This window comes from Cololabis saira, chromosome 16, assembly GCF_033807715.1.
Source record: "Cololabis saira isolate AMF1-May2022 chromosome 16, fColSai1.1, whole genome shotgun sequence".
NCBI lineage: Eukaryota > Metazoa > Chordata > Actinopteri > Beloniformes > Belonidae > Cololabis > Cololabis saira.
The window spans coordinates 36,023,879-36,168,057 of NC_084602.1; the positions used below are offsets into that span (position 1 = coordinate 36,023,879).

Consider the following 144,179-nt stretch of genomic DNA (forward strand, 5'->3'; position numbering starts at 1 on the left):
TATGTTTCCTGTTTCCATCTGTTCTTTTAATTATTTCCAGTTCCTCCAAGCTATTTATTAAATAAATGGTCCCTGCTCTTGACCAGCGTTTACTGCGTGCTGCCATCTTGAAACTTTGTTTAGAAAACAAGCCCAGCGCGGAATATAAGCGTCATGGAGACAGACGGGTGAGGGAACGAGCAGAAAGAAAGACTGGAATTAATTTAAAGTGGAATGAGTGTAAACATGATCGCGGAATTATTCTATTCAGATTTAAAATAGGAATAAACCAGCCCCTTACATCGGAATTAAGTCTAATTCAGAATGGCCATTTTCATTCGTAATTAGGTGTTTACATGGTCATTTTTAATCATTTTAAATCGGATTTAATTTTAATTCTGAATTAAAGAGGAATTAAACTTCCCATGTAAACGCACTGACTGTTGCTGGTATTTTGGTCCATTCCTCCATGCAGATCTCCTCTAGAGCAGTGATGTTTTGGAGCTGTCGCTGGGCAACAAAGATTTTCTATGGGGTTGAGATCTGGAGACTGGCTAGGCCACTCCAGGATCTTGAAATGTTTCTTATGAAGCCACTCCTTCGTTGCCCGGGCGATGTGTTTGGATCATTGTCCTGCTGAAAGACCCAGCCACGTTTCATCTTCAATGCTGATGGAAGGAGGTTTTCACTCAAAATCTCACCATACATGGCCCCATTCATTCTTTCCCTTACACGGATCAGTCGTCCTGGTCCCTTTGCAGAAAAACGTCCCCAAAGCATGATGTTTCCACCCCCGTGCTTCACAGTAGGGATGCTGTTCTTTGGATGCAACTCAGCTTTCTTTCTCCTCCTAACACGACAAGTTGTTTCTACCAAAAAGTATATTTTGGTTTCATCTGACCATATAACATTCTCCCAATCCTCTTCTGCATCAAATGCTTTCTAGCAAACTTCATATTTTTCTAATAATTGCCCCCACAGTAGATTTCTTCACACCAAGCTGCTGACCTAGTGCAGATTCAGTCTTCCCAGCCTGGTGCAGGTCTACAGTTTAGTTTCTCACGTCCTTTGACAGCTCTTTGGTCTTGGCCATTGTGGAGTTTGGAGTGTGACTGTTTGAGGTTGTGGACAGGTGTCTTTTATACTGATAACCAGCAGGGCTGGGGATCGATTCAAATGTCAAGAATCGATTCGATTCCGATTCTTAAGATTCAGAATCGATTATCAAGATTTTGTTCAATCCGATCCGATTCGATTACGATATTGATTTGGGTTAGTGTTATTAAAACAATTTTTTGAGCTGTTGCATGAATTATATGACTGTAGTTATGTAACATATTACTACTAGTATTATATTGAGATTCAACAGCAAGTATTGGCAGCTAATGATGCTGTAAGGACCAATCACCTCCCAGAATGCTGATAGAACTGCTTTCAGAAACATCGTGGGGCAGAATTATCAAACAGATCCAGGGAGGAAACAGGCCGTATGAAATCAGTTTCATTCTTTCCCAGATTCCTTTTTTATTTTTCCCATTTTCAGTCTTTTTTGGGTTTTTTAATTTTTGAGAATTTGGTTTTTAGCATTTTATGCAAATGTAACCCCAAGACAGTATATAAAGTAATTAAATATAGACAATTTATGCAATTATAACTGAAAACTTTAATGTTTTCATACCTTTAAACATATTTAAAGGCAAAAACATCATGCCCAACAAAACATCCTTTTTTGGGCATAAACACAAAAATACCAAAAGTTGCAATGTAATGATGAAAAAAAAAATTATCGATCTTTGGACACACAAATCGATTTTTGGGAATTAATATGAGAATCGATTTAAAGAATCGGAAAATCGATTTTTTCAACACAGGCCTAATAACCAGTTAAAACAGGTGCCATTAATACAGGTAACAAGTGGAGGACAGAGGAGCCTCTTAAAGAAGAAGTTACAGGTCTGTGAAAGCCAGAAATCTTGCTTGTTTGTAGGTGACCAAATACTTATTTTACAGAGAATTTACCAATTAATTCAGTAAAAATCCTACAATGTGATTTCCTGGATTCTTTCTCCCCATTCTGTCTCTCATAGTTGAAGTTACCTATGATGAAAATTACAGGCCTCTCTCATCATTTTAAGTGGGAAGTAGGGATGGGCGGTATGGACTAAAAAATGTATCACGATCATTTCTGGCATTTATCCCGATAACGATAAAAATGACGATAAAAAAAAATACCAATTCAACTCCACCTTTGTAACTATATATCTATCACCAAATTCAGTCTTTGGAGCCCCCAAATCACTGCTCTAAAAGATACTAAATACTACTGAACTACATCAAATAAATTGAATTGATAAAAACCAATTAAATCTTCCTTCCTTCCTTCCTTCCTTCCTTCCTTCCTTCCTTCCTTCCTTCCTTCCTTCCTTCCTTCCTTCCTTCCTTCCTTCCTTCCTTCCTTCCTTCCTTCCTTCCTTCCTTCCTTCCTTCCTTCCTTCCTTCCTTCCTTCCTTCCTTCCTTCCTTCCTTCCTTCCTTCCTTCCTTCCTTCCTTCCTTCCTTCCTTCCTTCCTTCCTTCCTTCCTTCCTTCCTTCCTTCCTTCCTTCCTTCCTTCCTTCCTTCCTTCCTTCCTTCCTTCCTTCCTTCCTTCCTTCCTTCCTTCCTTCCTTCCTTCCTTCCTTCCTTCCTTCCTTCCTTCCTTCCTTCCTTCCTTCCTTCCTTCCTTCCTTCCTTCCTTCCTTCCTTCCTTCCTTCCTTCCTTCCTTCCTTCCTTCCTTCACGTACGTTGTGCGTGGATTTAACACAGAATCATAAATCATCTTTACACAAAAACATCATCAACGGGAATTTATCGTTTTTACCGTGAGATACAAATTCTTACCGTGGGGAATTTTTTTGACGGTTTATCATGAACGGTAAAATATCACCCATTCCTAGTGGGAAGAACCTGCACAATTGGTGTCTGACTAAATACTTTTTTGCCCGACTGTATCGTCCCACAAAGAAAAACCAGAACAGCCGGACATGCAGTTGCTTCCTTCCAGATTATAGATCAGGAGGATTCAGGAAGAGACACTCACCTTTGATAGTCGTCGACCTGCCGTGCGTCGACGTGACCTGAAACGTACAAGTCAGGAGATTTATGTTTACAGACACGTGGATGCAGGTCAGCAGGTAAACAGACAGACGGCGAGACGACGCTCTGCATCACTAACAGCGATTCTGCTGACAGCAGCAGTTTGGACGGCAGGTCCGTTCATTAGGGACGGGTGTCCAAACTTCTGCCCGGTTCTAACGTTTTAGTATCAAAACCTGGAAACCCTAATACAGTAAATACAGCAACGCTCATTACTTATTTAGACAAAATGCAGAGACAATGTTTGGAAGCAGCTTGAGTCTTAACACTAGTGTTGTTTTTGTCAGACTGTTTCAATTTTAATTTGAGTCTAGTCTTTGGGTCCAGCTATCATTTTATTTTTTATTAGTTTCAGTCGACTAAAAGTCTGAGCATTTTAGTCTTATTTTAGTCAGAATTGCCCAGGACCACTTTAGTCTAGTTTTAGTCAAAGATTGTGTTTAGCCCAGAGGTGTCAAGTAACGAAGTACAAATACTTTGTTACCTTACTTAAGTAGAAATTTTGGTTATCTATACTTCACTGGAGTAATTATTTTTCAGACGACTTTTTACTTTTACTCCTTACAATTTCACGCAATTATCTGTACTTTTTACTCCTTACATTTTAAAAACAGCCTCGTTACTCTATTTCATTTTGGCCTTTAAATAAAAACTATCCAGTTAAATTGCTCCATCCGGATAGAGTGAATTTGGTTGTGGTTGTTTCAGATGTTCTTGTCCAGTTTTGTTCTTACATCCGTTCCCTCAGATTCCTGCAACTAAACTTGGATGTACATTCCAATAAAGGTTAGAATAAATGATAACATGCCTCTGAAGTTTGACTTTTTGCACCATTACAAAACTTATAGGAAACTAGTCATCATATCTCCTGCTCTCTGAAACACATGTTAATGCTCAATAGTACACATATAAGGTTCTTTAATATATTTGCATTATACTAAGATGCATTTTTTCAATGGCTTTTTTCCTTAATGGCTTTTTTTCCCCTTACATTACTTTTACTTTTATACTTTAAGTAGTTTTGAAACCAGTACTTTTATACTTTTACTTGAGTAAAAAACTTGAGTTGATACTTCAACTTCTACAGGAGTATTTTTAATATATTTATATTATTGTTACCTTATAGACTCAAGAATACATTAATTCCAGATACAGAACACTCTCATTTGAGTTTACAACATATTTATTTTTCCGCATTTCTCCCCGTCTTTTTCTTTTTCGACGACACATTGGGTTTTCTTTTCCACATCTATGTAGGAAAGTGGATCCAAAGATGGTCTCTTCTTCTTCTCCCAGCCCTAGAGCAAATCCCCACGTGGCCGGCCATCGGCCCCTTTCTCCATGGAACTTTGTTTTTAATTGAACCCGGCACCGGTACAGAAGCAGATCATTTAACCCGCCGGCGGAGCAGCTTACCTGCTGCTGACTCTCCATCCCGATGTAGGAGTTCCTGGAGCTGCAGTCCACCGGCGGAGTCTCCTGCCGGATGAAGTCTGCCATCTCCATGCCCCCTCCAGGGTCCCTGTGGAACACCAGCAGCCGGTGAGACCCCCCTCAGTCTCCACATCACTTCCTGTCCCGTATCCATGACGCCCTGACGTCCAACGACCCATGAGAGCACCACATGCTGATGTTCAGCCCAGAGGTGTTTAAGCTTGTGAGGAGGTCCAACCCCCCAACCCTGAATAAACCCCATCCTAAACCAGGAGGTGCAGCTCTGATGACCGCAGGCCGAGGGTGGAGCAGCACCGTAATCAGCAGCTTTGCTCGGCTGCTCCACTGAAACTCAACTGCGACTGCAGCTACGACTGCAGCTACTGCTACAGCTGTAGCTATGGCTGCAGCTGCGACTGCAGCTAAGGCTGCAGCTACGACTGCAGCTGCAGCTGAAGCTACGACAGCATCTACGTCTGCAGCCACGGCTACCGCTGCGGCAGCAGCTACAACTGCAGCTACGACTGCAGCTACTGCTACAGCTGTAGCTACGGCTGCAGCTGCGACTGCAGCTACGGCAGCAGCTACGGCTGCAGCTGCGACTGCAGCTACAGCTGCGACTGCAGCTACTGCTGACACTGCAGCTACTGCTACAGCTGTAGCTACGGCTGCAGCTGCGACTGCAGCTACGGCAGCAGCTACGACTGCAGCTGTGACTGCAGCTACGACTGCAGCTAAGGCTGCAGCTACAACTGCAGCTGCAGCTACGACTGCAGCTACTGCTACAGCTGTAGCTGGGGCAGCAACTACGACTGCAGCTACGACTGCAGCTAAGGCTGCAGCTACGGCAGCAGCTGCAGCTACGGCAGCAGCTACAACTGCAGCCACGGTCACCGCTGCGGCAGCAGCTACAACTGCAGCTACGGCTTCAGCTACGACTGCAGCTACGACTGCAGCTGCAGCTACGACTGCAGCTACGACTGCAGCTGCAGCTACGACTGCAGCTGCAGCTACGACTGCAGCTACGGCAGCAACTACGACTGCAGCTACGACTGCAGCTACGGCAGCAGCTACGACTGCAGCTGTGACTGCAGCTAAGGCTGCAACTACGACTGCAGCTACGACTGCGACTGCAGCTGCAGCTACGACTGCAGCTGCAGCTGCAGCTGCGGCTGCGGCTGCAGGCCTCCTTGCGGTCGGGGGAATGTGTTCTTGCTGCTGTTTCCCCTCAGCAGCGGCTCAGCTCCCTCTGGAATGCAGATGTGAGTCACTGCTGCGAGTGACGGGCAGCCGGAGGAGGAAACCTCACCGGCTTGTTTTCCTTCCCAACCAGAGAAGAGGAAGAAAAGAGAGAGAAGAGCTGCACCACTTTGGAGTAAGTTACAAGAACTTAGGAAGAAAATGATGATTCATTTTTAGCAGAGATTCTAAACCTGGGTGGATGGATGGACGGACGGATGGACGGACGGATACATGAATGGATGGATGGATGGATGGATGGATGGATGGATGGATGGATGGATGGATGATGATTCTGCATTTAAGTGTCTAATTCATTTTAAGTGACATGTTTATGTTTTTGACATATTGTTTCATCCTTAAGTCAAAAGAAATGCGTTGATTACAGCTCAGCCTGTTTATGTGTCTGATGAATTCCAACTGTAATTTGTTGAAAAATAAAGTAAAATAGAATAAAATAAAATTTAAAAAAATACACAAAAAAGCCAAGAAAAAAAATCAAATAAACACACACCTTGGGTGGATAAATAAATAAATAAATAAATAAATAAGGAGGCGCTCCACCGCCAGGAGACGCTGCACCAGCAGCAGGTCCACTCACCCCGGCCCGTTGCTGTCCTCCCGGCGGGTGGCCCCTCCGTCGCTGGCCCCCTCGGTGCCGCCCCGGCTGCCCTGGCTCTCCTGGGCCTGGTGCTCCACCACCTCCCCCTCGTCCAGGGCGTGGTGGAGCCGGTAGTTCACCGCCTTCAGCAGCAGGAAGATGGCCGCGATCACGCCGCAGTAGATCCCCACGATCACCATGCTGGGCGGCAGGGCCTGGCGTGGGAGGAAGAGGAGAAATCACTTACTGGGGGTTCTGGGTAATGAGGGGAGACGGGACAACTGGCTTCGGTTTGGTGGCTAATCCACATGGGAAGATGAGGCGTCCTTCACTTTGAGCCTTCAAACCTGAAGAACACAAGTAACCCCAGACCATGATAATAACCCCAGACTATGATAATAACCCCAGACCATAATAATAACCCCAGACCATGATAATAACCCCAGACCATAATAATAACCCCAGACCACGATAATAACCCCAGACCATAATAACCCCAGACTATGATAATAACCCCAGACCATAATAATAACCCCAGACCATGATAATAACCCCAGACCACGATAATAACCCCAGACCATGATAATAACCCCAGACCATAATAATAACCCCAGACCATAATAATAACCCCAGACCATGATAATAACCCCAGACCATAATAATAACCCCAGACCACGATAATAACCCCAGACCATGATAATAACCCCAGACCATAATAATAACCCCAGACCATGATAATAACCCCAGACCATAATAATAACCCCAGACCATGATAATAACCCCAGACCATAATAATAACCCCAGACCATGATAAAAACCCCAGACCATAATAATAACCCCAGACCATAATAATAACCCCAGACCATGATAATAACCCCAGACCATGATAATAACCCCAGACCATGATAATAAGATAATAACCCCAGACCACGATAATAACCCCAGACCATGATAATAACCCCAGACCATAATAATAACCCCAGACCACGATAATAACCCCAGACCATGATAATAACCCCAGACCATAATAATAACCCCAGACCACGATACTAACCCCAGACCATGATAATAACCCCAGACCATAATAATAACCCCAGAGACCATGATAATAACCCCAGACCATAATAATAACCCCAGACCATAATAACCCCAGACCATGAAAATAACCCCAGACCATAATAATAACCCCAGACCATAATTATAACCCCAGACCATAATAATAACCCCAGACCATGATAATAACCCCAGACCATAATAATAACCCCAGACCATAATTATAACCCCAGACCATAATAATAACCCCAGACCATAATAATAACCCCAGACCATAATAATAACCCCAGACCATAATAACAACCCCAGACCATAATAATAACGCCAGACCATGATAATAACCCCAGACCATAATAATAACCCCAGACCATAATAATAACCCCAGACCATAATAATAACCCCAGACCATAATAATAACGCCAGACCATGATAATAACCCCAGACCACGATGCTAACCCCAGACCATAATAATAACCCCAGACCATAATAATAACCCCAGACCATAATAACAACCCCAGACCATAATAATAACGCCAGACCATGATAATAACCCCAGACCATAATAATAACCCCAGACCATAATAATAACCCCAGACCATAATAATAACCCCAGACCATAATAATAACCCCAGACCACGATGCTAACCCCAGACCATAATAATAACCCCAGACCATAATAATAACCCCAGACCATGATAATAACCCCAGACCATAATAATAACCCCAGACCACGATGCTAACCCCAGACCATAATAATAACCCCAGACCATAATAATAACCCCAGACCATAATAATAACCCCAGACCATGATAATAACCCCACACCATGATAATAACCCCAGACCATGATAATAACCCCAGACCATAATAATAACCCCAGACCACGATAATAACCCCAGACCATGATAATAACCCCAGACCACAATAATAATAATAATAATAATAATAATAATAATAATAATATAGTATATAGTATAATATAGTATAATAATTAAGGTGTTTTGATGCTCAAAGCTTGCCGTACAGACGTAAAGGCACGCTTGGCCAACCCGCGGCTCGCGAGCCGCATGCAGCTATTTGGCCGGTGTCATGCGGCTCTTGCAACTTTATTTGATAGGTGCAGTGAAAGACAGACTCGTAGGAAGTGGGTGCAAAATATGCCGCGACTGGAATCAAACCCGCGTTCGCTGTACGCAAGTCGCCTGCTCATCCCGTTGAGCTATACGGGCGCGCTCGTGGTTGTGACGGAAATAACTTGGAGGGGCAAAATGCACGGCCAAACGGAAATATGAAGGTAAACACAGGAGGTTTTTAACAGAGTGGGAGAGTTATTTATTTATTTATATATATATATATATATATATATATATATATATATATATATATATATATATATATATATATATATATATATATATATATATATATATATATATATATACAAATTTACATAGTCCCATATTTGTATGACTGGAGGGGGAGAGTACCGGCACTTATTTTTTCCCACTTAAAGCACTGCCCCAGACCACGATGCTAACCCCAGACCATTACGCTAACACCAGACAGCCATGCTAACCCTGTGGGTTTGCATGGCTGGCTCGAGGCATCAAGGGTGAATGACTTCATCTCTTTACCATCTGATCTTACCCAGATGATGCACCACTGTTCAGTCTGGAACAGAGAAAATCTGGGATCATCACACTTCGTGTACCTTATCAAGGCTCCCCAGTCCAATCTTTAAGCTTCCTACAAATCGAGGCCTTTATTTTTTTTATGCCTCAGCGATAAGTGGATTTCTTCAGGCTACCCAGTTGTTTGGTCCCACAACCTTGAGTTCTTGTCACATTGTGTGTGGACATGCTGTTCCCTTCCTCAACTAAACATTGCTGTGTGTTTACAGCTGACTTTATTTGATTAGACTTAACGAAAGCGGAAAGTAGAACATCAGCTTTACTTGCATCTGAAGAAATATCTGCTAACTTGTAGGAAGTGTGTTCTCCCGTCCCTGATATCTGCAAAAACCAGCCAAAACAACTCTGGGCCGCCGGGCGTCTCCTGCGACTATCGAGTATCACTTTACAAACTAAGGTCACATCAACAAAGATAAAGCGAGCTCGCAATCACATGAGGAGACTAAGAGACTCAAGAAAGTACTGACAGCAAAAAAAAGAAGAAAAAAAGCAAAAGCATCATAACAGAGTGGTTTAGATCGATCAAGACGACTGTGCAGACTAAAATCCCTCTTTCCTGTAAGCTGAGGTGAGAACCCTGTTTGACCTCCCTCTACTTGTATTCATAAGTTCATCAACTTTGCACCTCTAATGATGACAGACAGCCTAAAACCTGGGTATACGATGGTTTGAGATCATACTGAAGCTTTGAAGGTCAGGAACAGCATGATGTGTCAGTTAGAGTAATCACAGTTCTATAGGCGTGTTTTATTAGCGACATGATGGCAGAGACACTGCAGGTAAACACAGCTGAAGGAACAACAAACGCATTAGTACGCCAGCTGTGTCAATTATCCACGGCACATACCTGCAGTGTTGAAAAAAAAGGCTGCATTCAGCTATTACTTTCAAGTCTTTTTAGGTCAAACGGACCTGATGAGCCTTCTAAATATAGGCCCGGCGACGCTCACATGTTGCATCGGTTCCTCGCAGCCCGCTGGCCTGTGGGCTTCTACCTGGAACCTGAACGTCTGCCGTGACGCGTCGATGGTGCGCGATGAACCACATCACTACCGCCGTCACGGCCGGAATTATCACGCATCTTTTATAAAACCAATCAGAACCATTTACTTTGTATTTCCTAAAAATCAATTCGTATGTCTAAAGATCGATTTTTTTCATTATTAAATTTTCGCCCGGTGAACTTTAATCCCAGTAGTCACGTCATTTAATTCACACATGCGCTGTTGAGTTGTTGCAATTTCTTTCTTTTTTTGCACTTGAAAATGGAGATTGAAAAGCATATTTGAGTTATTTATTTCTTAGTTATTTATTTCATACAAATCATTTTTGGTATTTTTTTGTTTATGCCCAAAAAAGTAATGTTTTGTTGGACACGAGAATAACTACTGCCATGTTTTTGCCTTTAAATATGTTTAAAAGTATAGAAATATTAAAGTTTTCAGTTATAATTGTATAAATTGTCTATATTTCTTTACTTTATATACCGTCTTGGGGTTACATTTGCATAAAATGTTAAAAACTAAATTCTCAAAAAATTAAAACCGAAAATCACAGAAAATGGAAAAAATTAAAACAAAACGTGGTAAAAAATAAGACTGATTTCATCCGTCTCTGTTTCCTCCCTGGATCTGTTTGGTAATTCTGACCCACGATGTTTCTGAAAGCAGTTCTATCAGCATTCTGGGAGCTGATTGGTCCTTACAGCATCATTAGCTGCAATACTTGCTGTTGAATCTCAATATAATACTAGTATTAATATGTTGCATAACTACAGTCATATAATTCTATATATTGAGATTCAACAGCAAGTATTGGCAGCTAATGATGCTGTAAGGACCAATCAGCTCCCAGAATGCTGATAGAACTGCTTTCAGAAAACATCATGTGGGTCAGAATTATCAAACAGATCCAGGGCAGTAAACAGAGATGTAGGAAATCGGTTTTAGTTTTTAACGCATTCCGTTTTAATTTTTTCCATTTTCGGTCTATTTCGGGTTTTAATTTTTGAGAATTTGGTTTTTAGCCATTTATGCAAATGTAACCCAAGACAGTATATAAAGTAATGAAATATAGACAATTTATGCAATTATAAGTGAAAACTTTAATGTTTTCATACCTTTAAACATATTTAAAGGCAAAAACATGGCACCAGTTATTCTCGTGTCCAACAAAACCATTCCTTTTTTGGGCATAAACAAAAAAATATCAAAAGTTGTAATGTAATGCTGAAAAAAAATAAATAAAAAATAAATAAAAAAATCAATCTTTAGACATATGAATCGATTTTTAGGAATTAATGAAAATCGATTTAGAATTGGAAAATCTTTTTTTTTTTTTTTTTTTTTCCCCAACACAGGCCTAGTAAATACATCTAAAAAGTCAAGGGAACGGGGAGGGGCTCGGCACAGGAAGGGTTTCTGATGTGCAGCTTTATAAATAATCCTATCACTGGTCAGTGTTTGGGGGCTTGTGCGCAGCTCCTTTGGGGCTAATAATTTCGACCTGAACTGGATATAAACCTCAGCGCTGACCGGCACATTTCCAAGTCCAGGAATAGAACTGAAATGTCACACCGGCTTCGGGCCACTAAATCGGCCGTTTACGGACCTGGGCAGGTCCAGTTACTGATGTGCGTTTGGTTGAAAACACCGAGTCACATCTGGATGAGAGAGTTTGACCCAGTTACAGGCCCAACAACCTCCAGTCACATGCCCTTGAGGCTGATATCAGTTAGAAAAGAAGACATCTCAGAGGAGGAAGGAACAAAAACAGCTTGTGTTGAGGAGTGAATGTCATTTTGGGGGTTTCATGGACATTTAAACAGTCACATCCTTGTCAGCTGCCTGCTGCTGAAAACTAGTGATAACATTATCGAAGGATGGTGGGGGGGGGGGGGGGGGGGCGGGGGTCAAATCCAGTGACTACTTCAGCCTGCGACTGTTTATGTCCAACTGTTAAGATGCAAATTTTACACAAACCCGGTCCACATATACAGCTGTTCGAAAGTGTGTGCTCCCTTCCTGATTTCTTATTTTTTTGCATGTTTGTCACACTTAAATGTTTCAGATCAAACAAATTTAAATATCAGACAAAGATAACACAAACACAAAATGCTGTTTTTAAATGAAGGTTTTTAGGGGGAAAGAAAAATCCAAACCTACATAGCCCTGTATGAAAAAGTGATTACCCCCCCCCCTGTTAAAACATAAATTAACTGGTTTATCACATCTTTGTAAAGCTGAGTTCAGTTTCTCTAGCCACACCCAGGCCTGATTACTGCCACACCTGTTCTCAATCACTTAAACATAACCTGCCTGACAAAGTGAAGTAAAAGATCCTCAAAACTAGACGTCATGCTGCGATCCAAAGACGTTCAGAACAAATGAGAAACAAATGGCGCTTTTCCACTAGTACCTACTCGGCCCGACTCGACTCGCCTTTCCACTTTCCCACTAGGGGTCTAACGTGCCGAGTAGATACTTTTCTGTATCTATTCTGCCGAGGTTCTAAGTGGCTGAGTTGGGCTGTGACATCATCACACTACAGGCCACCGATTGGTCGGGGGGTTGGAGTCAGACGTCTGAGTCAGGATGTGACATCAGAGAAAGAGCGACTCTGACGGAGCTTCTTGTTCATTTTATTCCACCAGCAACGGCAGCAGAAGTCTGTTTGGTGATCCAACTCTGAGGGTCAGATGTTCATAAACCTGGTGCTGAGGAGAGAATTAAAAAGATCTAGACGGCGATAAGGAACGACCAGATCTACCAGGAGCTCTGTCACTTCATAGCTGCTCAGCTACCAACTGACTTTTCAGCAGCGCTGAGACGAACTAAAAACATTAAAAAGCGTCGCTGCTTGAAGCTTCTCTCACTCTCATTTTTTAACTTGATATCAAACACAAGCCACAGACCCAGCAGCACATCTATCATCTCCTCCAGGTTCTACATCTTTAGTGTTGTTGTTTTCTTCGTTTAGATCACACAATCAAATACGTCACAGCAGCTTCACTCCAACCTCCTACTTCTGCTCCAGGTGCTGAATTGTTACGGAAAAGAAACTTGGCTGATTTGAGATGAGTAGAGTAGGTGCTGGTGGAAAAGTGCCAAAAGTAATTGAGATCTATCAGTCTGGAAAAGGTTACAAAGCCATTTCTAAAGCTTTGGGACTCCAGCGAACTACAGTGAGAGCCATAATCCACTAATGGTGAAAACATGGAACAGTGGTGAACCTTCCCAGGAATTACCCCAAGAGCTCAGCGATGACTCATCCAAGAGTCACAAAAGACCCCAGAACATCCAAAGAACTGCAGGCCTCACTTGCCTCAATTAAGGCCATTGTTCATGACTCCACAATAAGAAAGAGACGGGGCAAAAATGGCTGCATGGCAGAGTTCCAAGACAAAAACCACTGCTGAGCAAAAAGAACATAAAGGCTCGTCTCAGTTTTGCCAGAAAACCTCTTGATGATCCCCAAGACTTTTGGGGAAATACTCTGTGGACTGACGAGACAAAAGTTGAACTTTTTGGAAGGTGCATGTCCCATTACATCTGGCGTAAAAGTAACACGGCATTTCAGAAAAGGAACATCATACCAACAGTAAAACATGGTGGTGGTAGTGTGATGGTCTGGGGCTGTTTTGCTGCTTCAGGACCTGGAAGACTTGCTGTGGTAAATGGAACCATGAATTCTGCTGTCTACCAAAAAATCCTGAAGGAGAATGTCCGGCCATCTGTTTGTGACCTCAAGCTGAAGCACAGTTGGGTTCTGCAGCAGGACAAAGAGAGCAAGTCCACCTCTGAAAGTCTTAAGAAAAACAAAATGAAGACTTTGGAGTGGCCTAGTCAAAGTCCTGACCTGAATCCCATTGAGATGCTGTGGCATGAGCTTAAAAAGGCGGGTCACCATCCAATGTGGCTGAATTACAACAATTCTGCAAAGATGAGTAGGGCAGAATTCCTACACAGCGCTGTGAAAGACTCATTGCCAGTTATCGCAAACGCTTGATTGCAGTTGTTGCTGCTAAGGGTGGCCCAACCAGTTATTAGGTTTAGGGGGCATTCACTTTTTCACGTAGGGCCATTTAGGTTTGGATTTTTCTTTCCCCTTAATAATAAAAACTGTCATTTAAAAACTGCATTTTGTGTTTACTTGTGTTATCTTTGTCTAATATTTAAATTAGTTTGATGATCTGAAACATTTAAGTTCGACAAACATGCAAAAAAATAAATCAGGAAGGGAGAAAACACTTTTTCATACAACTGTAGTTGGTGGACAGAGTCCAGTTACATACAAGCGAACTGCTGATAAAACCTGTCTATTTGATGTTGTTTTTGTTTTACAATCATCTGGGAATATTCTGAATATTTGGGGATGTTGTGTTCGTTTTAAGAGAGGTTGCTTAGTCTCCGCTACAGATAATAGCCGGGGACCGACCGTTAGGACCGGCTGGTAGGACCGACCGTTGATACCAAACATTAGAACCAACCGTTAGGACCAACCAAGCGTTCACACCAACCATTTGGATCGACTGTTAACACAGACCGTTAGGACCGGCTGTTGATACCAACCGTTGGTACCAACCGTTAATACCGACTGTTAGGACCGACCATAGAGACCAACCGTTAGGACTGACCGTTTGAACCGACTGTTGATACCAACCGTTAGGACCAACCGTTGATACCAACCATTAGAACCGACCGTTCACACCAACCATTAGAACCAACCATTAGTACCGACCAACCGTTAGGACCAACCGTTAGGACCAACCGTTAGGTCCGACTGTTAGAACCAACCATTAGTACCGACCAACCGTTAGGACCAACCGTTAGGTCCGACTGTTAGAACCAACCATTAGTACCGACCAACCGTTAGGACCAACCATTAGAACCAACCGTTAGAACCAACCGTTAGAACCAACCGTTAGGACCAACCGTTAGGACCAACCGTTAGGACCAACCGTTAGGACCAACCGTTAGGACCAACCGTTAGGACCAACCGTTAGGACCAACCGTTAGGACCAACCGTTAGAACCAACCGTTAGAACCAACCGTTAGAACCAACCGTTAGAATCAACCGTTAGAACCAACCATTAGTACCAACCATTAGGACCAACCGTTAGGACCAACCGTTAGGACCAACAATTAGAACCAACCGTTAGAACCAACCGTTAGAATCAACCGTTAGAATCAACCGTTAGAACCAACCATTAGTACCAACCATTAGGACCAACCGTTCACACCAACCATTAGGACTAACCGTTAGAACCAACCATTAGAACCAACCGTTCACACCACCCGTTAGGACCGACTGTTAGAACAACAGTGAGGACCGTGCGGGCTCCCTGGCTCCAGCTGACTCCGGCGGGGTCAGTCCCCACCGCGGCTGGAGAGGATCAACACCCCGGCGGGCAGCTCTCCACCACCTCCCCCTCCCTCACCATGTACAGCGTGAAGGGGAAACACAGCAGGAACAGCCAGATGTAGAGGTGGAACGCGTTGACGAACGTGTTCTGGTCCGGGTCGTAGTACCAGCCGCCCGTGACCGAAGCCCAGACCCCCTGCCGGAGGATCTGCAGCGTCTGCGACCCCATGTTTCTGTGTCCTGGTCCGGGACCGGGGAACCGGGGGTCCGCGGGTCGGGCTGAGCCGGGCTTAACCGGGCCGATCCGGGCTGAACCGGGCCGAACCGGGGCTAGTCGTCCTCCGGCAGACACACAGACGTGAACAGCCCCTCCGCAGCCATCTTAGTGCAGCCCGCCGGCCAGCTGGGGCGGTGTTTGCCCCCCCTTCTCCTACCACGGGAAGTGTTTCCATACAGACAGGAAAATAAACAAAGACAAGGCTTTCATTTCTCACACTTTTTTTGGTTTCCTTACAATACAATACAATACAATACAATTACAATAATAAATCTCCTGTAGAGACAACAATAGTCTCTGGAATCAGTAAATTAAATTAAATCCTCCACAGATCAAATACGAGCCAATGGCGACATCTAGCGGCCAAACGCTGTACGTTCAGCTTTCCCTTTTTGTTAGTAGTGAGTGAAAGCCTTGGTTTTGATTGATTGATTGAAGAATTGATTAGAAGAATTGCATAGGATCAGGTACAGTTTCATGACAGTACAGATTCGCTGATACAAAGTCAACTAAAAGGCATTATTCCAAGAAAGCATTACACTTGTTTACATTGGAGACCTTTTTTAAACTCGTTAAACATTGAATGACAAACAGGTAAGAAGCAGTACTTTGTAGGGAAGATTGTAAAAAAAAAGAAAAGGGGGGAATTACTGTTATTTTGCACCGAGAGAGACTAAAAAGGTGATGAGACAAATAGAATAAGCTAGGTAATACAAAACAAAAGCAGAAAAAAAAACAAAAAAAACAAAAAAAAAACAAGAAACAATAATCAGAAGGAACAGCGGGATGTGCAGTAGAGGCTTTGATTATTCCCAGTTACGAGTAGCAGCCTCCTGTAGGTGGCTTTTTAGGACAGATTTGAAGGAGATTAGGGATTTGCTCTCTTTTATGGCTGTCGGTAAGGAATTCCACATGTTAATAATAATAATAATAATACATTTTATTTATATAGCGCTTTTCTGGGCACTCAAAGACGCTTTACATTAAAACAAAACACATAATACAAATTACAATTACACAGGACAGTACAAAAGGACACAACATGAGACAGGACATAAATTACACATTAAAAGCAGTTCTGTAAAGGTGAGTTTTGAGATGGGATTTGAATGCTGGGAGGTCTGTACAGTCACGGATGTTTTTGGGGAGGGAGTTCCAGAGGGTGGGTGCAGCGATGGAGAAGGCCCTGTCGCCCCAGGTCCGGTGCTTGGTTCTGACTGGAAGGGACAGGAGGTTGGCGTCAGAGGAGCGGAGGCTGCGGGAGGGAGTGTAGCGGTGGAGCAGGTCGGTGAGGTAGCAGGGGGCCTGGTTGTGGAGGGCTTTGTGGGTGAGGAGAAGGATTTTGAAGTGGATCCGTTGAGGGATGGGGAGCCAGTGGAGCTTCTGGAGGACTGGGGTGATGTGGTCTCTGGAGCGGGTGTGGGTGAGCAGGCGGGCGGCAGAGTTTTGAATATATTGGAGTTTATTGAGGACCTTGGAAGTTGAACCGTAGAGGATGCTATTGCAGTAGTCGAGTCTTGAGGTGATGAAGGCGTGGATCAAGGTTTCAGCGGTAGAGAAGGAGAGTGATGGACGGAGACGGGCAATATTTTTCAGGTGGAAGAAAGCAGTCCTTGTGATGTGGTTGACATGGTGTTGGAAGGAGAGGTTACTGTCCAGGATAACTCCGAGGTTGCGGATGTGAGTGGAGGGAGACAGAATGGAGTTGTCCATGGTGAGGGTGAAGTTGTGAGCGGTTTTGGTGAGGGATTTTGGGCCGATGATGAGCATGTCCGATTTGTTGTAGTTGAGTTGGAGGAAGTTCGAGTGCATCCATGACTTGATTTCGGCGAGGCAGTTGGTCAGGGTAGAGTGGGTTGCAGAGGTGAGGGATTTGGTGGAGATGTACAGTTGGACGTCGTCGGCGTAGCAGTGGAAGTGGAGGCGGTGGCGGCGGATGATGTTGCCAAGGGGGAGCATGTAGAGGATGAAGAGTAGAGGACCAAGCACCGAACCCTGGGGGACGCCTTGTGACAGAGGGGCAGTGGAGGAGGAGCAGTTGTTGATGCTGATGAATTGATATCTGTTGGTGAGATAGGATTTTAACCAGGAGAGGGCGGATCCGGTGATGTAGAGAGATGATTCCAGGCGGGAGAGGAGGATGGTGTGGCTGATGGTGTCGAAGGCTGCTGTGAGGTCCAGGAGAAGGAGAATGCTGAGGTTGCCGGAGTCGGAGGAGAGAAGGAGGTCATTGGTGACTTTGATGAGGGCTGTTTCTGTGCTGTGACGTGAGCGGAAACCAGATTGAAATGTTTCAAACAGATCATTGGAGGTGAGGTGGGTCTTGAGCTGAGTGGCGACGGCGCGTTCCAGAATTTTTGACAGGAAAGGGAGGTTGGAAATGGGCCGGAAGTTGTTCATGGTGTCAGGGTTGAGTCCAGGTTTTTTGAGGATGGGGGTGACAGCTGCCAGTTTGAGGGTGTCCGGGACTGATCCAGAGCTGAAGGAGGAGTTGACGATGTTGATGATGAGTGGGGAAATGGCTGGGAGACAGTTTTTTATAAATGTGGATGGGATGGGGTCCAGAGCACAGGAAGAGGTTTTCATGCCCATCATGACAGTGGAAAGAGACGCTGAAGACATGGGAGAGAAGTGAGACAGGGGCTGAGTGGTGGAGGGGGGGTAAACAGGTGGGGAGGTGGAGGGGGTGGAGGAGGTGGTCAGGTTACTGTAGATGGTCTGGATTTTGGATTGAAAAAATGAAAGGAAGTCGTTGCACTTAGAGACTGTGAAGGAGTTGGAGATGTTGTCACTGGGTTTGAGAAGTTTGTTGATTGTGGAGAAGAGAGCCTTTGGGTTGGAGGAGTCGGAATGGATGATGTTGGAGAAGTAGGTGGAGCGAGCTGAGTTGAGGGCATCCTTGTATTGGTGGAGATGATCAGTGTAGGCGAGTTGGTGAACAGTTAATCCAGATTTCTTGCAGAGTCGCTCGAGTTGACGTTTACGGGATTTCAGTTTGCGGAGTTCAGGGGTGTACCAGGGTGCTGAGCGTGCGAAAGAGACTGTTTTGGTTTTGATGGGAGCCAGTTGATCAAGACAGGAGGAGAGTGTATGGTTGTAGTAATCCACGAGGTCCGAGGGGTTGTCGGGTGACGGGGGAGGGGAGGCGGACATCTGAGTGGCGAGAGAGGCTGAGAGGGCAGAGGGGGAGATGGATCTGATGTTGCGGAAGGATATTTTGCGTGCTTCTTTGGGAGTGGGGATGGGGATGTTGATGTCCATGATGATTGCCAGGTGATCAGACACGTGGAGGTTGAGGCTGGAGAGCTGATTTATTGTGAGGCCAGTGGAGCAGACGAGATCGAGGGTGTGGCCGCGGGCGTGAGTGGGGAAGTCGACGTGTTGAGTGAAGTTGAGGCAGTGTAGCAGGTCCAGGAATTCAGCAGCAGGTTTACAGTTAGGATCGTTGATGTGGAAGTTGAAATCACCCAGGAGGAGAACAGAGGGAGAGATGGAGCAGAGCTGGGTCAGAAAATCCGAGAGATCCGAGAGAAAGGAGGGGTTTGGTTTGGGGGGGCGATAAATGACGGCGGTGACAAGAGGAGTGGGGCCAGGTAGTCTGAAGGCAGTGTGTTCGAATGAAGGAATGACAGGAATGGGGATGGAGGTTGCTTTAATGTCCTTTCTGTATATTGCTGCAACACCGCCCCCCCGCCCCTCAGCACGAGCTTGTTCCATGTAGGTGAAGTTGGGGGGAGTGGCCTGATTTAGTGAGAAATAGTCCAGGGGTTTGTGCCAGGTTTCTGTTAGACAGAGGAAATCCAGATTATTGTCCGTTATAAATTCATTCAGCAGCAGGCTTTTGTTGTTGAGTGAGCGGGTGTTGAACAGAGCCAGTTTCAGGTGGTGTTGCTTGGTGATTGGCTGAGAGGACTGAGGAAGTGAACGGAGATTGGACAGATTCTGTTTGTTGTGATGACGTAACGAAGTTGCAGGACGGCAGGAAGACCAGAAGGAAGGAATGGAGTTTGGCGACGTGAAGTTGTAGGAAAACATGCGTCCTGAGCGGCTGTGTGGAGGATGGTTTTGCCAGAGTGGACCAGGTGTTGGGCGCGGGTGGTGGGCCGCGGCGGAGTGGAGCGGCGGCATGGTCCCGGTCGAGAGCGGTAGCTGGAAGCTAACGAGAGCTAGCGTCGAGGAGCCGAGGGTCCGGGTGTAGAGGAGCGACGAGAACCCCAGGAATATCCACAGGATTAGCCACAGCATGCTACATCCAGCAGGTAAGCTTGTTGAGGTGGAGATGGTGGTGGCTGAGGACGGAAAACAGCGGTGACCAGTAACGAGTAATGGCAGAGTAGCGAGCAGCTAGCTAGTTGCTTTAGCCGGTGGTTCAGAGCAAAACTTACTCGCGAGGGCTCCAAGAGGAGCCCGCAGCGGAGAGAAGACAGTTGCGGTGTACACGGGAGAAGTAAAAGTTGTATCAAAACTTACCGGCAGAGGCCCAAATACTGGGCCTGCTGCGTTGGAAATGCTTCGGTAAGTTTGACGTGAGCGGGTGCCAGGGATAGACGGACCACGGTTCTGCTGCGGTGTCAGGAGGACCAGAGGTTCTGCTGCGGTGTCAGGAGGACCAGAGGTTCTGCTGCATGTTGGTAGTATAGGAAGTGGTAGTGTGTTTTGTGGATTACGGTTATACATTTGGGACCAACTGTTGATACCAACCGTTGGGACCAACCGTTGGGACCAACCGTTGATACCAACCGTTGGGACCAACCGTTGGGACCAACCGTTGGGACCAACCGTTGGGACCAACTGTTGATACCAACCGTTGGGACCAACCGTTGGGACCAACCATTAGAACCGACTGTTGATACCAACCATTACGACCAAGTGTTGGTACCAACCGTTAGGACAAACCGTTAGTCCTCACCGTTGGTACCAACCGTTAAGACCAAGTGTTGATACCAACAGTTGGGACCAACCATTAGAACCAACCGTTGATACCAACCGTTGATACCAACCGTTGGTGCCAACCGTTAGGGCTAGTCGTTCTCCGGCAGACACACAGACGTGAACAGCCCCTCCGCAGCCATCTTAGTGCAGCCCGCCGGCCAGCTGGGGCGGTGTTTGCCCCCCCTTCTCCTACCACGGGAAGTGTTTCCATACAAACAGGAAAATAAACAAAGACAAGGCTTTCATTTCTACCCCTTTTTTTGGTTTCTTTTCCCGCTACTCGCCAACAATTACAATAATAAATCTCCTGTAGAGACAACAATAGTCTGGAATCAGTAAATTAAATTAAATCCTCCACGGATCAAATACGACCCAATGGCGACTCCTAGTGGCCAAACGCTGTACGTTCAGCTTTCCCTTTTTGTTAGTAGTGAGTGAAAGCCTTGGTTTTGATTGATTGATTGAAGAATTGATTAGAAGAATTGCATAGGATCAGGTACAGTTTCATGACAGTACAGATTCGCTGATACAAAGTCAACTAAAAGGCATTATTCCAAGAAAGCATTACACTTGTTTACATTGGAGACCTTTTTTAAACTCGTTAAACATTGAATGACAAACAGGTAAGAAGCAGTACTTTGTAGGGAAGATTGTAAAAAAAAAGAAAAGGGGGGAATTACTGTTATTTTGCACCGAGAGAGACTAAAAAGGTGATGAGACAAATAGAATAAGCTAGGTAATACAAAACAAAAGCAGAAAAAAAAACAAAAAAAACAAAAAAAAAACAAGAAACAATAATCAGAAGGAACAGCGGGATGTGCAGTAGAGGCTTTGATTATTCCCAGTTACGAGTAGCAGCCTCCTGTAGGTGGCTTTTTAGGACAGATTTGAAGGAGATTAGGGATTTGCTCTCTTTTATGGCTGTCGGTAAGGAATTCCACATGTTGGTAGTATAGGAAGTGGTAGTGTGTTTTGTGGATTACGGTTATACATTTGGGACCAACTGTTGATACCAACCGTTGGGACCAACCGTTGGGACCAACTGTTGATACCAACCGTTGGGACCAACCGTTGGGACCAACCGTTGGGACCAACTGTTGATACCAACCGTTGGGACCAACCGTTGGGACCAACCATTAGAACCGACTGTTGATACCAACCATTACGACCAAGCGTTGGTACCAACCGTTAGGACAAACCGTTAGTCCTCACCGTTGGTACCAACCGTTAAGACCAAGTGTTGATACCAACAGTTGGGACCAACCATTAGAACCAACCGTTGATACCCACCGTTGATACCAACCGTTGGTGCCAACCGTTAGGGCTAGTCGTTCTCCGGCAGACACACAGACGTGAACAGCCCCTCCGCAGCCATCTTAGTGCAGCCCGCCGGCCAGCTGGGGCGGTGTTTGCCCCCCCTTCTCCTACCACGGGAAGTGTTTCCATACAAACAGGAAAATAAACAAAGACAAGGCTTTCATTTCTACCCCTTTTTTTGGTTTCTTTTCCCGCTACTCGCCAACAATTACAATAATAAATCTCCTGTAGAGACAACAATAGTCTGGAATCAGTAAATTAAATTAAATCCTCCACGGATCAAATACGACCCAATGGCGACACCTAGTGGCCAAACGCTGTACGTTCAGCTTTCCCTTTTTGTTAGGAGTGAAAGCCTTGGTGGTTTATTCTGTGTCAGGATTACGGTTATAAATTGTATTTTGGCTGAGAATCATGTAAAATTATAATTTATTAAAATAGATAGTAACTTAAAATGGTTCTCACATTGTTTTTTTAAAATTATGTTTGCCTCCTCGCCACCACTACTCTAAACTTTATTTATATACTTTATTAATAATAATAAACTTTATTTATATACCACTTTATTAATAACAATAAACCTTATTTCTATACCACTTCATTAATAATAATAAACTTTATTTATATACCACTTTATTAATAATGATAAACTTTATTTATATACCACTTTATTAACAATAATAAACTATTGATATACCACTTTATTAATAATAAACTTTATTTATATACCACTTCATTAATAATAATAAACCTTATTTATATACCACTTTATTAACAATAATAAACTTTATTTATATAACACTTTATTAATAATAATAATAAACCTTATTTATATACCACTTTATTATCAATAATAAACTTTATTTATATACCACTAGACAGTGTTACAAAGACTTTAACATCACAGCATAAAATTAAAACCAGTAAATCAACTTGAAATAGCAGCAAAAACAATAAGATAGAAAGATGTCTTTTTGGCTTTTGTATTACTTATATATTTAATTGTTATATATCATATATATTATCTATGTTATTACTATCATACATACATACATGTTATATATATAAGTATGTCATATTATACATGTTTCCGGTACACGCACACAAGTATATGCACATATATTTTTATTCTATTTTATTTATTTTTTCTATTCTTCCGTTTATCTTTTATATGGGTGTTGGTTTATGGGGTGTTTTATTTGTCCTTTATTGGTTCTTGTATATGACTGTGTGTGTGAGATGGAGTTGTCAATTTCCCTGAGGGATCCTCCCAAAGGGATTAATAAAGTCTTCTGAATCTGAAATGTAAAGGCAGAATTCCCATCAATAAAACAGAAAGGACAAAATAAGAACGTTAAGAATAATGTTCTGATAAAAGAACCAGTAATATTGATGATAAAACAATCATACGAAGTAATTGTTCATATAACAAAGGACAAGCATTCCCAACCAACCTGGAGCTACTACAATAAACACCTCACTGAAATCGGAGGGACGCAGCATCACGCATGAAATAAATACAGGTTAAAGTGTCTGCGACGCCTCATGAAGATGTGGTTGGTGTTTAATCAAAACTGTCCAGGGTGAGCTCCTGCCTTCCGCCTGAAGAAAGCTGGTTCAGGCTCCAGCAGATCCCTGTGAGCCTCCATGGGAATAAGCCGGTGTAGGGAACAGATGGATGGATTATCAACATGCCAAGAAGAACCGGTTATAATGCTCCTCAAACTCTATAAAAGTATATTTACTATAGTTTAAATTCAATTAAAAGTTTTTTATCAATCACCAAAAGGGACATTAACTATCGGGGTAGTCATGATTTAAATCTCTTCAGAGATTCATTGTAGAGGATTACTGCTGTGGGCAAGAAGGATGTCTTGTAGAGGTCTGGAGGATCTACTGTAGAGGTCTGAAGGATCTCCTGTAGAGGTCTGAAATATCTCCTGTAGAGGTCTGAAATATCTCCTGTATAGGTCTGAAATATCTCCCGTAGAGGTCTGAAGGATCTCCCGTAGAGGTCTGAAGGATCTCTTGTAGAGGTCTGAAGGATCTCCCGTAGAGGTCTGAAGGATCTCCCGTAGAGGTCTGAAGGATCTCCCGTAGAGATCTGAAGGATCTCCCGTAGAGGTCTGAAGGATCTCTTGTAGAGATCTGAAGGATCTCCCGTAGAGGTCTGAAGGATCTCCTGTAGAGGTCTGAAGGATCTCCCGTAGAGGTCTGAAGGATCTCTTGTAGAGATCTGAAGGATCTCCCGTAGAGGTCTGAAGGATCTCCTGTAGAGGTCTGAAGGATCTCTTGTAGAGATCTGAAGGATCTCCCGTAGAGGTCTGAAGGATCTCTTGTAGAGATCTGAAGGATCTCCCGTAGAGGTCTGAAGGATCTCCTGTAGAGGTCTGAAGGATCTCTTGTAGAGATCTGAAGGATCTCCCGTAGAGGTCTGAAGGATCTCTTGTAGAGATCTGAAGGATCTCCCGTAGAGGTCTGAAGGATCTCTTGTAGAGATCTGAAGGATCTCCCGTAGAGGTCTGAAGGATCTCCTGTAGGTCTGAAGGATCTCCCGTAGAGGTCTGAAGGATCTCCTGTAGGTCTGAAGGATCTCCCGTAGAGGTCTGAAGGATCTCCCGTAGAGGTCTGAAGGATCTCCTGTAGAGGTCTGAAGGATCTCTTGTAGAGATCTGAAGGATCTCCCGTAGAGGTCTGAAGGATCTCCTGTAGAGGTCTGAAGGATCTCCCGTAGAGGTCTGAAGGATCTCCTGTAGAGGTCTGAAGGATCTCTTGTAGAGGTCTGAAGGATCTCTTGTAGAGATCTGAAGGATCTCCCGTAGAGGTCTGAAGGGGCTCCCGTAGAGATCTGAAGGATCTCCCGTAGAGGTCTGAAGGATCTCCTGTAGAGGTCTGAAGGATCTCCTGTAGAGATCTGAAGGATCTCCCGTAGAGGTCTGAAGGATCTCTTGTAGAGGTCTGAAGGATCTCCTGTAGAGGTCTGAAGGATCTCCTGTAGAGGTCAGAAGGATCTCCCGTAGAGGTCTGAAGGATCTCTTGTAGAGGTCTGAAGGATCTCCCGTAGAGGTCTGAAGGATCTCCTGTAGAGGTCTGAAGGATCTCCCGTAGAGGTCTGAAGGATCTCCTGTAGAGGTCTGAAGGATCTCTTGTAGAGGTCTGAAGGATCTCTTGTAGAGATCTGAAGGATCTCCCGTAGAGGTCTGAAGGGGCTCCCGTAGAGATCTGAAGGATCTCCCGTAGAGGTCTGAAGGATCTCCTGTAGAGGTCTGAAGGATCTCCTGTAGAGATCTGAAGGATCTCCCGTAGAGGTCTGAAGGATCTCTTGTAGAGGTCTGAAGGATCTCCTGTAGAGGTCTGAAGGATCTCCTGTAGAGGTCAGAAGGATCTCCCGTAGAGGTCTGAAGGATCTCTTGTAGAGGTCTGAAGGATCTCTTGTAGAGGTCTGAAGGATCTCATGTAAAGGTCTGAAGGATCTCTTGTAGAGGTCTGAAGGATCTCTTGTAGAGGTCTGAAGGATCTCTTGTAGAGGTCTTAAGGATCTACTGTAGAGGTCTGAAGGATCTCCTGTAGAGGTCTGAAGGATTTATCCTCCTCCACTTCTTCTCCCATGTCACATTCATCCTGTCTCCCCTAAAATGCATCGTCTCCTTGGTTTTTCAAGAGGAAATCGTTCCCCCACATGCCACAAACCCATCCTCGTGTTCATCACCTCTGAAGACTTTAAGCCTGGATGCTGCATGGACACCTAGACATCTTCAATTGAAACTCAATTTCATTTCATTTAAACTAAGTCCGGTTTACTCGTTTAGCACCAGTTCCCGTTATCCCAGGACAGATTCTTCCAGGATACCAAGGTGTTCCCAGGTCACATACAAATATAACTTGACTGGAAACCATTTGGAGGACCGGTTCCTCCACATCCAGATGATTAACAAAAGCGTTTGTGTTTGATCTGAAGACGACTACACTACATCTTCAGGAGAAAACACTATGAAAAGTGCTTCCTTCTTTACAGAACTCCCTACAGAAGACACTAAATCTGAAGGATCTCATCACTTTTAGAAATTTTAAAAGCCGTACAAAAACTCAAAATCTTAACAAGAATGTCTTATTTCTAGTTAAAATGTCTCATTTTTAATCAAAAAATCTCATTACACTTAAAACAAGACTCATCAGTGGAAAAAAACAACAATTTTCACCTGTTTCAAGTAAATCTTCACCTAAAATAAGTAGAAAAATCTCCCAGTGGAACAAGATTTTTTGCTTGTAATCAGAAGATAAATCTTGTTCCACTGGCAGATTTTTCTACTTATTTCAAGTGAAAATTTACTTGAAACAGGTAAAAATTGTCAAATAACAGTTATTTTTCTGGTAATGACTCTTGTTTTAAGTTTAATTTGATATTTTGACTAAAAATGAGACATTTTAACTAGAAATAAGATAAATATTCCTGGTAAGATTTTGAGTTTTTGCAGTGTATGAAGGATCTTGCAGCAGCAACTTTTCACACTTGTTTTAATGTAAATTCTTAATCTTGTGTTTTAACCTAGCACACATTTTTATTTATCTTGTTGAGTGTTGAGTATTTTATTTATTTATTTATTGAGTGAGTTGGTGGTGTCTGTTTTTAATTGTTGCGCTTTAAATGTTTCTCTGGCTGCTGTCTTGGCCAGGCTTCCCTTGAAAAAGAGGTCATTGTATCTCAATGGGACTGACCTGGTTAAATAAAGGTTAAATAAATAAAAAATAAATAAACGGTCATTAAGAACTAAAGGAATTAGCTCCACCTGGGAAAAACCAGACAGGACTAAAGACTGTTACTTAAACGTCACAGTTTTAACACCTTTTATTACAAAAAAACAAACAAACAAAAAAGAGACCAGACTATTTCTTACAGGTGAAAGTGAAACGAGCTCAGTGGAGGAGCGAGGAAGTTTTACATGTGTCGGATGAAAGGACACTTTCCGGCTTGTCCGCCTGACTCTGGTTGCCGACGGCGACAGTGCTGATGATCCACGACGGGAAGCCAGCAGACGACAGGAAACCCGGCTGCAGCTCAGCCGCCTGAACCGCACTTTAAGCTCTTCGGGTGTAAAAACAAGTCAAGAAGAAGCCACGGAGGGCTTTTTCTGCCCGTTCAGCTGCAACCAGACGACCTGCAGAGGTTTGGAGAGGTCCGACCTCTGGAGCAGCGTTACTGCAGCCGCGGCCTCTTCTCCGGAGGAGGCTTGCTCGCCGGGGCCGGGGCGGAGGACTTGGCCGCCGGCTCCCTCTCCTCCTGTTTCACAGCCTCTGCTGGAGGTTCGGGCTCCTTCTTCACCTCCACTGCAGAACAAGAGAAACGTTGACATGAGAACTCAGTAGACTTGGAGTTCTCCAGACCGGTCTTGGTCTCTGACTCGGATAAGTGAGATGCCGTTCCACACCAAGGTGACAGAATCTGGTGATCAGCAGTTCTTCCTCTTGTTAATGTACAGTTTTGTAAACTATTAGTATTTTGCATCTGATTTAATGTTTTGGTGCATCTGCATGTGTCTTAGTCCATGGGCCAGAGCCCAAAATTTCACTTGTCAGTGCCACTCAAGGTGACCAAACTTGCTTGTGATTTTTGAAAAGATCCATGTCTGTAGATGATATTCTGGTATGATAACCCTTCCTGAGTGGCAGCTGTATCATAGTTATCAGCTCATGAAGTTACCCACCCCCTTCAAAAAATTACATTTCAGATGCTGGTGCATATCCCGGTTTACACTCATGTACAGGATATCTGTCAATGTTTCACAATATTGTCTTTGGTATCATTTTAAAGGGGACCTTTGAAGCATTCATTCAAACTAAGGTGTGAATCTTTCTGACCAACATAGTGGTCACTGCAGCTCTTTAAACTATAAACAACACAAATTTTTACACCATTTTCGCCTAAATGATATACTATCTTTTATCCCTGTGTCACCTAGGAACAACAGAGACACAAAATACAAAAACTGGAATACTCACAGGACCATAAGGATTCAGGAAATGTATAATATACCCATACTATATCATTGTCACAGGTCATTGTGAGCCTTAAACTAGAAGAGCATCATTAGGCTCCTATGAAACTATCAGTACGTTTACTAGTGCAGCAGATTAACTCATTTTATCAACACAATACTTCACTTTGGTATAGAAGCATGAAATTTGGCACAGATACTCTCCAAGGTCTACTCTTTAGGGAAAAGGCGCGTGCCACTCAAAATTCCAAGATGGCGGCCCCCAAAATCCAAGATGACCGCCCAAAAACGTGCTTTTTCCTTTATAACTCAAAATGCCTTGATTTTTAGCCCCATAGATATATTAAGGTTGAATATAAAGTTGGGTATTGTGGACATTTTGGTACCAAGTACATGTCTGTATCCATTACGGTTCTTGAGATACATCATACAGAAACTTGTATATACCCGGAAAAGTGAGAATTTTGTAAGATTGATTGTTGTTACGAGAACATGGATTCATGAAAATGTTACTCTCATAACCTGATATTTCCAGTAGGGTTACTTACTATTAAGACAACCTAGGGGTTGTCTTATTAGTTAAAGATGTCAGCCCTTTTTTCAAGATGGCCATCAAATTCTCATTATAGTAGAGTATAGTAGAGTGAATGTCACTACACAACCAGGGCACACTGGTGACATCACTGCTGTGGAACTCAGCATGGGGTTCAGTGCAAGCTGATCTAGTTGTACTAATACTGTAGTTGTTGTCTAGTAGTGATAGTATAGCTTTGTTTAGTGTCCCAAATGCTGTCTAACAGCCCCATGTCAATTAGGTAGTACTAGTTAGATGTAGTTAGATAGCCGCACCTGAATTGACAGGTTGTGCCAGAGGGGAGAGCCGAGCCAAGGGTAAGTGGGGCATTACAAGACTTGTTCATGTATTCTTACCTGGAAGGTGTACAGATCACACGGGACTTAAATGGCACTGGATGAATGATCGGGCTAGGTGTAGGTGACCCGAACCTAGTTGAATCCCATACCCAAATGTGTAGCATTATGATTAAGGTGGTATATAAGGATAACCCCTCGGCCTTAATCAGACATGGCAAATGCAAACCCAATGTTAGCTAAGAGGCAAACTGATTGGAAGAAATGCTGTCTTTGTCAGACAGACAAGAAAGAAGATCTCCAATCACCACCTACGCATCATGTTCTTCAACATGATGGCTATACAATGCTCGCCACCAACGCTCCACTCTTCCATGAGATCAAGCAAATGCCAATGATCCTGGACCTGGGAAGGCTGGATGAAGGTGGTGGGATAGAAGCTACTTTGAGAAGGAACCAAGCAAAGTACCATTTAAACTGTCGAGCTTTGTTCAACAACACAAAGTTACTTCGTGCAAGGAAGAGACACTCCAATACTCAGTGCAATGAAACAGATGACAGTCAAGTAAAGCATCGCAGATCCATGATGCAAAAAAGTAAGGATGATCAGGTTTGCTTTCTTTGTGATAAGATATCTTCTGCATCTGAGCTCAGCCAGGTCATGACAATGCACACAAACAACAGACTACATGAATGTGCACACACACTGAATGATGGTAAATTATTGGCTAAACTCAGTGGGGGTGATGCCATTGCACAGGAGCTGAAATACCCTTTATATATTTATTATATATAAATATCCTGCATGCCTCGCTTGTCTTTACAACAGGGAGAAACTCCACCTCAGAAGACTTGAGTCCCTTCAGAGTGAAACAGTTCAAACAGATGTATTTCCTCAGGCTCTCTGTGAATTGGTGAACTATATTGTAGACACCAGTCACAGTTCTGATGGTCCTACCTCCTTCCGACTTGCAGATATGTGCAACCTGTACCAGCAGCGTCTGGAGCAACTGGGTGTTAACTCCCCTACAGTAAACTGTACTAGACTTAAGGAAAAACTGTTGGAAGAGATCCCTGAACTCACAGCAAACAAAACAGGCAAATATGTACTCCTGGCTTTCAAGAAAGATGTTGGCTTGGCTCTCTCTCAAGCATCTGAATACTCAGAGGCAGTTATCATAGTCAAAGCTGCCAAAATCCTGAGAAAAAAAATTCTGGACCATAAGTCAATATTTGATGGAACTTTCCATGAGGGATGTATCAAAGATGCCATTCCTCCAACTCTCCTGCAGTTCATTGGTATGGTAGAACATGGGCATCAGCATTTGCAAGTGCCCATGGCAGTGGGCCCAGTGCCTACAGCACCACATCCTGTCCTTTCTTTCCTTCAGCTTTTTTTGTGCTGACGGTGGAGAATGTCTTCAGACTTTGCTTGGTCACCTTGTCATAGAATTTCAAAGATGGTGTGTCCTCATCTAACCTTGTTTGCTTGAATGCCTTGTTGGCCTGTTCTTCTATCTCATGAGCTCTCAGGAGATCCCTGGTCACATCAGGTGGAGCTCTGGAGCCAGTGGACAGGCTAACCAGATAGTTCTCATCAGGAGACATAGGATTGAATCACTTGTTCTGCAACAAGCAAATGCTGATGGGTCCCTACGAAAAACAAACAAGGCTGCACTTGCCAGAGAGCTGGAAAAGAATGTGTCTCCTGCAGAACAGATCCCAACCACATCCACTTCCATCATTGATGGGATGAGCCTGGTCCAGAAAATGAATGGCAACAACAAAACCTTTGGACATGTGGCAGAGTCACTTTCCACCCAGGTCTTCCACGAGGGGGCACAGAGTCGGAGGATTGATGTTGTGTTTGATGTTTACCACCACACTTCGATCAAAGATGCTGAACGACTGAACCGGGGTGCAGACAACACTGTCCAGTACAAGAACCTGGCAGGGGGACACCATGTACAGCAATGGAGGACTTTTCTGTGCAGTCCTTCCAACAAGACCAGTCTCATCAAGTTTCTGGTGAAAGAGTGGAAACTCCCACAATACAGAGATAGGCTGAATGGCAAGGTGTTGTACGTGACCTGTGAAGAAACCTGCTACAGGTTGACAGATGATGGGTGTGAAGAAGTAGTAGAGCTGCACTCCACACATGAAGAAGCTGACACACGCCTGCTCCTGCATGCTTCGGATGCCGCAAACACAGGCTCAAAAGCAGTCATCATCACAGCTGAGGACATGGATGTCATGGTTCTTTGTCTTGCGTCTCAGAAGGACATCACCTGTCCCATCTACCTGAAGTGTGGGACACAGAACCGCACACGATTTGTGGACATAGGCAAACTGGCAAGCTCAGTTGGAGACGGCCTTTGTGATAGCCTTCACTGGCTGTGAAACTGTCAGTGAGTCTGCTGGCCAGGGGAAAGCTGAATGCCCTGAAGATACTGAAGAAGGACACTTCCTACAGAGAAACCTCTAGAGGACTTGGGCAGTCATGGGATGTGAGTGAGGAGCTGTTCCAGATAATTGAGGAGTTTACATGTCACATGTATGCTGCTAACAGCAGCACTGGTGAGGTGAACCAACTGCGCTACTACAAAAAGGGAGAGGTCGAGTCCAGTCAGCTGCCACCATGTAGAGACTGTGTCTTCCTGCATGTTGAAGGAGCCAATTATCAGGCAGCCATTTGGAAGAGCGGTCTGCAGGCTAACCCTGTGGTGCCAAGTCCTACTGAGCATGGATGGAAAGAAGATGAGGGCAAGCTGGCCATTTACTGGATGCGCTCCCCACCTGCACCAGATGTAGTCTTGGAACTGCTAACATGCAAATGTGTGTGTTCATGCAAAATGCCAAGCTGCACGTGCTTATCAAATGGACTAGCATGCACAGACATGTGCAAGTTAGACTTGCAGCAACCAAAAACTGCAGGATGATCCAGAATCCGACTTCGAACTCGGGGAGTCAGATGACGAGAGAGACGAGCAGTTTGAGTGACATTATGTGATGATTCTGTACTTGCTTAACTTTCTTAACACTATCTTAAGTACACACAGAACTTGATAGCCTAACTATAATCAGATCTTGACATTATTCTATTAATAACTAATATAATAATATATAATGATAATAATTTCTATTTCTATTAACAATGTTCATTTTGTTTACAATATTGTTGTGTTTATAATGTTGTTTATAAAACTAAGCTGGTTCTTTATCTCATTGTGGTGTCCTTTATGTTGTGTATTTGCATGATAAAGACCAGTTTGTGACATTAGCCTAGCGGCTGTTAGATCACATATAAAGATATGTCTTTATCTGATACGATCAGAAATCTGATTTCTTTACTGCATGTAAACGTCTTAATAGTAAGTAACCCTACTGGAAATATCAGGTTATGAGAGTAACATTTTCATGAATCCATGTTCTCGTAACAACAATCAATCTTACAAAATTCTCACTTTTCCGGGTATACAAGTTTCTGTATGATGTATCTCAAGAACCGTAATGGATACAGACATGTACTTGGTACCAAAATGTCCACAATACCCAACTTTATATTCAACCTTAATATATCTATGGGGCTAAAAATCAAGGCATTTTGAGTTATAAAGGAAAAGGCAAGTTTTTGGGCGGTCATCTTGGATTTTGGGGGCCGCCATCTTGGAATTTTGAGTGGCACGCGCCTTTTCCCTAAAGAGTAGACCTTGGAGAGTATCTGTGCCAAATTTCATGCTTCTATACCAAAGTGAAGTATTGTGTTGATAAAATGAGTTAATCTGCTGCACTAGTAAACGTACTGATAGTTTCATAGGAGCCTAATGATGCTCTTCTAGTTTAAGGCTCACAATGACCTGTGACAATGATATAGTATGGGTATATTATACATTTCCTGAATCCTTATGGTCCTGTGAGTATTCCAGTTTTTGTATTTTGTGTCTCTGTTGTTCTTAGGTGACACAGGGATAAAAGATAGTATATCATTTAGGCGAAAATGGTGTAAAAATGTGTGTTGTATATAGTTTAAAGAGCTGCAGTGACCTCTATGTTGGTCAGAAAGATTCACATCTTAGCTTGAATGAATGCTTAAAAGGTCCCCTTTAAAATGATACCAAAGACAATATAGTGAAACATTGACAGATATCCTGTACATGAGTGTAAACCAGGATATGCACCAGCATCTGAAATGTAATTTTTTGAAGGGGGTGGGTAACTTCATGAGCTGATAACTATGATACAGCTGCCACTCAGGAAGGGTTATCATACCAGAATATCATCTACAGACATGGATCTTTTCAAAAATCACAAGCAAGTTTGGTCACCTTGAGTGGCACTGATATCTGGTCTGGCCCATGGACTATCTGTATTTAATTACAGTTTTGTGTTTATAACGGCCTTGTTTGAATAAATATATGAATAATATTTGCATATTGTTGTGATTGATTAACCCTTGTGCTGTCTTCGGGTCAAGGAAGGAGGAAGAGAAGAAGGGAGGAAAGAAGGATGGGAGGAACGAAGGAAGGGAAGAAGGAAGGAAACAAGGAAAGAAGGAAGGAAGGAAGGAAGGAAGGAAGGAAGGAAGGAAGGAAGGAAGGAAGGAAGGAAGGAAGGAAGGAAGGAAGGAAGGAAGGAAGGAAGGGAACAAAGAAGAAAGGAAGGAAGGAAGGAAGGAAGGAAGGAAGGAAGGAAGGAAGGAAGGAAGGAAGGAAGGAAGGAAGGAAGGAAGGGAAAAAAGAAGGAAGGAAGGAAGGAAGGAAGGAAGGAAGGAAGGAAGGAAGGAAGGGAAAAAAGAAGGAAGGATGGAAGGAAGGAAGGAAGGAAGGAAGGAAGGAAGGAAGGAAGGAAGGAAGGAAGGAAGGAAGGAAGGAAGGAAGGAAGGAAGGAAGGAAGGAAGGAGCAGGAGGAAAGAAGGACAGGAGAATTAAATCATTTTGACCCAAAGACAGTACAAGGGTTAAGCACCAGGTCCATTTCAGTGATGCTGATATACGGTGTAATCTGATTACTATAATGGTAAATAATGTAATTTCAATCTTTAATATTTAAAATTCAGGTTTCATCTCCAAATTAAGTCCAATTTAAATCAGTAACATTTTCTATTCATTCCTTTTCTGAGGTGGAGGGGGGTGTTGGAGCTGGTTATTCTGCTAGAGGACTTTGGGACTAGTTAGTAGTCGTGTCAATCCTTAAAAGCACTGGAGTCAATCCTCCAATAGTGCTTTTCTTAACACTTACCTGGAATAGGTTTATCACCAGGCTTAGGCTGAAACGGGAAAAAATGACATCAATGAGTTTCATCTGGAGAAAAACAATCTCATGAAAAGATCCAACAATGACGGAGGAGAAACAGTGAAACGTACCTGGTAGAAGGTTGGGGGGAACTTGGACCTGAGGTCCAGCAGCAGGGTGTCGACGCGATGCCTCTGGAACAGAGAACTGGGCTCCTCCTTCTTCTTAGACTTGGGCTTCGTTTTTTCTGCGAAACACAATCATCCATCACAAAGTTAACCTGGAGTCGACATTATAAACCTCCTGGTTTTACAGGGTCAGACGCTTGTTCTCATAGTAACAGTCTCAAACGCATAGATATGACCCAAATATACCACAGACATATGCACAAAATGTACAGAAGATAGAGGAACACTATTTCACTGCCTTTGGCAGTGTAGAATAATTATTACATTCTGGGAAGAGATAAGAGTCATAATCAAATAGATTGTTTCAATATCAATATCATTGGATCCTAAACTTTTCCTGCTGGGCCTTTATCCAGAGAAACATAACTTCAGTAAATATGAAAAAGCACTTATAGATTTAAGCTTGTTAAATGCCAAAAAAATGTATTGCACTACTATGGAAAAGAACCCATCAACCAAGTACCAGTCAATGGTTAAAACAAATGTTATCAAGCCTTTTTAGTCAAAAATCTCATTACACTTAAAACAAGAGTCATTACCAGAAAAATAACTTATTTGACAATTTTCACCTGTTTCAAGTTAATTTTCACTTGGAATAAGTAGAAAAAGATTTATCTTCTCATTACAAGCAAAAAGAATCTTCTACTGGCAGATTTTTGGCACATTTTTCTACTTATTTCAAGTGAAAATCTACTTGAAACAGGTGAAAATTGTCGTTTTTTCCAGTGATGAGTCTTGTTTTAAGTGTAATGGGATTTTTCTTTACTAAAAGTTAGACATTTTAACTAGAAATAAGACAAATATTCTTGTTCTCCAGTTTTTGGAGTGCGATGACTAACTGTGGATATGGCAATTTACAAAATTGTGAATGTTAATGTCTTTTTTCACTATCACAGTTATTATTATTATCATCCTAATATATATATATATATATATATATATATATATATATATTTTTTTTTTCTGTTACTTTTAAGCCCGTAGTTTATCATTATCATTACTATTATTTCACGATCCATTACATTGTGTTCATAATCTGTCTAATAACAAGAGAAGCATATTGTTCATTCTGTGTTTTTATTGTGATTGTTTTGTTTTAAGCTGTGTTTTTGCTATATTTGGCAGCTAATCTATAAAAAATGACGTACGGCCATGGCTAGAATATACATGTCATGATTGTTTGTACTGTGATTATCTTGTGCTGCTATAAAACTCAAATAAAGATATTAGTCTCAAACGTAAGTAAAAGGCCGACCTCTCTCCTCCTGGTCCTTGAAGTGCCACCAGTAGCCCTTGGACGGGTGATAGCGGCAGTAGGACATGGCCTCGTCGAAGGCCGACTGGACCCCGTGGACTCCGGAGAGCTGGAGCGGATTTAAAAAAAATCACGTTAACAGCAGAGAACCTCAGGACTGCAGGAGCTTCCCAGAACTTTAACAGAGTTTATGATAAAAGTTAGTGCTTATACCACTCTGGAGCTGATGACGGTCCCCAGGTCCGGCGCCTGGTACACCACGCCGGCGATGATGTAGTAATCAGCCAACGGGATCACTGGAGGAGACAGATGAAGGCTTCGGATCAGATTTATGCTCTCCACGTGTTTCAGTCAATATTACTCTATTTATACACGGCCCAACCCAAAAACAAGGTCACACAGGCAAATAACTTGTTAGAGGTTCAGCAGCATTGATCACGTGTCCGCTGTGGCATCGCTCCGACAAGCTTCTGCAATGTCACAACATTTATCTGGTCTCCTTATGCTGCAGCGGTTTGTGCTACCTGACCTTTAAATCCACAACAGTCTCATTATCATGCAACAGCCGCCGGCCGGTTCTGGTTTCTGGGTCACGCTCTGCTGCGTCTAGTGGCGCTTTCACACTAGTACCTACTCAGCCCGACTCTACTCGCCTTGCCCTCGTTTCTTTTCAATACCCAGATCAGAAGTAGGAGGTTGGAGTGAAGCTGCTGTGACGTATTTGATTGTGTGATCTAAACTAAGAAGACAACAACACTAAAGATGTAGAACCTGGAGGAGATGATAGATGTGCTGCTGGGTCTGTGGCTTGTGTTCAATATCAAGTGTGAAAGAAGCTTCAAGTGGCAACGCTTTTTTTTTTAAATTTAGTTTGTCTCGGCGCTGCTTAAAGTCAGCTGGAGCCGCTAGCAACTATGAAGTGACAGAGTTCCTGGTAGATCTGATCGTTCCTTATCGCCTGTTAGGGCTGGGCGATATGGACCAAATATATTTTCTAGCTGAATGGCGATACTCGATATATATCTCGATATTTTTTCTGTGCCATAATTGGGGTTTCCCCCAAAGCATTATAGCATAGCATCTCTTTTAGCATCTCTGTTAGCGTCATTTTTTCTGAGGCAAACCCTTAAAAAAACAGTCAGTTTTAATACAAAGCCTCGTGCCAAATGTCACACAGGTTCCTTTATTAACAGAGGTCTGCACAATATCAAAATGTATAAAACAAATGAAATAAAAATAAACTGCCTGCATATATAGAATAAAAATGCTTCTTGAATAAAATAAAACAAATATCCCTTTCCTGCATAACAATTAAATTAAAATACACTGTGCAATTAATACAATGTAGACAGTAACAGGCAGACTTTTCCACTGAGGTTGATAGTTGTGCAAATAACAAAACATTTGTGCAAATCTCAAATAAAACATTCAAGTCAATTTGTCACAAAATAAGCAATATCAAAATAAAAAAAAAATAAATAAATAAAAAATAAAAAATTTAAATCGATATAAACGATATTGTCTCGTACCATATCGCGTTTGAAAATATATCGATATATATTAAAATCTCGATATATATTGCCCAGCCCTATCGCCCGTCTAGATCTTTTTTTAATTCTCTCCTCAGCACCAGGTTTATGAACATCTGCACCTCAGAGTTGGATCACCAAACAGACTTTTGCTGCCGTTGCTGGTGGAATAAAATGAACAAGAATCTCCGTCAGAGTCGCTCTTTCTCTGATGTCACATCCTGACTCAGACGTTTGACTCCAACCCCCCGACCAATCGGTGGCCTGGAGTGTGATGACATCACAGCCCGACTCAGCTGCTTAGAACCTCGGCAGAATAGTTACAGAAAAGTATCTACTCGGCACGTTAGACCCCTAGTGGGAAAGCGCAAAACCGAGGCGAGTCGAGTCGGGCTGAGTAGGTACTAGTGTAAAAGCGCCATAGTTCAGGTGGAAACGGTCCTCATGGGCCTGAAGCCAGGGTTTTCCTGGTTTGCACGCGTGCCAGTTTGGCCACTCACCTTGCGTTGGCGTCTGTCTCTGCTGTTTCCGGATGATGTAGAGAATGGGCTCCTGAGCGTGAAGGAGGATGTACTCCACCCCAACCATCTGACTGGAAAAGAGACGACAACGTCACACACAAACGTGAAGGAAGTGGTTTCCAGATCCAGGTCTTAGTTGTTTCCTCGCTCCAGCTCACATCAATGGATCGTTAATGCAATCGTTTATACTAGGGATGTCCCGATCCAATCACATGATCGGAAATCGGTGCCAATCAAGTTGTTTCAGACTTGATCGAAATCGGACGATGCATTCCGATCGGGGATCGGATATATATTCTATTCTCATTATTTTGATCAGCACATCAAACAGATGATGGAAAAACGTTACAACCGGTGTATCAACAAGCAACGGGTCCACGTAATTTTGTGCAACAATGCTGCTAATATGCAAAAAGCTATGGGTGAGGTGGGGGTGTGGAGTATTGGCCGTGTCACGTAAAGTGAGTTCAATAAAGTTGTTTGTTTGTGGTGATCTGTACATGCGCACAGCAGTGTTACAGCGGAGGCAAATAAATAAAAGTTAAGTGTCGTCTTCCTAAACTGAGCGTTCAGAAAAACGAGGGCTTGCTTTCCCAACGCAGCGTGATGGACACCCTGCTACTGCCAGGAAGATTTTAGGTCCTACAAACACAAACGTTTTAATAACGATATAATAATAAGGATAATAAGAAGTAAGAGTCTAAAAAGCACATTACTGCCTGACTTTATGACACTGTTGCTCTTTTATTTTCTTATTTGTTTACATGCCTGCTGGGTATTTAAAGTTGAGCTGCTGTTTTTATTAATTCATGTTCATGTTTAAATTTGCACTCTTTTTACTAGTTAATAGTTGCACTATTATTACTTGATTGTTCAAGCTACTTCCATGAAAACTGCTCTGTTTAAATGCTAAATTATAAAATACGAATACAATAAAAATGAGGGGCAACCTGGATCTGTTTTGCATTTGTTCATTTTTATTATGTGTTATGAAAGTATCGGATCGGGTCTTGGTATCGGAAGATATTCAAAATCAAATGACTCGGAATCGGATCGGGGCCAAAAAACCTGATCGGGACTTCCCTAATATATACCTTTATAATATGATGATTATTATCATCCAGTTTTGGAACAGGGAACATCGGAAATATGTGAGGACCTGGGTTGGGAAACATTTTATTCTTACTTTATTCTTGCTTTATTCTTGCATCTAAAGGGAAAGTGGACAGGGCCCGATACACTTACTTGAGGTGCTCCAGAGTGAGCCGCTGCATCTTCACCACTTCATTATTGCAGGTTCGGTCGTAGAACGGGTTGCTCCTCTCTGAGAAGTAGTCCAGGACATTTCCAGGGTTGAGAATCGGCACCCAGCCGCTGTCCACCCAGGATATCCCCAGAAGGTTGTCTGCAAATGTGAGGAACGGCAAGTGAAAACCAGCACAGAAATTCACACGTGAGGTCAATTTAGACTGCATTTTAGTAGCAGTAACAAGATCTTACTGGAGGTTTTCATGCTTCAACCCTCTAGTTTTAGCATCACATTTTATTTTGAGAAGTTAAATAAAATTTCAGGATGTTGCCATCAGGGTTATAAGAGAAGAATAAACAGCTCAGAATACTTTCATTCTTCTTATTATGGGCGGCCAATACCTGGGTTAAACTGAACTAATGCATAAGCTTCCAACAGGAAAAATATGACCGTATTTGACAGGTTTTTGGACAGTTAGGACAAACTGTTGCTCTGACAAAATAACAGAGACTGGAGAAGAACAAAATCGTCAGGCACCAGAAGAAAAACTGTCCAAGGCATGATTGATACTCCTCATCTCAACAGAAAACGCTGCACATACACGAACCAGACGCTCACAACGGTTTCACTTTATCACTCCAACTACCCTCATCTGTCCCAGATGTCATGTTCACCACCTGCGATATCCACAATCTGGAGTGGTATCGATGCAACCGAGGCATATTATTTCATTTTCTATTAGATCATATATATATATATATATATATATATATATATATATATATATATATATATATATATATGTATATATACAGTACTCGAGTTGTAAAAAACAATCAGGGGGGATGGTGGATTTTATCATATGGGGACAGATAATTTGTGCTGATTACAAATAATATAATATATTACAAATAATAGCACTGACCAAAACACCTGCAGAAATACTGCAGGAATGACATAGCAGCAGTTAAATGCAGCCTTCTGTACGCTTTAAATATCCACTGGGCTTACATCAAATACATCAAAACACAACAATAAAAAACAGTTTTCTGAACTTATCAATATGACTCTGTCCTTCACAGGATAAGTAAAATGGATCACTGCAAAAACTCAAAATCTTAACAAAAATATTTGTCTTATTTCTAGTTAAAATGTCTCATTTTAGTACAAAAATCTCATTACACTTAAAACAAGACTCATCACTGAAAAAAACTACAATTTTCACCTGTTTCAAGTAGATTTTCACTTGAAATAAGTAGAAAAATCTGCCAGTGGAACAAGATTTTTTTGCTTGTAATGAGAAGATAAATCTTGTCCCACTGGCAGATTTTTCTACTTATTTCAGGTGAAAATGTACTTGAAACAGGTGAAAATTGTCAAATAAGTTATTTTTCTGGTGTTATTTTTCTGGTGATGACTCTAAATGTTGAAATAGCAGTAAAACCACATTCATTGATGAAATGACATAAGGGATGGAAAGGGGGGGTGGCAGTTTTACAGGGGGGATGATTTGGACCGTTTTTATTTCAGGGGGGGATGCCATCCCCCCTCATCCCCCCTCAACTCCAGTACTGTATATGTGTATATATATATATATATATATATATATATATATATATATATATATATATATATTTTTTTTTTTTTAAAGATTTTTTTGGGCTCTAGTGGCCCTTTATTGGAGATGTAGACTGGAAAGGGGTAGAGAGAGAGAACGGGGAAGACACGCAGCAAAGGTGCGCAGGCTGGATTCGAACCCGCGACCCTGCTGCTTTGGTGTGAAAGTCAGGATGGCAATTCATACAAAGTTGCTCAAGCTTGTGGGAATAATAGAAGGTCAAATGCAACCAAACACCGACCAAATAGTGTTTACAGTTAAATGACCAAATAGTGACATTTACCGAACTATAAAAGTCAAAACTGTCAGTAAAAAAGCGCTGAGCAGCAGCTACGTGCTAATCTGCTGCTAATCAGCCTTTACTAACTCCTCCGTGTTTCACAGCATCGGCAGGGAGGCTTTTATTAGTTCATCTTTTTTTTTAACTTGACCACAAACTGAAAAACGAGGAAAATAACTTTCTATCATCAAATAAAAAGAAGAAAAGACGAACCTCGGAAATCCACCGACGCCATGTTGTAAACAAGCGTCGCAGATTATGACGTAGTCGCTGCTCTCTCGGTCCCTGTGTGATGACGTCACCATACGTTCTTATGTCAAAATCCCCATTCAAGCCCCATTCTTCAAACTTTTTGGAGTGATATGTGTAATTTTGTGTCTGAAAGAATTGAAACTGATTTAAAATTATTTTGGAAGGATGTGTTGTTTGGTGTTTTTGACTATGTTACAATTAAAACAAAGCCAAATAAAGCTAAATAAATATTTATTTGTTTGTTTATTTATTTACTGGCACTTATGCTCAAAAAGGTGTAAAAACGTCCATAACTATGGATCATTGAAAGGTTTTACTATTTCTTATTAAAGCCTAAACTGAAGAGCATTTTATCCATTGAACATCTTTGGATATGGAGAACATTTTTTATGGAGTGACAAAAGCATCTATCCAGGCGACTCCATGTGAAAGGAATTGTCAGATTTATTTTCTGTTGATATAAAATGAACACTTATAAATGACAACAAATTTGGATATTTAAATATTCTATTATACTTTTATTATTATTATATCATTATTATTATTATTATATTTTATTTTTACCAGGTCAAATTCCCATGTACATTATACATTTGGTGAAATAAAGCTATTTCTGATTCTGATTTCTGATACATCATAAAGTTTGGGAAAGATACCAAAGAAATGTAGATCTTATTGTAAGTTTTAAGGAGTGTTGTATCCAAACGCAGGAGCTCAGTGGGCAGGAGAGCTAAACAATGTTCTCTATTTGAACACAAAGTGCTGCTCACAGCAGAAAACCAAAACCGAGCCAACGATTCAGGTTAGAAAGCATTCTGGTGATGGGAGGAGGACGGCCCGGGGTTGAAAGATACAGAAAACACAACTGAATAACAAAGAAGCAACGAGGGTGGAAACAAAATGACAATTGTACGGCCAGAGCAGAGGTGACAAAAGGACTAGTGTACAAAAAGGCAAACATTGATAGATGTCAAAGGAAAACAGGACACAGGCGCTGGCAATCAAAGCAAGGACAGACGTAAGAAGTCAAACAAAAAAATCCCACACAACGGAAAAGTACTTTCAACATAATAAATGAAAAAAAAACCAACATAACAAACAGAAGTCCAACACGTGTGTATATGTGTGTGTGTGTGTTGAACGACATCAAAGGTCAAAGAAAAGAAATACAAGAAATTATTCTTTCAAATTGACTTGATTTATCAATACAGGACAGTCTCAGAAAATTAGAATATTGTGATTTTCTGTAATGCAATTACAGAAACAAAAATGTCATACATTCTGGATTCATTACAAATCAACTGAAATATTGCAAGCCTTTTATTATTTTAATATTGCTGATCATGGCTTACAACTTAAGAAAACTCAAATATCCTATCTCAAAAAATTTGAATATTCTGGGAATCTTAATCTTAAACTGTAAACCATAATCAGCAATATTAAAATAATAAAAGGCTTGCAATATTTCAGTTGATTTGTAATGAATCCAGAATGTATGACATTTTTGTTTTTTTTAATTGCATTACAGAAAATAAAGAACTTTATCACAATATTCTAATTTTCTTTATACTGTAATACTAGTCATGGTAAACAGTACAAATTGGAGAATGCTTGATGTGCACTCTTATTGCCAACACAGAGGATCCCAGTTCAAAGGTCATTTTAAGGAGATAAAAGGACAAAAGCGTATTAGAAGAAGTCCCATTCCTGCATTCGAGTATCTCCAGATAATTATAGGAGCTGAATCGTGACTTCACTGCTCTTCACGGCGAAGCCTCGCTCCATTTATCTGCACAAACCTGCTCTGGATAACGTGTTTTTGCACATCCGTATGAATGCAATCTGTTGTGACTGTGGTTTGAGCAGCAGCAAAGGCAAAGCTGCTCAGGTGAGACATGTCTGTCTGGAAGGCCTTTATCTGATTCATCGGAACAGACGACTGCATTCTTCAGTACGAGATAAGAGACGGCTGAGTAAAAACATCCAGGACCCGGGATGGGCTTGTTATTCTGTTACCAGAAAGCCTGAAAGGGAAAGATGTTTTTACATTGTAAGAAACGTAATTCTCCTCAGTTGTGTGAAATAAGACCTGGAAACAGGCATTGTGACATAGAATTGTCTAATTGGTTTAATTCACTCTACGAATTGTTACAGATTACTTTTGTAATATTGTATTTGACCCGGTCTTTGTACGTTTTGACCGTATAGAAACTTAATTCTTGCCATTGTAAGAATGAGATGTACCTGCTGTACTCTACTGCCCTTACCTTTTAACAACTTGTGCTTTTTATTATTTTACCTCTTCTCTTATCATTTTCTTTGTTATTTACTGTTTAATTGTGTATTGCCGCTTTTAATGTTGATGTAAAGCACTTTGAATTTGAATTTGAACCTTGTGTTGAATTGTGCTATACAAATAAACTTGCCTTGCCTTACATTGGATGAAAAATTCATCAATGTTTTATTAGCAGGCCCAGACATTCAAGATCAACACCAATCAAAAAATCTTTACAGTTTTATGGTTTATTTATTGTTTATTGTTGGCTTTGTCTCGAACAACAACAAAACCCATCAAATTAAAAGCGTCAAAATATTAAAAAAAACGCAAACAATTTAATAGTCTCATACAAAAATAAAGCACAACCGCAAAACAAGGTTTTTGAGAGGGAACAGGAGGAAGCAGAAAGCTTATTTAGTCCTGTCCCTTCTTCACAATATCATATCATATGCCAAAGAAAATATAAAAATTAAAATAAAATAAAATAAGAAAAGAAAGAAAAGTATGGAGGATTTTAGTGCCAAAATTAAAAAAATAAATACATAATTGATTAATTAAATATTTCATTAATTAATTAAAATGGGAATGAAATATATCATTCATTAATTAAATGTGTAATTAATTAATTAAAATGAAATATGTCATTAATTAATTAAAGCAAAAAAAAATATTTCATTATTTCAGTATTTAACTAATTATTTCAGTATTTATTTAATTAATGACAGATTTAATTAATGAATGATATATTTCATTCTCGTTTTAATTAATTAATGAAACATTTAATAAATTAATTAATGATGTATTTATTTATCTAATTTTGGCACTAAAAGGCCTCCATAGAAAAGACAAAATAACAACAAAAAATAAATAAATACAACACAAACAACCAATAAACAAAGATCAAGGCATAATTAAACCGGCCTCCCACAATATGCTAAACTTAAAAATCCAATCTCCCAGTCACCTCTCCGATTTTGATCAATCAATCAATCAAATTTTATTTATATAGCACCTTTCATCCAGGTACATGAAATACAAAGTGCTTTGACAGTTTGACCGAAAAATAAGCGTAATAAACAAAAAACAAACAAACTGGGAGACCAAAAAAATAAAAACTGGGAGACCAATGCACACTGACATACAATATAGTTAATTAAAATGAAAAAATGATAAAAGTTCAAGGATTAAGGCTAAAAAAGCATCAATCCACAACAATAAAATATAATAATAAAAACATTACAAGACTTAGATAAATAAATAAAACAAATACATTTAAAAAATGTTAAACAGAATAAAACTATAAAATTTGATGCTACATAAAAGCCAGACCAAAGAGATGAGTTTTTAATCTATAAAATGTCCACATTTCCAGCTCCTCTCAGATCCTCCGGCAGGCTGTTCCACAGTTTTGGATCGTGGCTATTCGACTCTATATTAAGCTGATGATGAAATAACAGCTGATATGATCATTAAAGCCTGTATTTTATGTTTTAGTGGGTGGGTGGGGATGAAGGGGCAGCAGCTGTTGCGGCTGGGAACCAATAGGATCGTCTGAACAGAAAACACGAGGTGTGAATCCAACGGCGCGGCGCGCGTCGCTGCGCGCACAGAGGACGTAGTTGCGACACTGGCGAGGCGGAGGAGGCGCGTCCAGCACTAAGAGAAGAATGCAGTAAAAAAACACTCATTTTCTATCTGATCCACGAAGATGAGCGTGATCCAGGCCGGCCATGAGGGCCGGGTGGACGGAGGAGGATCCCCGAAAATCCAGCCGAAGATCCAGCCCAAGATCCAGCCGAAGCCGTGCGCGCAGCCGCCGGCCAGCAGGGACGGCCGGCACCAGCATCAGCACCAGCATCAGCATCAGCATCAGCAGCAGCATCAGCATCCGCGGCATCATCACCCATCATCCATGCTCAAACAACCATCCTCGCACAACGAGCCCGCGGACGTGGTGAGACGCGCCTTGGACTTCAAGAGCCAGGGCACGCAGTGCTACAAGGACAAGAAGTACCGGGAGGCGATCGGCAAGTACCACCGCGCCCTGCTGGAGATGAAGGGTCTGTGCAGGCTGCTGGGGGACCCGGACCCCGGGTCCTTCCTGCGGGACCCGGACCCCGGGTCCTTCCTGCCCGCCGTCGGCAGGTCCAGCCGGCTCACGGACGAGCAGAAGGGCGCGATGGAGACGGCGGAGCTGGAGTGTTACAACAGCCTGGCCGGTGAGATCAGACCCACACACTTACTCCACACTAGGGGTGGGTATTGGGAAGGACCTCACGATACGATACGCATCACGATACTTGAGCCACGATACGATACAAATTGCGATATCCCGATTTTGCGATATATCCCGATATATCGCGATATTCTACATAGTTCACCGAAAAATTTAAAAATGCATTACACATCTTAAAATCCAAGTTGTATATATGTACATCAGATGATAGTGATAATGCATTGGACAGACTGAGTCAAAACAATGTAATTCAAACTTTCCATTTTAATTATGCAACATATTTGCATGAAAAAACACACTGAAACACAATGAAAAGTGCAGTGTGTGCATTATTCTTAGATACAAAATACTCAAAATAAAATGCAGTGTCTCACCCACACTGAAATTGAAATCACAAAAATACAGTACAGCTACTTGCCCCTGACTTAAAATGACAAAAATAAAATGCAGTGTCTCACCCACACTGAAATCACAAAATAAATTCCAGCTAGGGGTGGGCAAAAATATTGATACGGCAATATATCGCGATACATACATTGAATATCGATATCGTATCGGGAGACTATGTATCGCGATATATTGTTTTATCAATATTTTTGCCCACCCCTACTCCACACTGAAAAAAATACATCTAAGCGCATGGAAATATCACATATTAAAGGGGACCTATTATGGCATCTAATACCTATTTTAGACAGGCCTTTAAAGGGAAAGTTCGGTTTTTTACAACCTGGACCTTATTTCTGGCATTTTTTATGGTCGTATACTCACCCAGGCAAGTTTGGTGTCATTTGGAGTCCTTCGGAAGATATTAGGATTTTTTTTGCGAGACCGCTTCTCCATATAACGGTAGTGAACGGGGCACAGACGGACACAGACGTTGCAGCGTCTAAATAACACATGATTGCCGCGAAACTCTTCATTTCTTTTATGAATCACTAGATCTGCTTCCAGGACCCGTTGTCTTCATCCGGGGCTTTGTGTGTATTAAAAAAATCCGTTTGTAAACAAGACCTCTGACCTGCGTGACGTCATCTCTGTGCGCGCATCCCGGACAGCGCTCCGTGTACAGCTGGAGTTCGCTACTGTTAGTTTACCGTTAGTTATTTGAAACATGTCTACATGTCGCATCCACCTCTTTTATTTTTATTAAAGGGGACCTATTATGGCATCTAATACCTATTTTAAACAGGAGTTGAATGTCTTAAAAACAAGCTTTTGATTGTTTTTTGCTAAATAAATTAGAAATTCAGCCTTTAAACCATGTCTTTATCATCACAGTCTCTAACCTCATTATCTATGCGGGATTCTGAGTGGGCGGGGCTATGATAATGAGGCTCTGTGCTGATTGGCTGCCTGCGGGGCCACGTTTACACGTAGCCGGGTATTTACAAAAACGTATATTTCCCCTCTACGTTTTCAAAAATATCCTTGTTTACACGGACCCGCATGAAAACGCTGTTAACGTCATGCCAGCCAATCAGAATCCTGGAAAAAACATCAACAAATGACACGTGTAACTTCCAATTAAGGCTGATTTATGGTTCCGCGTTACACCAACGCAGAGCCTACGGTGTAGGGTACGCGGCGACGCACACCATACGGCGCGCATCGCCGCGTACCCTACACCGTAGGCTCTGCGTCGATTTAACGTGGGACCATAATTCAGGCTTTACTTCCAAGACGGAACGAGAGTCTTTTATATAGAATATAAAACAGGTAAAATACAAGAAAATATTGACGTTGGCCAAACTAATTGTAAACACAGGTTGCACACATGATTCTGGTGAGTTTCTGGTGCATATGTGACGTACTGAAGCTTAAATCTCCGTTTTCCTCTGTTTTCCTCCGAAATTGTTCGGCCGAAAATGGCAAAAAAACACTTTCGGTGTTCGGTGGAATAAGTAGGAAAAAAAACGAACAATTAATAACGGCGTTGCAATATAAGGAAATAGACTGGCCGCTCCCGTAAAGGTTGCGCTCCACAAACATAAATTGTTGGCCAACCAAAAAGTAACCACATAAGAATTTTACCTAACATTCACCAGGAGGTGGAACCAAAACAACATAATGCTGGGAAATTAAAAAATGTTCAGTTTTTTATGTTCAATAAATATTTTCTACCTTGTAATTTTGTAAAAGATTTTTTTCTTTGAAAAGCATGCCTAAATCAAATTTATTTGATTTAGGCAATGGTGAAAAAATTGGCAAAATAAATGAAAAACTGCGAAGAACCATGTTCGGTATTGTTTGGTATTCAGCCAAGTGTTTATTATTATTTTAGTTTATTTTCTATTGGACTGTCCTAACTGGCCACAGCACGACGCAGCGCAATGTTTTGAGCTGAACATTTGTCGGACGTCCTGCTTCTATTTTCTTCCTGTCTCTCGCGTTGAAAGCCGGTTGAAAGCGCTGTAGGAAACAGTCACGGATGGGGAACAGCTGATTCAGTTAGTTGAAATGAGAAGTTATCTCTATGATTCCTCCTCATTTCACTACAAAAACCTCAATAAAGTGGCAGCTGCTGGAGGGAGATGGACAGAGAGCGTCTGATGTCACGCAGTGCTACGATAGTCGGACGCTCACATGCAGTTACACGGTTTTATAGTTGTGGATGTGGTTTGCATTTTGGTTACGTAATGACGGGAGCAGAATCTTATTGGCTCGTAGATCCACATCACACTGGACGGCTCATCCGGGCGGCTGTACAGACACTGGAGAATTTGGTTTCTTTCCTCCTTCTCTGAGTTGGCAGGCTGAGGGGAGATCACTGTATATATGTTAAAGCAAGAAAAAACCTGTTTTTTATAATAGGTCCCCTTTAAATCTGTGATATTAACAATTAAAAATGAAGCTTTTTGCTTTACATGAATACAGTTTTGAACTTAATCTGCATTTGTTCAAAAAACAAGACATTGTGCATTTTTTCCTTAACAAGCAGTATTTCTGTAATCCCAGGCAATGTTTTCATTCACACACAAACAACAAGCAATGATCTTGTTGTATTTACTTTTCCTTTAACAATTTTAATCTATTGGGCAGATTGACCAACGTTTAGATGAAACATGCTTTATTTGTTTAAGTAGAACACCACAGTAAAAATATCTTGCTTGATCTACTTTAAAAAGATTAAGGCGACTTTTTTGCATGAGATTTTTATGTAGATCAAGAAAGACTAGTCTTTGTATAAACGACTTAATTTTTAGTATGTACAAGATTAATTTGCAACTTAATTTTGATAAATAAAGTAAATTTAACAGAATTAAGTTGACTGTACTTGCTAAATGTATTATTTACATACATAAAATTAAGTAGTTTATACAAAGACTAGTCTTTCTTGATCTACATAATAATCTCATGCAAAAAGTTGACTTATTTTTTTTTAAGTAGATCAAGCACAATATTTGTATTTCCTCATCTCCTGGTGCCTGCTTCAAAAAGAGAGGGAATCTGGGAATACTTTAGGAGCTCATGAATGATTCATGATGAACATGAGTCATCCTCCAGCTCACCCCACAATCTTTTTATTTTCACTCCGTCTGAACGCGTGTTTACTCCCCCCCATGTCGAATTAATCACCGCTCCGAAACAGTCATTTAAAGGGGACATATCTATCTATCTATCTATCTATCTATCTATCTATCTATCTATCTATCTATCTATCTATCTATATATATATATATATATATATATATATATATATATATATATATATATATATATATATATATATGTATATATATTTTCTGTCTCAGAAAATTAGAATATTGTGATTTTCTGTAATGCAATTACAAAAACAAAAATGTCATACATTCTGGATTCATTACAAATTAACTGAAATATTGCAAGCCTTTTATTATTTTAATATTGCTGATCATGGTTTACAGTTTAAGAAGACTGAAATATCCTATCTCAAAAAATTTGAATATTCTGGGAATCTTAATCTTAAACTGTAAACCATAATCAGCAATATTAAATAGATAATAAATAATAAAAGGCTTGCAATATTTCAGTTGATTTGTAATGAATCCAGAATGTATGACATTTAATTTTTTTTAATTGCATTACAGAAAATAAAGAACCTTATCACAATATTCTAATTTTCTGAGACAGTCCTGTATATACGTATGTTAGATAGAATCTGTTCTCGAAGGTGCATTTAGGCGTCTGAAGTGATGACTTCAGATGACGGCACCATTTTAAAACTTTTTTTTTTTCAGAATCAGGATTTACTGAGACATCAAATAGAAATAAACACAATTTTCAATGTTTTTTGTTCCCTTACAGGATAAAGTTTAGACGCTCTTGAATATCATACACATGCTATACATGGTTTCCTCGGTGGGAGACGCAGCATAGATGATATTCACAGTTCAGCGATGGGCTTGTGAGGCCAATAAGGATGCTTCTCTTTGTCGAGTTTTCTTTCATGGAAAGTTTCATTCAGGTCCTCAATGGTCATCTGGTCGAAGGGAATCATTTTCTTGAATTTGTCCAGCTGTTTTTCTTCCTGGGCGATACGAGCTTTGGAAGTCTGAATGTCAACGGGCTCAGGAACTTTCAGGGCACTGAACTTCATTTCAAACTCATCTACCATCCTTTAGCCACAGCAGACCTGTAGTAGTTCCAGTCGATGGCAGCAGATTTCTCAGGCAAGTTGTGGCAAGTTTTGCAGAAATAGCATCACTTCTCGTCTTCAGGTTGTTACCATTCTTTCTTTTTCAACAAGCTGCTGAGATTCGATTACATTTCAGATTAGAGTAGAATTGTTTAGTTTTTTTCTGTCTTTATTTCCACCAGACTTCCCATCCTCCTCAGACAGCAGGTCCGTTTCGGTCCGATCTGGGCTCCTTTGGGCACCTAAGTCTTTAGTTATGGCAACGGCCTTCGTGGGCCAGATGTGGCCCAGAGGTCATGAACCGGGTCAAGCTAGTGTGTTCGGCCTGTGTTGTGTGAGTCTAAGTTAGTATTAACGTGGGATTGTGGTCCAAAGGCCGATAGGAACAGTCCCTCGGTCACCTTGAGTCAACGTTATCTGGGACTGAATCTGCTGTATCTTCAACTGGTGCCACAGAGCTGAAGGCCTGAGCTTAAAGCAACGCTGTAGAAGATTTTGACCTCTACGGTTCTTATAATGGATTTAACTTGTAACGCACTTTCCATTCAATGAATCTCAAAGTGCTACACTTAGATCATTATTCATCCATACACATTCTCACTGGTGGTGGTAGCTACAATTTGTAGCCACAGCTGCCCTGGGGCAGACTGACAGAAGCGTGGCTGCCATTCCGCGCCAAACGGCCCCTCCGACCACCACCAAACATTCATACACATTCATACACATTCACACGGGGCAAGCTGGGTAAGGTGTCTTGCCCAAGGACACTACGACAGCAACTGGGATAGAGCGGGATTCGAACCTCCGACCTTCTGATCATTGGACGACCCGCTCTACCACCTGAGCTACTGCCACCACCTTATGTGGTCAGTATAGTAGTACAGGTGGATCCGTTTACCAACTGAAGCTGGGGGGGGGGGGGCTACAAAAGCAACAGACTACTGAAGAAGAACCCCTTGTGTGGTTACATTTACATATAAATCAAGCTACTAGCAATACTCTATCTGAGGATTAAACTGGAGTTTCCAATCCAAGTAAATCCAAGTAAACATGCGCGAGAAGACAATCGATTATTGAGTGAGGTGCTTTCCACTCCGAGACACTAGGTGGTGCCACACACATTTTCAGGTTGGCGTTTTTCTGGTTCCTTCTTAGTTTGTTGGTCTACTTCTTCTACTGTGTTGATATTCTGGCTTTCGTGGTGTCCTCACTTCCAGGAGGGGGGGTCCCGGGCGGTCACTTTAAGATTTAAAGTTCTGCGTTAATTAAACCAACGCAGAGCACACGCCGTTGCTGTGATGGTGTCGTGAACCATTCAGACTTCTCCGTCACTCCATTTCGCGGCGGTGCAAAACCCCCCCAGAGCACTAATTGATACTTTGTTTAGCTTCCGGCTTTTCCGGTCACAGTGAATCAAAGAGATAAGGACAACCATTGTGCAAAAAAAATAAGCCTTTAACAAATGGATCGCTGCAATTCTCAGAAACAACTGGATTCCAGATACCGAAACTTACTTTAATTTCGCCAACAAATCCTGCCTTGAAGTCGGACCGAGCGTCAAGACTTTTGTAAGCCTTCAAGCTTTGCTTCGTGTATTTCCGTGTAGAAATTAAGTACATATAAATATCAGGAAACTGGATTGGTGGCCAAATAATAATGTCCATGGACCACTGGTTCTTGGTAACTGTACCAAATATTAATCGATCCCCAGCCCTAATTTTGTCCAACGCATGTCAGACAAGATGATGGGTAACCATGCCGAGGTATCTCCTCCAACAACAGCATCGGCCGTGTTTTGGTTCCCTGCAGGATAAAGTTCAGGTCCGGTCCCGGTGAGTCCTGACGGATTGTCCCTCTCTCTCTGCGTTGCAGCTTGCCTTCTGCAGATGGAGCTGGTGAACTACGAGCGAGTGAAGGAATATTGCCTGAAAGTCCTTATCAAGGAGGGAAAGAACTTCAAAGCCCTGTACCGATCCGGAGTGGCCTACTACCACCTGGGAGACTACCAGAAGGCCCTGGACTACCTGAAGGAGTCCCACAAGCAGGAGCCAACAGGTGAGCGGGGAAAGATCGGTTAAAGGTAAAGTCAGCGGCTTTTCGTGTCAAAGGATCCCGAATAACAAACCTTCTTCAGGGAGAGTCCCACAAGTCAGACCCAGGTCTCTGCTCCTTATGGTGCTTTTCCACTAGATCAGGGGTCGGCAACCCAAAATGTTGAAAGAGCCATATTGGACCAAAAACACAAAAAAAAAATATGTCTGGAGCCGCAAAAAATTAAAAGTCTTGTATCAGCCTTAGAATGAAGGCAACACATGCTGCATGTATCTATATTAGTTATAACTGGGGAAGATTTTTTTTTTCATTATGCACTTTGAGAAAAAAGTTGAAACATCGAGAAAAAAGTGGAAATGTCAAGAAAAAAGTCGAAATGTCGAGATTAATGTTGAAGTAAAATCTCGAGAAAAAAGTTGAAATGTTGAGAAAAAAGTTGAAATGTCGAGATTAAAGCAGCACTATGTAACTTTTCCACCTTAATCTAATATTTCCAGAGTCATTGTGATGGTACATCAACTTCCAACAGGTTTAATGAACCTCTGTCATGGTCTGAGGGGTCTGTATCGCCTTCACTGGCACTATGTAACTTTGAGGTGGATGGTAGGAACCCTTCCACACTACTGGTAAAGCACTACCGCTTTTGTCCAAAGGAGCCGCCAAACTCAACAAAAGCTGAAAGTTACATTGTGCTGCTTTAATGTTAAAGTACAATCTCGAGAAAAAAGATGAAATGTTGAGAAAAAAGTCGAAATGTCGACAAAAAAGTCGAAATGTTGAGAAAAAAGTCGATATTTAGAGAAAAAATAAGTAATAATTACAATTGTCACTGTAATTGTAACTTGTAATTATTACAATTACAGTAATAATGTCGAGATTAAAAAGGAAAGGAAAAAGGAAGAAAAAAAGAGAAAAAATAAGAAAAAAAGGTCAAACAGTTTTGAAAAAACTCTAGGAGCCACTAGGGCGGCGCCAAAGACCCTAATGCGGCTCTAGAGCCGCGGGTTGAAAACCCTTACACTAGTACCTACTCAGCCCGACTCAACTCGCCTTGCCTTTGTGCTTTCCCACTAGGGGTCTAACGTGCAGAGTAGATACTTTTCTGTAACTATTCTGCTGAGGTTCTAAGCGGCTGAGTCGGGCTGTGATATCATCACACTACAGGCCACCGATTGGTCGGGGGGTTGGAGTCAGACGTCTGAGTCAGGATGTGACATCAGAGAAAGAGACTCTGACGGAGATTCTGGTTCATTTTATTCCAACAGCAACGGCAGCAGAAGTCTGTTTGGTGGTCACAAGACATTCCAGGCACTTTTCATATTTTTTTTCTGTTATCATCAGATATTCACTCTTATTCAGTTAGAGGTCGGAAGAACTTTCATTTACCTCTTTGTCGAACCTCCAGTCACAAATCCTTTATCAAATTCCATGGCCCTCAACTCTGGAACTCTTTAAATAGATCTCTTAAGTTTGCATCATCCTTAAAAATGTTTAGGACCAGCTTGGTGGGGAATCTCTTACCTAGGCAAAATTAATAGGCTATTCTAATTGAAATGAAATTGCCATTTTATTTTTTTGTTTGTGTGTTTATTGTGTTTTTCTTTGTTTTTGTGATTTTGTATTGAGGGGGAGGATTTTCGGGCTTCTTTTCCTCTCCTGCACAATTATTTGTCCTTGTATTGTTAATATAATTACTGTTTTATCATTGTGCATATGAATAAAATAAAAAATAAAAAATAAATAAATAAAAAACTCTGAGGTGCAGATGTTTATAAACCTGGTGCTGAGGAGAAAATTAAAAAGGGATCTAGACGGCGATAAGGAACGACAAGATCTACCAGGAGCTCTGTCTCTTCATAGCTGCTCACGGCTCCAGCTGACTTTTCAGCAGCGCAGAGACAAACTAAAAACATTAAAAAGCGTCGCCGCTTGAAGCTTCTCTCACTCTCATTTCTTAACTTGGTATTGAACACAAGCCACAGACCCAGCAGCACATCTATCATCTCCTCCAGGTTCTACATCTTTAGTGTTGTTGTCTTCTTACTTTAGATACACAATCAAATACGTCACAGCAGCTTCGCTCCAACCTCCTACTTCTCAAATAAACGAGGGCGAGGTGAGTCGAGTCGGGTTGAGTAGGTACTAGTGGAAAAGCGCCATAAGTGTCATCCAGATGTGTTCCTGTTGTTCAGGAACAGGTAGCGACCTTTAAAAGCCTTTTCCACGAACAAGGCCAGGCAGGGACACGAGGGACGGAGGCAGCTCATTAGGAGGCTGGAAACAGTGTCATGGCTGAAGGCGTGAAACTCACGGGGGACGACGGCGGGGGAACGAGGAGAGGATTGCCAAAGAAATTACTCTTAAACATTCATGTGGCATCAACCCTGCAGGGCTCAGGCCGTATTTCTGCCTCAGCTCTTTTGTTAAGGTGAACTAAGTTGTGATTCGGTGGCGTTAGAATAAACCACTTTGTTTTAGTTTAAGTGGGAGATTTACGAGCAAATCGATGCGCCGCTTCCTGTCCGAGCGGGAAGTAAAGTGGCCTTTTCCTGTCTTTGTTTCCCAGACACCAATGTCATCCGCTACATCCAGCTGACAGAGATGAAGATCCGCCGAAACGCCCAGAGGGAGAAGAAGGAGGCGACATGAACGCCCTCGAACCCGCCACCCCCGACCCCCGACCCCCCACGTGCCGCTCAGACCTTAAACCCTGTGAGTCGGAGCCTTCGGTGTCAAACTGTACTTGTTTTGCTTTTTCTGCCTTGCACAGCGCACGGTTGCCAGTTTCGTGATTGAACTTTATTGTCGTGTGCTTTGGAGTGTTTTATTTATTTATTCTTTTGAGAACAAACAAACAAGAAAAAAGCACCAGATTTTGAGTTTTTCTCTGCTAAAACCGCCAAACATGTCCAGCTTGAATCCATCCCGAGCGTGTTTGGAAACCAGACGGATGCACTGCCAGTCCAGACGGCGCACTTGCACGGGCCGACGGGTGCGACAGGACGCTCCCGTCGCACGCGTCGGTTCTGAAAGTAGCGCAAAGTCACACTTTTTTATACATCCCAGAAAAGAAAAGAAAAAATCCCCCCCAAAAAGTGCTTTCGGTGAGCAGGTTCCCGCTCACCGTTTTTAAAGGGCATCAAGAGCACATGGTTGGTTTATAAATACATATCACTAAATGTAAATAGGCTACTTTCTAAAGTCGTGTGAGAATATGAAACTAAGAGGAAGCTATTTGTGTATGTCGATCGGAAGCACTTCGTCCTCAGCATTTAATGTAAAAGACCTTAAGTGTATATTAAAGGTTTGTGTGCAATAAAATGTGTCTGGTATTTTCATCTTTTCTGTGTCGCTGTACAATTTCCTGTTTCTTTTTCTTTTTGGTTATAAGCTGAAACATACAGAGAAAAATAAAAATAATATTTTAGAGGAGGAAGATTTGGAGGAAGATGCACAAGTCGAAATGTCGAGATTAATGTTGAAGTACAATTTCCAAAAAAAAAGTTGAAATGTCGAGAAAAAAGTTGAAATGTCGAGAAAAAAGTCGAAATGTCGAGGTTAAAAAGGAAAGGAAAAAGGAAGAAAAAAAGGGAAAAAAGAAAAAAAAAAGAGAAAAAAAGAAGAAAAAATGCAAAATTTCGACTTCATTCTTGAAATTGTATTTCAAAATTAATCTCAACATTTCGACTTTTTTCTCGACATTTCAAGTTTTTTCTCAAAGTGCACAATAAAAAAAAATCTTCCCCTCTCAAATATTTTTTCTCCTGCATAGCCCTAATACGCTATAGAAACAAATCAGTGGAAAACAGCCAGATCAAATCTGATCTTCAACACTTAAAGAATGTGACACTAGTATTTATAAATGGTACTACTGCGTATTATATCATATAAACACCAGTTGTTGGGAACAAAGTTGGATTTTGTTTCAATTCATGACGTTTAAGTCAAAGATAAGACAAAATGCCTAATCAATTTCCCCCCAGGATTTTACTCAAATCAGTGTGTTTCAGTGCAAATACAAGTCAGTGGTCAACAGCATCATCCTCCACCTAAACAACGTCAACAACGTCCATCAGTTCAGCTTATTCAGGGTCAAAGTTCACGCAGACGACGAGGCGTCCACATCGTTCCTCCAGCAGCTGCAGTTGAAGTTCAGTTTCTTGGTTAGTTCGGTCACATTCAGCAGTTCCCAGGAAAAAAAGAAAAGTATTCACATTTACATGTTTATCAAGTCCCCCGTAAAGATGGAGGGGGGTCAGAAATTAGAGGTCACGTGATGTTTGGAAGCTAAATGAGACATTCAGGCGTCCAGAGGATGTTGGATCTGATCTTCACATAACTGATGATCTTTTCTTGGTAGAAGCAGATTCTTCCTTAATTGTACGTTAATGTGCCGATAAAATCAACAAAAACTATAAAAATAGACAAATAAAATTGATAAAAATCACAATAATAATTACAATTAAATAAACCAAGGAATAAAACTGTTGATGATTTCCTTTTATTTTATTTCAAATTAAAATAAAATAAATGAAATCATAAGAAAATGTATTTAACCGAAAATAAACGTATCAATAAAAACTGTTATAAAATGACAAAATAAAGTAAAGCAACCAAAATATATAAATAATAAAGTAAAAAAATAAAATAACGCCATTCGAGGATAAAACGTGTAAATAAGCTTCATTCAGACCATTTTGTCACTAATCTATTTTGTCATAGTTTTATTATTATTATTATTTCAGCATTGTTTATACACTTATAGACACTTATGACTGACGCTCCTCACTTTTATCTATTTTTTTGACCTGACCAGCCTTTTCATTCTTTTTTGCTTCTCACAACAAAAATAAATACTTTGAGCTGAGACGCTGACATTTAAAAATATAAATCGGTGTTTAAAAATGTATCTAACGAGTTCTGATGTGTTGAAGCTACCTGGTTTACCTGCTCTACCTGGTTTAAAACCTCCTGAAGACAAATAAAAAGAGCATCCACGAGAGAGAACCCGAACAAATGACCTTAGAAAGAACCTTAGAAAAGACGAACCGAGACAATTAACGTGGCAAAATCAAGGCAATTCAATAAATTATAGAAATAAATATCCATGAGATATTTCAATCAATGCCTAAAATGAAATAAAACACATATAAATAATCAGGAAAACCCTGTGAACCTTTTCCAGTTTGATGCTCACACACAGAAATCTGCAGCAGCATCTGCATCCCTCATCTCAGCGTTATCAAGTAGGTCATGAGGCAAACATGCACAGATAAGCCCCGCCCACTGGCCCCGCCCACGCGCCCGCTTGGACAGAGACTTGCGAAATTAATCAATAAGGCATAAAATCAGTGAATTCTTTCACGTACATTATTATCATTAGTAGTGGTATTATCATTAGGGGGGGGTGCTCTTATGAAACAGTACTTCATGTCTGAGGGACATCAGCATGTCGTCGACGTAGGGGGTGACAGCAGGTGACGAGCAGTACTCGAGTTGAGTGGGATGAGGGGGGATGAGGGGGTACGGCATCTCCCCTGAAATAAAAACAGTCCAAATCATCCCCCCTGTAAAACTGCCATCCCCCCTTTCCATCCCTTATGTCATTTCATCAATGAATGTGGTTTTACTGCTATTTCAACATTTAGAGTCATCACCAGAAAAATAACACCAGAAAAATATGACAATTTTCACCTGTTTCAGGTAAATCTTCACTTGAAATAAGTAGGAAAATCTATCAGTGGGACAAGATTTATCTTCTTATTACAAGAAAAAAAAATCTTGTTCCACTGGCAGATTTTTCTACTTATTTTAAGTGAAAATCTACTTGAAACAGGTGAAAATTGTTGTTTTTTCCAGTGATGAGTCTTATTTTAAGTGTAATGAGATTTTTTTTGACTAAAAATGAGACATTTTAACTAGAAATAAGACAAATATTCTTGTTAAGATTTTGAGTTTTTGCAGTGATCCATTTTACTTATCCTGTGAAGGACAGAGTCATATTGATAAGTTCAGAAAACAGTTTTTTATTGTTGTGTTTTGATGTATTTGATGTAAGCCCAGTGGATATTTAAAGCTTACAGAAGGCTGCATTTAACTGCTGCTATGTCATTCCTGCAGTATTTCTGCAGGTGTTTTGGTCACTGCTATTATTTGTAATATATTATATTATTTGTAATCAGCACAAATTATCTGTCCCCATATGATAAAATCCACCATCCCCCCTGATTTTTTTTTACAACTCGAGTACTGGTGACGAGTGCAAGAAGAACAAGAATCCACCAGGAGTGCAGGAGTGAGACATAAACTGCAGACACAGGTGAGTTCAAATGATAAAAAAATAGAAATAAACGATAAAAAAACAAAGAAATGAGGCTTTACATTCATGACGCTTCCCAAAAGTGCACTTGAGTAAATGCACAATCTTGAAGTCCAGCTTGAAGTGAGAGGCGCGTGGAAAGCTTGGTGACGGTGTCGGAACTGCTCTGCTGTGAAGTCCCTCCTGGTCCGTGTCCTGGTCCTGGTCCTGGTCCTGGTTCCGGTTCCTGGTCCTGGTCCCGGTCCTGGTTCCTGGTCCCAGACAGCACACCGGGCCTGGCAACGCAGGACTTTCAGGCTTTCATGCTTCGTCTCAGCTGCTTTTGATGCCAAATCGGTCAATTATCTTGCAAAACGAAGTCGGGTATTAACAGTAAATGCCTTATTTCAGAGGAACTGGGTTCTGCAGAAGTAACAGTCGGGCCGGGGGCGGCTTCAGGACCAGAACCCGGGTTTGTAGCGGTACGGCGAGTCCTTGGGCAGGCTGCCCTCGGGCCTGCAGAGCGGCACCGTCCCGTCCCGGCACTGGCTCTCGTCCAGCCGGTCCAGCAGGGTCCCGTTCTTGGCGCGGGGGGAGTAGGGGGTGGGGGCCTCCAGGGGGGTGGGTGGCACCGCCGGGTCCCGCCCGAACTCCACGGTGGGCGGCGTCTCCGTGCTGGAGGTGTGGGCCGGGGACTCCCCGTTGCCCAGCGTCCCTCCGTTCCCCCGGGGTCTGGCGTCGGCCCGGAGCACGTCGCCGCAGCGGGTCCTCGGGGACGGCCGCGGACGGGCCACGAAGTCCAGGGTTTTGGGCCGTTCGGGGGCGCAGCGGCGCCGGGGCGTCGGGGGGAACACCAGGTTGGGGTCCGGGAGCCGGGGGACCTCGGAGGCTGCGGGGAAAACCAGAACAAGGGTCAACCATCACACACCGAGACTGGAAGGTTACGAAGGTTTCCTTCCCAACCAGAGAAGAGGAAGAAAAGAGAGAGAAAACTGCCCTCCAGAGCTGCACCACTTTGGAATAAGTTACAAGAACTTAGGAAGAAAATGATGATTCATTTTTAGCAGAGATTCTAAACCTGGGTGGATGGATGGATGGATGGATGGATGGATGGATGGATGGATGGATGGATGGTTGGTTGGATGGAAGGATGGGTGGATGGATGGTTGGTTGGATGGATGGATGGTTGGTTGGATGGAAGGATGGTTGGATGGAAGGATGGGTGGATGGATAGTTGGTTGGATGGTTGGTTGGATTGATGGATGGATGGTTGGATGGTTGGTTGGATGGAAGGATGGGTGGATGGATGGTTGGTTGGATGGATGGATGGTTGGTTGGATGGAAGGATGGTTGGATGGAAGGATGGGTGGATGGATAGTTGGTTGGATGGTTGGTTGGATTGATGGATGGTTGGTTGGATGGTTGGTTGGATGGGTGGATGGATAGTTGGTTGGATGGTTGGTTGGATTGATGGATGGATGGTTGGTTGGATTGATGGATGCATGGTTGGATGGATGGATGATGGGAGGATGGATGGATGGATGGATGGATTGATGGACGGACGGACGGACGGATGGATGGATGGATGGATGGTTGGTTGGATGGAAGGATGGGTGGATGGATGGATGGATGGTTGGTTGGATTGATGGATGGATGGTTGGTTGGATGGAAGGATGCATGGTTGGATGGATGGATGATGGGAGGATGGATGGATGGATGGATTGATGGATGGATGGATTGATGCATGGATGGATGCATGGATGGATGGATGGATGGATTGATGGATGGATGGATGGATGGATGGATGGATGGATGGATGGATGGATGGATGGATGGATGGATGGATGCATGGATGGATGGATGGATGGATGGATGGATGGATGGATGGATGGATGATGGATGGATGGATTGATGCATGGATGGATGCATGGATGGATGGATTGATGCATGGATGGATTGATGGATGGATGGATGGTTGGTTGGATGGATGGATTGACTTCTTCTTCCGGCTCTCAGCGAAGGCGGACGCTTTTTCTGCTCCTCTCCCTTATCAACCTTCCCTGCCTGCTTTTGTCCGTCTTGACTCAGAGCCTCTCATTTCCACTCCTCCGAAAACTCTACAATCATGGAATTGATTAACTGGTCTCTCAGCACAATTGACCAAATTTTTGCAACGAGAAGACAGGGGGTAAGGGAGCCCTCTTGCCCCGATGGAACTTTTTTTGCTGGTTACACAATGGATTCCTACAAAAATTGGAAGCCGTTGTGCCTCAAGATCTTGACCGTCGAGGACGTTGAAGACGCCTTCATAATTGGATTTATGATAGCAGGATTTCTTCTAATTGGAGTGGGGATTTTCCTGGCCTATCGACAATCTCGTAAGTCGGCGAAAGCCGTTCTGGCCCTCTCTGAGCTGCCTGACGTTGCTGAAGGAATAATAACTAATAACTCTAGAGCAGGGCCGCAAGCTGGATGCGATCCTTGAACAGAATCGCAGGCTAGCGGCGGTCTTCGAGCTCGTTAGCAAGATGGAGAACACCTTGGAGAAGCTGGGTACTCGGCTTGGCGGGAATTGATCACAAATTCGTCTGATTGGAGTTGCCATTGATGAACCAGAGACTGAAAGGCAAACGGAAAATTACTGGGCTGCCTGCTCTCAAGAATTGTTGATATTATAATATGCCCTTGACGGAGTGGCTTGGCAGGCCTCTTCGGTCACAATCTCCCTGGAGCAATGTAAACAAGACGACTCTGCCCAAACCTTCCCCTCTCCCACGAACACCTGCAGATCTTCCTCCCAGAACTGTACCGAGCTGCCTGATAACATCAAGGACATTTTGGCTGAGGAGCTCTGGGCGAAGGTTCACGGACTTATCGCACACACACACTCATTGACAACCAAACACCCCCCCCCCCATCCAACGCCTACCCTGGCAAAACAAAAACCACATGAACTTATAACGGAATAATTCATAGATTTCTGCAGAGATGTTCCTCTGTACAGACCATCGTACGGAGGAACATCTCTGAGGCCTGAGGGAAACCCGCCGGGCCGGTACCGGTACCTGCGCTGGGCAGCGCCGTCTTCTCCGGCAGCGGCTCCAGGCTGCCGGCGGGGCAGCTCTTCTTGATGGCGCCGTCCGACGGTGTCCGGCGGAGGCTGCGGGAGGAAGTGGGCGCGTAGGGGATGTGGGTGGGCGTCAGCGACTGGCGGGGGTTCCGCTTGAAGCTCTCGATGTGGGTGTTGACCAGCGGGTTGCCCGGGCTGTGGGCCGGCCTCGGGGCCGGGACGTAGGGGGGGGAGAACGGCGGGCGGGCCGGCGGCGAGGCGGCGGCCCGGCACACCACCAGCTCCTCGGTGTCGGCACGCAGCAGCGAGCGCGTGGAGTTGCAGTCTGACAGCGGGGACAGGGTCAGCAGCGTGTAGGCGGCGGGTTGACCCCGCTCGGGCCCTGGCGGCGCCGGGGGCTTCAGCGGGCTTTCCCGCCGGAACAGCCGGCGGGTGGGGGAGCTGGCGACGCGGCGCGGGCCGCCGGCCCGGTGGAAGAAGCCCTCCCAGCGGGGCTTGATGCCGCCCTCCGGCTGGGCCAGGCTCAGCAGGCTGCAGCCCAGGCCCACGCCCGCCAGCAGCGCCCCGCAGCCCAGCAGCACCAGCTCGGACCGCCGGCCCCCCCCGGGGCTCCTCTTGCAGGGGGGGGTCCCGGGGGCCTGGCCGCTCAGGCAGTACTCCTCCACGGTGCTGTCGGAGGCCGACGAGCCCTGGGAATCCTTCTGGAAGGGCAGGCAGAGGTAGGACTGGCCGGGGGCGGCGCCCGGCTCGCTGGTGAAGCAGCAGTCTTCGTTTTCTGAGAGAACAGAACGTTAACTTCATCAGTCACATGTTACAGCCACAACTTCCTGAGATATTACTAAACCACAAAGTTCCACAAGGAACCAGTACAAAAGCTAAATTTTGATGGATTGATGGATGGATGCATGGAGAGTTAGTTGGATGGATGCATGGTTGGATGGATGGATGATGGATGGATGAGGGATGGATGGACGAAAAAAAAATAAAATCAACAAAAGAAAAGAAAATCATTACAATTAAAAAAGGAAAACAAAACAACACATACAACTACATAAAAGAAAACTAAAATGTAATTTAATTAACAAAATAAAACTATATTTAAAATGAATGAAATAAACAAACAAATGATACTAATGTTCCTAAAGTTCCTGATAAAATAAAATAAAAAATGACATTACCAAAATAAAAGAAAATAAAAAAGCAAAAAAAAACAAACAAAATTAAACAAATAAAAAAAATAAAAAATAAAAACGATGGAAAAGTAAAATCAAATTGACAAAACAAATAAAAATAATTGAAATGAAGGAAAAGGATGCTGGCTACTTGAGACGGTTCACATGAATAACGGAGCTGCAACACGTCTTGAACACATTTGTTGTTCAAATTCCTCTGGAATCCGAGCGACTCCGTGAAATCGCTGCTCGGATTCCATCGGTCTAATTTTAGTTCATACGAGCTGCAGACACGCAGACACATCTGTGAGCATCCGCCGACAGCTGAGAGCAGAGGGGCCGGCAAGGGGCCGGTAGGGGCGGTAAGGGCTGGTGGGGGGGCCATGGGGGCTGATGGGTGTCTGGGGGGGTGATGGGGGGCCATGAGGGGCCGGGGGTGCCAGAGGGGGCCATGGGGTGTCTGGGGGGACCAGTAAGGGAGGTGGGATGCTGTGAGGGCCGGTGGGGGCCCTTGGGGGACTGCTGAGGGGCCGTGGGGGCCAGTGGGGGGTCGGTAAGGGCCGATGGGGGCCGGCGGGTGTCTGGGGGGGCCAGTGGAGGGTTGTGGGGGCCCTTGGGGGGCCGGTGAGAGGTTGGTGAGGGCCGATGGGGGCTGGCAAGGGCCCTTGGAGGGTTGTGGGGGTTCTGGGGGGGCCGGTAAGGGCCGGAAAGGGCCGATGGGGGCTGGCAAGGGCCCTTGGGGGGGCTGCTGAGGGGCCTTGGGGCCAGTGGGGGGCTGTGGGGGACTGGTAAAGGGCCGTGGGGGCCGGTAAGGGCCGATGCGGGGCTGGTAAGGGGCCGTGGTGGCCCTTGGGGGGCCAGTGAGGGGCCGTGGGGGCCAGTAAGGGCCGATGGGGGACCAGTAAGGGCCCATGGGGGCCAGTGGGAGGCCAGTAAGGGCGGATGGGGGGCCGGTAAGGGCCGATGTGGGGCTGGTAAGGGGCCGTGGTGGCCCTTGGTGGGCCAGTGAGGTGCCTTGGGGGTCTGTGGGGGCCGGTAAGGGCCGGTGGGGGGCCAGTGAAGGGCCCTTGGGGGCCTCCCAGCTCTCTCACCGTGCGAGGGCGGCGGTCCTGCTTACCCATCTCCAGGAGACTGGGGACCCCGGGAACCGCTGGGCTGTGTCTGGGGGACCGGCGGAGGTTGGGGGCGCTGCAGGACCGCTGCCTGCTGCCCTCGTGGGGGGGCTTCACGCTGCCGGAGGAGAGGAGGCCGTTTAACAACACGTCCCATTAAAAACCATCAGTGAACACGTGGCTGCCGGCCTCACCTGGCGTCGGCGCTGTGCTCCCGGTAGATGCCACACCCCCGGCCCCGCCCCTTGTTCCTGGAGCCCCGCCTCTCCATCTCCTCCTCGTCCAAGCCCCGCCCCCAGGCCGCACACCCCTCCCCCGGAGTCACTGCAAGAGAGCAGGGAGAGCTATGATTGGTGCACGCGGCGGCGGCGTGTTTACTAAACCTCTAGTTGGTGTTTAGTAAAGCCTCTAGTTAGTGTTTACCAAAGCCTCTAGTTAGTGTTTACTAAACCTCTAGTTAGTGTTTACTAAAGCCTCTAGTTAGCATCTAGTTAGTGTTTACTAAACCTCTAGTTAGTGTTTACTAAAGCCTCTAGTTAGTGTTTACTAAACCTCTAGTTAGTGTTTACTAAACCTCTAGTTAGTGTTTACTAAAGCACCTAGTTAGTGTTTACCAAAGCCTCTAGTTAGTGTTTACTAAACCTCTAGTTAGTGTTTACTAAAGCCTCTAGTTAGCATCTAGTTAGTGTTTACTAAACCTCTAGTTAGTGTTAGTAAACCTCTAGTTAGTGTTTAGTAAACCTCTAGTTAGTGTTTACTAAACCTCTAGTTAGTGTTTACTAAAGCACCTAGTTAGTGTTTAGTAAACCTCTAGTTAGTGTTTACTAAACCTCTAGTTAGTGTTTACTAAAGCCTCTAGTTAGTGTTTACTAAAGCACCTAGTTAGTGTTAGTAAACCTCTAGTTGGTGTTTACTAAACCTCTAGTTAGTGTTAGTAAACCTCTAGTTAGTGTTAGTAAACCTCTAGTTAGTGTTTACTAAAGCCTCTAGTTAGTGTTTACTAAACCTCTAGTTAGTGTTTACCAAAGCCTCTAGTTAGCATCTAGTTAGTGTTTACTAAACCTCTAGTTAGTGTTTACTAAACCTCTAGTTAGTGTTTACTAAAGCACCTAGTTAGTGTTTAGTAATCCTCTAGTTAGTGTTTACTAAACCTCTAGTTAGTGTTAGTAAACCTCTAGTTAGTGTTTAGTAAAGCCTCTAGTTAGTGTTAGTAAACCTCTAGTTAGTGTTAGTAAACCTCTAGTTAGTGTTAGTAAACCTCTAGTTAGTGTTAGTAAGCCTCTAGTTAGTGTTTAGTAAAGCCTCTAGTTAGTGTTAGTAAACCTCTAGTTAGTGTTCACTAGTTAGTGTTTACTAAAGCCTCTAGTTAGTGTTAGTAAACCTCTAGTTAGTGTTTACTAAACCTCTAGTTAGTGTTTAGTAAAGCCTCTAGTTAGTGTTTACTAAAGCCTCTAGTTAGCATCTAGTTAGTGTTTACTAAAGCCTCTAGTTAGTGTTTACTAAACCTCTAGTTAGCATCTAGTTAGTGTTTACTAAAGCCTCTAGTTAGTGTTTACTAAAGCCTCTAGTTAGCATCTAGTTAGTGTTTACTAAAGCCTCTAGTTAGTGTTTACTAAAGCCTCTAGTTAGCATCTAGTTAGTGTTTACTAAAGCCTCTAGTTAGTGTTTACTAAACCTCTAGTTAGTGTTTACTAAAGCCTCTAGTTAGTGTTTACTAAACCTCTAGTTAGTGTTTACTAAAGCACCTAGTTAGTGTTTACTAAACCTCTAGTTAGTGTTTAGTAAACCTCTAGTTAGTGTTTACTAAACATCTTGTTAGTGTTTACTAAACCTCTAGTTAGTGTTAGTAAACCTCTAGTTAGTGTTTAGTAAAGCCTCTAGTTAGTGTTAGTAAACCTCTAGTTAGTGTTTAGTAAAGCCTCTAGTTAGTGTTAGTAAACCTCTAGTTAGTGTTAGTAAACCTCTAGTTAGTGTTTAGTAAAGCCTCTAGTTAGTGTTTAGTAAAGTCTCTAGTTAGTGTTAGTAAACCTCTAGTTAGTGTTCACTAGTTAGTGTTTACTAAAGCCTCTAGTTAGTGTTTAGTAAAGCCTCTAGTTAGTGTTTACTAAACCTCTAGTTAGTGTTTAGTAAACCTCTAGTTAGTGTTTACTAAACCTCTAGTTAGTGTTCACTAGTTAGTGTTTACTAAACCTCTAGTTAGTGTTTACTAAAGCCTCTAGTTAGTGTTTACTAAAGCCTCTAGTTAGTGTTTAGTAAACCTCTAGTTAGTGTTTACTAAAGCCTCTAGTTAGTGTTTACTAAACCTCTAGTTAGTGTTTACTAAAGCCTCTAGTTAGTGTTTACTAAACCTCTAGTTAGTGTTTAGTAAACCTCTAGTTAGTGTTAGTAAACCTCTAGTTAGTGTTAGTAAACCTCTACTTATTGTTCACTAGTTAGTCTTTACTAAAGCCTCTAGTTAGTGTTCAGTAAAGCCTGTAGTTAGTGTTTAGTAAAGTCGGCGGCTGCGGTAGCCGTAGCGGCGGCGGCTCCACTCACGCTGGATGGCTCTCAGCCGCGGCAGGACCGTGGGGCTGTTGGGGGGGCTGGAGCCGCTGCTCAGCAGGCTCCTCCGGCGGTCGTGGGACGGCGACGCCTGCACCGTGATCTTGTGCTGAAAGTCTGCAGGAGTCCAATGGAAAGGCGTTAAATTAAACGTGCCGTCACCCGCTGAACCACTGCACCTCTGGGTCTCGGTGGGCCGGACTCTGATTGGTGGTGGAAATCGACACAGGAGCTGGAAATAAAGATACTTAAAACACTAGAAACGAGGTTGTTTCATGTGACGTCAGGTGAGATTAGTGGCGTGGCCTTGTGCACAGCCAATGGCTCGCTGTCGTCACTTTTGCCTCGCAGCGTTTAGCAGTAACTTTACTTTTGAGCTGTAAATAAAGCTCTCGTACTGAACACCAACTGGACCTGGACCAGATAACGTGGACCAGTGAACGTGGGTTCCAGTGAACCCGGACCAGTGAACGGATCAGTGCTCACGCCAGTTCGTCACGGGGCCAGTTCGTCACGGGGGAGTAGGGGTGTCATTACCGATGTGAGTCGCTACCCGATTTGAGTCACACATGCGCAGTCGCGTCCAACATCGTCGGCCATCTTGGAAAGCAACATACGGCAACACCACTTGGACAAACTACAGTTATGTCGCCAGACTTGATAGACAAGATCTAAACACACACTTGTTTTGATATACACTACTCACAATAAGTTAGGGATATTATTATTTACATGATTGTTTTTCCTATTTGGTCTGAATTTTAATGAAATAAGTAAAAGTTCCCTTTGATATTACTAATGATGAATGAGAAGAAACACCATTTTCATTAGTTTAATATTACCCCAAAAATGTAGACAATAAAAATAGTGTATGTATGTATATATATATATATATATATATATATATATATATATATATATATATATATATATATATATATATATATATATATATATATATATATATATATACTGTATATAGTGTGTGTTTAGATATGATCATATATAGAGAGAGATGCATAGATATGTTCATATTTTTTCAGTTGGGAATGGTATAAACTAACACATTTTTAACATTACATTACAATCATTTTACATTCATAGAGCTGGATTTGGATTTCCTATAAAAGTTTTGGTAATGAAAAAAGGCCAGGATTTATCTGATGTTTGATGTGCACTCTTATATTCGACTATAAATGCGACTCACATCGGGTAATGACAGTTTGTCCAAGTGGTGTTGCCGTATATTGCTTTCCAAGATGGCCGATGATGTTGGACGCGACTGAGCATGTGTGACTCAAATCGGGTAGCAACTCACATCGGGTAATGACAACAGGTAATTATGAAAACCAAAGTCACACTTCCCAACGTCCCACCCACAATGCATCAGTCGGGCGTATCTACCTGACGGCAGGCTGATCCTGTTCCCATCCTTGAGTTTAAGGCGGTTGCGGCGGAACTTGCCCTGCCTCTTCTCCACGTGAGGCTTCTCCTGGTAGAGCTGGTGGATGATGATGTTCAGCTCCCGCTCCAGGATGTGGATCTCCCGCTCCGCCAGTTCCTGCTCGCGCTTCCGCAGCGCCTCCTCCTGGCACTTCTGCTGCAGCGCGGCCTGGGTCAGCTCCTCCTCCCAGGACCGCAGCTCCTGAGGAAACCGCTGGTTAGTGTTTGGTAAACCTCTAGTTAGTGTTGGGTAAACCTCTAGTTAGTGTTGGGTAAACCTCTAGTTAGTGTTGGGTAAACCTCTAGTTAGGGGTTCAATAAAGCCTTTAGTTAGTGTTTAGTAAACCTGTAGTTAGTGTTTAGTAAACCTCTAGTTAGTGTTGGGTAAACCTCTAGTTAGTGTTTAGTAAAGCCTCTAGTTAGTGTTCATTAAACCTCTAGTTAGTGTTTATTAAAACGTTAGTTAGTGTTCATTAAACCTCTAGTTAGTGTTTAGTAAAGCCTCTAGTTATCCATCCATCCATTCATCGTCCGCCGCTTTATCCGTTACCGGGTCGCGGGGGCAGCAGCCTCAGCAGGGATGCCCAGACTTCCTTCACCCCAGACACTTCCTCCAGCTCTTCTGAGGGGAGTCCGAGACGTTCCCAGGCCAGCCGAGAGACATAGTCTATCCAGCGTGTCCTGGGTCTTCCTCGGGGTCTCCTCCCGGTGGGACATGCCTGGAACACCTCCCTAGGGAGCGCCCCCCCACCCTGCGGAGGAAACTCATCTCTAAGGGAGCGTCCAGCCACCCTGCGGAGGAAACTCATCTCGGCCGCTTGTATCCGCGATCTTGTCCTTTCGGTCACTACCCAAAGTTCATGACCATAGGTGAGGGTAGGGGCGTAGATTGACCGGTAAATCGAGAGCTTCGCCTTTTGACTCAGCTCCTTCTTCACCACGACGGCCCGGTACATCGACCGCATAACTGCGGACGCTGCACCGATCCATCTGTCAATCTCACGCTCCATCGTTCCCTCACTCGTGAACAAGATCCCGAGATAGTTGAACTCCTCCACCTGAGGCAGGACTTCTCCACCCACCCGGAGAACGCACGCCACCCTTTCCCTGTGGAGAACCATGGCCTCGGTCTTGGAGGTGCTGATTCTCATCCCTGCCGCGTCGCACTCGGCCGCAAACCGCCCCAACGCATGCTGGAGGTCCCGGTCTGATGAAGCCAACAGGACAACATCATCCACAAAAAGCAGAGATGAAATCCTGAGGTTCCCAAACCGGAACCCCTCACGGCCCCTGGCTGCTCCTAGAAATCCTGTCCATAAAAATTATGAACAGGACCGGTGACAAAGGGCATCCCTGCCGGTGTCCAACATGCACCGAGAACAAGTCTGACTTACTGCCGGCAATGCGAACCAGACTCCTGCTCCGATCATACAGAGACCGGACAGCCCTTAATAGAGGGCCCCGGACTCCATACTCACTGAGCACCCCCCACAGAATGCCTCTAGCCTCTAGTTAGTGTTTGGTAAAGCCTCTAGTTAGTGTTTAGTAAACCTCTAGTTAGTGTTTAGTAAACCTCTAATCAGTTTTCAGTAAAGCCTCTAGTTAGTGTCTAGTTAGCGCCCGTCAGGCTCTGTCTACCGTCCCTCACCTTTTCCTTCATCCTCAGCTCGTCAAACATCTCCTGGATCTCCAGCTTCCAGTCATCCTGCAGCGAGTGGAAAGACTCGGCCGGCATCTCGAAGAAGCCGGACTCCTCGATGGACGTCAGCTGGTCCAGGATGGTGGTGAAGTGCGGCCGCGAGTGAGGGTCAGGACTCCAGCAGTCTGGGGCAGAATTACCGTCAGACATGTTTCAGCTGCTCGGCCTGCCGTCGGCAACCAGAGGAGGCTCAGAACTTACTCTGCATGAGGCGGGCAAAGGGCTCGGGGCAGGTGGAGGGGACGGGCAAGGCCAGCTTGTTCATCGCCACCCCGTAGGCCACCGCCAGGCTGTCGATGCCCCGGAAGGGAACTTCTCCGGTCAGCAGCTCCCACAGCAGCACGCCGTAGCTGCAGCGTCGGGGGAAAAGGCAGATCAAGACATTAACATCCTGATGCACCATTGCGGACTGGCCTGGTTGTGGTGATTAGAGGGGGCAGGGGTACACCAATCACAAACAGAATGTTCATCAGAGCTGCCTTTAGACACCATTAATTATTTTTGGGTCAAGATTCAACCCTAGATTTGTGCGTCCATAGCATCATGTGCAGTGTTCCTGTAAATGAGTTACTCTGTCCAAGTCGGTGTTTTCAGTTTAACTCAAGTATTTATAGTATATATATATATATATATATATATATATATATATATATATATATATATATATATATATATATATATATATATATATATATGTATATATTTAGAGAGAGAGAGAGAGAGAGAGAGAGAGATATTGGATATTATATATAAAGAAAACAATTGCATTTTCAGAAAATGTCTAAATGCAATTTCCTTAAAAGTGTAATTAGCGTTAGAGGTTTTTTAGCTCAAGAAGAGGTCATATTGTTGAATTCATATAGTCCTAATCATGATGATCCTAAATTTATTAATGATCTCTATTTTTCATTGCTTCACTATGATATTCCAGTATTTTGGGGAGGTGATTTTAATTGTGTACTGGATGGAAATCTGGATAGATCTTCCCAGAGTAAATATACACTACCCAATATGTCAATTGCCTTGACAAATAATACAAGAGATTTAGGAATTTGTGAAGTATGGATAACCCTTCACTCAGAGGAGATAGCTTTCTCCTTTTATCCTCATGTACATAAATCCTATTCAAGGATAGATTTTTTTCTTTATTCCAGTTAATTATATGTCAAAAATTAAAAACTGCTTCTACCATGCTCGGATTCTTTCAGATCACTCTGCATTGAGTTTTGAAATAGAATTTGGGAAAATATTGTCAAATCCCAAACCCTGGAGATTTAATATTATGTTGCTCTCAAAAGACGATTTTACAACTTATATGAAGGCTCATTTAGAAACCTTTATTGAGGTGCACCAAAATAGTGTAGTATGCCCATTAATAATATGGGATACATTGAAGGCTTATATTAGAGGGTGCGTAATTGCCTTTTCTTCATCCCTAAAAAAAAATAAAACAAGTGAGTTGAAACGCATTGAACAAGATATGATTAATGTGTAGAGGCAACATTGTTTAACTAATGATCCAAATTTATTATTGCAATTAGATGATCTTAAATTGAAATATAATTCTATTAATACATATGCTAGTGAATTGGTTTTGATAAAATCAAAATTATCTTATTTAGAACAAGGGGAGATGGCTGGCAAATTATTAGCTAGACAGATAAAAAAGGAATCAGAAGATAGAACAATTCTTAAAATTAGAAAACAAGATGGATGCATTACAATGGACCCACTTCAGATTGATGATACTTTCAAGTCATATTACACAGAACTATATACCTCTACTTTACAATATGACCCGGATGAGTGTAAATCCTTTTTAGACAATATCTCCCTACCTACTTTAACACATGATGATGGATTAAGTTTAGAAAAAGATATATCCTCAGAAGAACTTGTGTCTGTTATGGCAACACTTCAAAATGGTAAAGCACCAGGTTTAGATGGCCTGCCAATTGAGTTTTATAGACATTTTTCTAATTATTTATTACCTCATTTTATTGCTATGATCAATGCTTGTTTTAGGAAAAGTTGTCTTCCTCAGTCTTTATGTTTTGCATCTATAACCCTCCTCCATAAGAAAGATAAAGGTCCTCTCCTATGTGCCTCTTATAGGCCAATTTCAGTTCTCAATGCAGATTATAAAATCATTGCTAAAGTTCTTGCAGTACGGCTTGAAAAAGTCTTACCTAGTTTTATTCATCTAGATCAAACTGGGTTTGTTCGCGGTCGTACCTCTACTGACAATCTACGTAGGTACTTTAATATTCTTTATCATACTAATGAATTAAATTCCCAGAATGTTATTCTCTCTGTCGATGCTGAAAAAGCTTTTGATAGAGTTGAATGCAAATATCTTATGTTTGTCCTTAGACGATTTAATTTTGGTCCTAAGTTTTATCATTGGGTATCAACTCTTTATAGTTCTCCTATGGCTGTTGTAAAAACAAACACCAACTATTCTAAACCTTTTGTATTATCTAGAGGCACAAGGCAAGGCTGCCCGATGTCTCCGGCATTGTTCGCCATTGTTATTGAGCCGTTAGCTGCAATGATTAGATCTCATGATTGTATTAAAGGTATTAATATTGGGAAGGAAGAACATCTTATATCTTTGTATGCTGATGATATCTTGTTGTATATTCATGATCCCTTATATTCATTACCATTTATTTTAGCATTATTTGGAAAATTTGGGAAGTTATCAGGTTTTAAAGTTAATTGGGACAAAACAGAGATAATGCCAATTTCCAATTTCGACTATACCTTATTGAAGAGTCAATATAACTGGAAATGGTCAATTAAATGTATTAAGTATATATATACCTAGAAAACTGGATGATACCTTTAATTTGAATTATCTTCCATTAGTTAATAAAATAACAGAAGAATTAAAGCGGATGGGACATCTTCCTATTTCTCTTGTGGGAAGGGTTAACATAGTTAAAATGTCTGTTTTGCCCAAGTTTTTATATTTATTTCAAAATCTTCCAATTAATCCACCACAATCTTTCTTTAAAAAAATACAAAGTTTAGTTTCTTCTTTTATATGGAATAATAAAACCCCACGTGTTCGGATGTCAGTGTTAAATTTACCATATGAAACTTCCCAATTTTAACTATTATTTTTTGTCATCTCAACTTACTCAATTTAAACAATGGTTTTTAAATAATTCATGCTCATGGAAAAGAATAGAATCCTTGGATACCTTTCCGTACAGCTTGGAACATTTACCATATATTAAGTTTAAAGATGTGAATAAAATAATTAAGAATCCTGTTATATTAAATAGTCTTAATATCTGGAAATTATCTCATAAACAGTTAGGTTATAAGATTGCCCTTTCTCCCTTTTCCCCAATTTGGAAGAATCCAAGTATTACATGCTGTAAGGATGACACCTTTAAATTTTGGTATGATAAAGGTATCCAGGAATTCTGTCATTTGTTTGAAAATAGGACATTTCTTTCATTTGCTCAGCTACAACGGAAATATGGATTGCCTTCTTCACACTTATATCGTTTATTTTCAAATAAGACACGTAGTAAATAAGGAAAATGGTTCTCTTCAAGAACCCACACCATCAAAAATGTATATTATATTAAACAATAAGGAACAGAACAATGAAAAAAGTATATCTAAGATCTATAATATTTTTGTTGACTGTTCTGTTATAAATACAGACAATTTAAGATGTAGGTGGGAACAAGATCTCCATATTGATTTACAGAAAGAGGATTGGTCTTACATTTGTAGGCAAGTTCATAAATGTTCTTACAATTTAAGGCATAAACTAGCTATTTTTAAGATGATACACAGGATTTATTATACACCAGAGAAATTGCATAAAATGAACAGTGAGATGTCATTTCTATGCTGGCGTTGCAAGAAACAAAAAGGAACTTTTTTTCATATGTTTTGGTCATGTGATGCACTTTCCTTTTTTTGGAATTCTGTTACCAAGTTGATATCTCAATGTTTACGTGTAGTTGTCTCTTTGTCACCTCGTTTATGTCTTTTGGGAACTAGTATGTCAGACAAGTGGAACAAATATCAATGCAAATATATAGATCTTGCTATGTTGGCAGCCAGGAAATGTATAACCTTAAATTGGAAACAATCTAAACCCCCAGTATTAGCCCATTGGTGGAACGAACTCTCAAGCTACCTTACACTTGATGATATTTACTATAAGAGTAAAGGCAAATCCTCAGACTTTTTAAAAATATGGCAATCTCATACAGAATTTGATTTTAAGAAATCCGTAGGTAATTGTAAGGCATAGTGACAATGATAAGACCTGAGTGTAATGGTTTGTATTGTTTTGTTGTCGTGTTTGTTTTAAGTGGGGTTTTCACACCGTTTATGTCTGTTTTGTTTTGTTAGGTATTTTTAGGGCCCGAACACCTTCAGTGCGAAGGCCCTATTGTATCTGTAGGATTTTTTTTTTCTTTCTTTCTTTCTATTTTCTTCTGACGAAAGGAGGGCCTTTTTGCCCCCCTAAACGTGCCCAAAAAGTCACCAAATTTTTCATGCAAGTCAGGCCTGGCATAAAAATTTGATATTTAATGGTTTACATTAATGGGCGTGGCCAAATGGCTGAACAGCGCCCCCCGGAAAACTTTGTGCCTCAAGCCCCACAATACGGTTTGACGTACATGCACGAAAATCACTACACACCTGTATCAGTACACAACTTAAAGAAAAGTCTCTTGGCGTCATGCCCGAAACCGAACAGGATGTCGGCCATTTTGAATTAGTCGTGTCATTTTGGCGAAATGTATGCCATTCCTTCGAAAGTTAATTCAGCCCGAACCATAACGTGCCCCCAAGTGTGTTATACATCAAAATGTGCGTCTCCATCCTGCGACAACACGCATTACTTTTCTCTTTCAAAAGCGTTACCGTGGCGGTGCTAGGCGCCAAAAAGCGCGCCCACCCTTCATCTGATTGGTCCATATTTGATAGTTCCCCAAAAGGCACCAAATTTGGCATGCAAGCCATGCCTGGCGATAAATTTGATATTTCATGGTTTGCATTAATGGGCGTGGCAAAATGCCTCAACAGCGCCCCCCTGAAAACTTTGTGCCTCAAGCCCCACAATACGGTTTGACGTACATGCACGAAAATCGGTACACGCCTGTATCATGGCACAACTTAAAGAAAAGTCTCTTGAAGCCATGGCCGAAACCGAACAGGAAGTCGGCCATTTTGAAATCTGATTGGTCCATATTTGATAGTTCTCCAAAAGTCACCAAATTTTGCATGCAAGACAGACTTGGCGATAAATTTGATATTTCATGGTTTGCATTAATGGGCGTGGCCTAACGGCTCAACAGCGCCCCCTAGAATACTTTTCTCTGCCATAACTTTTGAATGGTTTGACATAGGAAGTTGTGGGTGGTATCATGGGACTCTGTAATGAGTCCTTAAGCTTCGTTGGCCTTAATTAGCCCCGTCCCTTCTTCTGATTGGTTGTCCCGATTTTCTGCTATAACTTTGGAATGGTTTGACATAGAGAGTCCCTCTTCCTGATTCAAACGTCTGCTGGCCCCGCCCCCCGACCAATCAGTGGCGAGTAGGGTGATGACGGCCCTGCCCCCCGACCAATCAGTGGCGAGTAGGGTGATGACGGCCCCGCCCCCCGACCAATCAGTGGCGAGTAGGGTGATGACGGCCCCGCCCCCCGACCAATCACTCCAATCCCGCCCCTTCTTCTGATTGGTTGTTCCTTTTTTCTGCTATAACTTTTGAATGGTTTGACATAGAGAGTCGTGGGTGGTGTCATTTCTGATATGCTTATGGGGGGCGGTGGACGTGAGTGCGAGGGCCCGTTCATCGCTGCTTGCAGCTTTAATTGTTTTTGTTTTCGTTGTGTTTTGAGGGTATATATTTGGATATCATTTTTGTTCTTTAACGGACCAGCCCCAACTTAGGATAAGAAAGTAATGACATTAAGTCCCCTTCATCAAGAAGTAGGTAGGAATATTATTTAACTATTTAATTATTATTTCAGAGTCATTGATAGAACAGATAGGGTAGTACTATCTGGTATTCTCAATTAGTGCATTGAGTAGAATTTTTGGTTAGTATATTTGGCATGATTATAGCACTATGAAATATGTTTTGGTATGTATGGACTTTGACTTTTTTTTTTTTTTTTTTTTTTTTTTGGAAATTGAGTTGTGGGGGTTTGTGTTCTATGTATCTAAGGTATACCCCTCTTTTTGTGTCTGAAAATATAAAAATACAATTTAAAAAAAAAAAAAAAAAAAAAAGTGTAATTAGCGATTTTGGCCTCAAATTTAGTCCTGACTTTTGCGTTAGACCTCTGACATGTTTCAGAGCGTTGTCTCGTTGACCCTGAAGGAAACAGGGAAGAATGGCTTTCATAAGATCAATTATGTGACGCCAGCGTGACACCGGCGTGACGCCACTGTCCCGTTTTGTCTCAAAATCCAGTTTTTAGCTCCAAGTCAACTTTTTTAAAACATCCAGTGTAAAATTCTGGAAGTGCATCTTTTCAACGGCTGCAAATAAAACATTAACTGGTTTAATGATGAGCAGATATCATGTTTACCCACTTTTTTAAGGAAGACCTCAGGGACTTTATGTGCTATAATACAACAACTCAGCCACAAGCGGTTTCTTGATTTTGCGGTCAGGGCGGTGGAGTTCATCGTTTACTGACTATCAAAGGTTTAAACTCGTCTTAAACGGCCTTGTATCCCATTTTCAAACCATCTAGCTGTTTTCTAGAAATAAATAAAGTAATACAGAGATTCATGTGCCGACGGGGTGGTACAGGGCCGGCCTGTAACGTGGCTGGTAACAGCAGAGAGAGCAGGGAGCAGAGGGAGGAGAAGCCGAGCAGAGTGCTCACCACACCACACAGGAAATAGAGGTTTTAGGCAGCAAGGTCGAACAAGGTCGTGGTTATTATGACTACTGTGGCGCTTCATGGACTTCAGCAGGGATCAAAACGACACAAAGGTCGTGAAAAGTGACAAAATGAAGTCATTATAATAATCATTAAAGTATGGAACAGAATGGATTCAGAATTAAAACAATGTCCAAACATTAACCAGTTTCAACACAAATATAAAAACATGATTTTCACAAGGTACAAAGAGGAAGGGGTTTAGCGGCTTTTAGGGGCCTGATATAAACACTATTGGGTGAATGGGTAGATTTGTTTATATTTATGTACCGGTATATGTATGTGTATGTATATGTATATGTATATATGTGTGTATATAGATATACTGTATATAGATATAGAGCAGATGGAGTTAATATAGAGATAGTCTGGTGTAAATAAGTATATTTATATAAATATTTATATGGGCATGTGTGTACAACTATGTGTATGTATGTATAAGTAAGTGTGTGAGTACAGTCTGTGAGTATAATTATTGTATAGTTAGTTATTATAAATACTTGTTAATGAATGATTAGTGAATGGGGGTAGGATGGGGGTAGGATCCCAATCCCAATACACCCCCTACTCACTACCACTACCCCTAAAAATCAAGCCACAAATTTTAGGGCACTTGAAATCTTCCCAGGGTCCTGTCCCAATACACCAACTCCCCCTACTTTTCAGCACCACCCCTAAATTTTGCGTGCTACTTCACTGCGTGGTTTACGTTCGGGTACGTAAGCGACTGCGTAGTTACGTTTGCACATACGTCACACCGTATCAGGAAGCTGAGAGCCAAAAGCTGTTTTAATTTCAGCTGTAGCGCTGTTAATATGCCACTTTATTAAGTTTTAATATTTTTTCAGGCGTAAAAGTAACCGTTAAGATCCCCAACCTGGGCTCAGTTTATCCAAATAACGCCTGTTAAGAAATTTGACAGGATGTTTTCGGAGAAGAAAAACGGGTAAGTAAAATATATATTTCTCGCTAGAAATGTAATCAAAACGCATTTTTATGCAGAAACTAATTCAAAATATTGATTTTATTCACTAAAAAATAAGAAATGCCCGCCATGTTTTTTTGTTTGATTCAGTCTGCAAATTACGACGAAAAGCATTCTGGGAAATTTTTCTAGCCCTCGGTCAGCTAGTGAGCATCTGAAAACCCTCGCTCTGTAGAGCTAGATTGATACCCACTAGCACTAGCGGAGCAGGCGGGGGGGGAGGGGGGGGGGGCGGCCGCCCCGGGCCCACTGCTCCGGGGGGGCCCACTCCGAGGAGGAAAAAAAAAAGTGTTCTGAATAAAATAAGGAAAGTTGGACTGTATAAAACTTGTGTTCATAAGGATAAAGTTGTTTAAAAAATAAAAATGTGTGTGTCTCCCTGTCATGCACGGGTTCGCAGACGCATGTTGTCTGTTTAAGGCTGATTTATGGCTCCGCGTTACACCAACGCAGAGCCTACGGCGCAGGGTGCGCGGCGACGCGCACCCTGCGCCGTAGCAATGCGTCGAGCCAGTTGTCGCATAAGAGCCTTAAAGGTATTGTGACATCATTTTTAACATGCTTTTAACACTATTAAAAGTCTTGGCCAACATCCCTCAAATGTGTCTAAAAGAGTGTAACAAGAAAAACTTCACTCTAGTACTCTTTTCCTGGCTTTTTATTACAGTGTTTTTTTGCCCCGTGAAAAATGCTTCCTTTCCCCCCTTTCCTGTCAATCATTGCTCCGCTCCTCCTCCAAACCTCCTCCTCCTCCAGCCATACGCTCACAGCGGCGTCGGGAGCGACAGGCGAAGCATGCACGGAAGAGCAGCAGGGAGAACCACAGCAAACAATCATAAAAATAAAGGCATGCAAGCAGCACTGTCCCCTTATCTTAAGTCCAGTCAGTGGCCGCGGGTCTTCTTAGCAGTTTTCCTCCGGTGATTAGAACAAAAGAGGCTCTAAACAGCTCCTTGTTAAGCCTCATTTATGGTTCCGCGTTAAATCGACGCAGAGCCTACGCCGTAGGGTTCAGCGTATGGTGCGCGTCGCCGCGTAACCCTACCGCGTAGGCTCTGCGTCGGTGTAACGCAGAACCATAAATCAGCCTTTATGGGTTGCTGGAGAGGAGCGGAGGCAGGGAGCTGGGTGGAGGGGGCGGTGATTTAGCGGGCCGTTACGTAACGATCCGCCACCAAACCACATGCGCCGTTTTTGCACAGTTATGCGGAAAATCCCAGAAAGCACACAATACACTGAATGTTAAAAGTTCGTTGTTTTTTGGGTGTAATTGATGTCAAGACACCCAACAAAACACAAAAAATCAAGAAAAATGTGTTTTTCATGTCACAATCCCTTTAAACTCATGCTGAGTTTCAGCAGCTGAAGTTGAATAAAAACTCTCTCCGGGCTGCATTGATGAGACCAGACAATCAAACCTCCCCTTGCTCTCAATCCAGCGGGACATCGCCGTTGATGAGAGCAAGTTTATTGTGACCAAAAAGACGAGTCATTAAGAAATCCACTGCTGAGGTTGCCAGATCTGACAGGTTCCAGCCCAAACGTAAAACCCACCGAAAAAATGAAAAACCAGCCCGAATCTTACATTCTCTGTTAAAACTATAAATTATTAAATGCGTAATACATTTCATCTTCACATTACTAAATACCCTAAAAAAAAGTTCAGGCTCCAAACAAAAACTACAATAAAATTGAGTAGATTAAAGCAAATATATTATCAGTGAGGTTATTGTGTAAGTTTCTACTTTTCTCTGCCATAATGGAAACTTTTTTTGTTAATAATTTCTCCTAAATATTTAGTAAAAACCAGGAAAAGCAGCCCAAATATATATTTTTCAGCCCAATTGGGCTGAAACCTACCCAACCTGGCAACACAGATTTAGAACATCCACAGGAGATTCTCCTCAAAACGATGAAATAAACTCTTTAATGAATACAATGAAGACCCTTGGATTGAGATTTAAGACAAATTAATACATTTAAATGCCTTATTTTAGCAAAAATGGAATTTGAGACTTTTTAAGGATGAGGCTGCATGGATGAGGCCAGACTATCTCTCAATCGAGAGAGACTTCGCCGTTGATGAGAGCAAAGTGATTGGAAGGTTTGCGGCGATGGAGAACCGGCTGATGGTTCGGAAATAGTTCGGATTTGAACAAGTTTTAAAATTAAAGTTTTTGCATTTTGGATCGTTCAATGTGCTACCCCCCCACCCCAGATGGAAATATGTTTTGTTGTGGTTTTTTGCCCATCGCTGGATGAAACCATCATTGGTAAGCTGTCATAACATTAATTATCTCTGATAACATTGTCATAATGCTGAATATATGACCTTTCCTATATTGTTTGTTACTGTTTGACCGCCGTGTCTGATTGTGTTAAATACACGTGGCACATTGTAAACTGTTGTCGTGGAGGTTGAACATGTGTCTGAATTGTGCTTTGGCGAATCCGACATCTATGGATCAGATGAAAACTTAGCCTTAAAAATAAAAATATCCCGACGATAAGTCATAATTATGAGATAAAAAGTCGAAATTATAAGATAGAAAGTCGAAATTATGACTTTTTATGTCATAATTATGACTTACCGTGGGGATATTTTTATTTTTAAGGCTAAGATTTCATCTCATTTTTTTCTTTTACTGGCGGAAATGAGCTTCCATAGACATCACTGGATGTCATTTGATTTTTATCTCCAGTTTGATACCTATATCTTTAAGTCTGCATTAGGCTTATAATTAGGTTTGACATAATGACTGGCAAACTCCATGGTGCTAGAACCTCATGTGATGGTTCTGACCGTGTTGCTGCTGCTGTGGTTGTGTGTCAGAGAGCTGATCTGTGGCATTTTTTTTTATCGATTATGTTTTAACGGGGATGTTTAGGCCACAAGGGCCCATCTAGAAGGCTTCGCCCCCCCTAGGCTCGCACCCCTGCTCCGCCCCTGCCCACTAGCCCTCGTTTTCTCCACTCCCCCTAGGTGAAAAGAGGAATTGAGACAACACTACCCTCACGGGAACGCGCAGAATTTAGGGGTAGGGATGAAAACTAGGGATAGTGGGAGTATTGGGACTGGGCCTAAATAAGTTTACACTTCTTCCTACTCCTTTTTGCACATGTAAATGAAGATATTAAGTGTTAAAGTATAAAATTCTTTTTTTTCTTCTTATCTTCTCTTTTAATTGTTGTCTTTTACATGTACAAAATAAAAATCAAATCAAATCAAAATCATAATTAGATTTTTTTCTGTATTTTCAACACAAAACGAGAGGAAACAATACAAAAACAATGCCCTCAGTGGAAAATCTGCAAAAGTTCAGAACTTTTTTTTTGTTGTTATTTTCAGTTAATTCATCCGAATGTCTCAGATGTTTGTGTTTAAAACCCGTATAAACAACGTTGGGAGGGACGGCTGAGTCAGAGCGAACTAATCCTCCATAAAACATGAAGTGCAGCAGCAGATGGGCTGCTAGACGGAGCCATCTGGGGGGTTGTGGGTGCAGAGGCCGGTGAAGGGCGGCGGCGGCGGCGAGCTCGTGCAGGCCGAGGTTTGCTCGTGGTTTCTATTCTGTCACATCAGCAAACATGAGGCCAGAGGCAGCTGCTCGTCAGGCCTCCACGCTGGACGCTGGCTGGGATCCTTTCTCTTAATTTAATCTTGCAAATCTCATGACAATCTGGCCGCTGCACAAGTTAGACGTTGTGAGAAGGAGGTTTAAGTCTTTCAAAGTAGGAACAGGAAAGATCCTCTGAGACCTTTTTAGTCATAAAGCTGCATTAATAATAATTATGGCCACGGTAACATGATGTTTTTTAATTCGGAATTATTTATTCTGAATTAAATAATTCAGAATTAAACTATTTTCCTTCAAGTTTACATGGAAATAGTAATTCCGAATTGAGGTTTACTTGTAAAACACGTTTGATCGGCTTTATCCAATTCCTCTACAGGTGTGGGGGTTGGGAAGGTTCTGATTGGATAGGGGGGGGACCGGAAGTTACGTCTACTGGAAGAAAAACAAACTTAGCCGCTACAACTTTGAAAAGCTCACAATTTTGATGTTTCCTGCCATCTGTTCTTTTAATTATCTCCAGGTCCTCCAAGGTATTTATTAAATAAATGGTCTCTGCTCTTGACCAGCGTTTACTACGTGCTGCCATCTTGAAACTTTGTTTGGAAAACAAGCCCAGCGCGGAATATAAGCGTCATGGAGACAGACGGGCGAGGGAACGAGCAGAAAGAAAGACCGGAATTAATTTAAAGAGGAATGAGTGTATACACGATCGCTGAATTATTCTATTCAGATTTAAAATCAGAATAAACCAGCCACTTACTTCGGAATTAAGTTTAATTCGGAATGGCCATTTTCATTCGGAATCAGGTGTTTACATGGTAATTTTTACTCATTTTAAATCAGATTTAATTTTAATTCAGAATTAAAGAGGAATTAAACTTCCCATGTAAATGCACTGAATGTGTTCTGTCCAGTGGCGGCTAGTGCTAAAAATCTTTTTACATTAATAAGGACATTTCTGCGAAAAGGGAAAATGTATCCTTGAATTTGATGCCTTCCAACACAGTTTTGCTTGAAAACGTCTATATATTTGCAATAATTTAACTTAAAATCTAACATTTTCACAGCTCATTCTGACCTCCTGCACTCCACAACAAGATACTTCAGAAATGTGCAAATCCTTTACTTTTTTTCCAACATAGCGAGTGTCTGAGAACATTTATACTAAGATAATAATTATTGAATGTTCATTGACTAATATGGATAATATTTATGAGCCTTGTTTTTATACATTACGCGTCTTTCTTCATATACCTTGACAAGTGCAGTTCAGTCTCTAATGGCAGCATATTATCATGTATTTCACATTACACTCCAATTTCACTTCTCCTAGCAAAAAAGAGATGAAAGAACAACTTAATGGTGTGAAAAATTGACAGAGAATCTCACCCTCACTATTACCAATGATTTAGGGGGGTTGCAATTGACTTTGGCTTACTTAGGGGTGTAACGATACACAGAAGTCACGGTTAGGTACAAGCTTGGTACAATGGGGAAAAAGGAAAGGTAGAAAATGATATTTTGGTCCTTTAATTTTGAAAAATTAAAACATCCAACAATGGCTTAAGATTTTTTTTTCATTATGCACTGCGAGCAAAAAGTTGAAATGTCGAGAAGAAAGTTGAAATGTCGTGAATAAAGTCGAAATTTCGTGAATAAAGTCGAAATTTCGAGAATAAAGTCGAAATTTCGTGAATAAAGTCGAAATTCTGAGAATAAAGTCGAAATTTCGTGAATAAAGTCGAAATTGTACTTCAACATTATTCTCAACATTTCGACTTTTTTCTCGACATTTCGACTTTTTTCTCGACATTTCGACTTTTTTCTCGAAGTGCATAATGAAAAAAAAAATCTTTCTCCTCTAAAATATTATTTTTATTTTTCTCTTGCCCGGCCCTAATACTCTTCCGTATATTGGTCATAAGTTTTAGTGAAGCAGTTCAGTTCTGCTGCAGTGGAAAAAGAAAAATGAACATAAAGTACGGGATTAACATTTCAACAAGTCCACTGGTATTTTGTTTTGTTTTGTTCTTCCTGGTGTGGTTTCAGTTTATTTTACACATTAGAGAGAAGAAAAACATTAACATTTCCATTGTTCTGTCTGGAATTTATATTATTCGAAAAGATAACGTTCCTTTCTTTCAGATATTTGATCAACAAATATTATTTCAAAAGCAAGTGTTTTTTAACCTGTTTAAAACAAACATAAAAATCTGGTTTGTGTAGTTCAGCTTGATTTTTTAATAAAACGGGGAATTAATTGTCCAATCACATTAGATTAAAAACAACATATGAGTTTGTCATGATGCTGATCACTGATTCGTTGCTGATAACAGAGTTTCTGGGACGAACACGACTGCATCTCTTTGCAAATCTAATTCAAACCAATTAAGAGATCCTCAGGTCACTTGATTATCAGATGTTGGAGAGCTACACTGGATTCTGTTTGACCGGCGCCCCTTACTTCCGGAAGTAAATAATATAGGGCTGGGACTCTATCGCGTTAATTACGATTAATGAATTACAGAAAAATAACAAAAAATAACACATTTAATCGCAATTTACTTTTGCACTCAAAACAGTGCGGAACGTTTCTCATTGCACGAGTTCCCGGGTATAAGTTGCCCGTAATACTGATGCACAGAACTCAACACGAGAAACAACAATGGAAACGAAACCGATGGGAAGTCGTTGCTGGGTTCGGTGGGCAGAAATGTTAGTTTTAAAAAACTACCTTGTGGAAACCTGGATAAAAGCACAGTTGTGTGAAAATTGTGCAAGAAAGAATTTGCCGATCACCGGAGCTCTTCCATACGGTGGCCGAGACCCGCCATTGCGGAAAATTAAAGAAACGCTGCAAATAAAAATAAACGCCGCTGCAAATAAAATAAACACTTTGCAAATAAAATAAACGCTGAAAATAAAAAGAAACGCCGCTGCAAATAAAAAAAACGCTGCTAATATAAAGAAACGCCGTGCAAATAGAAAAAAAAACGACGCATATAAAAAAGGCCACAACGGAAGGGAATTACCGGGGACTATTGTTGCTGATCCACCGGTGTTTTTTACGTGAGAGGAGAAGAAGAAGACGAAGAGGACGTAAGAGAAAAGGAAGAAATAAGAAGAGTGAGGAATAAGAAGAACAACGAACGAGAAAATAAGTGAAAAGGTTAGTGTTCAACGTCGCTACGTGTAATTTTTAATGTGCAACACCGGTGCATCGGCAAAAATAGTCCCCGGTAATTCACTTCCGTTGTGGCTTTTTTATTTGCGTTGTTTTTTTATTTTATTTGCAGCGGCGTTTCTTTTTGTTTGCAGCGTTTCTTTTATTTGCTAAGCGTTTATTTTTTTTGCAGCTGCGTTTTTTTCTGTTTGCAGCGTTACTTTTATTTTCAGCGATGGCGGGTCTCGGCCACCGTACTTCCAGCCTCCGCTAGCACCTCAATGCCAAACATGTTGCAGCGAGCACAGACGACGCTCCTAGTTCGAGCAGGCAGTGTCGCCAATCCAGTCTCGACAAGATGCCAGGGTTCAGAGCCAAAATGAGTAAGTCTACGACTGACAAATTAACAAACTCACTGGCGAAATGGATTGCAGTGGACTGTCGGCCTGTTGAGGCCAAAATTAATCTTGGTTAGTCTAATTATACTTTATTTACTTAATCCTTTATTTGAAAGAAGGTGTATATGAATTGGTTTGTGGGGGGTGTTCTTTTTGTTGTATATATTATGGACAGATAAGTTCAAAAGGAATCATTTTTTGTTGGTTTTGTTGCCTTGTCTTCGTGCCCCTCCTTTCTTGTGTCAGAGCGTCTGCAGTGATTTAATGAGTGATTAACGACACCTGCAGCTGAAGGGAAGTGTGTGAGAGTGGGAAGCGGGACAGTTTTTTGACCGCAAAGGGCAGATTGCAAAAATTTAATTAAGATGCTTTTTTTTGTCTTTTGATGGATACTTTTTGCAACAGTATAATCTGCTGAATTATTATTAATAACACCGCCACTCTCGGTGGTAGAAGATCAGGGTCTAGAAGCGGTGCTACAGATAGCGTCGGCTAATCCAATTTATGAACTGCCATGCAGGAAAACAATTTCAAACAAGATTAATCAGCTTTATGACAAAAATCCATTTAAATTGAAAAATGTTGCTTCTTGTGTCAAATATTGATATGCGATTAATTGTGATTAATTAATTACAAAGCCTCTAATTAATTAGATTAATTTTTTTAATCGAGTCCCACCACTAAAATAAAATAAAAAACATTTTAGAACCAAATAAATATTTACAGTCACCCACAGACTGAAATAACACCTTCTTTTAATAATTATTTGCATCTTACAGCATGTCTTATTTGATTTTTATTTTTCATCTCTTGATTTGATGAGGGTGGCACCCTAGCACCCCCTACTGACCAGCCACCACTGGTCCTGTCGTTTCTGAACCATAAAACTCCTAAACGCACGTGTGACTCTGTGGCTAGTAGTTGCTATGTGTTATGACTCAATTACGAGAAAGATTTTGGATTTTGAGAGGAAGACAAATTACAAAGAAAATAGTGAGTCAATGTTTTGTCTGTAGACATTTCAAAGTAAAACCAGGACAGCAAATATCAGCTTCGCTGCAACGAGAACGAATTATTGAGTACCCTCTGTTTGAGACAACTGGAGTTGATTTCGTTGGTCTGTTACTTGTCAAACCTTATGATCAGAAGACATACATTGCACTTTTTACTTGTGCGGTGACGAGGGCTGTGCATTTGGAGTTAGTTTTGGATATGACAACGGAAAGTTTCCTGCTTGCCTTTAGGCGATTTATTGCCAGGGATATGCAAAATTATTTATTATGATAATGCAAAAACCTTCAAAAAGGCAGCAGATGAACTACAGAATTTGTGGACAACACTAAACAAAGGACAACTTCAAGAGTTCTTGTCATAAAACCGGATCCAGTGGAAATTCATTGTGGAACGAGCTGCCTGGTGGGGAGGAATGTGGGAGAGGAAGGTCAGATCCGTTAAGATGTGTTTAAAGAAGATCTTGGGAAAAGCTTTTCTCAGGTTTGAAGAATTGAGAACAGTCTTGACGGAGGTGGAGGCCGTAATTAACTCTCGACCCCTCACTTATCTGGAATCTGATGAAAACCTTGCCCCTCTCACACCAGCTAATCTTTTGACAGGAGAACGGCTAACTTTGTTGCCAATAAGAACAATGAAAGATACTGAGTTCATTGGATTAAATGCCAAAAGGATTAACAAACGGTGGAAGTATCGAGAAAGACTTCTTAACCTTAACCTTCTTCCGGCTCTCAGCGAAGGCGGACGCTTTTTCTGCTCCTTTTCAACCTTATCAACCTTCCCTGCTACTGCTTTGTCTGTCTCGTCTTCAGAGTCTCTCTTTTTCACTCCTCCGAAAACTCTACAACCCTACAACATGGAATTGATTAACTGGTCTCTCAGCACAATTGACCAAATTTTTGCGACAAGAAGCCAGGGGGTAAGGGAGCCCTCTTGCCCCGACGAGACATTCTTTTCTGGATACACAATGGATTCTTACAAGAATTGGAAGCCTTTGTGTCTCAAAATTCTGTCTGTCGAGGATGTTGAAGACGCCTTCATAATTGGAATTATGATAGCAGGATTTCTCCTGATCATCCTCCTGATAGGAGGAGGGGGATTACTTGTGTATCGACAAACGCGTAATACGTTGACAGCTGTTTTGGCTCTCTCAAAGCTGCTGGACGTGGCTGAGGGGTCAAGCAAAGCGCCCAATGCACAGACTCTGACACTGGTAGAGCAGGGCCGTAAGCTAGATGCGATTCTCGAACAGAATTGCAGGTTAGCGGCGGTGTTTGAGCTCATTGGCAAGATTGACAACACCTTGGAGAAGTTGGAAGCTGGGCTTGGCGGGAAGTGACCACAAATTCGTCTGATTGGAGTTGCATTGATGAACCAGAGACTGAAAGGCAGACGGAAAATTACTGGGCTGCCTGCTTCAAGAAATTGTTGATTCTTTAATTTGCCCTTGATAGAGCGGCTTGGGAGGCCTCTCCGTCACAATCTCCCTGGAGGAATGTAAACAAGATGACTCTGCCCCCCCACTTAACCCTCCCCCTCTCCCACGACAAAACATCTGTGGACTTGTTTTCAGAACTGTACCGGGCCGTCTGATAAGATCAAGGACAATAGCTGAGAACAGCTCTGGAGCAAAGTTTTCACAGACTTACCGCCCACACACACACACCACACTGCTGATAACCACACCCCCCGCCCTTCATCTTCAACGCCTTCCCTGGCTCCCCTCTTATCATCAGCCCCCCTGACACAGACTTCAAGTTCGAGCGCCATGCTGCCGCGGCCCTCACTTGGATGAACTGTGCCGGGATCCCCCCCCGACTTGCCCACCCCCCATTCCCAACAAGTTATGATGTTGTTTTGTTGTGTGTATGTTGCTTTTCTGTGCTGAGGTGTTTTTTTGCACCTTGACACTAGGTATTAATACACAGTGTGAAGATGCCTTTTTTTCCCTCCTCCCTCCATCCCAGTGTCACCCTTCCTCTAAAAATGGCGTCTGTATTAATGGTGCCATCGGTGTGAACCGGAGTCAAGTTCTCTCGTCTGATTTATGTATGACCTGGCAATAAAGCTTTTTCTGATTCTGATTCTGATTCTGATTCTGTGGAAACGCTGGAGGGATGAGTTTTTATTGTTATTGAGATCTGTTCATGGTTCAAATCCCATAACCCCAACTAGCCCATTCAAGATTGATGACGTAGTATTGATCCATGAACATCTACTACCCCGACAATGCTGGAAATTGGGCCAAGTTCAAGACATATTCATTGGACGAGATGGGAGAGTTCGTTCTTGTTCTGTTCAGCTACCAAACCGTTCATTGATAAGACGACCCATCCAGTTGTTATATAATCTTGAACTGAACTGAATTTGGATTGCTGATGAATGAACTAAATCAGGGGTCGGCAACCTAGACATTTCAACTTTTTTCTCAACATTTCACCTTTCGCCATTTGCCTCCATTCTAAGGCTTATACAAGACTTTTCATTTTTTGCGGCTCCAGACATATTTGTTTTTTGTGTTTTTGGTCCAATATGGCTCTTTGAACATTTTGGGTTGCCGACCCCTGGCCTAGCCTCTTCCCTGCAGAGCCCCCCTCCCTGCAGAGCCCCCCTCCCTGCAGAGCTCCCTCCCTGCAGAGCCCCCCTCCCTGCAGAGCTCCCTCCCTGCAGAGCCCCCCCTCCCTGCAGAGCTCCCTCCCTGCAGAGCCCCCCCCCCTGCCCACCTCCAGACGTCGCTGCCCTTGGAGAAGGTGGACGAGCGGATGACCTCGGGGGCCATCCAGGCGTAGGTGCCGGCGGCGCTCATCTTGGTGGTCCGGTGCCACTCGCGGGCCAGACCGAAGTCTGTGATCTTCAGGGTCTTGTTGCTGAGGTCCTCCAGCTCCACCCGCTCTAGGATCAGGACTGGGGGGGCGGGGTGGGCGGGTGGAGGATGTGGGGGGGATGAGGGGGCGGTTAAAGTAAAAAGGTATCAAGAGATATAGTTGGGGGTTGAAATGTGGGGAGAGGCAGCGAAGGGAGGGGTGGGGGGGGGGGGGGGTTCACATGACGAAGCACATTGCATTCGGAAATAAAGGAAAACAAAGAAATGACGGGGTGAGGTTGGTGTGGGGCCGCAATGGGAAGATAAAAGAGAAGAGAAGATAAAAGAGAAGAGAAGAAGATCAGAAGACGAGCAAGCACAGCACATCGCCCCCCCCCCCCCCCCCTGATCGATGCTTCACAGCATTTAACCTGCACATCATTAATCATCGCCTCTAAGAAGTCACTCGTTACCTTTGTTTCATAAATTTGGCATATCTATCAGATTAATAACCTCCAAATTGCTCAATTTGTACATGGTTCCTTAAATAAAACTCTTCCTAATTTTTTTTCACAATTTCTTTTCCCTGAACAATTAATTTCATAATTATTCAACCCGTAAAGCATCCCAGCCTTCTAGCTTCGGCCCCCACAATCGCAAACTATTTAATAGTAAGGTCATCTTATGGGATATTTGGCAAATCTGGGAACTAAATCGTTACCAAGAAATCTCTTCACCAATGTGTTTCTAAAGGTGTCTAATAACATGTCCTAAAAAGTTGAAATTCAACTCCTGGGGGAAACTTTGTAAAAAACTGCACAAAGTTGGGGTACCAATAACCAATTTTCGAAAATTTGAAAATGCTTAATTTGGCCTTAAATAACTTGCGAGGGATCAAACTAGGGGTTTTTCAATATTCTGAGTTCATTGCAAGTATTTATTTTTCACTACAACCATTCCTTAGTGGAAAAACGGCCACGCCCACTTTCCCAGGTCATCGTTCATCCCGGCAATGCCCCCCACTCACACATAGCATATGTAAAAAAAGAAAAAAAGATAATAGTTTATTCTTTATTGTTTGACATGATGAATAGGCCAAGTCAGTGTTTAGTGATGGTTGCTGTAGTTGTTTTTGCATTCAACGTGAGGACGTTTTGAGTTAACATTAGGACCAAACATGCTGGATCCATTTGCATCCCTTTTCTTTGTTGATCATGGATGGATGGTAATATACTGCTTTTACCTGGATGCTGGACATCTTTGCAGCTGCAGACCATCATCAGTATGCCAAAGGTGCACAGCTGTACTGTCAACTGATGAAGGAACTGGAAACTTTGCCTGGTTACAGAGAGACCATTGAACGTTTCACTGCCCATGGGAACCATGTTGTCCGGTATTCCAGCCACGATTGGTCTGGCACCTGGTGTGACATCTGCATTGAGCAGACCTTAGAGGTATAGTCTGTGATTTTAGAGAGCTAGCAAGATTTGAAACCTCCTCTAAGCCCCGCCCCCTCCTCCCCCTCCCGTCTCAATATATCTATAATCTCAATTTAAGATCTCTTACAGAGGTTCCAAGTAGGGATGCCCCGATAACGATACTGGTATCAGGGCCGATACTGCTCTCATATACTCGTACTCGCAAAAATTCTCAGAATCCACGCACCGATACCACTTCATTGTTGTTGTAGTTACTGGTTAGTGACTCCAGGGGGAGATGTTGAGCCGCCCCGCGGCTCCCCGGGTGAGTCTGCAGCCTGGCTGAGCAGCCGCCGAGCTGCTGCCGCTCAGCCAGCTGTTCCGGTTAGCCGCTAGCCTATGGGGGTATTATTGTTCAAATATTATTTGTGTGTGCGTATCTCAATCTGTGTGTGCGTAAAAAAGATTTGTGTGCCCGTATTCACATTTGTGTGTGCGCAAAAAATCAGCCGGGAGCTCTCGAAGGCTGTCTTTGTACACGTGGATTTTGACACACTTCTGCCGCGGCAAATCTGTAAAAACGATTTGTGCGTATCTTTTCCTTTGCCCTGAGCTCGGACTCACAGGCTCACGCCAGGCTACAGTAGCAATACAGCCTTCACACCACTAGTCGGCGCGTAGCACTCAGTCAGTACGTTCACCTGCAGCAGTTCAATCAGGTTTCTGATCTTATAAGACATCGTTTGGACTTTTAAACTGCATGCAAACACCTGAACCCCATCTACTTTGGACCTATGTCAGACATTTATTAATCGGGTTGCATATGGAGTAAGATAACTTCCAAAAAGATGTGTCCATGTTATAACTATTCGTAATGATAAACATTTGTATGTAAATAAAAAAGTTGTACCCCAAATTCTGCTGTCACACACATGAGCCTGATACATTATTAGGGTTAGGATTTTTTTTATGTGAGTAAGAAATTAGGTAAGAAATTTACCTTTTATGTCTCATTTATTCATTCACACACACACTAATATACTTGGGAAACAGTTAGGTACCAAATATAATATATTAAATTTTCTCAGATGGCAAAAATAAGAACTTTATTGATCCCACACAAGGTACATTTCTTGTGAGTCCGAGCTCAGGGCAAAGGAAAAGTTACGGACAGACGAATCGTTTTACACACGGATCGTTTTTACAGATTTGCCGCGGCAGAAGTGTGTCAAAATTCACGTGTACAAAGACAACCAATCGAGAGCTCCCGGCTGATTTTTTGCACACACATAAATATGAATACAGACACACAAATCTTTTTACGCACACACAGATTGAGATACGCACACACAAATAATATTGGAACAATAATACCTCCATACTAGCCGGCTAAGCTTAGCTTGGTGATGAGAAGAGAGTGATACCCGTGAGTGAGACTGGCAGCGCCGTTTCAGGCAAGATAGCGACAATTAATGCCAGCGGGACGTCAGCAGTTTTTTTTTTTTCTGTTAAGCACTTTGTGTTTCATTATTTGTAGGAAAAGTGCTATATAAATAAAGTTTGATTTGATTTGATTTGATTTGAGCAGTGTGGACATATTTCAAAATAAGGGACGACGACAGAAGCAAGGCAGACTGCAAGCTACTGCTGCTAAGGTGTCAAGAGGAGGAAAGGAGAATACGTTGTTTAATACCAGCAACTTGATAAAACATGTCAAAACGCATCATAAAGCTGAGTATACAGAGTTTTCTAATGCTACTGCAAGATCACAACAGCCAACATTAGCTCAGGTTCTGCAGAAGCGACAGACGATGGCAAGAGACGACCCACGTGTTGGGACTCAGCGGGCTGTTGGCACGTGGCCGGGGGGGCGACTGGGCCGCAGAGGAAACCCCAGCCTGCTGAGTTTTGTTTAAAATAGTTAAATTGTCATCATTTTATTTATTTTTTTGAATTTATCTGTTGCAAATAAAACCTGTCTTCCAATTCATTGCATTTTTCATTGCATTTTTAACCTAGTTATTTTTGTGGTAGAAGTATCGTATCGGTACTCGGTATGTACACAAATTAAAATACTCGTACTCAGTGTGAAAAAAATGGTATCGGGGCATCCCTAGTTCCAAAAGTGGAATTCACTTCCTCCCCACCTTGTCAAACTTTCTAATGAAACATATTTTGATATATATATATATATATATATATATATATATATATATATATATAATATCAATAGCTTAATATGATGTAAACTTCTACTTACTCACATTTGTCTTTTTTCCTCATTTTTATACAGTATTGTAGTTTTTTCTTTCTTTATTTTGTCTTTTCTATTTTTTGGGGTATGTACTCTTTTCTTTTCTTTGTGTGAGCGTGCTGTGCGCAGGTGTGTGTGTGTGTGTGTGTGTGTGTGTGTGTGTGTGTGTGTGTGTGTGTGTGTGTGTGCTGTGTATGATATGCATTTATGTCCATGATAATGTCCATTTTTATGCTCATTTAAGGAAATCTCTTGTCAAGCCCCTAGAGGGTTTTTTGGACCTCCTTGCATATATGCTGTCTATTGTTTTTCATGGTAATTGTGTTACTGACTTTTTAATATGTGCTAAATAAATAAACAAATAAACACATGTGGCTGGTTGAAACAAACCCCATTCCTGACATGCTCGGGCAGGGCAGCGCTCCTCCTAACCCCCCCCCTCGGCTCCACGGTGCCAGGCCATCTGCCCCCCGACGAGGAGGGGGTGTCGGCACGCCGAGCGCCCAGCGACCCCCCCATCTGCAGCTCATGTGGCTCCGGAGCTGCAGAAGCCGTTTCCAGACCAGTTAAACCCGAACATGAATCTCACATCAATTATTAACTGCGTTTCTATGCATCAATAACCCTTTTAAAACCAGAATATTGGCAATAACCCGAATTTGCACGTCCATGTAAACATTTTATAATGTAATGAAGGATATGAACATTTTGGCATATGTAGACGGTAAAAAGTACCGGGATAGCGAGATTCACAAGAAGTTGCGCGAAGCAGCATTTGTTTGGATACAGGAAGAAGAAGCGGAATTGACGGGAATTGCGTCATGATGTTCTCCTGTCTTCGCTGGTTTGATCGAGATATCCCGAATGATTAATAACCATGTAAACCGAATATTCCCAATGTTTCAGTAACCGAAATATTATCAATAACACGAATTTTGACTGCATGTAAACGTAGTCATTGTTCAAGGTTCAGAAATTGAGACAGTGTCCCAATATAGGTATCTTGGATTCCTAATTGATGATTCATCATCTTTTAAGCCTCATATTCAGCATCTAGTCAAGAAGTTGAAGCTGAAATTGGGTTTTTATTTTAGAAATAAGGCCTGTTTTTTTTCCTTTTATTCCAAAAAGGGACTTGTTGAATCAACAGGAGCAAGTACAACTGGCTGTAGATGCTTCGACTGCTGATTTTGTCTGTAATCTGTATTTCTGATTTGTTTTTAACTGTTTTGATATTGTTTTTTTGTGCAACTTTGTGTTTGTGCTGCTGCCTGTCTTGGCCAGGACTCTCTTGTAAAAGAGATTTTTAATATCAACAAGACTTTTTCCTGGTTAAATAAAGGTTAAAATAATGACCGAGCTGCGGCTGATCCCCAGAGAGGCCCGTCGGCTTCACCCGGATGCTCTAGATGAGCTCATAATGGTACGTAAAAGCGGAGAGAGGACTACCGTCCCGGCTCAAACTGCAGACCTTTGTGGATTAAAGGATTAAGACACGTTTCCCTTTTTTCATAAGTGAATTACAGTTTAAGGAAAATGTCAGTATACAAACCAAAAGCCTATTTTTCTGTCCTTTCTGAGCCGTGTTAGTCTCTCTGTCCTTCACTTGGGTGAAATTAAACTCCAGGTTTGGTCCACAAAAGCCGCAGAGACATGTGCAGCTGGATCAACAAGTCTGCAAACATTTTCCTCCCATTTCACCACTAAAGCAGCAAAAACAGGAAGAGCAACTGCTTCCCTCTCCTACGGAAGAGTATTAGGGCCATGCAAGAGAAAAAATATTTGAGAGGGGAAGATTTTTTGTATTGTGCATTTCAAGAAAAAAGTCGAAATGTTGAGAAAAAAGTTGAAATGTCGAGATTAATGTTGAAAAACAATTTCGAGAAAAAAGTCGAAATGTCGAGAATAAAGTCAAAATTTCAAGAATAAAGTTGAAATACAAATACAATATCGTAAAGCTTTTTAAACTTTTCTTTCTTGACATTTCGACTTTTTTCTCGACATTTCGACTTTTTGACTTTTTTCTCGAAATTGTACTTCAACATTATCTCAACATTTCGACTTTTTTCACAAAGTGCATAATGAAAAAAAAATCTTCCTCTAAAATATTGTTTTTATTTTTCTCCTGCCTGGCCCATATACTCCGTACTCTCCTTTCTACAAGTTTTTGAATAATTAAGCTCACATATTATGCTTTTCCTGACTTTCAAAGGCTCCACATTTGTTTAAAACGGATCTTCCATTTCAAGAGGGGGATGATTGATTTAAGCAAAAGACAAAAGTTTTGGTGGAGCAGTCGTAGCAGGAGCTTCTGGAGCCAGACGCGGTGCTCACTGAGGCGCACTGAAAGTAGAAGAGTCGGGATGCAAAATCCAATAAAGACGGAGAGTTTCTGAGTCATGATAAAAACAAAATGACATCGAGCGCCTCCTCATCTGCTGCTCATGTGGCCCCAAAGCTAAAACCCAAACATGCAGCTAAAGTAAAGTAAATATCTTTTCAGGTCTGTACAATATGATACTTTATCAGGTTATTTCAATATAAAAATTATATTTTAAGAATGTATTTTTTTGTTGTAACGCGATAAATATGTTTATTGTAATGACATAACGATATATTATTAAAACATTAAATATAAATTGTAATAACGTGATAAGATATAAAAAATATATTGTTAGAAAATTAACATTTCATATTATGGCTCAAATTTTTGTTTAAAGATGGTGGCAGTTCTATGCTTCCGTAATTTACAGAGGACAAAACTAAAACAGTCCAACAGAAATAAGGCTTTAAAAAAAGTTAAATTATTTGGAAAATGAAACAAATTAATGGAGGTTCATATCGACACGCTCGGATAACGTCGGCAGCCATTCTGGCTCGTTCACGGCCTTCTGCCGCGTGTGACGGATGTGTCGTGGTATCAAAAACTCAGCATGACGAGAGAATGTGAAGGAAATCTTCCTCCAATCACAATTCTGACTCAGTTACACAAATAAACACGTTTATAAATCCTACTGGTGGGAAACCGTAGCAGCTGTTGAACCATAAGTGCTGCCAGGGATTGTGGGCGTCTTTCAGATGGTTGAAAGGATTCCATAAACATTGCATGAATGCTAAATAAGAAACACCTTTCTTCCTTTTATTTTTTACCCTCTTTCTTCCTTTTCTTCTTTTGTCATCTCTTTTTTTATTTTTTTTTTATTATTTTTTTTCTTTTCCTCTTTCTTTTTTTATTCTTTGTTTTTGTCTTTCAGACGGTTGAAAGGATTACATAAACATTGCATGAATGCTAAATAAGAAACACCTTTCTTTTTTTCTTCTTTTTTCTCTTTCTTTCTTTTCTTTTTTTCTTTATTTTTCTTTATTCTTTCTCTTTTTTAATATTTCTCTCTTTTCTTCTTTTTCTTTTTTTTCTTCTTTTCTTTTTTACCCTCTTTCTTCTTTTTCTTCTTTTGTCATCTCTTTTTTTATCTTTTTTATTATTTTTTTCTTTTCTTTTTCTCTTTTTTTTAAATGTTTTTGTCCTTGTTTTTTTTTATTAATTTTTGTCATCTTTCAGATGGTTGAAAGGATTACAGAAACATTGCATGAATGCTAAATAAGAAACACCTTTTCTTTGTTGTCTACCACTATATGGTAGCCTTGTATTAGCATTAGCATTAGTCAGGCAGTCGGCAGGACAGCTGAGGGTCCTGAACATGTGTTTAGTGGATTCTTCCTCTCGTTTCTGTCCAGCAGGAAGCAGTTACGAGTCCCCGACCTCTGTAAGCTGCTGTAAATGTGATCGATGTGCTATTATTGTACCAGACACCATCGGTGCCCCGGCTGCAGTTGCAAAGCATTGATTCATCGATACGACATCACAGCTCCACTAGTCTGCTAGTCTTCCCTAGATGTCACAACAAGCCAATCCATGTTATTGCACAACGCTGGTCGTCACGGCCCACCGTCAGTAACGCACGACCTCATTCCCCTTCATCCCTGCCGTGGCCGACGCCGCCAACACCAGCAGAGGTGACGCCGTCTACGACCGGTGCACAGGCCGAGTCTGACCTTGATATACGGGGGTACCGGTACCCAAGAACCTCGGTTCGGTATATAGCTCGGGTTTGAGGTCACGCTTCGGTTCATTTTCGGTCCAGGAAAAGAAAAAAAAAATGCAAAAATTTATTTTCGTTTAATTTTCAACTTTTGTAAGCTACTGTTTTTACATTTTCTTATAAAAATGAAACATTAAAACATTTTATAAAATTATATATGTATGCATATATATATATATATATTTATTTATTTTTTCTGTAATGCAAAACTGTCATACATTCTGGATTCATTACAAATCAACTGAAATATTGCAAGCCTTTTATTATTTTAATATTGCTGATTATGGCTTACAGATTAAGAAAACTCAAATATCCTATCTCAAAAATTAGAATATTCTGGGAATCTTAATCTTAAACTGTAAGCAATAATCAGCAATATTAAAATAATAAAAGGCTTGCAATATTTCAATTGATTTGTAATGAATCCAGAATGTATGACATTTTAGTTTTTTTAATTGCATTACAGAAAATAAAGAACTTTATCACAATATCCTAATTTTCTGAGACAGTCGTATATATATATGTACACATACACATATACATACACACAGTACAGACCAAAAGTTTGGACACACCTCATTCAAACAAATGGGGAAGTGTGTATTTTGTTCAATTTGAGAACATTTTATTTATTGGAGGACTTGGTAATAGATTTAAGCAGAATTTTATTATACAGTGCCTTGCGAAAGTATTTGGCCCCCTTGAACTTTGTGACCTTTTGCCACATTTCAGGCTTCAAACATAAAGATATAAAACTGCAATTTGTTGTGAAGAATCAACAAAAAGTGGGACACAATCATGAAGTGGAACGAAATGTATTGGATATTTCAAACTTTTTTAACAAATAAAAAACTGAAAAAGTGGCCGTGCAAAATTATTCACCCCCTTTACTTTCGGTGCAGCAAACTCTGTCCAGAAGTTCAGTGAGGATTCTGAATGATCCAGTGTTGACCTAAATGACTAATGATGATAAATGGAATCCACCTGTGTGTAATCGCGTCTCCGTATAAATGCACCTGCACCGTGATCGTCTCAGAGGTCCGTTTAAAGCGCACAGAGCATCATGAAGAACAAGGAACACACCAGGCAGGTCCCAGATACTGTTGTGGAGAAGTTTAAAGCTGGATTTGGATACAAAAAGATTTCCCAAGCTTTGAACATCCCAAGGAGCACTGTGCAAGCGATAATATTGAAATGGAAGGAGTATTAGACCACTGCAAATCTACCAAGACCTGGCCGTCCCTCTACACTTTCAGCTCATACAAGGAGAAGACTGATCAGAGATGCAGCCAAGAGGCCCATGATCACTCTGGATGAACTGCAGAGCTCTACAGCTGAGGTGGGAGACTCTGTCCATACGACAACAATCAGTCGTGTACTGCACAATTCTGGCCTTTATGGAAGAGTGGCAAGAAGACAGCCATTTCTTAAAGATATCCATACAAAGTGTCGTTTAAAGTTTGGCACAAGCCACCTGGGAGACACACCAAACCTGTGGAAGAAGCTGCTCTGGTCAGATCAGACCAAAATCAAACTTTTTGGCAACAATGCAAGACGTTATGTTTGGCGTAAAAACAACCCAGCTCATCCCCCTCAACACACCATCCCCACTGTCAAACATGGTGGTGGCAGCATCATGGTTCGGGCCTGCTTTTCTTCAGCAGGGACAGGGAAGATAGATGGAGCCAAATACAGGACCATTCTGGAAGAAAACCTGATGGAGTCTGCAAAAGACCTGAGACTGGGACGGAGATTTGTCTTCCAACAAGACAATGATCCAAATCATAACACAAAATCTACAATGGAATGGTTCACAAAAAAACATATCCAGGTGTTAGAATGGCCAAGTCAAAGTCCAGACCTGAATCCAATGGAGAATTTGTGGAAAGAACTGAAAACTGCTGTTCACAAATGCTCTCCATCCAACCTCACTGAGCTCCAGCTGTTTTGCAAGGAGGAATGGGCAAAAAGTTCAGTCTCTCGATGTGCAAAACTGATAGAGACAAACCCCAAGCGACTTACAGCTGTAATCGCAGCAAAAGGTTGCGCTACAAAGTATTAACTTAAGGGGGGTGAATAATTTTGCAAACCCAATTTTTCAGTTTTTTATTTGTTAAAAATGTTTGAAATATCCAATACATTTCGTTCCACTTCATGATTGGGTCCCACTTGTTGATTCTTCACAAAAAATTACAGTTTTATATCTTTATGTTTGAAGCCTGAAATGTGGCAAAAGGTCACAAAGTTCAAGGGGGGCAAATACTTTCGCAAGGCACTGTGTATATATATATAAAATTGAACAAAGTATAAAACGTGTGTTTAAAACCCGGGTTCTCGGGGGGTGTATTGAGCTGAGCATGGAGTAGGAAGCCTTTCTCGGTGCTCCTGCATAAATAGCAATACATCCAGACTAAAACAGCAATTACAACTGGAAAATAAGTTAGATACTAACTGCATTTCGTTGTCTCAGTCTGTGTACTCTGTGTAATGACAATAAAGTTGAATCTAATCTAATCTTTGGACAGATTTAATCAGAATTAAAGTCATTTTCACAGGATGGTTGTCCAGTCCTTCTTATACAGATTCTTCATCAAACTAATTAAACTCTGGCTGGAGGTGTTTGCCATTTTCTCCTTTCAACAGTTTTGCTCATCTTGTCGACACTGACGTCCCGACTTTTGAAGGGTTTCGGTCAGAAACACCAGCGTGAGCTGAGATCACTCACTCGTCCACGTATGTCGACCCCTGAAACACGCGTTTAATCCAGAACACAAGACACTGAAATCACAACACAGTCTAATCATTTGCTCTGCCCTACTGCCCCTCCTCCCCTCGGTTCAACATCCATCACATCCCTGACTCTCACAGAACCCGGGAACATTCACAAACTCCCATGTCAATTAGTGCTCTGGGCGGATCGATGCTCCGCCGGTTCTGCAGCCTCGTCAGCTGCAGACTCTGCAGCTTTCCCAGTACCGACAGACTCCTAATGATGCTGATGTTTGCATATGTGCTCCATTCACAACGAATAATGACTTCTCTAAGAGATTTAACACAGAAATATTAGCTTTTTGGGCTTTTTGGGTAGGCCTGTGTTGAAAAAAATCGATTTTCTGATTCTAAATTGATTCTCATATTAATTCCTAAAAATCGATTCGTATGTCTAAAGATCGATATTTTTTTTTTTACTTTTGGTATTTTTTTGTTTATGCCCAAAAAAGGAATGTTTTGTTGGACACAAGAATAACTGGTGTCATGTTTTTGCCTTTAAATATGTTTAAAGGTATGAAAACATTTTCAGTTATAATTGCATAAATCGTCTATATTTCATTACTTGCAATATTTCATTCCTTTATATACTGTCTTCGGGTTACATTTCCATAAAACGCAATTAAAAACCGAAAATGGAAAAGATTTACATGGAATGTGGGAAAAAAAATAAAACCGTCATACGTCATTTCATCCGTCTGTTTCCTCCCTGGATCTGTTTGGTAATTCTGCCCCACGATGTTTCTGAAAGCAGTTCTATCAGCATTCTGGGAGCTGATTGGTCCTTACAGCATCATTAGCTCAATATAATACCAGTATTAATATGTTGCATAATTACACAGTCTGATTCATGCAACAGCTCAAAAAACAGTTTCAATAACACTAACCCAAATCAATATCGGAATCGAATCAAATCTTGATAATCGATTCTGAATCTTAGGAATCGGAATCGAATCGATTCTTGACATTTGAATCGATCCCCAGCCCTGCTTTTGGGAGGGAAACGGTCCTAGTTTTGAGTCCGAACCTCATCAGGAGTCTTTAACTTGATACAACTGTAATATAAAAAGTAAAAGCCAGAGCAGGCTGGGATCCACCCATGTGAACGTTGGAGACTTAACCCGGAGCTGTAAGGGAAGGGAAAGCTCCCGAGGGCGGGGGCGGGAGGGCGGTGGGGGTTTTCCCCGCAGGTCCCAGGATGACGACTCGCTGGACTCACTTCAGCCTTTTAAACCGGCCTATCGGAGCCCAGGAGGGAGGCGCCTGCCGGGGAAACGGGCCAATGGCAGGCCGGAGCCCTGCGGTCTGCACCGCCTGAGCCTCCGATGGGGAGGAGGCGGGGTGGGGATGGAGGGGTGGAGGGGGCAGAGCATTGCACAAATCCTCTGTAATAGGCTTGGGATTTAGGGGATCCAGTTGAGTAAAAGCAAGAGCTCTACAAACAAGCATGAAAACTCCTTCCTGTAAGCACCGCTGACATAACAGTGACTCGGCCAGTGTTTAACGCTTTTAAACCCCTTTTATGTGTTAATAAATGTGAACACGTAGCCGAGTGTGTCTCTAATGTCCACAGTTGTGGAATCTGCAGTTTGAATGGAGGTTTTTGGTAGAGATGCACCGATCGATCGATAATATCCCTATTGGTTTCGATCGGCGTTCTGAAAATAAGGCCACGTATTTACAAAAACAGATATTTCCCCCTCTACGTTTTGAAAAATACCATAATTTACACGAACTCGCATAAATACGCTGTTAAGGTGCTATGAGCAGCCAAACCTACAGGGGGCAGTGTAACGAGAAGATAAAGTCATGCTAGCCAATCAGAATCCTGGAAAAAAACGTCAACAAATGACACGAGTAACTTCCAGTTACTTCCAAGATGAACGAGAGTCTTTCGTTTGGAGTGACAGAGAAGTGGAGTTACTTTTAAGTGTGACGTTAGAATATAAAACAGGTAAAATACAAGAAAATATTGACGGTGGCCAAACAAATTGTAAACACAGGTCGCACTCATGACGCTGGTGACGTTTCTGTTGCATAATGTGACGTTCTGAAGCCTAAATGTCCGTTTCTCTCTGTTTACAAGAAAACGTGAAAACTGAGTTTTTTCAAATCTTCACTTTGGCCAGAGTTTTCAGAAATTATCATTTTTGGTGACTTTGAGCTTCGTTTTCGTGTAAACGAACGGCCAAAACGCATGAAAACACGATCATTTTTCATTTTTTTTGCTACGTGTAAACAGGGCCTAATACTTCAAAGCAGCCGATCTGATGACGTTTACAACAACAAACCGCCGCCAGCGCAGCGTTCCCGCATCTCAGACCAAGGTGTCTCAAGGGGGCGTGACCGGCGTCGCCGGTATGGGAGTTTTACAATGTCCGAATAGAGCAACAAATTTGCAGTTTGCAAGCTTTGTGCAAAGGAAATACCTTGAGGAGGAATGTTATAAAAGACTTTCAACACAACGAAGCTGATAAGACATTTGAAAGTTTTTCAATTCAAGGATGATATAAAGAACAGGAGCGTGCAGCAATGCCGCTAACTAGCTTGTAATAGAGACCTATAAACGACAGCAAGAAAAATAAAGAACTACATCCTAAGGTAATGGATTCATAAGCCTTGATCATCATTTCTGTTGTAGAAGACGTCAGGTTTAAAGGCGTCATTAGCAGCTTGAATCCGCGGTACACGCTGCAGAGTCGTAATTATTTCACTGATGAAATCCCGTCTGAGTTATACCAGACTATATACAGTCACATCCAAACCCTCATGCAGGACGACCGTCGTGTCAGTCGCTTCACAAGTGACATTTGGAGTTCTAGTATGAAGAGTTGTGCTTCACTCACAAGAGTTTTCTCACACGCGGCAGATGCTATCGCTAAAGCTTTAGCAAACCTTAGTAATCCATAATTCATTTTTGATCAGAAGATTTAATTCCTTTTTCCTGAGGAAAACTAAGGTTTACAACTTGTATCAACTCAAGAGATTTCAAGAGATTTAAATATCTACTGTTGTCTGTGTTGGTGTACTGCACGTTGTGTTGTACACATAATCATTACCACAGGAAAGTATGTCCTTTTCGAGCCTTGTGGTCCATAGAGCCGGTGTTTATCTCCGGTTTCTGTAGCGCAAACAAACAGGTGGTAACCACCCCCAGGATAGGACGCTAGTTTATCGCTGGATACTTCCCCTAGCAAAGCTAGGTACCCATTCATACACCTGGGTGAAGTGAGGAAAGCCGAGAGTAAAGCATCTTTCCCAAGGATGTAAAGTGACGCCAGTGCCAGGGTTCGAACCCACGACCTTCGGATCATGAGCCTGAAGCCCCAAACACTAGGCCACTCCGCTACTACCACAGGAAAGCTTAAGTTAATAAGCTACATGAGTCTAAATCATCTCCAAGAGTCTCTAGAGTGAAATATTGCATATTGCATCAGCCTGAAATAAAACAGTGGTCAATTCATGATACTTTCTCGTCTCTTAATTTTGATACCTAATAATAAAATGTCAGTGTTTGTACAGGAGACAACAATATTGACAAATTTATGGATTTCACACTGTGATCGGTGATCAGCAGATACTGATTTTGGAGATCGGTGATCAGCCCTCAAAATCTTGATCGGTGCATCTCTAGTTTTTGGCTTGAAACTCGACATTTTTCAGCATTTATTCAACAAGCGGCGAAGGGGGGGGGCTTACTGTTGCTGGACTTGAGGTCCCGGTGGATGATGGGAACGATGGCCTGGCCGTGGAGGTAGTGCATGCCCCTGGCGGTCTGCACGGCCCAGTCCACCAGCGTGCAGGGCGGGATGCGCTTCCCGGCCAGGGCCCGGTTCAGCGCGCCGCCCCGGGCGTACTCCATGACCAGGCACAGGTTGGGCTCCTGCAGACACACCCCCAGCAGCGCCATGATGTTGGGGTGGTTGAGCATGGCGAACAGCTTGGCCTCCTGGCGAACGCTCTCCAGGGTCTGTGCCACGTCCTCGTCGGGGTCGCGGCGCGCCGCCTTCACCGCCACCTCGCCGCCGCGCCACACGGCGCGGTACACCTTCCCAAACCCGCCGATGCCGATGATCTCCTCCAGGGTGAGCTCCGAGAAATTGATCTCCAGGACTGAGAGGAGAGGAGAGAGACAAGACACAACCGTTACACCAAACACCGGCCGAAGGAGTTCATGCTTAAAAGGAGGGTAGGGCATCTTCTTCTGCCCTACCCTAGAGGGTATGCATTGACGTCAATTCAAAACATAAGCAAAAACGGCTGAAACTAGTGGAGAAGACGGGATAACAGCCGATTATCGGCGTAAATTAAAGGCAGTTGGACTTGACAGTGACCCGTACAGTTTCCCCAAGAACCAGTGGTCCATGGACATTAATATTTGTCCACCAATCCAGTTTCCTGATATTTCTATGTACTTAATTTCTACGCCGGGGAAATACACGAAGCAAAGCTTGAAGGCTTACAAAAGTCTTGGCGCTTGGTCCTACTTCAAGGCAGGATTTGTTGTAGAAATTAAAGTGATGAGGACACCGAACTTTATGATTTGACCGTTTTTAACGTTAGCTACCCAAAAATCCAACATTACCTGATACAAAATGGGAACCACAAATCCACGTTTCGGTGCCTGGAATCCAGTTGTTTCTGTGAATTGCATAACTCAGATTTCTTGCTAAATCTATGAGTACAGTCGATCGCACAACAGCTCTTTCCCATTTTAGATGTTTTCCAGTTGTTCAAACTTAAAGTTTACGCTGACGCTCAGTCTTTCTGACACTCAGTCTTTCTGACACTCAGTCTTTCTGCCACTCAGTGGGCGAAACCCGCTGTGAAGTCGCATCTGTGACGTCATGGGCATTCCCTCTATTACCTGGAACTCTCTTCACACACTGACAGAAAATAGTTAGTTAGATGCTCTTATGACGAGACAGAAACCAGGGGTCTAAAAATACCCATCAAACCACTGATACCCATTTTCCACCAAACCGGTTCCAAGACTGGTTCCATGCCTGGTTCTGGGCCAGTGCTGGTCACAACCAAACCAAACTAAACTGAACTAAACAACTCCCTCCCAGAAATCTGTCAAAGGAACCCTCCCACACATTCATCAGGGCCAGATGGAAAGATTGGGTGGGTTTCCATCAGCGTGGGTCCAGGAATCGCCCTGCAACAACAACAGTTTGAGAACTCGGACGGGGCCAAAACAAGTTTGGGGGGGATGAACTTTAGATACCCCTTTTCCACCAAACCAGTTCCAGTGCTGGTTCTGGTTCACAACTCGTTCAGCTTGTGAACCAGCCGGTTTGTTTTTCCACAGCTCGGCTACTAAGGGGAGCCATGTCATTACGTCTCTGCAAACGTCAGTTACATTGCTGCGTTTGCGTGAAAGTTGCAGCAACAACAGTTATTTGCTCTAATAGGACTTGGTCCACGTAGCTCCTCCGTGGACACATCTCTAAAAGATAGGTTGTCTCCTCCTCAGACCTATGATGCTTTGCTGCATCCAGATTCATTCTTATTGGAAAATGTCTCAGTCTCCCAGTCTCCGAGACTGGGAGACTGAGTCTCGCTATTGCCGTTGGTCTTAATAACTCCACCCCCTCCACTTATGTAAGCGGTTCTTTCCTCTAGTCCAGCAAAGGGTTGGTGGTACCTTGGAACTGGGTTTTCTGGCCAAGATCTAGGGCTGGGCGATATATCGAGATTTTAATATATATATATATCAATATATATTTTCAAACGCGATATGGTACGACACAATATTGTTTATATCGATAAAAAAAATATATATATATATATATGATTTTGATATAGCTTATTTTGTGACAAATTGACTTGAATGTTTTATTTGAGATTTGCACAAATGTTTTGTTATTTGCACAACTGTCAACCTCAGTGGAAAAGTGCCTGTTACTGTCTACATTGTATAAATTGCACAGTGTATTTTAATTTAATTGTTATGCAGGAAAGGGATATTTGTTTTATTTTATTCAAGAAGCATTTTTATTCTATATATGCAGGCAGTTTATTTTTATTTCATTTGTTTTATACATTTTGATATTGTGCAGACCTCTGTTAATAAACGTACCTGTGTGACATTTGGCACAAGGCTTTGTATTAAAACTGACTGTTTTTTTAACGGTTTGCCTCAGAAAGAAATGAAGCTAACAGAGATGCTAACAGAGATGCTATGCTATAATGCTTTGGGGGAAAACCCAATTATGGCACAGAAAAAATATCGATATATATCGAGTATCGCCATTTAGCTAGAAAATATCGAGATATGAATTTTGGTCCAAATCGCCCAGCCCTAGTTTGTGTGAAAGTTGCAGCAACAACCAGTTCTCTACTATACTAGGACTTGGTCCACGTAGCTCCTCCGTGGACACGTCTCTAAAAGACAGGTTGTCTCCTCCTCCTCCCATGATGCTTTGCTGCATCCAGATTAATTCTTATCTGAAAATGTCTCCGTCTCCCAGTCTTGCTGTTGCCGTTGGTCTTAATAACTCCCCCCTCCACTTACGTAAGTGGTTCTTTCTTCTGGTCCAGCAAAGAGTTGGTGCTACCTTGGAACTGGGTTTTCTGGCCCGGATCCAGTTCTTTGTCAGTGGAAACAGAAAACCTGGTTCCAAAACTCAGCACTGGTCCAGAACCAGAACCAGCCCTGGAACCGGTTTGGTGGAAAAGGCGTCCTAGTGACCCCAGCAGAGCAACTGAAACATGGTCATGTGCTTTGGGGATGTGGCTTCTAAAGAACAGGAGTTGTTTTGCCTCTTTACATCCCGACTCAACCTTTAAAGCTACACAAAGGAACCGTTTTAGCTCTCAGGGTTCCTTTAGGGGCGTAAAGTTCAGTCACTTTTATGACTCTAAATTCACTCCTTTCATCCCTCTTTTCCAATTTCTTCTTCGGGTCTGCGATGATGTCCACCACAACGGTGTCAGGTGGTTTCATCGCCCCTGATGCTCAACCGGCGTCCCACGGTGGGGACGGGACACCACCACAGACACTTTCCTTCAAATGAAACTGAAACAGATATATAAACATGAATAAAGAAGGATTTATGCAGCAGATGTGACGTTCAGCCATAAGAACAGACATTTAAACTCTAAATGAGGCTAAATCTGTCTGGATCCTAAAACCAGGCCATTCGGTGGAAGGATGCTGCTTCAAATCATGCCCCACCTCCACACTTTTACACATGCTATGTGTTAAAATGAAGACATGAATAGTGTGTAGATGGCGGTTCTGGGTTTGACGCTGCGGCTGCGGGGCAGGCTGCCTCCAGACTTACCTCGATGAATATTTCAGGTGTCTGAAAGTAGGCCAGCCTCTCAGGCAGCTAACGAAGCCAGCGGTGGCAGCGGTGAGGCCTGACATAAGATGAGATGATGCCTCAGGCATGTTTCATAACCAGTGGCGCCACCAGGGGGTGGCCAGGGGTGCCCACGCCCCCCCCTACAAATTTGCTGGCCGCCCCACTTGCCTCACATCAGGTCTGCAGAGAGGATGATTGGGACTAACCTACCATCTATCCAGGACTTGTACCGGTCCAGGACCAGGAAACGGGCAGGTAACATCTCTGCAGACCCCTCACACCCAGAACACATTCTGTTCCAACTCCTCCCCTCTGGACAGAATGCTAAAACCTCCAGACTCAGAGACAGTTTCTTCCCCCAAGCGGTTGCTCTGATGAACTCTCACAACAACTAACAGTCTCAGAGTAACCAAACACGTGCAATAATAATCATCTAGCACCTTCGGTAATAGCCATGTCTGCCTCACTCTGCTGCACCTCTCACTTTTTGTATTTTTTGTATAATTTTTTGTATAATTTGTTTTGTATAATTGTAAATAGGTTATTTTATTTTATTCCTAGCTGACTTTTTTTTCTCTACCTCAAACTGCTGCACCTTAGATGTTTATCTGTATATATGTCAAGAAATACCACATTTGTTTATTTGTTTATTTACTGCCTAAAGAGCTAAATTACCGGAGTCAAATTCCTTGTTGGACAATGTTCGAACCTGGCCAATAAAGATGATTCTGATTCTGATTCTCAATAAAAAAATAAGAAAAAACACTTGCCGGTCACATAGATTCTATCGTCAGTTATGCGAATCCCAAATCCCAAAATGCATATCAGTAGGTGTTTCTTTAAGTATTTCTGAGCCAAATAATAATAATAATAATTAAAATATATATATATATATATATATATATATATATATATATATATATATATATATTTTAATATATATATATATATATATATATATATACAAAAAAAATATATGTATACATATATTAATAAAAATAAATATATGATATATTAAAATATATATAATATATATTATATATTAAAAATGCATATGCCTTAGGTTTTTACCAACATGGTATTAACCATTAAAATATGCAGTATAATAAAGTCCTGTAATGACGGCTTTTAGTTTTGGTTCCAGCCCAAGAATTGAAGTGGCCCCATCTGGCCCCCCCTATGAAACATTTTTGGAGGCGCCCCTGGATGAGATGAGTCCTCACGCATGTTTCATAACCCCTGCAGGTGAATGAGGTGTGTGGTGACCAGCGGGAAGGTCTGGCTCCGCACAAAGAGCTGCTCCTCTGACTCCCATCAGTGCACCATAGCTGCTCCTGCTCCTCTGCCTGATGGCTGAATGCACGAGCAGCTGACATCCATCCCCTGCACAGATGTCGTGCACAGAGAGATTTGAGCATGAGATTTGAGCTGGTGCAGCAGTTTCAGGCCACTTTTACGTGTTTTCAGAGGAAACCGCGGCGCGCCGGCGGGCAGTGGTCCTGATGCTGCGGAGGGATGCGGTTTCCAGGCCAACGGGAGCGCAGTGCGCGCGCCATGACACAGCACTTCAGCATCCTCCCCATGCACGGCGGGGAGAGACGTAGGGTACAGAGGGGTGGGGGGGTTAGTACTCACGGTGCAGGGGGGGGGACCGAGTACAGCTGCTCCGGCGTGTCCAGGATCTCCTCTGGGATGCCGGTTCCGCTGCTCACGTAGTTGGACGGGAAGATGCCGACGCGGTCCTGGATCATGCCGGTCCACCAGCCCTCGTCCCCGGACACCAGCGAGTCCTGGGACAGCAGCTCCACCAGGTCGCCCCTGCGGAGGCTCAGCTCGTCCTCCGCCGTCGCCTCATAGTCGAACACGGCGGTCCAGACGCCGCCGGGCTGGCCCGGTTCCGCCGGTTCTCCATCACCGGGACCGGGACCGGGGCCGGGGCCGGGGCGGCGGGGGCCCCGGGGGCCGTTCTCCGGGGTGGGCCACGGGGACGCCTTGTTGGGGCTCGAGCTGCTGCTGCTGTCCGGAGCGGGCTTGAAGACGTCCATGGACGCGATGATCCATAAGGGCGCATCCACCTGACGCGGCCGGGCGGCGGCTGGATGGATGGCGGCTCGGAGCGTCCTGGTCCGTCCTGGGCCGGTTCTGCAGCTACGTGGCGCTCAGACGCTGCGGGGGGCCGCGGGCCCCGTCCATGGTCCTGCTGTCGGTCCTGTCGGTCCCGCCGCGCGCCCTGGGACACGGTTTTTCTGTCCTCTCCTCGGTGCAGCCAGCGGTCTTTATTCTAAGCCAATTGTCCCATGCAGCGTGCGAACCTCGCCTCCCTCCCATTGGTCGGTACTCACGTCAATCACCGTCTATGGCGTCAAAGGCCACGCCCCCTCCGCAGTGAAGCTGCTCAGTGGTTTAAACAGAGGTGTCTTCAGTATTCATTCATTACTCAGGTAGAAGTATAGATACTAGAGTTTAAAAATACTCCTGTAGAAGTTGAAGTATCAACTCAAGTTTTTTACTCAAGTAATAGTATAAAAGTACTGGTTTCAAAACTACTTAAAGTATAAAAGTAAAAGTAATGTAAGGGGGAAAAAGCCATTAAGGACAAAAGCCATTGAAAATGAATGCATCTTAGTATAATGCAAATATATTAAAGAACCATATATGTGTACTATTGAGCATTAACATGTTTCAGAGAGCAGAAGATGATGACTAGTTGCTAATAAGTATTGTAATGGTGCAAAAAGTCAAACTTCAGAGGCATGTTATCATTTATCCTAACCTTTATTGGAATGTACATCCAAGTTTAGTTGCAGGAATCTGAGGGAACGGATGTAAGAACAAAACTGGACAAGAACATCTGAAACAACCACAACCAAATTCACTCTATCCGGATGGAGCAATTTAACTGGATAGTTTTTATTTAAAGGCCGAAATGAAATAGAGTAACGAGGCTGTTTTTAAAATGTAAGGAGTAAAAAGTACAGATAATTGCGTGAAAATGTAAGGAGTAAAAGTAAAAAGTCGTCTGAAAAATAATAACTCTAGTGAAGTATAGATAACCAAGATTTCTACTTAAGTAAGGTAACGAACTAACACCTCTGGGTTTAAAAGCTGCACAAGTGAGTTTTCTCAAGTTAAACTGTCAATGAGTGCGTTTACATGGGAAGTTTAATTCCTCTTTAAATTAGAATTAGAATAGAATAGACTTTATTGTCATTATGCTCAGGTTACAACGAGATTGGTTGGGATGTTCCCACCAAAGTGCAAAGGAAGCAAAAATAAGAGCTAAATAAATATGAAAAGCACAGTATAAAAACATAAAAGCAATACAAACAATGTCTGGTAAAGTGCAACAAACTGTGACCTAGACATCACTCCCACATCATTCAAAAAAAATACACCTGTTCTGTTATGTTATGTTTTGTTGTGTATTATTTAACAATCTAATGGCCCAGGGATAGTAGGTGTTTTTGAGTCTGTTTGTCCGCTGCTTCAGGACTCTGTACCTCCTGCCGGAGGGCAGCAGGTCAAAAAGACTGTGTCCGGGAGGAGAGGGGTCCTGCAAAATCCTTTTAGCCCTTTTCAGCCCCTGAGAGTCTGCAATGTCATTTAGGGAGGGCAGGGGGCGGCCGACGATCTTCTGGGCCGCTTTTATGACCCCCTGCAGAGAATTAAAATTAAATCTGATTTAAAATGATTCAAAATTACCATGTAAACACCAAATTCCGAATGAAAATGGCCATTCCGAATTAAACTTCAACAAATGACACGTGTAACTTCTAGTTACTTCCGAGATGAACGACAGTCTTTCGTTTGGAGTGACAGAGAAGTGCTTTTAAGTACTTTTAAGTGTGACGTTAGAATATAAAACAAGTAAAATACAAGAAAATATTGACGGTGGCCAAACAAATTGTAAACACAGGTCGCACACATGACGCTGGTGACGTTTCTGTGGCATAGACGCTGCGGGGGGCCACGGGCCCCGTCCATGGTCCTGCTGTCGGACACGGTATTCTGTGCAGGACCCGACACCCGGTCCCGGTTCTCCTCTCCTCGGTGCAGCTGTCTTTATTCTAAGCCAATTGTCCCATGCAGCGTGCAAACCTCGCCTCCCTCCCATTGGTCGGTACTTAGGTCAGTCACCGTCTATGGCGTCAAAGGCCACGCCCCCTCCGCAGTGAAGCTGCTCAGTGGTTTAAAAGCTGCACAAGTGAGTTTTTTCAAGTTAAACTCTACGGAAGAGTATTAGGGCCAGGCAGGACAAAAATAAAAATGTCTTATGTCGTCAGTATGAATTGAGGGATGTTGGGCCATTTCCCCCTCCGCCTGGGGGCTCCGGCGGCGCGGGGGGCGCCCATGGAGGTACGGTGGGGCCCTGGCTTGGAGGGCCGGCCCCCGTCGACTTGGATGGCCGGCGGGGGAGCGTGGGCGTCTTTCCAGGGCCGGCTCTGCTGGCCCTGCCTCCTGGCTTCGGCCTCCGTTCCCCCTCCTGCCCCCCCTACACGATTTATACGCACATAGGCGAAGTGGCGGGGGGTCCGGGGCGTCGGGCACACTGTCCCGCGTGCCCCGGGACTCCCCGCCTCACGGTTTTAATAACACCTTAGACACCGCACATTCAACATTTAATAAATACATTTAACAAGGATACTTAGCGTCTTGGAGGGGGGGGTCTAGTCAATATGATACCCTGACCTCCCCCTCCCTGTTTTTATTGCATTAATCACATGCACTCAACACCAGGGAGAGGGGCCCACACCACCCGCGTTCCCTCGTCGGCCTGGGACGGGCAGGTCGCGGTGCCCGGGCCTGGCGGGGCTCGTCGCGCGACCTGGGGTGCCTTCTGGTGGTGCTGGACCCCCCCGGGGAGGGGGAAACGGTGCGTGAATGTGCATCCTTGTCGGTGAGAATGTGGTATGGAAGGGTCCTGCCATGGAGGATTTGGGCCTCCATTGGCAGGACAACAAAATTTTATAATTTATTAATATTATTATTATACAAAGATGGTTATTAATATTATTTTATTATTATTATTGTTATTACTATTATTATTATTATTATTATTAGTATGGATGGATGGATGGATGGATGGATGGATGGACGGACGGACGGACGGACAGACGGACGGACGGACGGACGGACGGACGGACAGATGGATGGACGGACGGACAGATGGACGGATGGATGGATGGGATACCTGGTACCGGAGGGCCGCTTTTGTGGGGGCGGCTGCGCCTGCCCGCGTCGGCGGCCGGGGCGGCTCTGTCTCTCCGGGCAGGCTGGTCTCTTGCCAGGTGGGGTTCGTTGGCCTGGAGGGTGAGGGCCTCCTGGCCGCATATCCTCCCGCCCTCTTCTCCCCTCTGTGGGGTTGCTGGTGGCCTGGGTTTCAGGTTTTTCCTTGTCGGCCTCTGGTCTCGCGGGTGGCGGGGTTGCTCCCCCACTATAGATACACCTCAGATGGAGCTTTGATAGGACTATTACACACACACACACACACACACACACACACACACACACACACACACACACACACACACACACACACACACACACACACACACACACACACACACACACACACACACACACACACACATAGACAGATACACTGGCTCATTCACCTGCATGCTTGCTCTGTAGTGTTTGGGGTTAGTTAAACGCGGTAGCTTAGCTCAGATTGTGATTGGATCTCGAGATGGTTGCTGCTCGTGTTTTGGCCAGTTCTTTGTCGGTTTCGTGTATGTTCTGTTTTTTTTTCCAGATTTCCAGTGCTCGTTGTGCGCCTCCATGTGTGTTCTCGCGTCCTGGATTAGCAACGGATGTCACCCCCCCCCTTCCCAAAAAAAAAACAAAACAAAAAACAAAACTGGGTTTGTATGTGTATATATATGTGTATGTATGCGTATGTATGCGTATACATATGTATATATATTAATGAGATAAATATATTGACAATGCACGTATAGGTTAGGTTCTTACCTAACCTATATCTTTAATATGTGTGTAGACAAGAAAAAAAAAAGAGCCAGATTTCTACGTGTCAAGAAGGTGCCTCTCTTTTTCAGTATAATGTTTATGTTAAATGTCACTTAAGCTATCAAAATGTTAAAATTCAAATGCCATGTTTAATGATTAGAAGTTTAGATTGAACAGACAGAAAGTGTACAAACAAACATATAAGGAAGGTTTTCCATAGTTATGAGAAGATTTCACCCAGATGAAAATGTTTTTGGAACTCACATTAGATAAACTGGCGTAAAGCTTGGTTGTGTCCCTTTAAATTTGGTATCTCTAATAAGATCAGAGAAATTCATTTTAAAATTTTACACAATATCTATCCTTGTTACAAGTTAATATCCAAATTTGTTGATGTTGATGTTGATTGCACCTTTTATAAGATTGAGCCTGAAACTCCCATACATTTGTTTTATCACTGCTCACTCTCATCTGCGTTTTGGACTGATTTTGAGAATTTTATACATAGTAAAAATAACTTTTCTATAACAATTATGGCTAAAGATGTTATCACTCAGTTTGAATCTGACAATAAACCATTAAGTTACATAGTAAAATTCAATTGGTAAATTTTCATATACACAAAGCAATACACAATTCTCAAAATCACTCCCAAATTTCAATGCTTTCCTTGGAGATTTTAATTTATATATACTGTAGACTCCCTTAAACTTATGTCAAACCAAAAGAGCGAACACACATTGTCATGTCATAGAGACCTTTCTTTCTGTCTTGCTTGATTAAGCTAAATTAATTTTATAGATATTTTATTCCTTTATACATATATATATATATATATATATATATATATATATATATATATATATATATATATATATATTTGTATACTGTATTGCACAAGTTTTTTGTGTATAAATGTTTGGCTGAATGTCTGTATGTTCTAAATCTCTAAAATGCTCAATTAAAAAAAAAAAAAAGAAAAAAAAAGTATAATGTTTATGTAGCCGGGTGTGAAAAAAGTGCAATTACTAACGCCACAAGAGGGCGCTGTTTCCCTTCCAGACAAACTTTCTTGTGGATTTCAAATTCAAGAATTTTCCTGAGGTTACAGTTACCGTACGCTCATGAGATTTCTGATATTTTTAATAAGGATAATTTAAAGAACAAGCTTCTCACTGAATCAGTAAAGGTTGAGTGAAGCTCAAACTTGATCATATTTATAGGCTCTTATTTATTTGATCAGTTAAACGCAGGCGACCAGGTTTCATCAAGCAAACTTTCTGCAGCTCTATAATTATTATATCACCAACTAGTCATCAGTTTAGAGAGAAATACAATTTATTAACATTCACATTCAGTGTAAAAATCACTTTTCGAACCAAGCACAAGTTCAGACAAACATACAAAGAAAATCAAATAAAAATAACCGCTTGCATTAGAGAAAGCAGCTTTGATCATCTCACACACGTCGGGGACGTCCCCTCAGGAAGAACAAGCTGCAAGTATGAAACTAACTGTGTCACCTTTTTGATCTTCAAAAAACCTGACACATTTATACAATTATAAACTGGAAACATTTCTAAACGGGAGCCGGCCATCATCTGCCTTACCTCATGCCAAACACATTCATAGACCTCCCAAATACATAATCAATACACTTTAACCACACCGTTTAAAACTGGACAAATAAGAATATGTCACTTACAAAATGTATCGGTCTGACAATGAAAATAAGAAAATGAAACCATTTATTCAGATAGAAAAATTCATTGTTTTGTAACATTAAGCTTTAAAATATAGCTTTCACCCGAGGAAAGGAAAATGCTAACGTTTTGATCAAATCTAACCCTTTTTAAAGCCTCCATTTATAGTAAAACTGGCCAAATTCAAAACAATACGACTGCTCCTTTATTTCACTATTATTATGGTGGTGTTTTGACGCTACATTGCCCCCATACTTGGGATGTAATTCCATTAGGTTCTAGAAAGACTTTCCCGACTTTCCAGTCCACTTAGCCTCCTGCAGACTTTAACTTTGAAAACTAAAAAGGTACGCGCTCTTGAAAGCACAGACTGAAAACAGGGCTGTTAGTCTGTTTTCAAAGGTCTGAAAAGGCCTCCGTTAATATGGTAATATCATGACAAGGAGGTCACGAAGTGTATGATATACAGATGTATCAATAGTCAAAACATTTGATGATGGCATCTCTGTCAAATCTGAAGTTGAGGAAAGCCCTGGAGGACACCAAGTGTTCACAGTCTTTGTCTTCCGCTGATAAACCCCAGCTGGAACTGTGTGGAGCCACGTCTGTGGAGACAAAAACAGATTAGATGAAAGGTGTGCCATACTTTTCCCAATCACTAGCTGCTTTCTTACGACCAGGACCGGCTGAGCAGCCAAGGCTTAAAGGGCCTAACAGAGCGTGGCATCAATTTGCTGGCAAATTGGGAATTTGGGAATGTGATCTTTTAACAAGTTTCTGGAAATCAATTAATTCCTTCACACAATCAGTTTTAGAAATTAATTTTGAATTAAGCTCCAATTTGTATTTATTAAATGATACACTGGATCTTCAGTTAGACCGGAAAAAAAGCAGGATATTAATTATGATCACATACTTCGCTAAGAAATGCATACTAAGTTTTTTTGTGATCAAATTTCAGTTTTTTTACCATTGGAAAAATTAACTTTGGTAAAATACAACCGTGGTCATATCTTTCAAGAATTTTGGTTTCCATTATTTTCAAAACTGGAGAATTTTTCCAAAGGGGACCAATGAGTGCCTTATATGTATGTATGTTTGTATGTATGTATGGATATATATATAGTTTGATGTCACTGTTGCTGCCATTATTTATATATATATATATATATATATATATATATATATATATATAAAATAAAATGTATATTTTATTATTTGTTCTCCCTTAATGTATGATTTTTTTTTTGGTTGTTTTTTTTTCCCTAGGACAATTATGGGGAGGGTAGGAATGTGGGTAGAATAGAGATCGTGAATGTGAAAATGTGAATTGTGAAAATTATTGTGAAATAAAAAGATATTAAAAAATAAATAAATAAATAAAAAATTGCTGGCAACATCCCTCCTGTTCCTGCTGCCAGACTGATGGCGCCGCGGGCCTGTAGGCCCGCTGGCCCGCTGGCCCGCCAAGCTGTGCAGTGAAATACCCGCCAGTCACAATTTGTCTTACTGTACTTATTGTATTTTTTCTCATAATCCTTTTTCATTTTCTCCCGTTCAAATCCAATTAATCGGGTCATGGTGGGGCTGATCTACGCAATTTGAAGCCTTGTATAATAATTTTTAAAATCTGGGTTATTTTCTTGGAGGATCTCGTCATATCAGACAGACCAGCAAATACAAAGCATCATAGAACTTTACTATCATTTATCCAGATTATTTCAGAATAGTACGTTCCAGTCATACCTTTCCCAAAAATCTCTTGCAGCCTCCTGGGTTGAGGTCTTTTATCTTCTTTCTGTTGAAACAGACGAGAGCACATTACTTGAAACTCAAAACATTTTACATTTCAGCACTCTGTAGCACGTTCATGAAGTTAAAAAGCTGCTACGCAAGTCCATTAAAACCACCGATGTTTCTAGAAACGACCGTGTCTGAGTGCTTACTGAGGAGGTTTTGACGTGGCTGCTGGATCCGTTGTCACTGGCTCCTTTCTTCATGCTGGGCGAGTCCTGGGATTTCTTCCCACTGCTTTTCGACATTATTTTCTTCGGATGAACAGAACACAACGTATTCAGAATAAATAGATAAATAATTAACCAACCATTACAACAGTAACCATCAAGCTGCTGCTTTCTCCACTGTAGCAGCTCGTCTACCTGGAACTGGTTCCCAACTGGAAGCATCACGCTCCAACTGGGTTACAGTTTTATAGTATTTTGACCAGGGGTGTCAAATTAGCGCGTTAATTGCGATTAAAGCAGCACTATGTAACTTTTCCACCTTAATATCATATTTCCAGAGTCACTGTGATGGAACATCAACTTCCAACAGGTTTAAAGAACCTCTGTCATGGTCTGAGGGGTCTGTATCGCCTTTACTGGCACTATGTAACTTTGAGGAGCATGGTAGGAACCCTTCCACACTAAAAAAACTACAAATCGTTACGACTTTTACTGCTTTACGGCATACGTCACTTCCCCCTCCTTCCCGATTCGTAGTCGAGACGAAAATGGGCGGGGCGTGGAGTGCAGAGCTCAGCAGAAGCTGGTAACCCGTTGCTGCGTTGTGGCTGCAGCAGCTCCACACAACAGACGTGGGGAAAAGATCACTAATGGTTTAACTTTTCAACGCTTTCCTGCTCGGAGGCAGAACCACGGAGGCCAAGTATCTGAGATAACAGAGTTAAAGAGTAAAAGAGTCGTCGGCTCGCTTGGATCGCGGCTGTAACGACCAAACCTTATTCCCACTTCTCCAGCTAAACACAGTTGCTGGCCAGCTCTCTGCGGTGCGATTAAACCCAATCTTCAGATAAAACTAGTTTGTTGAGGAAAAAATATTAACTCTTATTTGTAGCTGCAGAGGAAAAAAATAATCTCACGAGGAAAACAAAAATATTGCTCATGCCTCGGAGCTTCTTCAGCATAATATAGCAGTCAAAAAAAAAGAAAAGAGAAGTAAGAGGGATACAAAACATGTACTGTATGTTGTACTATTATACTAATTTATTGAAACACATGGCGAGTCAAACATTTACCAAAGCAGCTGCCAAACACTCCTAAACAAGGTAGCCGAAGACGGTGGTTCTGCAGAACTGCGGCAGTAAATCCTTCTAAAGAGTGGAGCTCCGACGAGGAGCTCCATTCTTCAGTAGGGATTTCATATGGATCCAAACCGTTAATAATCATTATTTTCTCCATATATCGCTCCCTGGCTTCCTTGTTTAAGGTATCCCGGTAAATTCCAGTTCCTTTCCAGCAGTTTAACATCTTTTTTTTTGCGTTCCGTCTGTTCACTTGGTGAAACAGAAAAGTAGTTTTGAAAGTCCGTCCCGTCTTCTCTCAAACCAAATGCAGCGACGGGACAGGAGTTTTCCGGCAGTACGCGCTGGTGCTCATGGGAAATGTAGTATTCTTTCTGGTAAAGCACTACCGCTTTTGTCCAAAGGAGCCGCCAAACTCAACAAAAGCTGAAAGTTACGTTGTGCTGCTTTAAGTAGTTTCAGGCCTATTTAGCGTGTTATGTTCTTTTAATCGCTGAAGTATAGTATTTTAAATCTATTATCTCTTATTTTATTTCATCATGTAAATATTGAAAATATTCAAGTTTAGTTTATGTCTTTTTAATGACTGTGGACTGTTTATTTTTTATAACTCTTTATATTTTGCACCGTGGGTCAGAGAGGACTGTAATTTCATTGTGCTGTACGTTGAACATAAAGCATCTGACAATAAAACTTGAAACTTGTGATTACGAGTTTACTGAACAGTTTTGAGATCATAAAATAAAATAGCTAAAAAAGTAGCCTTGCACACACTGCAAAAACTCAAAATCTTACCAGGAATATTTGTCTTATTTCTAGTTAAAATGTCTTGTTTTTTGTCAAAAAATCTCATTACACTTAAAACAAGAGTCATTACCAGATAAATAACTTATTTGACAATTTTCACCTGTTTCAAGTAAATTTTTTTTTAAGTAGAAAAATCTGCCAGTGGGACAAGATTTATCTTCTCATTACAAGCAAAAAAATCTTGTTCCTCTACTTGAAACAGGTGAAAATTGTTGATTTTTTCTTGTTTTAAGTGTAATGAGATTTTTTTTACTAAAATGAGACATTTAAACTAGAAATAAGACAAATATTCTTGTTAAGATTTTGAGTTTTGCAGTGTATATTTTCAGTGGAGAAGAGGGAGTGGTCAGTTCCCCTGATTGACAGCGGGATACAGGGGTAAGATGCTGCTGTTGCCGAGCAACCAGGATCCTCCGTCTAACCTGGTTCAGTTCATGCTGCCCCGGAGTCTTCTGCTGCTTATGTTTGGTCCAGCTTTCTCCAGGAAAAGGAAACGCATCCGGTCCTGCTGTGTGTCGAGATTTTGACCTTCAAAGAAAACAAACAAAAAACAAAGTGAAGATCCTGATTCACACCTGGAGGATTCTGTGAGGAAAACGGTGGCATCGTTGAATCAGGTCGGTATGTACGACCAGTTCTTGCTCTGCTGACCATTTTTTACAAAATATCTACCTGCATGACACCAAAGTCCCCTGAAATGAAACCTGTCCAAATTCCCATTAAAACAAACAAACAGCACACAGACCGAAACCAGGAAGATTCTGGTACCAAAACAGTCTACACATTCATGTACACATCAGTTCATGAATGTTAACCTCTCTCTGTGGGCTATTTAGTGATGTATTTACCGTTTATTTAGTACGGGGGTCGGCAACCCGCGGCTCTATAGCCGCATGCTGCTCTTTAGCGCCGCCCTGGTGGCTCCTGGAGATTTTTCAAAAATGTTTGACCTTTTTTTCTTCTTTTTTCGCTTTTTTGGTCTTTTTCTTCTCTTTTTTTCCTTTTGTTCTATTTTTTTCTCCCATTTTCCTTTCCTTTTTAATCTCGACATTTCGACTTTTTTCCTCGACATTTCGACCTTTTTTCTCGACATTTCGACTTTTTTCTCACGCCGCCCTAGTGGCTCCCTGGAGCTTTTTCAAAAATGTTTGACCTTTTTTTCTTTTTTTCCTCTTTTTTGTCTTTTTTTTCTTTTTGTTCTATTTTTTTCTCTCCCATTTTCCTTTCCTTTTTTCCTCAACATTTTGACTTTTTTCTCGACATTTCAACTTTTTTCTCAAAGTGCATAATGAAAAAAAAAATCTTCCCCCAGTTCTAACTAATATAGAAACATGCAGCATGTGTTGTCTTCATTCTAAGGCTGATACAAGACTTTTCATTTCTTGCGGCTCCAGACATATTTGTTTTTTGTGTTTTTGGTCCAATATGGCTCTAAAACATTTTGGGTTGCCGACCCGAGTTAGTATATTACTGAACTCTGATTTAGAGTTCAGAGACAACCTACAGATGGTCATAACATCAATTTAAACTGCAGATGGTTAAAGAACAAGTGGTGTTTCTTACCGAGCGATGTCTGAAGGTTTGGACGGAGTGTTTCTGCTGTTTGCCAAGTCTTCATCGCTGTCGGTCGACTCGCCTTTCAGCCGGCTGATCCATTCTCTCAGAGGTCTAAACAGGTGAACGAGCACGAGGAGTTCCATCAACACCTGCACATGTCTGTACTTCAACCCAATTACTAGATTAACTCAATCAACACAAATTCTGTGTTTTTATCACAAAATTTTATTCACTGTCAGAAAATCTAAATCAGCTTCCTGCAGATCCAGTTTCTGCTGCGGTCTCACCTTTGTTTCTGTTTATTCTCACACTGAATTCATACTAAATATTTAAAAAAGACCAAGAAAGTCAATGTCAGAACCTACTTTTCAGCGTGAAAATTGAATATGAATGCAATGTTTCAGGAGTCGGGGGTTTACCGGCCCTAAATGAGACGTGGGTCGAACGTCCAACACGAAACTAACTTCACCGATAGGGATTTAGAAAAACGTTCAAGACAGAAAGATTCAAAGGTGATTGGACTCCTATCACTTCAATACTTTTCTACAGGTGCAGCCAACCTGCACTCATATACCTCAAATTATTAGTGTTTAGTGATTTCCAGCGTTAAGAGGCCTTTTTATTACCACATTCCTGCGATTCGGTTCATGGAGTATGGAGCTAGAACAGTCTCATAATTCGCAAATGCACACACCGTTTGCAAGAAAAGCAGAGCAGTGATCTCCTCTCCATCCTGTGTTGCTGTATTGTTTATTTATCTTTATTCCACCAACTCGAAATATTAATCACTTTTCTAAGCGAACAGCGCTAACGCAGTTCAAACAGCAGGTGTACCCGCCCCTTTAATCTGATTGGTTTATGAGTAAATCGTCCCCCACGTGGGGTGCGCTCTTATGATTGGGTGAAACAAAGGAAGATATCTGATTGGTTGTGCAAATACGTGTTTAAAAAAAACGTATTTGTGGATCGAGTCACGTCAGGGGAGTCTCAAAAGTCACAGACAAAAAAAACTTTTGTAAATCAGGTTATATTTGTGTGTGCATCAAAAATACATTTGTATATCTTGTCCTACGCACGTGTGAATTGTTCTGTGCATTTGTGAAACTTGTTCTGTGCATTTGTGAAACGGTGTGTGCATTTGCGAATCGGTGTGTGCATTTGCGAATTTTGTCCTGTGCATTTGCGAATTTTGTCCTGTGCATTTGCGGATCGTTGAGTGCATTTGTGCATTTTGTCCTGTGCATTTGTGAAACGGTGTGTGCATTTGCGAATCGGTGTGTGCATTTGCGAATTTTGTCCTGTGCATTTGCGAATTTTGTCCTGTGCATTTGCGAATTTTGTCCTGTGCATTTGCGGATCGTTGAGTGCATTTGTGCATTTTGTCCTGTGCATTTGCGAATCGGTGTGTGCATTTGCGAATCGGTGTGTGCATTTGCGAATCGGTGTGTGCATTTGCGAATCGGTGTGTGCATTTGCGAATCGGTGTGTGCATTTGCAAATCGGTGTGTGCATTTGCAAATCGGTGTGTGCATTTGCAAATCGGTGTGTGCATTTGCGAATCGGTGTGTGCATTTGCGAATCGGTGTGTGCATTTGCAAATCGGTGTGTGCATTTGCAAATCGGTGTGTGCATTTGCAAATCGGTGTGTGCATTTGCGAATCGGTGTGTGCATTTGCGAATCGGTGTGTGCATTTGCGAATCGGTGTGTGCATTTGCAAATTGGTGTGTGCATTTGCGAATCGGTGTGTGCATTTGTGAATTTTGTCATGTGCATTTGTGAAACGGTGTGTGCATTTGCGAATCGGTGTGTGCATTTGCGAATTTTGTCCTGTGCATTTGCGAATCGATGTGTGCATTTGCGGATCGGTGTGTGCATTTGTGCATTTTGTCCTGTGCATTTGCGAATCGGTGTGTGCATTTGCGAATCGGTGTGTGCATTTGTGAAACGGTGTGTGCATTTGCAAATTATGAGATGTTCTAGCTCCATAATGGAGAGCCATGCCATCGTAGTGCTACTTCAGTTCTGTTTTCTATTTAATTTAAGTACCGGTATTTGCTTTTTAATTTCTTCATAACAGGAGCTATTCATGAATGTTTCACCGTAAGAAAAACACTTGAGTTCATGTACCTGATGAAAGGAATGGCCATGAAAAACCTATTGGGTGCAAGTCCGAGCTTAGACTTGGGGGTCATGTCGTTCCTGTGGCAGGGCAGCTTCTCGATAGAAAACCACTCGATATTCTACAAGAAAATAGTGTAACAGTTTTATCAGACGCAGGTATCGACTGCACACATTTAGACATGAAAGGTGTGAAAGAAAGATCAGTCCTACCCGGATCTCTTTCCTGGTTTTGGGAAAGAACTTGGTGTCCTTGGACACTCCGGGGATGATGTAGAGCCGCACCACCTGGTCCGTGATCTTCTGCTCGATGTACATGTCCTTGCAGATGCGGTTTTTAATGTCGAAGCCCGTCTCCTCCATCACCTGTGGCAAAACCAGCACATTTCATCATGAACCTGCACTGCAAAAACTCTAAATCTTAACAACAATATTTGTCTTATTTCTAGTTAAAATGTCATTTTTAGTCAAAAAAAATCTTATTACACTTAACCCTTATACTGTCTTCGGGTCAAAATGACCTAATTCTCCTTCCTTCTTCCCTTCCTTCCTTCTCCCTTCCTTCCTTCCTTCCTTCTTTTCTCCCTTCCTTCCTTCCTTCTTTTCTCCCTTCTCTCCCATCCTCCCTTCCTTCCTTCCTTCCTTGTTTTCTCCCTCCCTTCCTTCTCCCTTCCTTCTCCCTTCCTTCTCCCTTCCTTCCTCCCTTCCTTCCTTCCTTCCTCCCTTCCTTCCTCCCTTCCTTCCTTCCTTCCTTGTTTTCTCCCTCCCTTCCTTCTCCCTTCCTTCCTCCCTTCCTTCCTTCCTTCCTCCCTCCCTTCCTCCCTTCGTCCCTTCTTTCCTTCCTTCCTTGACCCAAAGACAGCACAAGGGTTAAAACAAGACTCATAACTGGAAAAAACAACAATTTTCACCTGTTTCAAGTAAATTTTCACTTGAAATAAGTAGAAAAATCTGCCAGTGGAACAAGATTTATCTTCTTATTACAAGCAAAAAAATCTTATTCCACTGGCAGATTTTTCTACTTATTTCAAGTGAAAATTTACTTGAAACAGGTGAAAATTGGTAATGACTCTTGTTTTAAGTTTAATTTTACTAGTTTTTAAGAGGTTTTTTTTACTGAAAAATGAGACATTTTAACTAGAAATAAGACAAATATTCCTGAGTTTTTGCAGTGAGTCACTAGTGACGTGCGGCTCTCGCCACGAGAGCGAGGAAGCGTGGGACTCACTTCACGGACGGCACAGTCGTGCGGCGCCTCGTCCTCGTTCACCTTCCCTTTCGGGAAGCCCCAGCCGGATTTTGCGAGGTAGCCTTGAACAAGCAGCACCTGGGAAGAGAGGATGGATGCTATCTTTGAATGTCTTAAAGACAAAGGATATGTGTATTTCAGACCTCTCCTGTAAGTAAAGTGATTGAGGGTGAAGAAGTTGAAATTGTTGAGTCCTATACATATTTAGGTACTATTATTGACAACAAACTGTCATTTGGAAAAAATTCAGACTCAATATATAAGAAAAGCCAGAGGCGCCTTTTTTGTCTTCGAAAACTCTCTAAATTCCAGGTCAATTCTTCCCTGATGAGTGTGTTTTATCGTTCTTTCATCTAATCTGTTATCACTTACCTTCTCTAAGGTTTCATCCAGAATGATGGCACCATAGGTGGGCACTCCCATCTTGTACTCCTTCCACTGCTCCAGAACCTTCTGCACTTCTTCTCCATGAGGCAGTAGAAACGGACAATGCTGGAAGAGTTTTCAGCTGTCAAGGAAAAACCCAGACTACAACTGAAACCTGAATTAACACGAGAACAGCAGTGCAGTCGGCACCGATATCGGCACACAGTGGTGAACGTAGGACATGAACGTAGGACATGAACGTCTACTACGCCAACGAGCTCACGTCAAACAATCAGCCACGAGTTAGGATATCAGCTTTGGCAAAGTCTCTTATTCCACAATGGGGGGCTCCTGGAGTGTTCTGCAGGCAGAAGTCCAGGTAGAACCAGTGGGCCAGCTCAATCTGGAAACACACTCGGATGGCGTTGTCCCGCTCCTCGCTGGGGATGTGCAGGATGAACCGGCTAAACAAATGCACGGAGATGAGATCAGAAACAGATTACAGGCATTCTGCTGCTTTATCTATTCTCTCTGGTCACGCTGCAGAAAGAAAAACACTGGCCTTCACTGCAAAAACTCAAAATCTTACCAGGAATATTTGTCTTATTTCTAGTTAAAATGTCTCATTTTTTGTCAAAATTCTCATTACACTTAAAACAAGAATCATTACCATAAAAATAACTTATTTGACAATTTTCACCTATTTCAAGTAAATTTTCACTTGAAATAAGTATAAAAATCTGCCAGTGGGACAAGATTTATCTTCTCATTACAAGCAAAAAAATCTTAGTACGTACACATGCAGCGATTCAAGCTGGTTGCAGATCTGATCAGATAATGACATGCAGAAGATTGGATCAACTTGTCTGAGTACACATGCTGTTCTGAGATCAGACTGAATCAGATTGAATAAGCCACTGTAACCAGAGCATGACTGACTCCGTGACGCTAGGTGGCGCTGTACCCGAGGTAACCATGGTAACCATTTCAACAAAGAGCCACTTCCGGTTGACCTCCGCTTAACAACAACAAGGAATGGAAAAAGTGCATTCTCACTGCTTTCCTATTAATAATCTGTCTAAAACAGCCTTTCTCAACCTTTTTTCAGTCATGACACCTTTCAAAGGTGAATAAAATCTCACGACACCCCAGAGTAAAATATAATTAAAAACCGCGCTGCATCGCTCTGACTGTAAATGCGAATCTTACACCGTGTCCACACTGCATGCGACGCGAGCGAGCGTCAGCGTCAAAAACAGTTCCATTGCTTTATGTTTTATTTGCACTGTCTATACTGGTTGCGAGCGACGCGGCGCGCCGTTTTGAGCTGGACTTTTGTCGCACGCCCTGCTTCTATTTTCTTCTTGTCGGTCGCGTTGAAAGCCGGTTGAAAGTTGGAAAAAAAAGGTGAAAGCGCTGTAGGAAACAGTCATTTCAATACAAGAACCTCAATAAAGTGGCAGCTGCTGGAGGGAGATCGCCAGGCTGGAAGGTTCTGATAAAATAATAAGATATAGCCTAACAAGAATCTTATCTTAATCTTATTTGGGCTTAATTTGTGCCGGATCCAACAAGATCTGGTACCTATTTGATCATTTCTCGTGTCCTCTGCTTTTCCCCACATCCCAGTAATGATGTGACATGTTTGCTGCATTTAACACCACGAACACGCCGCTCACTCCAGCTGTTCGCTGTTTCATTGCGTCACCTCACGCCGTTATTTTGTTGTTTTTTTCCCCACTTTGGTCGGACGGTAGACCTGCTTATATTTTCTTCCTGCCGCCTGCGTTAAAAGCGCTGTAGGAAACAGTCATGGATGAGGAACGGCTGATCCAGTTAGTTGAAATGAGAAGTTATCTCTATGATTCCTCCTCATTTCACTACAAAAACCTCAATAAAGTGGCAGCTGCTGGAGGGAGATCACCAGAGAGCTGGCAAAGGGAGCGCACGGGCGGTTGGTGGGGAGAATAAAAGGAGAGTCTCGGGCGGGTGAATAAAGGCAGATTTATGGTTCCGCGTAAAATCGACGGCGTAGGGTACGCGGCGACGCGCACCGTTCGGTGAGTGCGCCGCGTACCCTACGCCATAAGGTCTGCGTTGGTTAACGCAGAACCATAAATCAGCCTTAAGGCTGCAGGCGGCGTGTGAGCAACGGATGACTAAGAGGGAGAATAGTTTCTCCAGGAGTGGAAGCAACGCCGGGCCAGTTATGCCACAGTTTGCAGATGGATTGTTGATCCGTGGGCTAACGTGTTTGCTGGGACTATTTTGCGAGCTTTTGCAAAAGCGTGCATTTCCGAGGCGCCGCACGGCACGGAACGAGACTCTGACAGCGAGGAGTTCGGACTGGCACAGCTGATTTAGCGGAGCTCTTTAATGCAGAAACAGAGGATGAGACTTAATGGGTTTGATTAATGTAAAAACTGAAATAAAGTAGCCTACAATCAAACAAAGTTTTGCTCCCGCTGTATTTTTAAATGGCACGCTTGTGTGCGTTTGTGTGTGTGTTCTTGTGTGTGTGCCTTTTCGGTCGGTGCGCCGTGTGTGTTTCAAATACAGAAATGACACAAGACTGAGGCCTTTCCACACGGCGCCCGTATGGTCGCGAAAATACAGTATTTATATATGAAATGTCAGAATAGGAAATATTTTGACGACACCCCTGAAGCAGTCACACGACACCCCAGGGAGCTACTACTGAGCAGCGTCGCGTCTTTCACTTCCAGGTGAATCCCCTCCCCCGGGGGAAAACCCCACCCGGGGGAAAATCTCGAGCATGCGCAGACTGTAATATCTATGTCCCCGTTCACATGGCATTAACAAGGCGGTTGCGACTGGCTTGGGACTGGCTTATCTAGGTGCTCCAAGCGGGTTGATGAATCCAGTCTGATCAGATTACTTGACTGACTTAAGGTGTTCACATGCAGTTTAAAAGTCAGTACGATGTGTGCAAATGATCTCCAACCAGGTTGAATCGCTGCATGTGCACGTACTGACTGTAACTAGAAATAAGACAAATATTCTTGTTAAGATTTTGAGTTTTTGCAGTGTTTCTACTTCCACTGAAATTGCGTGAGTAAGCAGCAGCCAGGAGCTGCAAACCAAATACACTTGATTGTGTAAAAGTAAAAAAAGTTCAGGTGATTTGCTGCTTTGGAAGCATTCAAGTGTGTGTTAACATAATACCAAGGTGGAAAGACATCAACAATGATCCTAGAAAAACAAATGACGCACTCTGTCAGTCTGGGAAGAGTTATAAAGACATTTTTCATGCTATTCAGAGCCCATCAACCACCGTCACATTTACTTATTTATTTTAGTCAAGGTTTTCCATAGGTTTTCTCACTCTCATCTGCGTTTTGGACTGATTTTGAGAATTTTATACACAGTAAAACTAACTTTTCTATAACAATTATGGCTAAAGATGTTATCACTCAGTTTGAATCTGACAATAATAAACCATTAAGTTACATAGTAAATCTTATGATTGCAATTAGTAAATTTCATATACACAAAGCAATACACAATTCTCAAAATCACTCCCAAATTTCAATGATTTCCTTGGAGATTTTTATTTATATATAGACTAAACTTATGTCAAACCAAAAGAGCGAACACACATTGTCATATTATAGAGACCTTTTTTCTGTCTTGCTTGATTAAGCTAAATTAATTTTATAGATATTTTTATTTTATTCATTTATACATATACAGGACTGTCTCAGAAAATTAGAATATTGTGATTTTCTGTAATGCAATTACAAAAACAAAAATGTCATACATTCTGGATTCATTACAAATCAACTGAAATATTGCAAGCCTTTTATTATTTTAATATTGCTGATCATGGCTTACAGCTTAAGAAAACTCAAATATCCTATCTCAAAAAATTAGAATATTCTGGGAATCTTAATCTTAAACTGTAAACCATAATCAGCAATATTAAAATAATAAAAAGGCTTGCAATATTTCAGTTGATTTGTAATGAATCCAGAATGTATCACATTTGTTTTTTTTTAATTGCATTACAGAAAATAAAGAACTTTATCACAATATTGTAATTTTCTGAGACAGTCCTGTATATATAATTTTATATTGTATACTGTATTGCACAAGTTTTTGTGTATTGCATAAGTTGTTTGTGTATAAATGCTTGGCTGAATGTTTGCATGTTCTAAATCTCTAAAATGCTCAATTAAAAAACACTGAAAGTGTTGTGCAGCTGCAGCTGCAGCAGTTTTACCTGCACAGGTCGTCCAGGACGCTGGTGGGAATCTCCACTCTCTCCACTCTCTTGTTCTCCGTGTTGGATGGAAACATCTCCCACGTTGGTGCAGAAAACCCCCACAAAGACGCAGGTTACTGACTGATTGTGTCCCCGGTGGATCCCCGATGTTTCACACGACCACCACAAACGCAGCTGAGAGCCACAAGCCAAAGTCTGCTCCCCTTTCCTCCATCACTTTCAGCTACAAAACGGAAAAAATTAAGATTAATCGCGACGCGGAAGTGAAGCGTTGCTCATGAGTGAGTTGCGCATGCGCAGTGGCCACCCGCCTACGTCACTGAAAGTGAAGTGTTTTTTTTTTGTTTTTTTTACAAACAACAAGGAATCAAACTTTATCAAAATGCTAAAAAATAAAAATAAATAAAATAAAATAAATAAAATACCAAAATAAGGGACAGGTGCATTGGAGAGAAAACAGAAGGAAAAGAAAATAAATAAAATGAAAAGGAAAATAATGAAAGAGGCTAGGGCTTATCCAATAAATTATATTCAACAATTATGTTCAAAAGTTGTATTGCATTTCTTTAATGTCATGAGTTTAAGGGCTTTGGAAAAGTGAAGAAATTCGTTATGGAAAACACAAAATTGTTGCGCATGCGCAGTGGCCACCCGCATACGTCACTGAAAGTAAAGTTCCTGCCGTTCTGGTTTCTGTTAAGATGTCTGTTGTTTAATACCCTTGTATCACCTACTACACAACAACTACCAACGGAAACGCCTTGTGTTCTGTTTAATCTCCAGTTTGTTTTACTCCTGTGAAGCACAGCATTATTCTTTTATGTTATTTTCATTGGTTGTTAGTCTGACGCTGCCATGCAGTAACCAACGGTCGCCAGTAGATGGCAGCATTAGACCGTTGTTTGGACCTTTTTTTTTTCTCTTTATTGAAAAAGGCCTGTACTGAGTGGACACATTAATGAAATAGGAAATAGAAAAATAAGGAACAAAAAAAAACAACTTAAATTAAATAAAATAAATACATTTTCTAAACATCATAAATGTTATGACAAAATAATGACAAATAAAATAAATAAATAAATTTAGCTTAAAAGAAAACGAGGATAAAAGAAATTTTGCAGGTATAATTTCCTTCTGGTAGGGTTATACATAATTTCAATCAGAACCTATTAATTTATAACACTTGGGGCCCGATTTACTAAGATCCTAAATAAAGAGTACTAAATTGCGTGTGCCCTGAAAAAGTTTGCGCGTGCTGTTGTTGTGTGTTTTGCGGGTGATCAACTAAGATTGCGTGCGCAATTGATAACAGGTGCAAACCTCAGTATTTAAATGAGGTGTTGCGCGTCTTACGGTCTTATGGTCTTGCGGTGCAAACTTTGCGCCATGGAGAGTGGATGGAAAGCAGGATATAGTTGCAAGCGCAAAATGAAATTTGACGAGTTGGAGTTAGAGATATTAGTGGAAGAGGCAAATTGTTGTGCCGTATTCAGCACCCCTGCCGTGAAAAGCACCCCCTCGTATATATTCAATGATAAGTAGACCAAGAAAAAAAACAACACACTGACACTTCAATATATTTATATATACACACTCACACAAACACATACTTAGGAGTTTATATTATTGTAATGTCCCTCATTGACTGACACAGAGGCGTTAGCCAAGTTAACGTCGGTTTATTGTGGGTTTTACACAGGTTACTGTCGGCCGTAACCTACATCAAAAACAAACCTAAACTGAGCCAGCACAACAGCAACACAGCGACCGTTTTCACCCCTTAATTACCAGAACAGTCAAACTTCCCCCAGCCCCGAGGCGTTCACTGACGCTCTGGGAAAAACAACACTCAACTAAACTCAACAGAACAGACAGCAACATTAACAGTTCGTTACATTACCCCCCCTTCTCAAAGTCCCTCGTCCCCGAGGGGACAAACAAAGTCTCTCAAATGTCCAGGCGGTCTGCGGTTTCTACGGGGCCGCCCCCGACCTGGAGAAGGGAAAACGGAAGACAGGTTAGTGTTTGAGGCAAACACAGGGTCAAGGGGCAACAGTCCATTCTGGGGCAGGGTGGACGGGGTACTCAAGTCTGTAGGGGGCCCCTGGGATGGGGTCAGCACAACGGTAGGGGCTTCACCTACTCCAGGACCCGGCTCTGACAAGGCGGCCGTCCCCCGGTAGGGTGCCAGCCTATCCCGATGTAGAGCAACTTTTCTTCCCCTAGGTGGCAGCTGGACTCTGTAGACGACTTCACCCATTCTCTCTAGGACTCTGCAAGGTCCCAACCAGTCACTGTCCAACTTTGGGCACCTGCCTTTTTTTCTTTGCGGGTTGAACACCCAGACCAACTCCCCGGCTGCGAAATGCCGGCCCTTGCTCTGCAGGTCATAGTTCCTTTTTTGTTTCACCCCTGCGCTCCGCAGCTGGGCCCTGGCAAAGTCATGGGCGGACTCCAAGCGGTCCTGAAGTTTCCTGGCATAATCGGGTCCCGGGGGATCAGCAGGGGAGTCGGGTGGCTTGCCCACCATCATCTCAGCCGGAGTCCGGATCTCCCTGCCTAGCATGAGGAGGGCAGGGGAGCAGGAAGTGGAGTCTTGTACCGCAGACCGGTATGCCATGAGCACAAGGGGGACATGGTTATCCCAGTCCTGTTGATGCTTAGCTGTCACTATTGCCAACTGCTGTGCTAGTGTGCGGTTAAATCTCTCCACTAGTCCATCACTCTGAGGGTGGAGGGGCGTGGTGCGAGTCTTGTGGGAGCCAAGTTTTTCGCACATGGCCGCAAACACACGGGACTCAAAGTTCCTGCCTTGATCCGTGTGAATTACTTCAGCCGCTCCAAACCGGCTGAACATCCCCTCCACCAGGGAATCCGCTATGGTCACCGCCTCCTGGTTCGGCAAACAGTACGCCTCAGGCCACTTAGTGAAATAGTCCATGGCAGTCAGGATGTAGCGGTTCCCTCTCTCTGTGCGGGGAAATGGCCCAAGAATGTCAATCCCCACCCTCTCCATGGGACCCCCCACTGGAAACTGCTGGAGTTGAGCATGAGATCTGTCCGTGGGGCCCTTCTTGGCTGTGCAGCTGTCGCATTGGCGGCAATAATCTTCCACGTCCCGTCTATGTTGGCCCCAGTAAAACCCCTGACGGAGGCGGCGGAGTGTCTTACCGACCCCGAAGTGGCCGGATCCTGGACCTCCGTGCACCGCCTGGAGCACCACCCCCCGTAGGGACTTTGGCACCACCACCTGCCACCGTGTCTCTCCTGTAGCTGGTTCCTTCCACCCCCTTTGGAGTACCCCTCCATGCAGCCGCAGGGCTTCAAACATCGACCAGAGTCCCTTAGTGGCACGAGAGCACATGCCGACCTCTTGCCATGAGGGTCTGTGTTGTGTTTCCACCCATGTAAGCACTGGTCTGATGTCGCTGTCCTCCTCCTGCTTGTGTCCCCACTCAGCTGTTTCTACAGTTATCAGTCCCCGCTCAGACGACAGCCCCTCTGGCCCCCCCGCTGCGCATATGACCTCGGTTTGTAGCCGCCCGTCCTCCCGGGTCTCCCTTTTCTCGCAGTAGTGGCAGCCATCGACGATGCAGGGCCGGCGAGAAAGCGCGTCCGCGTTTCCATGCTGTGTGCCTGGTCTGTGGACCACGGTGAAGTCATACGCCTGCAGTTCTTCAATCCAGCGTGCTAGCTGGCCCTCCGGCTCTTTAAAGGTCATGAGCCACTGCAAGGCCGAGTGGTCAGTCCTGACTGTGAAATGGAGGCCCCCGAGGTAATATTTGAAGTGACGGATGGCGCTGACCACGGCGAGCAGCTCCCGCCTGGTGACACAGTATCGACGTTCAGCACTGTTGAATTTCCTGCTGTGATATGCCACCACTCTCTCTCCTTCAGGTGTCCCCTGTGACAACACAGCCCCCGAGCCGACACCGCTGGCATCCGTGTCAAGGATGAAAGGTAAGGCAGGGTCAGGTGGGGCAAGAACCGGGGCTTCCACCAGGGCCCTCTGCAGTGAGGTGAATGCTACATGGCACTCCTCTGACCAGACGAAGACCTCCCCCTTCTGTAGTAGCCGGAACAGAGGCGCAGCAATGCAGGAGAACCCCTTCACAAATCTCCTGTAATAGGAGGACAGTCCCAGGAAGCTCTTTAGATCCCGCACGGAGTTGGGGGTGGGCCAGTCCTTCACAGCTTGCACCTTGTCCGCCATGGTGCTGACCCCACCGCCCCCAAGTCCGTGGCCCAGGAATGAGATCTCCCGTCTCATAAACTGGCACTTCTGGGGATGCAGTTTCAATCCCGCTGCCGCCACCCTCTCCAACACCCGCCTGAGGGCCCCGAGGGCTGACTCGAACGATTCCCCATGAACAAGAATGTCGTCCAGATACACAACGCACTCCTGGCGGGGAATACCAGCAAGCACCTTGTCCATGAGTCTCTCAAATGTGGTGGGAGCATTGCAGAGGCCAAACGGAAGGACCCTGAAATGCCACAAACCCCCGTTGGTGATGAAGGCTGTCTTAGGTCTGGCAGCTGGGGCAAGGGGGACCTGCCAGTATCCGCTACGGAGGTCGAGTGCAGAGAACCAGGAAGACCCTGCTACCGTGTCCAGGGCCTCGTCGATACGTGGGAGGGGGTAGGGGTCCTTTCTGGTCACTTTGTTGAGGGGTCTAAAATCCACACAGAACCTCCAGTTACCCTGTGTCTTCTTGGGGACCATGACGACAGGGGAAGCCCAAGGGCTGGTGGAAGGCTCAATGAGTCCAGCCCGTTGCATGTCCTGCAGGGCCTTGTCTGCCGCTGCCTGCCGGGCCAGGGGGAGGCGCAGAGGTCTCATCCTAATGGGCGGCGCATCTCCCGTTTCAATGCTGTGTTGGATGAGATCTGTTCGTCCCACATCATCCTCTGACAGCGAAAAGCAGTCTCTGCACTCCAGTAGGAGCTGCCACAACAGTTCCTGTTCACTGAGAGTCAGTCCGTCACGATTTTTCTGCCAGACCTCCCTCACCGCCAGAACTCTGTCCCCCCTGTCAGGCAGTGTCGCGGCTGTGGGGGGTGGTCCATCAGGTGGGGTGGAGAGTGGTGTGGGTGGTTCATTACCGTTCATGCAGCTGGTGACTGTGAGCATGGTATGTGGGTGTGGCTCTGTGTCGGGCAGGTTGAGGGGTGGTGTAGGCGGTCCGTCAGGTGGGGTGGGGCAGGCAGCCATGTGGGTTGTTGTCTCAGCCGGTAGTGCTGCAATGGTGTGGGCCGCCGAGCAGCCCGGCTTTGTCGGCCGCCGAGACATCTGGACAACGTGTCCATCCGGAAATGTGAGTGTTCCCCTCTTGGGGTCAATGACACAGTCCAATGACTTAAGGATGTCCAGCCCCAGTATGCAGTCTTCCAGATCTGCAACCCACACTGGGCAGTGAACCTTCTTTTTTCCTAACCCCAGAGTCACCACTGCCTCACCCACCATGGGCGCCCGCTCCCCAGTAACAGTCTGTAGTTTCACTACGGTAGGAAAAACTGTCGTCCCCTGCCCCACCACATCTGGTCTTACCAGTGTTGCTGAAGACCCCGTGTCCACCAGTGCAGAACAGAATGTCCCCTCAACAGTCATTATGGCATACCAGCAATCCCCTACCCAGGTCCGCCCCAGCATCACAAGTCGCTCCAGCTGACCAGCCGTGTCAACCGCCGGCCACAACACTCCTCCTGGATTGAGGGGCGCTGCATTCCCGTCTATGTCGGGTCGGGACACCGTCCCAGGGGTCCGCATCGTCCCGTTTATGCGGTCCCCGTGTCGTTTCCCTGCTTCGCGGACACCTGGGGGCACTCCCGGATCAAGTGGCCAGGCTGCCCACAACCCCAGCAGGTCCTCAGCCGCGGTCTAGACTGCCGTCCTCCTTGCAGTGAGGCTGCCCGGACTAGCTGTGTCAGTTCCTCCGCCCAGGCAGGTGTTGTCGTGTCCAGTGCAGCCCCACTTGTAGCCCTCACCTTTGGTGAATTGTCTATGATGGTCCCCAGGGGCCCAGCACACAGCATCTCTCTCTCTGAGGCCAGCTCCAAAGCCTCCAGGAGAGACCTGGGGTGAGCCAGCAGCGTCTGGACACGCAGGTCGGCCGGCAGCAGTGCTTGGAGGAAGTGGTCTCGGGCTAATTCACTCTGTATGGCTGGGGGCATATGGGCGTAGGTGCGGTGAACCAGCCCCTCAATGTCGTTGGCGAGATCCCTCAGCGGCTCTCCGGGTCGTCGTTGTCGGCTGCACAGTTCAGAGCGGAGCAGGCTAGCCGTTGTGCATAGTCCAAAGCGCCTTTTTAACGCTCCTACTAATGCATCATAATCACTCCTATCATCAGGGCTTAATAGCAGCAGGCTTGACAGTGCATCACCGGTCAGACACATCGCTAGCTGGAGGGCTTTTACTTCAGTGGACCACTTGCCGGCCCGAGCTAGCAGTTCGAACTGAGCATGGAAAGCCTCCCAATCAGCCTTGCCATCATACCTGGGGGTCTTCATGGAGGGCAGCACCAGCTCACCACGTGGCTCCCTATTCAAAGTCTCTGCTGCCGCCGTACCCCTATGCATGTCAAGTCCACCTTCAGGGCGGCTAGCCCGGCCAAAGCCCGCCTCAGCAGCCATTGTAGCAGTCATTCTCCTCACCCGCTCTCTGTCCTCGGGCACTCCCCAAGCCCCAGCAGTGGTGTACTGATCCAGCTCGTCAGCACACTCCTCCTTCTTAATTTTTGGACGGACCGTCGGCAGCATCCTCTCACTGTTGTTGTCCGTTGCGGCTAAATTAGCTGTTGTGCAGACACTGAGGCGACGTCTTTTGCTTACTTTTCTTCTGACACCAGTGTAATGTCCCTCATTGACTGACACAGAGGCGTTAGCCAAGTTAACGTTGGTTTATTGTGGGTTTTACACAGGTTACTGTCGGCCGTAACCTACATCAAAAACAAACCTAAACTGAGCCAGCACAACAGCAACACAGCGACCGTTTTCACCCCTTAATTACCAGAACAGTCAAACTTCCCCCAGCCCCGAGGCGTTCACTGACGCTCTGGGAAAAACAACACTCAACTAAACTCAACAGAACAGACAGCAACATTAACAGTTCGTTACATTATATATATACAAATATTATGGAAGACAACACAGTAAGCAGGCTATTAATGACATCAATAACCATTTACCCGATTTTTTTTTTTTACCCGAATCCATGAGCGCATTTAAACATGAATCATTAACACAAAACTGGACGCTAAACAGAACATGGACAACAGAACATGAACAGAACACGGAATGAGAATATCATTTTTGTCAGACGAGGGGGTGCTTTTCACGGCAGGGGTGCTGAATACGGCACAACACCGGGGTATGACAACTGCAGAACAGGCGCACAATGAGAAACACTTTTTTCTCCATGAAAACACGTGATTTATTTATTATCACAAATAAAAAAATGAATGTGCCTCCTGTGGCAACCTTTTGCTGAATAATACTCGATTTAACATTCAAATAAAATATTTCTCCTTTTGCATGTGGAGATTAGCACCTTCCTTTCGAACATATTAAATACAGACGCAATCACAATCCCCGCAAAAACTTTCAGGCTTGGTAAATCTCATTGCGCGTGGTAAATGGACCAATTTGCATCTTCCCCTCCCAGTATTTAGCGATTTCTGGCGGGTACGCCCCATATTGATTATTCATCAGGGCAAAAGTACTAAATGAATTGCGTGTGCAATTTTGCTCATTTGAGAGGCGCAGTCCTCTTTGCACGCTGTTAGTAGATCAGCTGGCACTTTGGTTTGCAGGTGCTGTCAAGTTTGCACACGTTTTTACACACGCAAACCTTTAGTAAATCAGGCCCTTAATGTAATTCAGTTTCTGCAACATCATTCATCCATCCATCCATCCATCCATCCATCCATCCATCCATCCATCCATCCATCCATCCATCCATCCATCCATCCATCCATCCATCCATCCATCATCCATCCATCCATCCATCCATCCATCCATCCATCCATCCATCCATCCATCCATCCATCCATCCATCCATCCATCCATCATCCATCCATCCATCATCCATCCATCCATCATCCATCCATCCATCCATCCATCCATCCATCCATCCATCCATCCATCCATCATCCATCCATCATCCATCCATCCATCATCCATCCATCCATCCATCCATCCATCCATCCATCATCCATCCATCCATCCATCCATCCATCACAAAGCAGAAAAGTAGAGTTAGTCTTCAATTCAAGAATTTGTCATACATACAGTAGGCTGTTGTCTTTGGGTATGGGCCAAGCAAAATTAAATTTTCCCCAGGGAACTTATAAAGTGCTTCTCAGTTATTAAATGTTATCATATCTTTAATCAGACTTTGATTATTATGTCACTTAGTGACAGCGTAAACTTTCAGTTTGAGCAACTCGAAAACATCTTAAATGGGAAAGAGCTGTTGTGCGATCGACTGGACTCATAGGCTGCGTCCGAAATTCCATACTTCTACCCTAATGAGTAGCAAAAAGTATGTGTGTGAGAATATGTGAGATTCTTTAGTGCGTCCGAAACATTAGAACGTACTCAATAGTATGTACTATCCATACTCATTCTGGAGAAATGTATTAGTGTGGATTGATGGACACTAGCTAAGCAGAAACCTCCCACAATGCAGTGCAGCGGTGTTTGGTTGCTAGGTGATACGCAGATACGTATATGTCATAAGTATAATATGAAGTATAATAATATTATTATATAATATTAATATTATAATATTTGTATATAATATTATATAATGTCATCTTGTTTCGTCCAGGATAAACGGGAAAGAGCGGAGCGGAGCTGCTACTGCTGCTGTGACACGTCACTTCCGTAGTACGTCTGAATTATTGCATACTACTGATATTTACTAAAATCCGTGCCGAACTGAAGTATACTTTTGAGTATATAGTGTTTAGTATGGCATTTTGGACGCACCGATAGATTTAGCAAGAAATCAGAGTTATCGTTTTACAGACTGCTGAAAAATAAGCTTAAGAGAGACAAATGGATCACTGCAATTCACAGAAACAACTGGATTCCAGGCACCAAACGTGGATTTGCGGTTCCCATTTTGTATCAGGTAATGTTGGATTTTTGGGCTAACGTTAAACGGTCAAATCACAAAGTTCCGTGTCCTCATCACTTTAATTTCACCAACAAATCCTGCCTTGAAGTCGGACCAAGCGTCAAGACTTTTGTAAGCCTTCAAGCTTTGCTTCGTGTATTTACCCGGCGTAGAAATTAAGTACATATAAATATCAGGAAACTGGATTGGTGGCCAAATATTAATGTCCATGGACCACTGGTTCTTGGTAACTGTACCAAATATTAATGTCCATGGACCACTGGTTCTTGGTAACTGTACCAAATATTAATGTCCATGGACCACTGGTTCTTGGTAACTGTACCAAATATTAATGTCCATGGACCACTGGTTCTTGGTAACTGTACCAAATATTAATGTCCATGAACCACTGGTTCTTGGTAACTGTACCAAATATTAATGTCCATGAACCACTGGTTCTTGGTAACTGTACCAAATATTAATGTCCATGGACCACTGGTTCTTGGGGTAACTGTACGGGTCACTGTCAAGTCCAACTGCCTTTAATTTAAGCCCATAATCAGCTGTTATTCCGTCTTTTCCACTAGTTGCAGCTGTTTTTGCTGATGTTTTGCCACTCAGTGTGAGTAAGGGGGCTGGTCCAGTGGGGAAGTGACGTCAATGCAGACTCTCTATATGTGAACAGCAGATCCGAGCTGCTCCTCATCCTTAGAGAGGTCAGGTAACTGCAGCCTCTGAGATGCTCCTGACTGCAAGTAAACGTGGTCACCACTTGGTGGCAGCACCTGCTCGGGGTGCGAGCCGATGACATGGAGACAAGCAGCTCAGGTTTATATCATTAAACAGAAAAAGGAAACCATCCTCAAAACTCAGTTTATTATAGGAGAAGGTTGCTGCTTGTACACGGAAGTGATAATACAACTTCTATAAAGTGGTATCCGAACACAGATGGTGGTTGTGCTTCTCTGGTCTTTGTGTCTGGTGTGATGGCACACCCCATAATTTAGTTTTTCTTTTTGTTTTTATATTTAGAAACAACAGATTTCTGAAATGTTGGTTGTTAGTCCGGTACTCATGTGACATAACAGGTTTATAAACCACTTTTCCAGTCCAGAAACCTTTTACGGGGTTTTAACACCAGGCTGCTTTTTCTGGCTGCCTCACAGATTAATGACATTTATACAGGAAGAACTGGTCTACAGGAACCAACAGGAACCTGCAGGAACCAGCATTAAAATTACATAAAAGATGCTCAAAGGACAGCGGAAGTCTTCTAATCCACGTTTTGATTTGGTTGAACGGTGAAAAGTTGTCACTTTTGACTCGGTTGGAGGTCCAGTCTGAGTTCTGAGCATCTTTGAGTTGATTTAGAAAGAGTATATGAGAACACCTTTTTGGGGATAATAATAGACCCTAAATTCAGTTGGAAACCACAGGTAAGCCAGGTAAGATTAAAAATTTCCAGAAGTATCGGAGTATTGAACAAAGTCAGACATTTTTTCAACTTTAGATCTATGAATGCTCTATACTGCACGCTTATTCTACCTTACTTGACTTACTGTGCTGAAATCTGGGGTAATGCCTGTAAGACCACACTACAGACAGTTTGCACAACACAAAAAAGAGCAATACGAATGGTGAATAATGTTGGTTTTTATGATCACACCAATTTATTATTCATCAAGTCAAAAGCACTCAAATTCATGGACCTGGTAGATCAGAAAACAGCTTTGCTCATGTTTAAAGCCAGAAAAAATCTACTTCCTCCCAACATACAAACCATGTTTAGAGAGAGAGGGGTTAATTCAACTGGAAACAACCGATCTGGAATACAGTTGTGAAAAGTAGGTGAATTTCTGTCTGTGGCATGAGGTTATGGAATGCATTACCGGACGAATTAGAATATAGCAAAAATGTGTTGAATTTTTAAAAAAAGGTATAAAGACATGATGATGGATAAGTACAGACTTGTTCCCGGGTAATGGAATTATGTCATAATGAAAGGAAACAAAAGGATGGGTACATTGAGTATTATTTTGATAAACACTTAAGTATTCCTTTTTTTTAACATATGTGTGTACAGATACATGCCTGTATGGAAGTGTAAGCATGTGTAGTGTACATATGTATGTGGATATGTAATGTGCTTGTATATATGTATGTACATGTATGAATATGTGTGTAGGTACGTCATAAGTAGATAGGTGTATATGTGCATATGCTTTTTGTTGTTGTTAGTTATTATTAATTTGCATTTATTTCATACAAAGAAAATGTATCAAACATGTCAGACAAAAGACAGTTTGAAATGTAAGAAGGGGGGGGACATTCAAAAGCCGAGGCCTCAGCCCTGACCCTTTTGTAGTGACCTAAGTGTTCATGCTTGGTGGTGACCAATACATTTTTTTCATTCATTCATTCATTCATTCATTCATTCATTCATTCATTCATTCATTCATTCATTCATTCATTCATTTGTCAGGTTACGTCTGGACCGAGTCAGATGGGCTAAACCCAAACACATGTTGAGGCTTTTTCAGTTTTTCAGTTTTGCAGCTCTTCACCGGCTCCCCATCCGATATAGGATCCATGTCTGTTTTTAAATCTCATCTTAAAACTCATTTGTACTCACTAGCTTTTAACTCACCATGATGGTTTTATTTTAGGATAAATCGGGGAACACTGGTCTCAGTGTTTAATGACACGATGCAATACCACCAGCAGCCACTGGGGGGAGTATTGAGTCTGTTAAACTAGACGTTCAGTAACAAACATCTTAAAGTTTTGAAAGTAAAGTTGGTTGCTAATTTCTTGCGTGAGTAAAATTAAAGAACAGAATCTTCGTCTACATTGATTTTTGTTCGGTGGTCTGTTCACGCTGCTGTTTTTGTTTCCTCGAATGAACAATTAGTAGAAATAAAATCCTTGAGATCGGTGCCTCACCACCGCCCCCTGGTGGAGGAGTTGGTGAACAACCCGCCCTTTTTTCCTTCAACATTTATGTTTTGTGTTTCATTTAATATCAGAAGACGGGTGAGGAGGAATGGAGTTCAAGGCCAGAAGCAGAAGCACAAAGTTATAGAAAACTATTAAAAATAAAAACTGGTTATTTCAACTCCGACCACAAAAGATGCAAATAAATAGTGACGACTTTTAGTTCTTACATTTAACAACTCACACTTTTCAAAGTTTCCCCCAAGGCGACAGAGAACTGTGAAGGAGCGTCTGTGCCGTCCAGATGTTCCACCTCTGGAGGAGAGTCTTCACCTGTCACCTGGTGACGTCATCAGCAGCTGTTGCCACGGCAACGGACACATTCATGGAGATCTCTGGAGATTTCATCCTCTCATTCTGTCATCCTTTCATCCTCTCATCCTCTATTCCTTTTTTCCTCTCATCCTTTTATCCTCATCTTTTCATCCTCTCAACTTATCATCCTTTCATCCTCATCTTTTTATTCTCATCTTTTCATCCTCTCATCCTTTCATCTTCATCCTCTCATCCTTTCATCCTCATCTGTTCACCTTCTCATCCTTTCATCCTCATCTGTTCACCTTCTCATCCTTTCATCCTCATCTGTTCACCTTCTCATCCTCTCATCTTTTCATCCTTTCATCCTCTCATCTTTTCATCCTCTCATCCTTTCATCCTCATCTGTTCACCTTTTCATCCTCTAATCTTTTCATCCTCTCATCTTTTCACCCTCTCATCTTTTCACCCTCTCATCCTTTCATCCTTTCGTCCTCATCCTTTTATCCTCATCTTTTTATCCTCTCATCCTTTCATCCTTTCATCCTCTCATCTTTTAATCCTCTCATCTTTTCATTCTCTCATCTTTTCATCCTTTCATCCTCTCATCGTTTCATCCTCTCATCTTTTCACCCTCTCATCTTTTCATCCTTTCATCCTCATCCTTTCATCCTCATCCTTTTATCCTCATCCTTTTATCCTCATCCTTTCATCCTTTCATCCTCTCATCTTTTCATCCTCTCATCTTTTCACCTTCTCATCTTTTCATCCTTTCACCCTCTCATCCTCCCTGTCTGCTACAACAATGTGTCACGTAATACTGATTGTGTTTGTTTATTATTTCATCTTTCATAAATAGTTAGTTGAGCAACAATATAATTTTAGGATTCATTATTATTATATCATTATATATCATTATTATTAGGGCCTGAGCACTTACAGTGCGAAGGCCCTATTGTATCTGTAGGAATTTTTCTTTATTCTTCTGACGAAAGGAGGGCCTTTTTTCCCCCTAAACGTGCCCAAAAAGTCACCAAATTTTGCACACAAGCCAGGCCTGGGGAAAAATGTGATATTTAATGGTTTGCATTAATGGGCGTGGCAAAATGGCTCATAAGCGCCCCCTAGAAAACTTTGTGCCTCAAGCCCCACAATACGGTTTGACGTACATTCACGAAAATCGGTACACACCTGTATCATGTCGCAAATTAAAGAAAAGTCTCTTGGCGCCATGGCCGAAACCGAACAGGAAGTCGGCCATTTTTAATGAATCGTGTCATTTTGCCGAAATGTATGCCATTCCTTCGGCAGTTAATACGGCCCGAACCGTAACGTGCACCCAGGTGTGTTATACATCAAAATGTGTGTCTCCATCCTGCGACATTACTTTTCTCAGTCAAAAGCGTTACCGTAGCGACGCTAGACGCCTAAAAGTGCACCCACCCTTCATCTGATTGGTTCAGACAGAAAAAACTTTGCGCCTCAAGCCCCATAATACGGTTTGACGTACATGAACGAAAATCGGTACACACCTGTATCAGGTCGCAACTTAAAGAAAAGTCTCTTGGCGCCATGGCGGAAACCGAACTGGAAGTCGGGCATTTTGAACATTCTGAATTAATCGTGTAATTTTGGAGCAATTTATGCCATTCCTTCGACAGTTAATACGGCCCGAACCGTAACGTGAACCCAGATGTGTTATACATCAAAATGTGCGTCTCGATCCTGCGACTACACGCATTACTTTTCTCTTTCAAAAGTGTTACCGTGGCGACGCTAGACGCCAAAGAGCGAGCGCACCCTTCATCTGATAGGTCCATATTTGATAGTTCCTACTTTCTGCTTTTCTTTACTTTATGGTTTGACACATAGGCGCCGAATTATGTTTTTGCTGGTGGGTGCTGAATGTCATGTAGTGTAGTGTAGCAATTCAGCAACGTAGATTTAACAGCGGTAACGGACATGAACGCCGCACGCACACACACACAGACACACACAAATAATAATCAAATTCTAAACAAATTCGGGTGTTCATCTGAGGAAAAAGGAGGCTATTTTTCTATAGTTCATAACCAAGATCATTCTTTCTTCCATCTTGATCGTTTCTAATCTACAACAGTAGAATTGAATTTTTTTTAATTTCACCGTGCGCCCTGTGACGGCATCTGGGCGGTGTCCAATAGGAGAGAAGGTGGAGGGAGAAAAAAAAGTTGCAGCTTGTAGATCAGAGACGATCAACATGGAAGAAAGAATGATCTTGGCTGTGAGTCTGTGTGAGGAGTGTGGGATGAGACTGCAGGACTATCGGGACATCAATAAAAAGGGACAAAAGTGGAGAGAAATCTCCCAGAATTTGGACACACCTGGTGTGTTTAAAAGTGGTAGAAATGTGATATACTTTTGCTCTTTTAACAATAAAATGTTAATTTAAAATAAAATATAGCATTTCCATGCCTCATCTGGGGATCAATTGAATCATTGATCAATATATGGTTATGAAAAGACCACGTGTCAATACTTTTGCAAACTGAAGCACTACAGGTCCGCTAAAGTGACTGACATGAGCTAAAAAAAACAACATAGTTCAGAAAGGTTTTTTAATAAAATATGATTCAGCCTGACCTGGCCATCATGGAGCTCCCGAACGAGCCTTTATTCCCCCAAATCCTGTCTTCATGAGGATTTCATGGACCCATCCCCTCCTTGCTGCTGCTGCTCGTCTCCTCCTCCTCAGAAGAAGAACTAACGCCAGGGCTTTTCTTTGAATCAGGGACACATGCATTTTGCAAACCGAGCTGTAGCTACTGTACGTCCAAATGAGTGGGAAAACGGCGCCAGACCGGAAAAACTTTTTTTCAGTCGCCAAGCAACTTGCAACAAATGTGTACACAGGTGTATGCGCGCAGGCTCTGCGTCACTCAGACCCTGCGCTCTTGCGCAGCGGCAGCACATACACTTGAATGGGAAAGCCGGCGGCGGCTGTGCGCCCTTTATTTGAAAACCGCTTTAGCCAATCAGTGATTGTTGACATGGGGGCTCCCCTACTCGGCTCTCCCCGTGGGTGCTCGGCCATCTCCGTGGGTGCTCGGGCCCCGAAGCACCCACGGTTCCGGCGCCTATGGTTTGACATAAAGAGTCGTGGGTGGTGTCATCGGACTCGGTTTTGACCCCTTTCAATTTAATTGGTGCAAATTAGCCCCGTCCCTTCTTCTGATTGGTCGCTATGTGATACTTCCGATTTACTGCAATAACTTTTCAATGGTTTGACATAAAGACTCGTGGGTGGTGTCATCGGACTCGGTTTTGAGTCCTTGACCATAATTGCTGCAAATTAGCCCCGCCCCTTCTTCTGATTGGTCGATATCTGATAGTTTCTATTTTCTGCCATAACTTTTGAATGGTTTGACATAAAGAGTTGTGGTTGGTGTCATCCTCTAAATGTCCAGGCCTGAAGAATCTACATCAAGCTTCCACTGCAGGCTGAACGTGTACAAGGGTGGAGGAACCGTTCATTCACTTCTGTCTCATCTGTGTTGGTTAAGTGTGTGTGTGTGTGTGTGTGTGTGTGTGTGTGTGTGTGTGTGTGTGTGTGTGTGTGTGTGTGTGTGTGTGTGTGTGTGTGTGTGTGAGTGTGTTGGTTAAGTGTGTGTGTTTCACTGTTCCTCCTCCCCGCCACTGCGCATGCGCCGTCCTCCAGACCGGAGCAGCGTGGAAAGCGCAGCGGAACCGCCGACCCGCCCGGACCGGACCCGGTTAGAACCAGCGGACCCAGCAGAACCTCCAGAACCTCCGGGACATGAGCCCGTCCTGCCCGTGCACATCGCGGTGACGTGAGCGCTCCCCCCTGCAGCGGACCAGAACCGGACCCTCACCTGCACCAGGACCAGGACAGTACCGGACCGGACCAGGACCAGGACCGGACCGACCATGGCGGAGCGCAGCGGCCGCCTCAGCTTCCCCGGTACCGGCGGGCTCAACAGGCCGGTGCCGATGAACCTGTTCGCGACGTGGGAGGTGGACGGTTCTTCCCCGAACTGCGTCCCCAGGTGAGTGGCCCGGGGCCGGACCGGCACCGGCACCCGCCCGGCTGCAGGTTCATTCTAACGGGATTATTGATTATTGATCAGCTGATTCAGTCATAGAAGGAAAAGTGTCGTTAATGTGGAACATGATGGTTTGCTGCTAGATTAAAGGTGATTTATGGTCCCGCGTTACACCGACGCAGAGCCTACGCCGTAGGCCGTAGGCTCTGCGTCGGTGTAACGCGGGACCATAAATCAGCCTTTAGTCATTCCAGGTCATCAATATCCTCCAGCTGCATCTTCATGCAACTCAAATGTTATTGCACTCTAGCCACTCGAGTGCAATAACCTGTTTTTTCTTATAGTGCAATAATCTTCCCCCCTACCTCACTGGTATACAGGACTGTCTCAGAAAATTAGAATATTGTGATTTTCTGGAATGCAATTACAAAAACAAAAATGTCATACATT

At 42.7% G+C, this 144,179-nt stretch overlaps 6 protein-coding genes across 10 annotated transcripts in view; 2 read left to right on the forward strand and 4 right to left on the reverse strand.

Annotated features, from left to right (window-relative positions):
* The window catches only part of pcnx1 (pecanex 1), an 86,435-nt gene extending 70,547 nt beyond the window's left edge, over positions 1-15,888 (reverse strand). The window contains exons 1-4 of the mRNA XM_061743643.1: positions 15,569-15,888; positions 6,387-6,601; positions 4,529-4,634; positions 3,057-3,093 (exon numbers count right to left, since the gene is read on the reverse strand). Coding sequence (XP_061599627.1) covers positions 3,057-3,093; positions 4,529-4,634; positions 6,387-6,601; positions 15,569-15,721 — 511 coding nt within the window. The 5' untranslated portion in view covers positions 15,722-15,888. The remainder of the gene's footprint in view (positions 1-3,056; positions 3,094-4,528; positions 4,635-6,386; positions 6,602-15,568) is intronic.
* Positions 15,889-26,835: 10,947 nt separating this feature from the next.
* med6 (mediator complex subunit 6) lies at positions 26,836-40,994 on the reverse strand. The gene is made up of 8 exons (XM_061743621.1): positions 40,967-40,994; positions 38,852-39,011; positions 37,586-37,677; positions 35,770-35,852; positions 35,557-35,665; positions 34,245-34,360; positions 34,120-34,147; positions 26,836-27,343 (listed from the first exon to the last, which is right to left on the reverse strand). The coding sequence occupies exons 1-8, from the start codon at positions 40,986-40,988 to the stop codon at positions 27,213-27,215; spliced, it is 741 nt and encodes a 246-aa protein (XP_061599605.1). The 5' UTR covers positions 40,989-40,994; the 3' UTR covers positions 26,836-27,212.
* A 3,898-nt stretch (positions 40,995-44,892) lies between these two features.
* Positions 44,893-55,499, forward strand: LOC133462390 (tetratricopeptide repeat protein 9A). Its single transcript, XM_061743614.1, has 3 exons — positions 44,893-45,502; positions 52,010-52,192; positions 54,756-55,499. The coding sequence occupies exons 1-3, from the start codon at positions 44,992-44,994 to the stop codon at positions 54,836-54,838; spliced, it is 777 nt and encodes a 258-aa protein (XP_061599598.1). The 5' UTR covers positions 44,893-44,991; the 3' UTR covers positions 54,839-55,499.
* A 2,548-nt stretch (positions 55,500-58,047) lies between these two features.
* Positions 58,048-108,518, reverse strand: map3k9 (mitogen-activated protein kinase kinase kinase 9). Its single transcript, XM_061743615.1, is given in 12 exon segments — positions 58,048-59,376; positions 61,553-62,332; positions 63,847-63,959; positions 64,036-64,165; positions 66,377-66,499; positions 67,787-68,027; positions 69,474-69,649; positions 69,726-69,874; positions 88,323-88,503; positions 102,643-103,056; positions 107,895-107,907; positions 107,909-108,518. Coding segments are annotated over 12 exon segments (3,150 nt in total). The 5' UTR covers positions 108,305-108,518; the 3' UTR covers positions 58,048-58,942.
* A 5,031-nt stretch (positions 108,519-113,549) lies between these two features.
* Positions 113,550-127,560, reverse strand: dcp2 (decapping mRNA 2). Its single transcript, XM_061743142.1, has 11 exons — positions 127,317-127,560; positions 123,386-123,537; positions 123,080-123,207; positions 122,687-122,785; positions 121,672-121,824; positions 121,468-121,580; positions 119,346-119,450; positions 118,205-118,310; positions 115,879-115,980; positions 115,679-115,730; positions 113,550-114,537 (listed from the first exon to the last, which is right to left on the reverse strand). Exons 1-11 carry the CDS (start codon positions 127,391-127,393, stop codon positions 114,407-114,409), a joined length of 1,218 nt encoding a protein of 405 aa, XP_061599126.1. The 5' UTR covers positions 127,394-127,560; the 3' UTR covers positions 113,550-114,406.
* Positions 127,561-143,576: 16,016 nt separating this feature from the next.
* Positions 143,577-144,179, forward strand: part of pacs2 (phosphofurin acidic cluster sorting protein 2) — a 104,959-nt gene continuing 104,356 nt past the window's right edge. For all 5 annotated transcript variants that reach the window (XM_061743633.1, XM_061743635.1, XM_061743634.1 and 2 more), the window contains exon 1: positions 143,577-143,732. In XM_061743633.1, coding sequence (XP_061599617.1) covers positions 143,614-143,732 — 119 coding nt within the window. In that variant the 5' untranslated portion in view covers positions 143,577-143,613. The remainder of the gene's footprint in view (positions 143,733-144,179) is intronic.

Coding starts and splice junctions, on each gene's coding strand:
- dcp2 (XM_061743142.1), bottom strand. CDS start 127,393: ATGTTTCCATCCAACACGGAGAACAAGAGAGTGGAGAGAGTGGAGATT. Junction 121,825..122,686: donor ACGACTGTGCCGTCCGTGAA/GTGAGTCCCACG, acceptor GTTTTGCCACAG/GTGATGGAGGAGACGGGCTT. Junction 115,731..115,878: donor GCCACGTCAAAACCTCCTCA/GTAAGCACTCAG, acceptor CTGTTTCAACAG/AAAGAAGATAAAAGACCTCA.
- med6 (XM_061743621.1), bottom strand. CDS start 40,988: ATGGCGTCGGTGGATTTCCGAG. Junction 35,853..37,585: donor GAGACAGACGCCAACGCAAG/GTGAGTGGCCAA, acceptor TGTCTCCTCCAG/TGATCCCGTTGGCTGATTAC. Junction 34,148..34,244: donor TCCCCCCAACCTTCTACCAG/GTACGTTTCACT, acceptor TTCCCGTTTCAG/CCTAAGCCTGGTGATAAACC.
- LOC133462390 (XM_061743614.1), top strand. CDS start 44,992: ATGAGCGTGATCCAGGCCGGCCATGAGGGCCGGGTGGACGGAGGAGGA. Junction 45,503..52,009: donor GTGTTACAACAGCCTGGCCG/GTGAGATCAGAC, acceptor TCTGCGTTGCAG/CTTGCCTTCTGCAGATGGAG. Junction 52,193..54,755: donor CCACAAGCAGGAGCCAACAG/GTGAGCGGGGAA, acceptor TTTGTTTCCCAG/ACACCAATGTCATCCGCTAC.